The sequence below is a fragment of the Ciconia boyciana genome, chromosome 7, assembly GCF_034638445.1.
Source record: "Ciconia boyciana chromosome 7, ASM3463844v1, whole genome shotgun sequence".
Lineage (NCBI taxonomy): Eukaryota > Metazoa > Chordata > Aves > Ciconiiformes > Ciconiidae > Ciconia > Ciconia boyciana.
The window spans coordinates 18,235,371-18,357,143 of record NC_132940.1 but is presented as its reverse complement, the minus strand read 5'-3'; the positions used below and the strand labels follow the sequence as shown (position 1 = coordinate 18,357,143).

At 38.3% G+C, this 121,773-nt stretch overlaps 2 protein-coding genes across 3 annotated transcripts; one reads left to right on the top strand and one right to left on the bottom strand.

Annotated features, from left to right (window-relative positions):
• The first annotated feature begins 4,481 nt into the window (after nt 1-4,481).
• Nucleotides 4,482-28,683, top strand: GTF2B (general transcription factor IIB). The gene is made up of 7 exons (XM_072869066.1): nt 4,482-4,603; nt 7,262-7,368; nt 17,761-17,894; nt 25,500-25,646; nt 25,783-25,912; nt 26,525-26,806; nt 28,450-28,683. The coding sequence occupies exons 1-7, from the start codon at nt 4,587-4,589 to the stop codon at nt 28,581-28,583; spliced, it is 951 nt and encodes a 316-aa protein (XP_072725167.1). The 5' UTR covers nt 4,482-4,586; the 3' UTR covers nt 28,584-28,683.
• Nucleotides 28,684-28,827: 144 nt separating this feature from the next.
• PKN2 (protein kinase N2) lies at nt 28,828-88,937 on the bottom strand. 2 transcript variants are annotated; one of them, XR_012043603.1, is made up of 23 exons: nt 88,565-88,937; nt 63,804-64,104; nt 55,398-55,549; nt 50,683-50,800; nt 48,873-49,018; nt 48,569-48,782; nt 45,550-45,735; nt 45,115-45,224; nt 43,134-43,277; nt 42,919-42,994; nt 42,419-42,593; nt 42,015-42,144; nt 41,435-41,571; nt 41,266-41,341; nt 41,087-41,178; nt 39,834-40,010; nt 39,178-39,240; nt 38,999-39,075; nt 37,449-37,591; nt 35,985-36,092; nt 34,278-34,358; nt 33,634-34,197; nt 28,828-31,710 (listed from the first exon to the last, which is right to left on the bottom strand). XR_012043603.1 is itself a non-coding variant. In XM_072869065.1 (22 exons), the coding sequence occupies exons 1-22, from the start codon at nt 88,610-88,612 to the stop codon at nt 33,994-33,996; spliced, it is 2,958 nt and encodes a 985-aa protein (XP_072725166.1). In that variant the 5' UTR covers nt 88,613-88,937; the 3' UTR covers nt 31,759-33,993. The 2 variants fall into 2 exon arrangements, 1 of the variants encoding a protein (XP_072725166.1); XM_072869065.1 differs by lacking the exon at nt 28,828-31,710 and having other exon boundaries at nt 31,759-34,197.
• Between the last annotated feature and the right edge of the window lie 32,836 nt (nt 88,938-121,773).

Below are 121,773 nucleotides of genomic sequence, written 5' to 3'. Positions count from 1 at the left end.
ACTAGTTCTGTGGTCACACAGCTGGAACCTTAACTGAATTCCATCAGACTGTGACCATGGCCAGGGCCTAAAAAAAACCAACCTGGACTGTGAGAACAGCTGCTAGGCGTTTTCACTAGTACTTCTTGGTCCTGGGCTTTTGGGAGTCAAGTAGCTGGGATTTCTGTAGTCTTTGTAGCTGTCTTGCACTGCCATTCCCTGAATCTCACCAGAAGACGGTTGGCTGGTATTTTTAAGGTGGTGTGTAGTCTTTATGTAGAAAAATCAATTTAATAATTAAAATGACTTAACTGAAATTTCAGCATGAATTTCCTGTGGAAATTCCTACATTAAATTCCAGGAGGAACTATTTTTTTAAGATATTAAATTTCTGTGAAATCTACACTCTATTTTACAAGGAGTTTAAAATCTGTTTATGTAAGTTGCAGTGCTGTTGCAGGAACTAAGAAGGCAGTGCAACAGTCTGTTGAGCTGCATGATAGTTTGGGAAAGGAAAATGTAAAATAGTCTGCTGCCTTAATGAAAAGTAAATTTTTATAAAATCAAGCAAATTTTTCTAACAAATACATGGTAAAAACAGGCTTCTATGAAATGTTTGTATGATTATGTGAATCAAAATTTTCTAATTTCTTAAGCCTCTGAAATGATACAGAATAATAAAATATTTGAATTTTGGTTTCTTGTCCTTGAAACAGGTGCTTCTGAATGTAATTAAGCCTTACACAAGTAATACTAATTTCATCACTGTTACATCTAGAAAGTTTTAAAGATCATTGCATCATGCTTCTCTTGAAGATAACAGCTATAGAGCACAATTCTCTAAGTATTTTTAAAACCCTGTTTCTACAGTCTAAGATTTCCCTGAGATAGCTGGGTTGTTAGCATGTGAGCACATACATAAGTGGGTTGTGTGGCCTCACAACAGTGGTAAGGTATTAAGGATTCTTCCATGCTCCTCTCTTTACAATGTTTTCGTGCTCAGTTAAAAAAGAAAAAAGCACCTCACTGCTTCCAAAAGACTTGATGTAACATGCTTGTATTACTCTCACTGGCAAATGGGACACCCTGTGTAAAATCAGTCTAGAATGTGCATGAAAGATTATATGCAGGGCTGAAGAGGAAATTAAGAAAACTATAGCAAAATAATTTTTCCATTGTTATGTTTGACTGTTTCCAATCTCTCATTAGTATGCTAATAACTCACCTGCTAAAGCACCAAATTTGAGTTGAGACACACAGGTGGCCAATGTTTAAAGGTAACTCTGCATTGTGTATAGGTGCAGAGCCTTGCTCATGTACTGGTTTTGTCTGGGATAGAGTTATTTTCTTCACACTAGCTAGTATGGGGCTGTGTTTTGGATCTGTGCTGGAAACAGTGTTGATAACACACATGTTTTAGTTACTGCTGAGCAGTGCTTACACAGTGTCAAGGCCTTTTCGGCCCTTCAGACTGCTCTGCCAGCGAATAGGTTGGAGGTCCACAAAAAGTTGGGAGGGGACATGGTTGGGACAGCTCGGGGACCGGCCGGGCATCGGTCGGCTGGTGGTGAGCAAGTGTTTTCATTTGCATCATTTGCCTTCCTTGGGTTTTATTTTCTTCTCTCTTTGATATTTTTTTCTCTTTTCCTTACAATTTTTTAATTATTATTACTTCTTTTTAATTATTAAACTGTTTTTATCTCAGTCCATGAGTTTCTTTCTCACTTATACCCTTCCAATTCTCCCCCCATCCCACTGGGGAGGGGAGAGTGAGTGAGCGACTGTGTGGTGCTTAGTTGCCGGCTGGGGTTAAACAATGACCCTCATGTTGTACGACCCATTGTATTAGACTTGAGTAGTTTAAATTTCTTTTTTCCTATTTTGTCCAGGTGCTGTAATGTGGTAATCTTTTTGTTTCATCAAACGTCTGAACACATAAGATGCAGCAGAGAGATGAATTAAGATACCAAGCATAATTCAGCTGCTCTGGCTATTTATTGTTTCCTTCATTTGCTCCTTTGAGGCATTTGACTGACATCTGCTATTTTAACAAAATGACTGTTGGCTAAATCAACAAACCATTACAAAGGACCTTTAGACATAGAAGTAAGAGCCAGTGACTTGTTTTCATTAATGTACTGTTCATTGTGTTTGCAAAGGCATCTGAATATCCCATTGCATTATTGTTGAAATGATGCTGGTAATATTAGCAATGTAAGAATTCAAATCCAATTACACATTTTTATGACTGACAGTAGCTAGCATGAGATACTTTGATTGAAATTTTAAGAAACTCCAGAATGACCAATTAAGTAAGTTTTAAAATAGGATTATTGTTGTAACTACAGTGATGGGAAAGAATAGATACAGCTGGGGACAGCAAGGTGAACTTTCTGTAAGTTATTAAAATGATCTGTTGTTGACAGAGACTGTTAATAGTGGTATTTCCATCTGCCACATCAACCACTTTTTTTCTGCTGCTTGTGGACAAAGCGCTTGAAAAAATGCTGCAGACAGGGAATAAAGAAATGCTGAGTTATGATCTATCATATTTTTTGCAACATTTCCAAAAATTATTGTCTTTCTGTGGTGGAAGTTAAACTCTTTCAATTCTAGTTAATAAGAATAGGGTCAGGAGGGACCTGCTGTTGACAGTGATTGCCAGCAGAACATCTTTTTTGTAGAACAGCTTATATGAGAAGCCAGGACAAACCTGGAAGGCTTGATAGGACTGACAGTGCTTATGGGGCACATCTGTTGCAGACACTGCTACATACATTTCAGAGGTTATGGGGAAAGTTAATATCGCATGCTGTATTCACACTGTTACAGTGATTTTTTTTTTAATTACTATTTCATCTTTTGGGTTTATTGGGCATTTGTGAAAAAGGTCATTGCAAATGGAGAAAGACAAGCTTTAAATTTGTATCTTAGCACTTGTATCTTCTAATAGTTCAGCTTCCTTTTATTCCAAAAGGTATATATTTTTTTTAGATCTAAGGAATGTGTTGGCGAGTTCAAACTAGCTCTTTTTCAACCAGCACACAGCATTTCAGTCAGCAGAAAAGTGTTTAGAAGTTGTGTGATAATGAATTTGACTCAATAATAGGCAAGTATTAAGAGAACTTTTCAACCCTGATGAATTTCCTTCTTTGAGCTAGCAAATTGAAAAATACTCTTGGTATATAGTGGAGACATGGTCTTAAGTGGTGTGAACAGTCCTTTGTATCTGATTAATAGATAACCAATTTACAACGGTTCAGAGACTTCAATACTGATCGCTTTAAAGCATTGAACTAAGGACACTTTCCAAAATCTGTAGGCCCTCCTGTCCTATTCACCCCTCTCTTTATCAGTGAGGAGAGGCTCATACCAAAGGAATAGGTTTTTTTCCACTGTTTTACAGCTTGGGCTTGAAAACCTGTTGTTGCTACTCAATATACAGACTAATTTTGCATATGGATAATCTCTTGGGGAATTAGAGTCTGGACTGGAGTCCAGTGCTGGAGGGCTTTGGTTTTGCAACACTTCTTGTGGGTTTCTCCTTCTCCTTGGCCTGACGTTTGCTGCCAGGGTGAGTGTGAGGGGGAGAGACAGAAGGGGAGCTGATCACATCAAGCTGAATGTCTGTGCATGGCCCATTTGCCAAGGGCTTCCATGAGTCACAGCCAGGCTGCCCGACACCTGCGGGTCCTTGCAGAAGGGCCAGGTTTTTCTCATGGTCGAATTAGCCTAGTGGCAAGCCAGAACAGCTGTCACAGATGATGCCAGTAAGGGGGAACTGAACTTTTTTTGTCTTCTCTTCCCCTTTCTGGGAATTGGTCTCTGCTTGGTCTCAGTTCCAGAGCCAAGAACACGTTGTGCCCCAGACACTTCTGTGCAAGCTCTGGCAGTTTTGCTTAAACTCGTTTTCTGCGGTATTTCACCAAACTGCTGGAGTTCGCGCAGAAACAGCTGAACGGGAGGCACGTCCCACGGGCAGCCCTGCGTTGGTGCAGCAGTGGCACCATGGTGGCGAGCAGGCTGGCGGGGGGAGTTTCTGCAGGAAGGTCTGTCGGCAGCACGTGGCTGCACTCCTCGTGCTCCTGCCTGGGTGTCGGGTTGTGGCTTGCCGAAGGGGGAAGGTTCCAGCTCGGCCTCCCACAGTGCAGGCATTTTAAGTGACAAGGGCTTTCTGAGCCCACAGCCCCAAGGTAGCCAGCATCGCCTGATTTATTAGAACAACATTTTGGTCCCTAAGCCGCCCTCGGTGCCAGGCGGCCCAGGCCGCAGGCTGGCCCTGCTCGTGCCTGCCCTCGCCATTCCCCTGGGTGTCCGAGCCCTGCCCGTACGCAGGCCGGGCAGGCCCGGGCCTTCAGCGGCGCAGGGGGCACAGCCCCGGCCGCTCTGGAAATGCCCGGCTGTGGCAAACAAACAGCCCTGCCTCCACGCAGGCCGTAAAGGGAGGGCGGGGCCTGCCCGCGCCCGCCTGCGGCTTCGCGTCCGCTTGTCCCTCCGCGCGGCCCGTAGCGAGCGCTCGGCGGGCCCCGCCCACCGCTGTCGGTATATAAGGGAGAACGTTGCCTGGCCGCCTGACTTCACACAGGCGCTGCGGCAGGAGGGGCAAGATGGCGTCCACGAGCCGGTACGGGAGGCCGGCCTGGGCGCTCGGAGGGGCCCGTGCGGAGGAGGGCCGCGAGGGAGGAGGCGGGGGGGGCTCCGCCATCTCTCCCCGTCCGTGACACGGGAGAAGATGGCCGCGTTGCCCCTGCTGCCACCTGGGGAGGAACCGGTGGCCGTCGCCGCCCTTGCTCGGCCCCGGTGTCCCCGGCTCGGCGCGGCTCTCTCGGTTCGCGGCGCAGTCGGCCCCTCTCCGGTTTCCCGTGTCTCAGGGCCGCCCTGTGTGCGGCTCCCGGGGTGGCAGGAGGCCAGGGAGGGCCGCGGAGGGCCGGGCCTCCCTGGGTTTCTCCGTGTGGGCCGGACGAGCGGCCTCTGAGGGGCCGCCCGCGGCCGGAGGTCGGGGCTGCCGGGGGGGCTGAGGTCGCCGCATCTCGCCGCCTCGCTTCTTCGTGTCGTTGTTAATCGGTAGCGCTCCGAGAGGAAGTGAGCGTTTTAGGGGATTCCTGGCGGTTCGTGACTTGACTGCGGGGCCCCTCGTTCGTGTGAGCTCGGTATTGCCGGCCCTTGTGATTGAGCCCTTTTTCCTGTAGGGCCAAGCTCTTACCTCGGCAGCGCCTTATCGTCGTGCCGCTGAGCGGGGCTCTAGCAGCGGGAGGGTTGCTCTCCGCCCGGGGTGTTGCGTGCCGTGAGGCCGTCGGGCGGGTGTCGAGCGCCTTCCTCCGTGTCCCGCGGGTGGGCACCGCCTGGGCGCGGAGCCCCCGGTGCCGCCGGCCGCCGCTCACGCTCAGCACCGCCTCTGAGCCGAGGTGGCAGCTCCCTGGCTTGGCTCCAGGTTATCGGGTCCTGAAAACAGCTTTTAGGTTCCCACCCTAAATCCGTACCGGCACTAGTCAGTGGCTAAACGGGTCTCGGGCTCTGAATTAGTCTTTTTTCCCTGGAGATGTATCGAGGTTTTCTTTCGAGTCAGGAATGAAGGAAAGCCCATGGAGCGGACTGTAGGGTGACTCTATTACTCCTGCTAAACCTGTCCTAGGATCTGGGGACTGCTTCCTACTAGTCTTATTGCAGCTCAGGAGCTATTTGCTGAGATGCACCTTTACACACGTGCCATGCATTTTTCCTTCAGTATAGCTGAAGGAAATCGAACCTGTATGTTGCAAGGAGTATGGTATTTATGTCTAGGTAAATGAGTTAAAATTGGGATAGGAAGACTAATTTTTACAACGTTTTGTGAAGGTAAAGTCTGAAACAAAACACTGTTAGTATTCTTTCAAGCTTCTGGATTTTATTTTATTTTTTTGTTTTGCTTAGTATGTCGCTAGCCTTTTGTGTAATGTCAAATGTCAGATGATTGCACATGCTTTGTCAACAGTTTTGTCTTGTCATATGAAACTACTGGCTGGGAATAGTGAGAAGGAAAGTAGTTTAAAAAGCTTTTATGTAGTATTTTGAACATAATTTACATCTGAAGATCTTGTGTGTACATGTTCTTTCTGGAGGCTTTAATATTAATAGTGATGTTGATTCTCAGTTTTGCTTTCAAGTCTTAGATGTTTTTCTGAACAGTCACTGGATTAAAATATTTGGGGTTTTTTTGTACTTTTAACTCAGAAATATCTAAAAAGTAAAAATTAAGATGGAATATATAGCTTAGGCTGAAATAATGGACTAGTGGGAAAGGAAGGAACTTGGGTTAATTTAACTTTTAATAGGATATTTTCTACAATTGAAGGGATTAGAAGTTATTTTTTTGGCACAATCAGGTTGAGGTTGGTGGGTACTCATGACAAATTTTTTGAGATCAACTTCTGTACTCTGCTTTTTAGCTCAAGTAAAATGGCCTTGTTGAATATACAGACCCCCATTGTAAATCTTTATTATTCCAATTTTGAAATGGGCAGTTTTAACAGAATTACTGAAAAGTCACTAGTAGCTTGAATGAGGTATTTACTTTTAAAACATTTGGTTAGAAGCAATGGATTATTACTCTAGTCAGTAACTAAAAGCTCTTGTTTTACATAGTGCTAATGTTTTATAGGAAGTTTTTTATATCTGCTGTAATTCTTGAAGATGCATGGATGTGAAAGAGGCAGATCCCTGTTATCAGAAGCAGTTGTTGCATAATCCCCTTCATGAGCTGATTGTTTTTTGTTAAGATCTCACAATTAATTAATGTGTTGCTTAATTTAAAATGGGACTTTTTCTTCAAATACTTGAAAATACTAAAACAGAGGTAGAATCTAAAAATATATGTTGTGTGTGCACTGCTTTCCTGAATTAAGGACTTGATAAGATTAGAATGAGTGAGAACGCTCATTTGGAATGAAGCAATCACCACTGACTTCTTGGGGAACTTAATTTAGTGATAGACTACAAGTTAGACTACACTTAATCAAGTCTTTATTTAGATTTTTGATGTTTTAATTTGAAGTATTTTTGGTACAAGATACATCACAGAAAATTTGGAATCTAAGATGACCTGAAGTCTTGATTGTCAAATGTAGTGTTACAGCATTTAAATAAAAGGTGGAATTCAGGTGTTTAGGTTAGTATTCTGTCATTCAAATCACTGTAAATTCTGTATTATTAAAGTGTTCATTTCAGTAAGGAACTCTTATACTTTTTGGATATGCAGCCTGCTTGATTAAAAGTAACTAATACTTGTAATTATTTTTTTTCTTAGTTTGGATGTGCTTCCAAGAGTGACTTGCCCAAATCATCCAGATTCCATTTTAGTAGAGGATTACAGAGCTGGTGATATGATTTGTTCTGAGTGTGGGCTAGTAGTAGGTAAGTAGCTATTCATATTTTTATGAATTACCATATAACTTAAATTGTGCCTATAGATTTGTTTTCCCACAAAACCAGTATATGATAATTTGAGTATTAAAAGGCCTATTCTTGATGCCTATTCTGTTGGCTAAAAGCTTACAGTTTTGAATAGTCTGTCTTCTGGTAACTTCTTGCACTGTGAAAAGAATCAACCTCTCCTTTAAAGACTGAAAATTCAAAATATGTTGTAATATTGAATTGGAATATTGTGCTGTCTAGTCCAGTATTCTGTCTTTAATCATGTCTGTTGTTTCAGCCAGGAAAGTATAAGAAATGTAATAAAAGCTCTTTGTCAAATAACTTGCTTACAAAAAAAAAAAAAAAAAAAAAATCTTAGTTTCCCATTACTTAGAGGTTATCTTCTGCCCTGAAGGATTTCTCTTTATATCCTTGCCAGCACCTGTTTTTGTTAATTACTTCTCCTAAGGCTTTTAATACTATCCAAAGTAAATATCCAGTTTTTCCTCTGGAATTTTGCTGAGCTCTTTTACTCAGTTCATGTGGCAGCAACTTCCACAGGCTAAACTGTATTTCTAAGTAAAATGAAAGGCCTTTTAGGCATTGTCTTTGTTTGATGAGAGAGAGGGAGAGAATATCATGTTGTCATAGAACATGCTGCGTATTCATTTTTATGTATTTTTTCTAGGATTAGCATCTTACTGTGCATCTTATTGTCTTTATTCTTTTTGCACGGGAAACTTTTCATGCTCATGTGATCATTCTTTAAACCTCATTTGTTTTTATTAAATTTTTTTTAGACATGCCATGACCAAAAGAAAATCCTCTGTTTTGAGGGTGCATGTTCAAGTGATTCATTCAGTGGTGCTGAATATTTCGGATGGTTTTATATCCCTCTCTCCTAGACTATGGTGATTTTGTTTTTGCTCGTCTTGCGCTGAATTAAAAATTTTCGTACAGCTGTTAGCGTAAAGCTAAAGGTTTAATAAGTTGCAGAAAAAGTAGTACTAATTTAGCCAGGTGACTAAAATATGTGTCTCTTCTTTATGCAAAAAGCAAACTTCCACATAGCTTATTAAAGTAAATGTTAAAATATTTAAACTTGAGTACCAGTTTCCTTTAAAATTATGAAACCATTTAAAAGGCTAGGGGGAGGATTGTTACTTGCTTTGTTAAAAGAAGGGCTGGTTTAAATTGCATAAAGTCTGATAAAGATCAATAAATCATAATAAATTTGCTGGTTAAAAATTCAAATGTCCACAGCAATATTTCCTGTTGAAATGTGGTAACAGACTTGTAAGTTATTGCTTAAAAATAGTTTGGTCCATGTTCAGCTCTTTGCGTGGCTGCCATAGAAGTTGAACCAAAGTTTAGAAAAGCCCATCTTGATCAGTTGATAACTTTTAAGATAATTCTGGCTTTAGAAGAAGAGGGAAAGGTTTTACTTGATACGTTTCATTTTTAGGAACTTGGGAGTTTATCAGAAATCTCACTTCATGTACCTTCTGTTACCTAGTCACGAGGTATTATTGCTTTAGAGACTTACTCTCTGGTCTCTTCTGAATCAATAGCATTGGAAATTTCTTTAGTTCAAGTTATCAGCATTTTTGATGAGCAGAATAATTAGAATATTAATACAAACTTTTTCTGAGTTGAATTTTTAAAATGAGTTTAAAATGGTCTTAGTCCTCTTTACAGCCAACATTACTGGTAGGGTAAAAAGTCTTTTTTTCTTTAAGCATGCAGTGTTTTTTAAGTAGGCCTTTCTATGGATTTATCACTAAAAGGCTTTAACATTTACTTTGGTTGTGCTGATTGTTTTCATTCTGTCTTGCCTTGCCTTCATTCAGCAATTTAGTTTACCTGTACGTGTCCAATTCATTAGCTAGTGTATCTAGTAGCTAATTTGGAAAACCAATTAAGTCAGATGAAGATAAATAATTGACGAGCACTTGACCAAACAGAAGTGTGAACATTCAACATTTTCTCTTCTGGTGTGGTAAGAGATTTAGAGGAGGAGAAAACCAGATCCAGTTTTTGATGCCTTTTTTCTGGAGATGCCTGTGAAGTAGGGATGTTTTAAAGGAGTGAAGACAAAACTTTTTTTCCAAATGAGAAAACTTTTATGTATTTATTGCAGATTTCATGATGCATGTTCCCCTTAAGAGAGTAGTGATTTAATTTCCTGTTCTTACATAGAAAAGTTGTGGATTTGTGTTTCAAGGCTTACATAGGTAATGATGTGTAGCTGATGTGAACAGGGTCCACTAAGAATATGTTTTGAGGTGGTCTGAAAGTTAGTGAGATCTTTATCACTGAAGGGGATCAATTAGAACAGTTAAAAACCCCAAAAGACTCAATATACTCTGTAGCCAAAGTGTTACAGGTTTATTTAAAAATATTGTGATTTTGGTGTCTGCAAGGCACTGCTGGTGTACGTGGGGCAGAATGGTAAATGCTGAATTTGTGCATTTATTTCACTGTTGTAAAGTACGTAGTGATGTGACTTACCTGATACTCTTTAAGTTTATTTTTTAGTACAATTTGGCTGAAATTGGAGCAAAGAGTCTTTGACTAAACTAAGTGTATTTTTGCTTGATGTATTTCTTGCTTTCTATGGCAGAGTACTAAAGTTTCACATTTGCGGAAAAAGTGTGAGTTTATTAAATGTAAAACTGTGTCATAGGATATAATAGCTGGTACATAGATAATTTTCAGGTTTTGTAATCAATCTTCTGGGAATATGAGATGAAATCAGTATTATTAGTATTACGACTGAGCTTGCATTTATGAGGTCTGTAGCTGAAAGGGTGAAGCAATGGAAAAGTTTGGGGGAGTAGGAGGCTAGGAGAAGGATGAGCTGCTTTCTTTAACAGTTGAATACCATGTCTTAGAGCTCTATGTTGGAAGTACTGCTTTTTAAAGGGATTTGTGAGAAAGATTTTTTTTTTTTTTTAATCAAAGTTGTTTTGTACTCATAGGTGGTATTCTTAATAAGATTGAAATGTTAAGTTAAATCTAGTATGCTGCTTTTTCTTTGCACAGCATTTTTCACTTGTTCTAAATAAACTGTGCTGTTTTGCTGGGCAGTGTTACAACAATTACGTCTTGTAATGTCAGTATGACTGAAGCTGGTGGCTGTTTTATTATTGCTTCAAAATGGAGCTTCAGTCTACTGAAAACTCTCATCTGCCTTTTCACTGTTACCTTTCCTGGGTTAGCTTGTGTTCCATCTTTTAATGATAACTGTTTCCAACTTGGTAACTTTTCTTCCTGCTAATTGCCTGTTGCATGACAGGCAGTGGGAGACCTAAATTGCAATTTTCCATGGAATTTTGGTATTAATCTGGCTTGACATGCATCTGAAACTTTACAAGTCTATGTCCAAGTTTATCTGCTGTCATAAGTCTTGTGTTTTATTATACATACTTTTCTCAAATCATTCTAGGTTATATGGTATGGTAAGTGTTCACATGCTGGCTTGAGAATTTGTGAACAGAGTTCTTAGAGTTTAGAGAAGTGCTTACTTCTGTGTTCATTTAAAACATTGACCATATCTCATTCTTCAGAGAGACTTGGTGTGGGGAGAAGCATTTTGTTCAAGAGCACAAGGCTAGTAAATCCTCCTTCTTGGCAGGTAAATATTTTGCTTACTACCTTTTAGGCAGTAAAAAAGGCTGGAAGTCAGCTGATATGTCAGAAGGGGCTGAAGAAAGCAGAATCGAAGTGGAATACAAAGCACTGAATTTTCTTGATGTAGCAAGTTGGTGAGCTGAATTTCAGAGGGGGGATAAGAATGACTCTAGTGGCATGTAAAGCTGTGTAGCATCTCAGCTAGGCAGGAATACCTTTTTGATCTAAGATTTTCCTTAAACTTCTGTATAGTTTCATTAATGTTGTCTTAGTTTGCAGGAGTTGGAGCAGTGAGGAGTTTATTTTCAGCATTTAGTAAGTGGTTTTCTCTAACTGGTTAGTTCTGTCTGACACGTATCAACTTGTTAAAGCTTTGAATCAGATTATGACCTATATTCAGATATTTATTCCACATTCTGTATATGCCTGAGTGTTCAGTTAAAGAATTTTTGGGAAAAATGCTCAATAGCTTGTGGTCAGCAGTAAGGCTGTTACAAAATTCTGTCAGAATATCTGGTTGGCTAATTCTTCTGAAAAGTTTGAGATCTAAATGGTGCATCTTAAATTCAGGTATAGACCTATGAAGAATAGGTAAGGCTTAACTATGCTGCAGATATTTTTTTTTCTCTACAATATAACAAACAAGTAGGAAGGGGTTTCACAATTGCCTCTGCTGGCCAGTCCATTACTCAGGATGTCTGTAATTAGGGATAAGATTGATTGTGTCTATACATAGATGCTTGTTTTCTGAAAACCAAAGAAACTTCCCCCCCCAGCTGTTGGTAGTATCCTCTAAGTGGAGAAGGTGCTTAAGTACTTCTGAGTTGGGTCCAGTAGAGGGCAGTTATGCAGTTACATCTCTACTAGTATCTTCATACCTCCAAATGGTGAAAAATGTTTTCATATTTGGGTGTCTGTTCATGGTTACATCTTTCTGTGAGTATTATCAACATTTAAAACTAAAATGTGAAATCTCAATTTAAAGTATTACTCAAATAAATAGGCAAAAATCTTTAGATATGGATGTGTATTAGTACCTTATATCTGGTTACTGCTTCCGCACTTGGTGTCCAGAGCACTAAAAAGTGTATGACAAAAGTTAGTCCTTGCAAAGAAAACTGCATCCACAGGAAAGCTAATTATAAAGGATGCTGACACTTAAAGAAATTCTGAATAGTTGACTCTTGCATGAGCATTCATGGATGCTTGATTTACATAGGGAATTTGTAATATGAAGAAAACCATTTGCTAGCCTTTTCCAGTCAGCATTTCAAATAGTCTGTGTTTTAAGTCTAACCCATTTCAGCTTTAAAGGCAAGGGTGATGGTTCTAGCTGTTTCAGCAATAATGCTTGTAACAGTGGATACTTAGACTTTAGATGTCAAAAGTTGGCATCTTTTGTCAGGCTGTGTAATAAGCGCCACTCTTAGCATGATATTGCTTGGAGATTTTCTAGTTAGTGGGTTGTAGGCTGGGAACCAAAGGTGTTTGAGAGCCACTATGAAGAATGCTTCCATTAGTTGAAGTACTAGATTTATCTGGTGGAATAACAGTAATATTTTGAATCATCCTGTTTAGGGAAATTTTTTTTTTTTTACTTGCTTTCTTATCAGATTGGCAAAGTGATTTAGGGCAAATAAGGGCTAGAAATGATCTGAACTCCTCTGATGGAAGAAGAGTCCAAAGCCTCTTATTTTTGTGATACAGTGTAGATCAGGCACAACATTTTTTCATTGAGATTCTGTAGTTTGGAGCACCCTTCACAAGTACTTGAGCTGTTTGAATTTTAAAGGCCACAAGTCCTGGAGAGGTGTAACTTCAACTGACCATACTTGTCCACCAGGTTGTTTAATGTTTCTACTCTCATTGGCTTCCTCCAAAATTATTACAAGTTGATGGCTTAGGAAGCCTGGAAGTCCTTTTAAATTTGTCATAATTTTGATATGCAGGAGCTGCTAAACCTTTTTTCTTGTAACAGTCATTTGCCGACAGTGCTGTACTGTCCGTTTCAGTCTATAGTTGCCTATAGGTACTGGTAGGATGTTGTTGATGTCTGGAAACTAGTCAAAGTAGTCTGTGGTTCTCTTTTTGGTGTGTGTGGTTTTGGTGTTCCACAGCCCCCCTCCCAACATCTCAAAGCCTGCTCTGGTTCTGTTTGTTTTTTTCAGCTGAGTCTTGTGAGTAGGCTGGTGTTGCTGTTGGTGATGATGCATTTGTGGTGTTTACAATTTATTGAAAACAAGATAACTTTTTGCAGTGAATATTGCTATCTTACAAAAGGCTGGAAATTTTGTAGGAAAAAGCTATGACTGTAAAATTGTGGAGGTTTTTTTTCCCCAAGTTTATTCTTTGGTAACATTTAATGCATCTGGTCTTAAATAGAAGTTCTAAAGCTGAAAACTGGAAAAAAAAAAAAAGGTTTATATTTTAGAAGGTATAAAGTTGATTACTACTGTATGGGGCAGTGTGTAAACTAATAACTAGAATGTGGTGGAGTAGATATCTGGAGTGCTGTGTCTGACCCTGGGCTTCTCAGTACAAGAAAGATAGAGACTTGCTGGAGCAAGTCCAGCAGGAGGTTGCAGAAGTGATTTAGAGGCTGGAGCATCTTCCATATGAGGAGAGGCTGAGAACTGAGACTGTTAGCCTGGAAAAGAGAAGGCTCAGTTCATCCTGGTTCTGTGCAGTTACATGTCTTCATGATTCTCCTCAGCTTGTAGTCTGCTACCTAGGTTTTTCACTGTAGTTTGTCTCAGCACCTCATTACTCTGGTTAATAAGGAGTTGAGTGAAATTAATTGTAACTCTCTCCTTTTTTTTTTTTTTTAATTTTGTGTTGTAAAATGCTTTTAATTAGAAGTATAATATATGTGCTCACTAGATGGCAGCAGATTCCTTAACTGTAAGAATGAAACATTCTGTAGAAACAGTAGGTATTTTGGTACTTTAAAGTGCAAATAATCTTTAATACAATATTTATGTTAAGATTAAAATATTAGTTGTTAATATGTAGAACTTAATGCAATGTACAGCTAACGTTAGGGCTTCTCTGAAAAAGACTTAAGAACATACCTTCTCAGAACTGTTTCAAGACTGGAGATGGAAGATAACATTACTTGAGGCTTGAATTTCATCCTATTTCTTGTTTTGATTAAACATCTTCAATTTGCAGCTATATTGTCTTCATGTAACAGATAATACAAAATGCAGAAAGAGAATAGAATACATGTGTATTATGAGTTATTGCAAGTGGGGTGCAACATTAAAATAGCTGATATTATTTATCTATAAATATGTAATTGCAAATTCAGGGCTTGTTGAGTGAAAATATTTTCCTTTGAGAAATCAGTTTCTATTTTTTGGGGGGGAGTAAACACACAGAATTTGTAATGTGTAGACATTTTAAACTAATTTTTAAAAACTGTTCAAAATTATATTTTAATTTTTGATATTGACCTGAGTTTACTCTTGCATTTCTGTAGCGCATGCTCTTTGCATTTGGCAGTTGTGAAGAAAAGTAACCCTGGTCTGAGGTTTTCCGTTCTGAATAACAGTTCTGCATTTTACTAAATGAGCTTTTCAGATGGTGGGTAACCTGAGTCAGTGAAGATTGCAGTGTATATCCAGTATATCCACTAGAGCCTGTGTGTTAGTCTATTAGACTGTATTTTAAAGAGTAACTGAATACTGTAAGAATGGTTTACGAAATTAAATGGGGCAACAGAGGAAAAACTCAGAAAGATGCTTCAGGATATCAGTCTGGAGATGGGTTCCACAAAGATTTGGTCCTGTAAACTGTGGGTTTTTTGTATGTACTTCACAGGAGGAAGCTGAGGAGATGAACTCATCTGTTTGATGAAAATTAAATAAAGGAGTGTCTAATGTAACCATATCTAGTGAAGCTTATTTTTGTTCAAAAGGACTGCATCAAAAGCAAGTAGTGAAGGGAATATGCAGCCACTCCCATACTTATCACAGCTTGATACTGTTGCCAAAACCAATATAATAATGATGTGAGAAAGCAGAGACGATTTTATAAGGTACTTACTGAGACCTTTTGCTATTCTGTTTGACTGTCAGACCCATTTTCCAGGTCCTTCAGGAAAGCCAATCAGTAGTGTAAGACCAGGAAATTCAGTTTAGGATTTGAAATGTTAACTCATGACTGGTCTTCAAGGCTGATTCCTTACCCTGCTTTTTGTAAGACTGACTTCAGTATTTTAAGGTTTTGTTTTGATCACTTAGGGTGGGGCTTAATTGCATCTGTACTAACATCACAGTTCCAAAGTTGTTTTTTATGTTTTGAAGAGTTAAAAATAATAAATGCCATGCTTTTTTTTTTTTTGGTGTGTGTAGAATGGGATAATTAGCTGCTTGTAGCTGAGTGTGTTTTCCATCTATGGAAACCTTTTGGCCTGTTTGTTCTATTTTAGTTAATATTTCTAGCTTGTCACACTTTATAGAAGCCTTCTGAAAGGTGGAATGCACTTCCTAGGACCTCTGTATAGTTTAAATAAGACACTGAGAGCGTACAGAAAAACTTTTCTTCTGCAGTAGCAGATCTCTTGACAAAGTAAAGGTATTTGCATACTGCATCTTAATTACACAGATGCTTTATATTCAGTGATTTGTTCTACTTAATCTTTTCTCACTCTGAAATAGTAGTCTCAATCCTCTGTTTGTAATATGTTTGCCAAAGCAGGCAGTGATATAACACTTTTTTGTTAGAGCGGGAATGGTTCATAACTCACAAGAGGCAGATCCCTGAGTGAGTCATTTAGGTCATTCCCACTTGTGTGGAAAAAATATTACATCATTGCCCTGTACTCAGTGTTCTATTTATACCATGCCAGAATTTTAAGTACATTTTGCTTTTTTTAGATGCTGTAAACAGTATTGGGGGGTTGTGTTAAAGTAAAGTTACTGCTAGGCCATAGAAGGAGCATTACTGAATCAAATATTTACAGAGTCCAGGAGCTAGAGGAGCATGCTGTCTGCTAATTTAAGCTTGCAAGATGGGGAGACCTTTGTAGCAGAAAGAGTGGATCTGTACCTTCTTTTAGGCTGCTATATTCTTAACCTTCTAGTATTTGATTATTTTTTTTTTTTTCTCCCCTGCTTGGTTTTCATTAGAGCAGTAAATAAAGGTGGAGCATAGTTGTGAGCATGTCTGACAAATATTGGTGAGAACACTTCTAACCTAAATTGATTCTTTTTGGTTGTGGTGATTTCTTATGGTTCATTTACAGCTTCCAATTTCAGGCATATTCCTTGCATAATTTTATGTTAAGAATAAAGTTCCTCATTCAGAATAGATTTCCCCCCACACAAGTAATTGTGCAGTAGCACCACACTGTCCATTGCTCCTGTATTTTCTCCAGCTTCATACCTTATATTACCATTGTTTGGAGAGTGCTTTTGTCTGTCTGCTTATGTTTTCACCAGGTTAAATCAGCCTCTGTGGTTTCATACTAAGGCTTCCATACCGGAAATTTTTCTTGCAGTCAATGCTATTTATTTTTTGCAGACATTTCTTTCACAACACAATTAAAACACTGAAAGGCAGTGAATTTTTCTTCAGATTTAGCAAAGCAGGGTGATAATTATATTGAAGTTTCTTCTGGTATCCTACACAGAGCTGTAATCTGCTTTACTGCAAAACACTAAGAAAAGCGTTTGTTTTGTGCTTTTCTGTATGTGTATTCTTAAAAATTCTATAGTATTGCTCTGGAGGCAATACTTTTGAGATGCAGCTTTTGCCACACCTGTGAATAGAATGAACTGCATGGCCAACAGTGGGGGGTGTGGGTTTTTTCTTGGTTTTGCTTGTTTGTGGGTGTGTGTGGTGGTTTGGTGTGTTTTGTTTTTGTTTTTTTTTTAAGATTGTATCATTGTGATTACTGTAGGGCTTTTGCCTGCATCAGAATGTTGGTTAGAGTTATTTCTCAATCTGGAAAGTTGCTGTAGGAAAGGTTTAGATGAATGTGAGATGAATAGAGGAGTGCAAGGAAAGTTGTTTCGTTCAGAGAGTGTGGGTTTAGTGCTTTTTCTGCTTACTCTGAATCTGTATTTAAACTCTTCCAGGTATAACAGGGTAGATTGAGTTTAAGAAGAAATAGTTGTGTATATATATTGTGTGTTGGTACCGTCAAGCATCAGGAAATGAAGTGGAGTTGGGCGGAGTCAGACCTCCCTTCAAGAACAAGAATTGAGCTGCAGAACGTCATTATGGTGGGTTAGAAAGTGGCATATTTCAGAGTACCAAGGACCTGGAGCTCATGCACAGAAGTGATTTACTACAGCTTAATGAGATAGTGCATGATAGATAATTCATGTGTGTACTTTGAACACATGGAAAATGTGAGAGAACTTGTTAAAGTACAATAACTTATTTGTCTAAGCGCTGAGAAAATCTGTAGGCAACCATGACCTCCAGCTTGAAATCAAGGTCTTGATTCCTTTTGTGTATTGAAGATCCCATGATACTCTTTAAGGATAACTGTAACTCTTTGTGTTCTGGATGTGTTTCTCTCATTATTTATGATTTCTGTGCAGCTCTAGTTGCATTTTTTTTCCATTGCCTTCAACTGAATTTGTAAATCCCAGACGTTTTGGTACATTGTCCTGCAAGTTACTGTTCTGTTTGGGAATGCCAACGGACTGCCTTCTCACAACGGAGAGCTCAGATGTGTAACTTAATGTTTCATGAAATATTTCAACATGTTACATTAATGCAGACTATTGCTTTCTGTGAACTCAGGTGACCGGGTCATAGACGTAGGGTCAGAGTGGAGAACTTTCAGCAATGACAAAGCAACAAAAGATCCATCTCGAGTCGGGGATACCCAGAATCCTTTGTTGAGCGATGGCGACTTGAGTACAATGATTGGCAAGGTAACACTTAAAATACTAAATTTTACTAAGTTTGAGCATTTTTATGTCAAGTACATATTTGTATGTCCATAGGGAAACTATTCAGAGAATGTATTTACAAAGATATTTTGTCTAAACTGAACTCTTACATTTCAATGGTGTGTAAAATGTGGCTCTTTCCTGGGGGGTAGCAGGAAAGGGCTGACCTCTTCAACAAAAAAGTTTGCAGTGCTCTGGGGTGACTTGCCACTCTTTGGTATGCTGCTATAAATAGAAAAGGTGATGTTGCAATCTTTAAAAAAACACTTTGACTTAGTGTGTGTATTTTAGATGATTCTGAAATAACATACTTAGTTTTGAGGTGTCAATAGCTAGTACTGCCCAACTTGAACTGTCATTTTTTTGTAATAAAATCTGTATCTGATTCATATTGGAGATGCAGAGATCTACATGCATGTTGTACGTGTTCTTCCAGTTAATGTTAAAGCACTGAATGTAGAATTCTTTCATGCTGCGAGTGCTCCAGAAGAAAGTATTCAGTGTATATTTGAGTTGAAATTTAGTGGTACAGCCATATTCTGCTGTCTCCCATGAGGGAGCAAGCAAGATTAATTGCACAAATGCATTCCCTTTAATGAAGTAGTGACCCAGGTAAGTTTTCATTGTGGTACCTTGTGTTACGTTTTCTGTTGTGAGATCCAAATTGATATTTGTGGATTTCTTCGATGTTTCATGAAACATGGTCCAGTTGCTGACAAATAACTATTAAAAACCCACTGCTTTGTGTGTTGTGGTACGTGCATGCCAGGATTTCTTAGAAGTTTTTGTTCCAGTGATGTTGCTAGGATGAAGAGGTATGGATATGTATAGGGGAGTGTGCACCATACTTCTCAACCAAGAATTCTTCAAAGAGGTGAAGATGACTAATAAATACTGATATGGACAGCTGATCTTGAAGCTGTATTGGTGAAAAAGAAACCTTCTGTTCAAAGGATTGTCCAAGTAGATGCTTGTGTTTTGGACAACTCCAGGTATTGCTGCCCACTAGATTTTAGGATGCCTTATGGTGGCTTTTGCAATCCATTCAGGCAAACAAATTTCTGCAGTGCTCCGTTTAAAAAGTTGGTATTGCTAAGTAGCTCTGTGCAGCAGTGCTGTAGAAGTCACTGGAGTTTTAATGTCAACCTGTATAGGTCCAGAAAGATTGTAGTTCTTAGGGCTTGGATTTCTGTTGCTGATTTGGTCAGCTATGATAAAGACCTCTATAGACAGAGAAAGGGACAGATTTGCTCCAGGTTCACACTGTTGTCTCGTTTTGGGACTGTGTAAATACAGGGTTTGTTTCTGGGAACTCAGTTTGATTCAGTAGGTAGGATGACCTTCTGACCTCTTTTAGAACCTGCATGTTGGAAAAGACAAAAGATATTTCAGCTAAAGATAGAATTTCTATCCAGGTGAACAGTGACTTGTGCTGTTAACCCTCTTCTCTCTGGAGGTTCAGCCCCTCATTTAAAATAAGAGGGATAGCAGCCGTGGTGAGAGAATTAAAGATGTAAAGAAAAGTCTGTGAAAAGTTTGTTTTTCAATGAAAACTAAAAATTTTCAGAGATGGACAGTCATCTAACAAAACAGTTTTTCTCTTAACCAGAACATCCCAGAATAGGCATGACTGTCAGTGGGGCATCATTTAACCTATGAGAACTGTGAGTAAAAATGTCTGGAACTGCCAGGATCACGTTGGAGAATGTAGAGAGGGCAATCTGTCCTACTGTGGATATTTTATTTGCATGGGGAGGAATCACAGAAGAGACATGTTATTTTCTACAGGAAATTGGGAATCTCTTTGACAAACCAGGATGTGTTCTGGACAAGAGTTCCTGTGTTTGTCTTGCCAGTGAGCAGGGGCTCTGGGTTGTCAGCTCATTGATGTGAACTCTGTATCAGGAGGTGCATTTTTCCTCAGTCATTTGGAAGGAAGAGAATGGCTTATATCAGAAGATGCTGAAGAAATTTCCTATCAGTACAGAAAGGGCATGAATTTTGCAGCAAAAATAACTAAACCAAGGAAGTAGTAAATTTCTCAAGCAGTCTTCTGAAGTCACTGCCAGCAGTAGGCTGGGGATGAGGATTGACCTAGATATGCACAGTGGTTGAACGAGGGTGAAATTGGTGTAGTCATGAGGAAGATTAGTATCTGACAGAGTACAGAACAACCTTCATGAATTCCAGAGAATGAAGCAGGGTAAGATTGTATTTTCTCAGTGAACAACAATTCGTAGAATGGCCTGGAGTAGACCCCAGATTTGTGTGCCAGAGATTGCTTTAGCTTTTCACATGGGACAGGGAACAGAGGTATTCCTTTCTGCTTGAGGTAGAGCTGCAGATAATAGAATCTTTAAAACAAAAAACCACCCCCCCAAAACACTCCCCCCCCCCCCCCCCCCCCCCAAAAAAAAAAAAAAAAAAGGCAAGCAAGCCCAAAACACAACCTGTGTTGTGGAAAATCCAAAAGAGAAGGATATTGATAATTCTCATGGCACATCATATAAGAGCTCTATTGTAAACTCCTGGGAATGTAGGTGGAAGTGGAGTCTGAACCACTTGCTGCTGGTTACAACAGTAAAGTGCTGGTGATTGGCTGTTGCCTTGAAATAGCAAAGGAAGGGGGCCAGTTCTGCTTCAGAAAATGGTTTGTTACTCCTTCCTCTTTGAAACCAGAAGGTGCAACTTTGGGACTCCTTTCTGTTGGGGGTACGTGGTCTGTATCTGCTAGCAGCAAAAGAGAGGCTGCTTTGCCCATGCAAAGGGATTAGTTCCTAATTGGTTTTAATACTTAAGGGACCCATCTGTCTGAGGCAGAAACAGCTTGTGTTGGAAGAAAGATTAATTTGTCTGTGAAGAGGAGGATGAATAGCATAGTTGGCTGTGGTTGGTTTGCATTCTTCAGGCAGATCTTTAGGATATTGGCACAGAAATGTACCTCTCTGAAAGGAGACAGTGTGCTGCAGTTGATCTGATGACAGTGCAGATCAACTGAAGATGCGGTGAAGTCTGGCATTAGTTGTGACTTGATTGCCAGAATATTAGTTATTTCTAAAATCCTCATGTAAAATTCAAGAAAAATAACTGAACAACCAGCTTCTAGATCTGCCTTGATATAAAGAACAATTTTCTGTGAATCTAAAAGAAAACTTTAAGTTTTGCTACTGATCTTGTGGAAAAAGTTGTCTTTTGTCACCCTTTGTAGTTAATCTATTCCTTTGTAGTGACTGCAACTACAAGAGAATGTAGGTTGGTCGAACAAGAAACTAAAGCAATCTCTTGGTATAGAATTCCTATCCTTTGATCAGATGCCTCTGAAAGGAAGCTGGCTGTTGTCAGGCTGCAGGGCCTGGATCTAGAAGTGCTATATTGATAAGCAGTGGCAAGATATTAAGGGCTAATGACAGAAAAAGAAGAAAGCCTCCATCAGCCTGTATAATGAGCTGGTTTTACTGGGTAAGATGACTGCTGGATCTGGGGCATTCCTTGGTGCTGTGGATAACCTCAAGTCGATGATGTGGATGATGTCGATGACACTTCTACTTTCTGCTATTAAAGGGGATACACTGGGGTACAAAGCTGTTGGCTGCCAGCACTATAAACCTAACCTCCACTGAGCCCCTTCAGAGATTACCACTGTTTACTGGACTGTGTTTTCTCACTCTAGCTATCTTTTGAGGCTGTTTCCAGGATTGTATCCATGAGGTTTCTGCTCTGTTTGAAAGCCAGACAGGTGGAACTCCTGACTTTGACAGGTGCCTTTCTTGCTGAGATGGGAAAGATATGAGTAGATGTCTCAAAGGCCACAGCAGTAAAACACACAGTTCTTAAAGTCTATTTGATTTCAGTTAAAACGGTATGTCTTCTGTTTTTTTCCATGAAGGGAAAGGGACTCCTAACATGATTGTCAAGGGCTGAAGCCAACAAAGCATTGTCCCTCAATTGAAAGCTCCAGAAGGAAAGTAGATGGTGCATTTAAATAGCAAATACAGCGAGAATTGCTGTGGTTTATTTAAGCGGTTGAGATGGAAGAGTATTTTCCAACCCTTTTATAGTTGTGAGCTGTATATTGGGTATGGCTCTTAGCGCTCATACCGACAGGGTAAAATCCTTTGGCTAACAGTACTTGCCTATAGCTGCAATGGTAGTTTCAATATACATAAGCAAATGTTCAAAGGTACTTATGGTTATAAGTACCAGCAAGAAAGTGAAAAATGAGAGGTTAAGGAGAACCATTACATAAAACAAAAAAAAAAAATTCATTTTAGGTTCTGTATAGTGGACCAGGGAAAACCCCTGTGGTGAAGGGGAATACTTGATGGCCCTAGGACCGAGCGGTGTTTCCTAGTAAAGGACTATCTGGCATGAAGCCTGAATAGACGAGGACTGGGGACTCGCTGCTTGCGGTTAGGGTTGATAGGCCTTTGTCTGTAGTCACTTTTCTGGCATCTACAGGACTTGAGCAGATGCAGTTCCTGTGAGCATTTGTGCATAGCGCTAGTCTAGGAGGCCATGATGCACACGAATGCTGTAGTGCATTGCAGGGAAGAGGGGTATGAGTGATGACCAGGAAGGAGCCTTTTGACCTGAGACTTGTGTATATTTTGGGCCGAGGGAAGTTGTTCTGGCATAATTCCTGAAAGGAAGGTCTAGTGTTGCAGATGTTTGTAATGCTCTTTGTGGCCTGAAGTTTGTTGTGCTTGATTCTTGCTCTTTGTTTACCTTTAAACCTTCCTGGGAATTTTTGGATAGTTTGAGGTGTTCATCCAGTTAAGGAAGCAGGATTGCCTTTGGAGCAGCCCTCTGCCGTGTTGGTCCCAGGATAATTTCTGGGGGTGTGTTTCATCTGAAAGGATGTTTGAAGGAGTAGAAAAAAAACTAAGAACAATCTTTGAATGTAGCGTTTGTCATAGAGGGCGTGTTCAAGGGGCTAGGGAAACTTGCGAGGGAGGGTTCTGTGCTGGAGTCCTCTGTCTCCACAGCAGTATCAAAGTGTGTGTGCACCACAGATATGGGTCTCAACAGTAGAGATATCATAGAATGCTTTGGATTGGAAGGGACCTTTACAGGTCATCTAGTCCAACCCCCCTGCAAGAGCAGGGACATCTTTAACTGCACCAGGTTGCTCAGAGCCCCATCCAACCTGACCTTGAATATTTCCAGGGATGGGGCCTCCACTACCTCTCTGGGCAACCTGTTCCAGTGCCTCACCACCCTCATTGTAAAAAATTTCTTTCTTAAATCCAGTCTAAATCTGCCCTCCCTTAGTTTAAAACCATTGCTCCTTGTCCTGTCACAACAGGCCTTGCTAAAAAGTCTGTCCCCATCTTTCCTATAGGCCCCCTTTAAGTACTGGAAGGCTGCTATAAGGTCTCCCTGCAGCCTTCTCTTCTCCAGGCTGAACAACCCCAACTCTCTCAGCCTGTCCTTGAAGGAGAGGTGCTCCAGCCCTCTTATAATTTTTGTGGCCCTCCTCTGGACCCGCTCCAACAGCTCCATGTCCTTCTTGTGCTGAGGGCTCCAGAGCTGGACGCAGTACTCCAGGTGAGGTCTCACCAGAGCAGAGTAGAGGGCACAATCACCTCCCTTGACCTGCTGGCCACGCTTTTTTTGAGGCAGCCCAGGATATGGTTGGCCTTCTGGGCTGCGAGTGCACATTGTTGGCTCATGTCCAGCTTTTCGTCCATCAGTACCCCCAGGTCCTTTTCTGCAGGGCTGCTCTTGATCATATCATCCCCCAGCCTGTATTGAAACAGAGGATTGCCCCGACCTAGGTGTAGGACCCTTCACTTGGCCTTGTTGAACCTCATGAGGTTCACACAGGCCCACTTCTCCAGCTTGTCCAGGTCCCTCTGGATGACATCCCGTCCTTCTGGCGTGTCAACTGCACCACTCAGCTTGGTGTCATCTGCAAACTTGCTGAGAGTGCACTTGATCACGCTGTCAATGTCATTTATGAAAATATTGGACAATATTGAAAATGGAAAATATCCACTGAGGTTGTCAGAAATGGGGTATAACTGGAGTCCTTGGGTGTAGGGAAGTGGAACAGTGTAAGTGAATGGTCAAGAGTGAGCGTTACTAGTGTCAGCCATAGAACATGTAGTAAATGCAAATGTGCACCAGGGAGAGATGATAGAATTAGAGGCTGTTTTAAAATAGAAAGGCAATTCCCAAGAACATGGATTGGGAAAGAAGAAATGAGCTGACTCCATCTTTATTCCAGAGGAATAAGGGGGTGCCAGGGTGTGGTCTGCCTTTTGTTCACTGTTTCCTGGCCCCACTTTGTACCACCTGGGCATCCTGATACATTGCTGAGTCTTCAATGAGAACTCTATGTGCAAGTGCTGAATGTGAATAGCCAGGTTAGCAGTCAGTCATAGATCAAGATCTGCTTTATGCTGTACTGTTTTTGACAAAACAGAACAGTGTAGTAGTCTGTCTGCAATGGCCTGTCATATCAGCTTGTTTAAATGACCAAATCTGTCTGCAATGAAAGTTGGATGCTCCTGCCCAGCTAAATTGTTTGAAAGTGCCAGCAAGGAATAGATGCTTGCTGATTCAGGGAATCCAGGTTTCTACTGATAACATGGAATTGTGAAGAAGCGTTTTCCACTGGAGAGAACTTATGGCCCCACACACTGTGACAGCGAACACATAAGCAGACAATATAAATTATGAGCATTGCTCTTCTGAACTTACAGGCCATGTTGTCATCATCAGCTATTACTAATCTGACATGGCATTATTTGTTAAAAGACATGCTTCAGGCTGATGGCTAATTGAAGACCTTAAACATTTTAGACCCTCTTAGTTGGGCAAAATTGATTGCATATTTAATAGAAGTATGCAATTTGCACTATCAGTTGTAAGGTACAAAAAAAAAAAAAAAAAAGCATGTTGGAAGCTTGTTTTGAAGTTGCTGGGTTGAGTTGGTGGCTCTTACTTCTCCTAAGACCTCAGGCTTTTCTTTTAAGAGGTCCATGGTTTTCCTATAAAGGCAGAATATATGGATAGTTACATTTTGCCACAGTTAAGGCTTGCAACTGCTAGCAGGCACAGTATCAAATTGGTTTTGAATAGGTCGTTGGTTTGGATGTTCTCTTTGCCCATGCCTTCATTTTCATATTTGAGTTATTGTAACAACTGGTCTCCCGTTGGCCATAAAATTTTGTTTTTCTGACTTGCCAGTCTGCCACAGTGCAGATGCAGCCTAAATGGCATATGGGTTGCATAAAATCTAATCTTGGACCTCAACATTGGTGACAGGAGTATTGAGACGCACACATTGGCTACATATTATTCTTTTTTTTCTTTAAACTATTGTTATATTAGGAAAGAAAAATCCCTGCATAATCTGTGGTCCTTGGAAATCAATTCACGATTTGAGAGTTGTGCAAAGTATAGAACCTGATGTTTGGAACAATGCTTGATTGTATGATTTACTTCAGTGATGTTTATTTGCACAAGGTGTTTATCTGAACACCTTGAATTAAGATGTATGAAGCTGGAAGATGTCTGCTCGAGAACCGAGGAGGAAGTTGCTTGTGTTTTATTGACAATAAAAAAAAAATTTCTTTTCAGGGCACAGGTGCAGCAAGTTTTGATGAATTTGGGAATTCAAAGTACCAAAATCGCAGAACTATGAGCAGCTCTGATCGTGCAATGATGAATGCTTTTAAAGAAATTACGAACATGGCAGACAGAATCAACCTCCCTAGAAATATAGTTGTAAGTTCATGTCTCCCTTCCCTAAATTGTTCTGGCATTGACTTAGTTAGCATAATATAATGAGCACATGAATTTTTGATATTGCTGCTAATTAAATGGCCTAGAGTTAATTAAATTTAGTCTTCTTGCTTTGAAGGATCGAACAAATAATTTATTCAAGCAAGTGTATGAGCAAAAGAGCCTGAAGGGAAGGAGTAATGATGCTATTGCTTCTGCTTGTCTCTACATAGCCTGTAGGCAAGAGGGTGTTCCAAGAACATTTAAAGGTAAGTTTTCAGTGATACGGATTCAATTTTGCTATGAAGTAAAGGTCTAGTTACTGTCACTGTAGGAGGTTGGTTTTCTCATTCCCGGACTTTGCTGAATTGGTTGTTCTCAGCTACAGCTTGCCTTTGGGGGGGGAGGGTAGGAGGGAGTCTGGAAATTTGTTATATTCGTGAGGTGAGTAGGCTTTCAGGCATGGGATTATTGGTCGTAATGCATTAAAAAAAATTAGCATTTGAAAGTAATTCTGAGTGTTGGTGAAACTGAAAAGGTATTGCTTTGATTGGAGGATGATGGTGACTGTTGTACCTGAATTTGAACCAACAGTTCTGCAGTAAATACGTGCAACTTTGCCCTGACAGGGATACAATTTTGTTTGGCATTGAGTACCAAATTTCCCTTACTAAGCAAGCTGTATCAGTTAGCTCCTTATGAAAAATGTGCACTGACTGAAGTGATTTGGAAGCTTCACAAATGTGCAAAGCTTATTTAGTGATGGTGCCTTCATGACATTGGCCTTCTTTATGGGCCTTAATACATTGAGAATCAAATTTGATTGTTTTGGGGGAGCAAATGCTGTCAAGCCTTAAGTTTAATTTTTACTCTTTGTTTAGAAATATGTGCAGTGTCCAGGATTTCAAAGAAGGAAATAGGCCGGTGTTTTAAACTTATTTTGAAAGCTCTTGAAACCAGCGTTGATCTGATTACAACTGGAGACTTCATGTCAAGATTCTGTTCCAATCTGGGTCTTCCCAAACAAGTACAAATGGCAGCAACACATATTGCCCGTAAAGCTGTGGAATTAGATTTGGTTCCTGGGAGAAGCCCTATCTCTGTAGCAGCTGCAGCTATTTACATGGCATCACAAGCTTCTGCAGAGAAAAGGACACAAAAAGGTAAAACTCCCTTTTTTTTGTTTTCCCTTTCCCTTCCCCATGTCTTGCTGCTTGAAAGAGAATTTAATGTTATTGTAAAACTTGGATGAGGTCTGTGCAAGCAGTGATAAGCTGCCATTCTAATTACATACAGCAAGGACCAAACCAGGATCTCCCACTCCCCAAAATGAAAATTGAGTAATTGGCTATGCTCGGTGTAAGCTGAGTTCACTTTCTTCTGGCACTAGGAGTTGGATTCTTGAATGCAATAGACCAGTGCATTCAAATGAGCATAACTTAACTTTACTTATGCTAATATTTGCATGTGTCCATTCTGCTGCTCTAAAATACTCCAAATGCAAACTTGGAGGCAGTCACAAGTAGCATTATGGCTTTAGATTACATTGAGTCTTTAATCATTCTAGCAGTCAGGGAATCACCTAAATTAGTACGTGTTTCCTTGACTTCTTGTGAGCCTGTGATGAAGATTGAGAGTGGTGGGACAGCAGGCTTGGCTGTAGATCACCTTTGGCATTACTCTCTTCTGGTAAGGTAGCCCTTAAGAAGCCAGTAAAGAGTTCAGGGCTGTTCCTGAGCTTCAGAGCAGCGTGGATCAGCCTCTGGGGCTCAAGAGAATCAGGCCTATGTGGGGGGCAGCACATGGAGAAGGAAGTGAGCTAAGGCTGTGGTGGTTAAACTTGGTGTGACAAATGGATCTAAGTGCTGGTAGCTGGCTGTGGAAGCTTTGTTGATGCGTCTAGTCCAGTTCAGATCAGAAATGTTAAAAATCTAGCAATTTCTTAGCAGAGAGCTGCTTTTAGGTGAAGAATAGCCTTTGTCTGTCAGGTTGTGGTGCTTTGTTCTGCATTAATCACTGCTCATTCTGTCCCTGGAGCTTTCATCATGTTGGCAGTTTCCTGGGCATGTGAGTGATCTAGAGCCCAAGCAGTATGGCGCCTTCATCCTTGCTCGCCTTGAGCTATTGGATTATGTCTCTTAAGAGTGATCGTTAAAACAAAATAACAGCTGCCTGCCATGGATACAGACACGACTCCAGTACTCCTTCAGTGTCCTCAGACAGTGCTGAAGGCTTTAATACAGTTCAAGGTTTAAATTCCAAACTTGGTTAAATCTTGAATAAATTTAAGGTTCTATGCATCTCAAACAAGTGTTTCCTTTGCTCGTTAAACAGTGCTCTGGGCCTCTGACTTATTTCTCTGTGCATTTTAAGGTAAATGTATTTCATGTTTAGCTGAAGGTATTGCTTTTTGTCTATGCCTAAGTTTTTTGCTGGTTTTGCTTATATTTACTTAAAACACAAAAATGAAGATCCTGATGTTGATGACGATTTATTAGAATATTGCTGGGCGCATGTAGAGTTTTGCAGTAGATGTTTCTAATGACTTTTGTGCTCTTGGCCCTCTGCCAACTTGAAACTGATACTATTCCAAGATCGATAGCATAAGTTGAATTATGGCACATGAGAAGACAGGCTTATGTATGCAAAATATTAGTTACCATGGGTAAAACCATTTTTTCCAGGCTTTTGGGAGAGTTACAAATTAGGCTAAGTGTATAGCACTTTGTGATAAATTATGCTTGCTGGTTTCTTCAATACAAATGGCAAAAGTAAAAACTAATTGCTTATCTGCTTTTTGTCTTAGAAATTGGTGATATTGCTGGCGTGGCTGATGTTACGATTAGACAGTCGTACAGGCTGATCTATCCTCGAGCTCCAGATCTCTTCCCAGCAGACTTCAAGTTTGATACCCCAGTAGACAAACTACCACAGCTGTGAAATTGCAGAGGGTTACTTTTAATTTCTATTAAAAAAACCAAACCCAACAACAACAAACTTTTTGATTTTTGCCTATAATAAAGGATGTACAAAGTGTTAATATTGAGTCTTCATGTTGTGGAACTGGAGGATATGGAGATGGAGCATAACTGCTGGAACGCAGCACACATTCCAAGGGTAAACAAGCTCATTGTGTGGCATTTTGTATGTATATATTAGTGGAAGTAAATATTTAATGACTGTTGCAACAAACTTAATTTCATATTGTTGTACTTATTTAGATTTCTTTTGTAGGGATCTAGTAAGATGTATTTTGGAAAATTTAAGATATTATGTAATTCCCAAATAAACTGTTTTCCAAAAACACTTACCATCTTGTGAATATGACTGCAACTTTACGTGCACATACTGTTCCACGTGCTGAGAACTGGAATGCAGTCCATGGAATGGTAGATGTAGCTTCATACTTACGGACTGGGTCATAAGGCTGCTTAAATGCTTGCTTTCTTGGCAATTTTTAATCTCTAGTGTTGCTTTAGTATTTGTAGTTAGCTGTACAGTAGAGTGTGGATGACTTAACCCAGAATGCAAACAGTTGCTGAAAAGCAGTTCGAATATTTGCACAACTGCTGCTGAAGATTTCCAAATTTGTTGTGAAAGGATTAGTCACATCCTTGGCACGCTCTCCCTGACTTTCACTGATGTCTCTCTGCTTTGCTCCTGTGAATTTGACACAAAGACAAAGCAGCTAAAGAGAAAGATAAGGACTCTTACTTTAGTTGAATTCCTGACAACTTTGTGATGCTTGGTACCATACAAAGGAAGGTAAAAAATATTTCTAGTAAAAGTTTCTGTTAAATGCTCTGACCTGTCAGTCCACTCTGCAGTCTGGCTGGCCCGTGGTTAAGCTTTTGGCGCTGTCATGTTCTAAGTGAGCGCTTGCTTGTTTGAAATGATGCACCAGGTGCTGAGGAGTGAAGGCCCGAAGTTATTCAGCCCTCCCCAAACTAACAGCTTTGAAAACTGGTTGCCTCCTGACAGTGTCCCTCTGTGCGCAAAGCAACAAATGTACTTAATGGTGAGTCTTCTGGTTCCTGAGTTAATTTTGTATCACAGGTGCACATTCATTTTAATTACCAAAATGAACAGCTGAGGGGTCAGCTTGCTACACATCTGGTCTGAAGCCATCCAGAGGGGGAAGGCTGTGTGTCCAGTGCTAGTAGCACTAATTGTCAATAGCCCTCACTGTTTTCTTGCTGGTTTGGTTTTAATCCTCTTTTGCCAGTTGAGACTACTGAAATGTGGCAGCTCAACATTTTTTTTTCTGTAAACAAATAACAAAGGCTGTACAGTTCTGTTACACTGCTGAAGCTGTTGGTTGCAGTCATGAAAAAGGTGGTGTTCCTGGAAGTTTGGAGGGATGGTATTCTAATGTCTAATGTACTTCCTTAAACTTTGCTGCAACGTTTTCTATTACCTGGGCTTTCCCTGTCTTGCTCTGAGCTACTCTGTCTGCCTCCTCTGTGGGAGAAGGCGCGATGCTTTCAATAGGCAGGGCCTGCCTTTAATGTACTGTTAACAGTTTGGCAATGCAAAGGTGAAAGTTCTTTTACTGTGAGTGTACTTTCCAACATAGATCATACATGCAGGTTAAAAATGGCTGAAACTTACATTTAGAATAATGCTCTTATTTTAAATGCTTTCAGGGATTGTGCATGGGCACTTGACCATGTAAGTAGCGAATGTTTGCAGCTGAAGTTGTTGCATATAGCAAAAGCTGTCTGGACTGTAATCTGAATACATCTGTGCAAAGCTCTGGAGTGCAGCAGATGGAGGCAGGGACATACTATCCTGGCTTGACTGTGCCTCTTCCTGCAATTCTGCAAGCAGTTCCTGCACCTCCCTTGGTGTGGAGATGGTGGTAACCGCACAGCCCAAAGAGGCAGAACTAGGACTATGCTTGAAGGGGCTGTATATTCTGAAAAGCAGTTACTACTGGTCCCAGTAGACTACAGTTAATGTGAAGCATTCCAGGAAAAAATAGTATAACTCTGAATTCATTTTTAGGCAGTTACGACCCCTTCACTAAGCTGCTTTGATGAAGCTAAGGAATTTGGCTTCTCTTACAGAAGCTTCTCATTCAGAGATGAGCTCTCCTTGTTCCTGGCTGGAGCACTTCTCGGCAGCATGGGGGATGGCTGTGTGCAGCTGCGTCCGTGGTACACCAGCAGGTCTTGGGGTTGCAGGGATGGGTGTGGGGAGCTGGAGAGGAGGTGGTTGCAGCTCTGCAGCCTGTTTTAGCTAATTACCACTTTCTTGTGTTGGCAAAGCTAAGTGGTAGCGAAGACTGTATGACAAGTAGAGCCTAAAGTGCAAGCAAGGAGACTGGCTACTGTTCAGGTGTTTGTAGGTTCTGGGTTCTCTGCTAATGTATGTATGTCATTGCTGGGAGGTGGTTCAGCAGTGAGCCTGGGAGAAGACAGAGGAGTGCTGAAGGATTGCATTCCCCACACACAACAAAGGCACAGGCATAGTATCTTCAGGCACTTCCTATGTTAATTCAACTGCAATTTCGACTAGATATTTGAAACTGTATCTTCATTTGGAGCCTGCCCTTTCTGGAATGATTGCTTAGTTAAGTATTGAAGTTAAGTGGCTCTAGGCAGTGGTCTCCTGTGAAATTTTAGTTTGTTCTCAAGAGTAAAGATTTCTTTTCTAAATGCGCTCAGAAAACTTCATTCTCTGCTTAAAGAACAAGCTCATTGTGGGTTGGGTATAGGGTTTTGTTTGTTTACAGAGCTTTCCTAGGTAACGGGGGGGGGGGGAAGAGACTACAATGAAGAAATACCCAGGAGGGGAGTGAATACCCTCAGAGGAAGCCTATGAAGGGAGAATGCTGATTCAGGCTGGCCAGACATCAATAGACATGGTCTTCTGCTCCCTGCAGAAGGACTGCTCACCCAAGCAAGAGGAGGCTGCTTCCCTTCAGCCTCAGAAGGAAGGTATGCTCAGATGTAATTATTTATTTTGATCTTTTAAAAAATGAATGGAAGTACACTGAGCTACCATTAAGAGACTGGGTTTCTGTAAGTCCCCTCCTGAATTGCAGGGTCTTTTCTGAAGTTACCTGTGGAGAAAACATGACAAGTCACTTCAAGAAACAGCAAAATCATGTTTGGGACACAATTTACAAATTACTCTATTTAAAACTTTAATTTGTGATATTAATGACTGCAAAACACTTAGAATGACATTTGTTAAAGGCACATTTCATTTTAATGCATAGTGTACCATTCTAAAATAGCCTAATTTCCTTACAAAGTGCTTGAGCAGCCACATACAGATAAAGTATAGCAAAATATATTTACAATCTAGGGTTTAAAATCTTAATCTGCCTAAAAATATTTAAAAAACTACAGAGATAAAATTAGTGCTTTCTTTCAGCTTAACTGGGTGAACATACCCTGCCCTCTAATTTTTTTAATTTTTTTTTTAGTGATTTACTTAGATTAAAAAAAGATTTCTGTACAAGATGTAGTTACAAAAAGGTATTTTTGAGGATACTTTCATAAGTGTTAAGCACCCTGTTAGATGCTCATATATATATATATTTGGGAACCAAAAAGGGTGAGCTGACTGTACCTCAAAAGTATTGGTTCCAGCTAGATACAGGAACATAATTTGTTTCTTAATAATTAGAATCTGGAAGCAAGTAATGCTGAAAAGTCGACTCACTCTGCCAAACATGATTTGTAGAGCTGGTAAAGATGCCTTCCTTGTTCCTGCGGGGGGGTGCCTGATTTAGACCTATTAACCACTTCTTTTTTTTTTTCCCCCTCCCTAAGCCTCTCCCCTGCCTGACCCTGCAGGTCTGTCCAGCATCATGATTTTAAACAGGTTTGCATTTCTTCTTTGAATGAATAAAACTGCAAGTTTTGAATTCATTTGAGTGCTGATTCTCACTGTCTTAGCCCATGCTCAGCAAACTCCTGGCTAGGATGAACCTGTGAGAATACATACCCAATCAGCTCTGTGTGGTGCTAGAGCTAAGGACCATGTGGGAAATTTATTTTCCAAGAATTAATGTTTGCCCACAGAAGACCAGGTGCCAAAAATAGGTCTTGGTTTACAAGTATGCACAGTGTGTGGTCTAAATTATTTTTCAACTTTTGAGGTACAGCTTTTAGTGTTAAGGGGTTTGTAAAATATACACTGTTTTTATCAAAAATATTTTATACATTCTGATACAACATATTGCTTTTACCCTCAGTGACTGCCAATCTAAGTTCTGGAGTTCAGTGGCCTATATCTATACAAGTTTTTTTTTTTACTCAGAGTTCTATGTTGTACACTTGGCCACTGTGCAAAATTAATGAAGTGGTATAATTAAATTACTTGCCTGGACATAAGAATACATTACAACTTCCAAATATACATGTTCACAGCATGTATACATTGAAAATCCTTATGTTTTCTAAAAGTGATATGATATTGTACAGCAGATACAGGATGATCTAGGTGGTTAGATACAGACTGGTTAACTTATCTGTCCACTCGGTGAGTGGGAAAGGCATGAGTTTGAGTACAGAAGTGGATGGGCTTGGGAAATGCATATGCTTTGCTCGTTGTGGTTAGACTGAGCAACATCCTTGTTACATTCTTAGTATCAACCAGGGTTTTAAGCCATGCTTAAAAAGCTTGAAGGCAAAACTGTTTGGCAAGTGGCTTTGGTAAACTTTCTGGATTTTTCTGGATTTTTCTTTGTAATGGAAGCACTTACACTGTTGTTATCTCAAAGGCAAGGCGTTTAACATTTTTCCTAATAAATACCATAGAAACTTTACAAAACAAGGCATATCTGTTCTCATTATACCATTATTTTAAGAACTCAAGATGAAGGTGTACATAGAAATGTGTAGATTTATAGACTGCCCAAGATAATATTTAACTGAAATCATCTGCCTTCTCCAGCTAGAACCATGTTCTGTGTGAGTGTCATCAGTATCCCAAACTTCTCTTTCCATGTGGCTGAGTAGAGATAAGTGATTACCTAGCTCAAAGTCTGCTTTTCCCACTTAAGGCAGATTAAAAAGTGATGTTATCTGCTGTAGAAGAGTGAGAGAAACAGTACAGATCCATGTGTGCCCATGTGTGGGAAGCTTAATACAGCCTGGGTTCACCAACTCAGCTTAAGAATTCCATAGACCTGCTTTCCAGTGCTCAGATAAAAAACAATATACAAAGAGGCCACTCTTCACAAGAGTGTTAAAACAGTACTTAAAAGGATCTTCATGTGATTTAAAAAACCCAGAAGCTACAGGTGGCACAGAGAGCAATTGAAGGGGTTGGTATTCTTCTGAGAGAGGCATTCTTGTGAGCCAGTCAGCTGGGGTTTCACAGTGTCTAGAAGTTAACACCAATCAGCAATGTAATCAAAATCTCTGAACATTTCCTGCTCTTCTTCTGAAAGTATCCTTGGTTCCCGAGGTGGAGTGAGGATAGGTGCTTCAGAGGTAAATTCGTCATCAAAATTACTAACATCTTCTCGTCCTCTAATGGTAGGTACAAAAGGAGGCTTCACTTTCTTGGCCAGTAAAGCATTCCAATCTATTAGCTGTAAAATAAACCAACTGATGTTTAGTTTCCTGTCTTTACTCCTTAGTGTCCTTAAAAATACTACTAGTTTGTACTCACCCTGAAAAAGTGATGCTTTTTCACATCCTCAGCATCTTTCTCTCCAGCTCCAAGGCGCCGCTCTGGATTTCTTCGTAGCAGCTGACAAAACATGCAAGATTTCAGTGCAAAAATTCATGGGTAGGGGGAGGAACTAGGGAGGATGAGTGCTGCTGTATAAGAGCCAACACCAAGAGGGGATGGACAGTGAAATTCATACTGCCTGACCTATAGAAAGTTCTTGGTCCTCACAGAAAGGGAAAACCAAAACTTTAGATGTACATTGTGAGAGATAGCAGTGCTCTTTTAGAGATGCCTGAACCTGTTAGCACACTTCTACCAGCAGCCTAGCTATGAACATACAGCGCACAGACTCATCTGTCTCACTGCTGATCTGTGGTACCAAGTCTTGGCACCCGAGGTGATTTGTGGGGCTAGTGTTCAGCACAGAGATACTGAAAAGTGTGCTTGTTGCTGGAGAGGATACAGAATTTACGTAAGCTAGTATTTCTTGCTTGGCTCAAGAGAGACTACTCTGCTGGCTCCTATGCCCAGCTATTTCACAGCAGCTGATTTACTGAGAGGGTTGAATGCTGCTTTACACACCCAGCCAAATAAAAGGGTTTTCTAGTTAACACCAGACGTTAGATGCTCCTACTTGTGAATCATGCTGCTGTGAGCAGTCCCCTGTTCCAGGCAGAGTGCCCAGCATCAGGGTGGGTTGATATATTTATTCATGATGCAGCCATCAAAAAATACCATCTACTATATTATGTAAGAATTTCTCAGATGGGAACAGTGCACACACAGCTACAACTAGTAAACTGCATGCACAAAGTTCACAGTACATGTATTCTGGGTGCAGTGTGGCAATTTTCACAGTAAAAAAATGGGTATTATCCCCGGGTACTGCCTTAAAACTGTATTCTTCTGTCTTTCTCTAGACAAACACTCTCCCTGGGAGTAAGCACAAATATTCTATAGCTTAAAATGATTGCTATTACTTAAATACTTACGTCACAGTAGTTACTGTGACATGCTTTAACTTGCATGCTGCAGCACATTGCTGAATTGGGTGCTAGACCGATATTCAGTGTCAGCCATTTAAGTGGAGAGGCTGCTCCCAAAGGCTTTGAATCACCTCCAGTAGATGCCTTTCTGTCAACTGTGATAAGCTTCTAACTTAGACAGGTTCAAGCATCTTCTTCAGGGAAGTAGAGGCATTACACTAAGGAATAGCACTAATAAATCAGCTGTTCTTTGCCAAGAATGGGACTGCAGATGCCATGTGTACCGTGTTCCCTGCCCTAGTTGGAACGAAACCAAAAAGATTTAGAAGTCTTTGAATTAAAATATTCATGTGACAATGTTAATCTACCAAATAGGTCAATGGCAGCAGTGTTCTGCTAGGAAAAGAGAGCTGAACTTCTCTAGTTAGATATGACTAGGAAACTTGGTTCAGGGAGAAAATAGAGCCTCTAGTGTTTTACATTTTAAAAAGAAAAACTTGCTCCTGATTAAGGTGGAATGGCACCAACAATTTTCCTTTAAGGTGATAGGCAGCATGGCACAGCATAAATGAAGCAAGTCTGAAATTTAATTGTAGAAAAAAATACCACGCATAGGTTCTTAAAGTATTTTGTTCCCCACAAAAGTAACTAATCTCCTTAATGTTGGGGAGGAAACAGGGTAAGAGGGCAATACCTAATAATAATATTTTGTTCTTACCCGTCTCATTATAGAGATGGCTTCTGTAGACAGAAATCGTGGATATCTTACTTCATCATTTACAATACTGTCAAACACCTCTTCTTCATCATCTCCAGGGAAGGGAGACTATAATGAAAGTAATAAAAAAAAAAATACTACTAAACAGGCTTAAAAATAACTTACAATTTAAAACAACATATATTCAACTGACAGTTTGGAATTAAGGCACCCTGAAATGAAGTCTTCCTTTTCCCAGAAACAGATACGGTAGTTTTCCATAAGGAAGAGAGAAAAGTAAGGCAAACTGGTATTATCCCTTAATTCTTACTGAAGGACTATACTTTAAAAATGTGCTTTTAGAAGTAGAAACACCTAAAACTGGGATCTTCTTTGAACTCTGATACAAGATATACAGGGAATGTGGAAAGTATGTATCAGCTCTTCTTTGGGACAGCTGCCATTCACAAGTAACATGGTCAAGACTAACTTGTTTTTGTAATATCTTTAGCATGTTACAGCTCAAGGGTTTTCAAACTGTTTTGAAGTGACCTGACAAATGTAGGCGACACCCTACAAGCTTTTTGTCTTTTTTTGCCTGAAAGGAAGTGAAAGAAAGTTGAATGATCATCTTTTTGAAAAAGAACAGAATTATGAGCAAATCTATAGTTTTTTTCCAGTTTTTAGGATGTAAGCCATCACTGTGCTACCTGGGGAACACTGTAACAAGATGGACCAGAAGGTAAAGCAGTATATGCAATGGTAAATAACTATTCAATAGTAATTTATTTATACCAGCTCATTTACATGGAACTGGGGCATTCTATTTTAGTGCATGTGTAATTCAAATGGTAAACAGCATTGCGTTTGGCATAATCTTTCACTACTATCCAGTTTTATGCATTAAAGTAAGTTCACTTCCATTCAAGCTACAGAAATTAAGGAGTTTATTTTCTCCCCAAAAGCATTTGAAAGCAGAAGACTGCTATAGCTGTACGCATCCAAATTTGATGATAACAGATGTGTGCTGGAAACTGAGCTCCCCAAAACCAGATGTGCTATGTTCTTGCTTAGAGACACTGATATTAATATGCCATTACTGTAATGTGATTTAAAGCATAATGATATAATTAAAACCAAAATAAAACAAAAATCGAGAGGTGAAGTCTTGGACCAGCTACAACTCATTCACTTTCACAGTTGCTGATAACTCAAGCTCATGACATGACTCATCAACTTCTATAGCATTACAGCAGCTAGTATCAGGTAAGTAGCTGCTCAGTATTTAGTACTTCTTTTTCTTGATGAAACACATTAAGAAGCTTGCTGTAAAACTAGGTATGCCTATACATACTGTATATACAAGTATCGATACAACTGTGACAGGTAGGGCATATTAAACGTTGACAGGCTGGAATGTTGAGTTTTGTAACCTTTTTAATGTGTATTAGTTTTATGACTCCATTGTCTCTTACTAGAACTTACCTCACCCACTAGCATCTCATAGATAAGTACACCAAGACCCCACCAGTCTACAGCTCTTGTGTAGGAAGTTTCTGTCAGCACCTCTGGAGCAAGAAATTCCGGTGTGCCACAGAATGTGCTTGTTCTGTCTCCAAATCCCATTCCTGAAAAGTTACAGTTAATGAAAAGCAAGCAGTGTTTTCTGCCACTCTACAACGTATTCCTCCAGCAAGTAAAACCCCTCTCTAGAGCAACTTCAGCCAATACTGTAGTTCCAGGGCCTGTCCTGAAGGCTCAGGCCAATGAGGTAAAACATTCCCCCATTCTTCCCTCCCACGCCCTTGTTCCACTTGTGCTTCAGTATAAGTTCTTCTACCCTGAACTACATGCAATGAGCCAAATAAGCTTCCAGTTACACTGTTGTCACCCAGTTATCTTTGCTTGGAAAGATACAAACAAATCTTATGCTGTATTTCTACTAGCTAGTAGAAGAAAGCGTGGTACACTAGTCAAACATGCCTACTATGGATGCTTCTACAGTGGCAAAACTACATATAGTAAAATAAAAGATGGAGTGTAGTGAAACAACTTCGAGCAAAATAAGCCCTGTATATTTGCAAGAGGAGCACAGTTTGGGACATCAGCACCACAAGGACTGATGTGACACTACAAGTGGAGGTGCTGCAGAAAGCTTAAGAAAACCATTTATTGTAGTAGTCAGTAAATCAAAGAGCTCTCCTTGTCCTCGTTTCCTTTTGTCACTTATGGAACTTGTTTGTAGCTGAAGTCACACGACTTGCCCTATTAAAGACATATTAAAGACAACAGTAATGTGTGAACACCTACTGAATTTACTGAATTCCCTCTTAGGAAAAATAAAAGGATATGGAGGACAGGCTATACAAATTGGAGAAGGAAATTGACCTTTCCAGATCTTCCCCACAATGGGGTTTGAGAAAGACACTGCAATTTCAGTTGCTACCTCTTATTTTATGTCTTATTTGAAAGGTAGTTGCCAGTAGTGGGATGCTTGAAAGTAACTTTCTAGCATCTAGGCTTCCCTTTTGGGATAAATTTCTCTATTTTGGCTATAGTATACTTTGCATGTCATTTCCATATACTTAGAGTTGCAACTATTTCTGAGTTAAAAAGATAGATAATGAATTTGTAAATAAGTAGGAGTGAGGTATGGATTACAGTGGTACTTGATTTCATTGTACCGTGTCAACGTTTAGCATGAGGAAAACCACCTAATGCTTTTTCTGCTAACTTGTAAAATGCAGCAGTATGCCTTATTAATAAGCAGAGATATGATGAAGTAAGACTCAGAATAGGTGATGCTCACAACTGGAGGAAAAAAAAAAAATAGGGCTATGCTCAGATGCTCCTGATGTTTCTCTGCTGAGGAACTTCCTCCTGTCTCCACATTCGTACAGTGATGTATTTTTTTCCTTCAAATGATACAGGGTAAGTATACACTATACACATTTGGCAGTCCAAAAGTCTCAAGGAACAGTCAAGAGTAAGACAGACTATGAATTCCCCTACAAAGAAAATGTAAGGGTCATTACCTTCTTTGCAAAGACCAAAGTCAGCAATTTTCACAAAGCCTTCTGTGTCCAGCAATAAGTTATCCAACTTCAAATCTCTAAATGAACATTTGAGAACAAAATTGCATCACTGATGTTTCTTCAGTACTATTCAGAACAGCTGAAATTCATCTGTTGGAGATGGGTCAATGACTACTTACCTATATACGATTTTGTGTTCATGTAAATACTGAAGTCCAAGAACCACACATGCAGCATAGAATCTATTGGAAAAGTTAAAGTTAAAATTTCAATGGATTTTAGTCTTGCTTTTCAGAATGTGATGTCCATTATTATTGATCTTTTTTATTAACCATCTTCTGAAGATTACAAATTGTTTTTCTAGGTACAGTTTAGTTTTATACAAGGTCAGAGTTTTAAAGCCAGATGGCAAAAATGCTTAAATTTGCAGCTTTCAAGCTGTAGTATGTTCGCTTGGCCTCAGGATAAATTTTCTGTAGTGTCCACTGCCATGGCATTGAAGGATTTCTAACTTGGCTTATTCTTTCCTTTTTTAGCCTTGTCTGCTATTTTAACTTTTCATTAAGCTTTTTAATGTAATCTTAAAAAAAAAAAAAAGTACTATAAACATTAAGTATTTGTATATAATTTTTGAATTAAATGTAGATTCAGGCGCATTAAACCTGCATGTGTCTTTTTCTAACAAAATCAGTTAGAATCTCTGACCCTTTTAAAAACTTAAATGGTATTTACTGAAATGGCATAATGTAGAGGCATGTGGTAATAAAGGTCTTAGTTCTTACCCGCTGAACAAAATGCTCTTCACTTAATGCCACAAAAAGGGATGGATACTCACACTGCTCTTGGTTCAGAGAAGACATCAGTATGAATGTGCATCATCAGATCCCCACCAGCAGCATATTCCATTACAAAGCAAACGTGATCTTTGGTTTGGAAACAAGCAAAAAGGTTCACCAAGAAGGGATGTCTTACACTATTCACAGTTTCAAATATTCGCTTTTCACACATCAAGCTGCAAACAGAAAAATCAGTAAAAATTTAAAGCTGAATCCTGAACCACAATTTTTCAACTCTCAGAAACTATTAGCAATTTATACCTTGTGTTTTTTCTGCCATTCCTCAGGATAAGATAAGAACATTTTTTGTTTCAAGAGAGAGGTTTTAATACTTGCACACACATTAACTTGGTGCCAGGATTTCCATGAAGTTACATTTATTTTTCACAAATGAAAAAGGAAACCTAGCAGTCCATGAAAATTGTACCCTGCCAATTTTCCTTCCAAATACTCAGGCTTGCATTAAGTATGCATCAATATCATGTGACATTAGCTTCAATCAATTTTTATTGTAATTGTATACAATACATAAAGTGGAAAAACAGTAACAATATTATAGACATCTATCCATAGTAATTCCAGATTATTTATCTTTAAGCCAATTGGTTAATTTGTAGCTTATTCTTAATACAGTTATCTTTCTTCCTGCAAGTCAAATATAGGCACTACTAAACAGTTGTGAAAGTACCTTCTTGCACTAAAACTAGACAGTTTTGTAACTGCCACTTCACTTCCAAGCAAAGGAAAATCTGAGTTTTGGGGCAAAAAGATAAAAACAAACAAACAAAACTCCCAGATAACCAACACTGGAGTATACACAGGACTTAAGGGAAAATATGATGGACAAAGTATGTTACAGTTTGAGAAATACCATCATAGGTGTTGCTGCCAGTAAAGAAAATGTAGTCACTGTCCTCCTGAAATGTGATGGAAGTCTATAGGACAAGTAATTAGAATAAATAATTGCAAGAGAACCTAAATGAAAAACAGGATCAGCTTTAAGTCAGAGCTGTAGTACAGGCACGGTAAGAGGGGCACTAAAACAAATCAGTATTCCTGGCCTACACTGCTCCCTCCTTGCCCCAGAAGAAAGACTACACGTCTGCAGCAGCCAACTAAGCAGGGAGAGGACAACTTGTTTCGCCCTTTCACTGAATTTAACTACTGTTTGTTAGAGCTTACAGTTGTGTTGCATGCAGAAAGAAAACTCAATTCACTTATGGAATCCATGTATTATATTTTACAAACTGACCTGTCTACTTCATCACGAGCGACAATATCTCCTTTCTTTAAGGCTTTAATAGCAAACATCTCGTTTGTGTTTTTGTACTCTGCCAACAGCACCTAAAACAGAAGATAAGTGATTCATTTAAGAGCTATATCTAGTTTTTGATACAGCGTTGACATTTGATATAGCCTTTTGACATTTACCTTTCCAAAATGTCCTCTGCCCAGTACAGCACAACATCTGAAATCTTTCAGACTGAACTGAAATCTTTGCTGTGATCTATGTAAATAAAAAAACAGTCAAAAAAATCGTCTAGTTTGTTCACTTTAAGAAATATTATTCAGATCAACAGCAAAACCACTGCATTTTTACCTTCTGTCTTCAGGCTCTCGGGTACTGGTTTTTTTAATGTCTGAATGGGAAGCATCAGGCTCACAGATTATTTCAGACTGGAGTTTTGGGACAATACTATTTCTGCCATTTTCAAAATCAAAAGTTGTTACTTCATCCTGTGAAGAAAAAGAAGTCTGAAAATTTAAAACTGATTGCGAAGGCAAATGAATGCAGAAATTTTACTATAAGCATGTGACATTCTTAACACAAGAATTATCTAAGCTAAAATGGTATACTTTAAGATGATACAGATAAGCAAGCTTTTAACAGACTGATGAAACCTACTGCTCTAGTCATTCTGCTCTTTGTTAATAAAACCATTTTTTCCTGAATACTCTAATGATTTTGGGCTTTTGTTTTTTCTGTGGTGGAACCAATGACATGGAGAGTTAAACACACCAACCATGGAAACAGTTAATTGGAGCATTCTGATGAGACCATTCTGTATGGGTAAGTTAAGGGAGCATATGCTGAAATATAAGGGAAGAAATCCATCATAAAGGTGCCAATATTACAGCCTTGTTAAACTGTATACCCCAAAATCCTTAAAGTAACTTGCCTGAGATGGCGCATCAGCAGCCTTTATCTCAGAGGAAGATTCACATATTTCCCCAAGGGAAGATGCACGGGGTGGAGCAGGTGGAGGCTCAGGCTCAAGTTCAAAGTCCAATTTGGCTACAGGAGAGTCACTGGCAAGAAAATAAATAACTCCTCAGTGTATAGCAGAGACTGTTTTAATAGTTATGAAAACGAACGTAAAACTGCACGTTACATAGATTTCTCCTGAAACAAATCTTGTGTGTGTAGATCTCTCTCTAAAATGGATGTCCAAAATTAAAACATTGAAAGGTCTGCAGTCTTGCAGAATAAACAGATTTGACATACTTTACATACATTAGGGCATAAGCATCTCACTGCTACTCTTGCTTTTAAAAGTACTTAAAAATTGTAGATATCACCTACCTGGCTGGCAGTGTTAGGTCAGAAATGTGTGCATCAACCACTGGCCCGGTAGCAGGCACTGGTGCTTGAGGGCTGAAGGTGCCAGAGTGATTTACTGTAGGAATAGCTCTTCTTACCAGCCTTCCCCAAGTGGCAATATTAATATTCATTTGAGGAGCTCTGAGAAATGTTTTGCCTGTGGATATTGTGAAAAAAGCAAAGAGAGTGCAAGTAATTTCCTTACTTATTACCAAAAGCTATAATTAAAAAAAAATTCATATTAATCAGTTTATAGTTTATGAAGAACAAACTGAATTTGTCATATTCCTTAGCAATTCCTAATTATTCATTATTAAATGCTAATGCATAATAAGGAATTTAAAACAAAACATTTCTAAACGCAATGCCAAATCCTTCATTATCAACAGCTTTATTCACAGGCAAATATTAGGTCTCTGTATAAAAAAATATCACAGGTCTGTACAACTTTTAAGCTTTACATGTATATATTAAACAATCACCTTGCTGTTTTGAAAAAATTTTCTTCTGCCTCTGGAGTTTTGGTCGTCTTTCAATAACTGGATTAAAAAATGTAACCTGCAGTTCAAATAATACGTGTTATAATTCGAGTTTAAGAACAAAAGGCATTCTTGAAAGTTTAAGAAAAACTTCTTCAACTATTCTGCAATATAATACTTGCAAGTATGGCTCAAGTGCTTCAAAGAAACATTCTTACCTCTGCAAACAGAGTGCCCTGGGGTTCAAGATACAGACACATGCCATGCCGTTGGTTATCCAGGAAGTCTTCCAACCTCAGAAACTTTACCGCACACAAAGATCTCCAGTCGCGCCAATAAACTGAGATTTCTAACTCACGTGACTACGACAGGAAACACATACACAGGAAATCACTTATTAGTAATTGTTCTGCAAGAGTTACCTCTGTACAATCATAAGATCTAGCAACTCAAGGATCAAGATGCAGAGCTGTTAAAGGAGTGCCAGGGCTAACTAGCCATATTGAGCAAGCTCTTACTAGGATGACTGTAGCATTTCACTTCAGTTTAGATGTGATTGCCAGTGTCCAAATAAAAGTATAAGTATAAAATTCCCCCAAGAGCAGAAGGAGTCACAGTCACCAGTCTTTTTGAGTCAGTCTAACAACAATGCTAGTTCAAGATATTTTAGGTCAAGCTCTGACAACAAATTTTTACCTATGTTTAGAAACCTCAACTTTACTAGTTTTTCATGTTATTTACAAGTATCTATTGCATTTCACAGCTGCATAGTAACATTTTAGTACCTGCATATGCATCATGATGCAAGACTTTATACAGTATCTCTAGAAATACATACAGTTTTTGTAACGTGGTTGTGAGGAGGGGCCAAAACCTTTAAACTAACAAGAACTACTGCTATATCTTGCTGGTGGGATTTATATATTCTTAGGGTGTCTTATATGCTTGTTACAAAACGTGAAGAATCCTGCAATACAATATAACAGCAGCATTGTATGTTACTAAGTTCAGGTATCATAGTTTAATTCCATCATGATGCATCAACTTACTGTCTTTATAGGATAGCTGTAGGTTTTAAAAGAAACAAAAGTTAAGAAGCAGCAACTGATTAAAAAAACGATGGGGTCTGGAATGTGCATTTCAAATACAGAAGGATGCGTGGTCATGCCTAGCAGAAGCAAAGTCCTTTTCTGGCACCAAAAAGCATCTAATATTGAGTTTTTAAATAGTGAACATGAAACATACTAGGTTGGTAGGAGCAGCTACTAAACTTTGACTAGTTCTAGTCTTAATCTGAGAATAATGAAGGCTTGAGGACTCCACAGCTGCTAGTTTTGTTCTGCACTACTCTCAACTGGAACCTGAATTTCTCTACCTGCAGGTCTAAAACTGCATCCTTCCTAGATGGAAGGAATCTGGTTTGGGGCTCGGAGGGGCAGGGTGAGGCAGGGAGAGAGCAAAAACAGGAAGGTGGCTTTTTTTTTTCTCTTCATTTGTTGTCATCTCCATATGTCATCTTCATATACTGGAGATTACATTTTAGGCTCCTAAAATATAGTTTAATTTTCAGTCTATTTTAAACACTGATGGAAAAAAAATCCTTGTACCTTAAAATACTATGACTATCAGGTATCTAAAAAACAAATACTTGATTAAACCTGTATAACAAATTCTCTTCAAAAGGTGTGAGGAAAGAAATGATACATTTCGATACTTGCATCCTCCAAGTAACATTTAAAGTTCTAGGAAAGAATGATTAGTGAATTTATTTATTATTCCTGAAGAATTGATCAGCTTCACATGAGAACACTTTTACAGAAGCACTGTGAAAATTCCATGACATAGCTTTACCAAAATATCCAAACTGTATCTGATATTATTATTTATCAGTAAATTCTAATAAGTTTATGATCCTAATAAAAATTTAAGCACCATCTATCACAGGCTAAAAAGATGCTAAGTGTTAGATCTTGGATAAAAATATTATGTCAGTTTGTAGGCCAGAAAAGGTAGAATTTCTAGAATGCCAGTGCAGCATAACAGCTTAACCCCAGGGAGCTCATTCTGTTAAGGATGGGAACACTTGCACATATGAAATTTGAACATAATCACAACAACAGGCAAAAAAAAAGCAGCACAACATGAAATTAATCTAAAGAATCGACTATAGCTGTCAATGAAGTAAGACTACATTTTTACCCTGTCTAGTTCCAGTGTAAATTTCTGATCCCATGACTGATTGGAAATAGGTTTCCAGCTAGTTTGACCGACCACAGTGTTATCCAGCTTCAGTACAGCACAGACTTCATCTGTAAGTAAAGTACACAAACTCAGCTTAAATCTTTAAGAGGATTTTCCACAAACAAAACAATCTTCAGTAAGTTTCCCTTCAAAATGTAATCTCATATTTAATTGGTTCTTATGGTCATAATAGTGTGGTTGTGGTTTTGGGTTTTTTGTTTGTTTGTTTGGGGTTTTTTTGTTTGTTTGTTTTAAACAACTTGACAGATGAAGAAACACATAAGTTTAAAGCTTCAAATCAATTTAGTATTTTAAATTACAGAACATGGCATGCACATTAAAACGTAAATAAAAGATATGCATAAAAATAAGAGAAGTAAGAGTATACTGAACTGGACAAGTCATCAGTTTTCAAAAGGTTTCTACTGCTCCCACTTTTATTTTTACTGGTTCTGCTCATGAAGGATGATCTGGCTTCATTTGGACTCCAACCAGGTAGCGTAATTGATGTGGCTTTTGATCGACCAGGGACGTTTTCCAAAATATCTTGGCAGCCCATAAGCCTAACTTCCAGGGTACCTAGAATAAGACAGACAATGATTTATCAAAGATTTATGTTCTTAAGTAAACAAAGTGAATGACTAATGATTGATTTATGGCAGTATCTCACATTCTGACCCCTGCAGGGTAGAACAGAAATATCAGATGAAATCAAAAGACAGATCTAAGACAGACAAATATACTGAAAACAAGCATTAAAAGTCAAATATGTGGCACTCAACTTTCTAGAAGGAGCAACAGTTCACCAAAATAACACAAAATAAGTTTTTGTTCTGTGTCTCAGAAGTATCTTTGTTTTCTTCACTTGAGAACCTAACTTACTTGGGTTCAAGTTGTAAGCAATGTCATTTTTTAAGATGACAAATCTTAAGTTTCTTATTAAAACAATAGATCTTGCAGATGGGACACTAAGAATTCTTCACGAGTTTTATATAACCAATTAATATTGGATACATCGCTTTGGTAATTAAAATGAACACATTGACTATTGAGACTACCAATTTGTTCAAGATACATTCAGAAATCACATTTGCCTGCTGCATGCTAAAGTCAAATTTGAGTTAGTACATAATTTAAAAATCATTGAATTGTTCCAACTTGACTGAATTCGGATTTATAAAAGCTGAGACAAGAAGCTACTCTTCAAAATCTTCTACATCTTTAACCAAATGAGGTATAGAGGCTGCTGTTCTAATTTAAGAGAGTTTCCTCCAGCAGCACAGAAACATCTGAATACCACAGATGGTTACAAGAACAGTAGGCTTACCTCATCCTGTACAAGATAGCATCTGTAAAACTCTGACACAACTGACACTAAAAAAATTAACTATTAGAAGTGGTGAAATTAGCCAGTTCATAATCATACTGTCAGCTAGAAATGCAGCTCCTAAATGCAGTGTTCTTTTGACAGCATACGTACTTAACTGTGAAACTTAAAAGTACTCTTTTGTAACAGAAACTTAAGTCAGACTTGACCTAAAAATGGTCTGGCAACATTATAGCCCACAGAACAGACACCAAAAAACCAGTCTGAGAAGAAATCCTATCCTGTCGGGAACTAACAGCCGTAAGTGACAGCTAAGCATTAGGCTATGAAGACAAAGAGATGCTATTGGCTCCTGAAACAGGTTAAAAGGTAAAAGAATACCTCATTCCGAAACTCTGTTTAGGAAAAAAAAAAAAAATAATAAGCAGAAAGGCTATAATCTTGTATAAGGACTGGATGCGTATCAGAAAGTTCTGTTGATGCACTTTAAGAAGTATGACAGCAGCACTGATCTATTTTTCCACAAAGTGTTAGAGGCAAAACACAAAGACGCTGTTCATTTAAATCCAGTTCAATACAAAAGCTCTTTGTGTAGCCAATATGAAAGTGAAACTATTAAGAATGTCACAAGCATGTAGCTCTGTTTTGATAATTCCTACTAGAAACTGTTCATATGTATCAGTAAATCAAGTTTAAAGAGGAATTATTTGTCACTATAACGTAGCTGACGCGTGACTATGTATTACAGGAAAAGAATAATTAAAAAAAAAAAAAAAAAAGCTGTTTCAAAACCAAGGAACAATACTTCCTGCCCATGGTCGCTGATCATTTGAGATTCCATATGATGAAAAAAAGTTCCCCTCACCACTCTGCCACTTTACAAGGGCTCTCAGCTGAGGTCCTGATGCTTTTTACCTTTTGCTACGTATCTTACTGAACCAAAATGGAAGACAAGTAGACTCGCTCAATTTTATAATTATTGCAGCTCAGCAGAAGAGTTCCTCTTTTTGTTTTAAGATATAACCCCACAGTATTTCAAAACTAAATTCTGGTTTCAGTTATACATGTATAACTAGAGTAACGTTTGAATTACAGATTGTTTTTGTAATAAACTTACTCTGTTAATAGTTGGTTTAATAGTTACATATAAAATGTTTTAGGAAACAAAACAAAAAACCAAACCTATCTGTACTAGTAATTCTTACATGACCACTTATTAAATAAATTTAGTAAAGCAACATACCCCCCCAAGTAGTCAAAAGTATTTACTTTTCTTTAAGAACACTGGGAGGCAAATGTTTAAGAGCTTTGCTAAAGTATGGCTCATCTCTTGAAACAGTTTACTTCTAATGAAGGACAACAATCCCAGGTGAACCCAAGCTCTGAGAAGTTCCTAAGTCTTATATTTATATATAAGTGTACTGTTCCCTCACAGTAGGCTAAGTCTCTAAAAAAAACACCCAAAAAACCCAAAAAACCAAACACCTCCATGTTTAATTGCAAGGAAAATAATTCACACCAATAAATAGAGGCTTCAATAGTTCCATGCACGTTTGTTAGGATCTCCCTCCTTGGTTTAGAAATACAACGCATGTTTTGGTAGCATAAATCTCACCTTCTAGGACGCCAGTGTGGTCCAGTGGGTAAAATAGGGACTGGGAGAAAAGCTGGGTGCCTATCTCCAGCTCTGCCACTGACTTGTTGTATGACCAGGGCAAGTCACTTAACCCTTCTGCACCTCAGTTTCCCCATCTGTAAAATGGGGATAATGATACTTACCCACCTTTTAAAGTGCTTGATAATCTAAAGATGAAAGGCATTAGGTAAACGCTAGTAATATCGTTCCATAGTGACCTAACTTAAGGCCAGAACTTCAATTTTTCAATAGGATTATAAAAAGGTCAACAAATAAATCAAAGAAACTTATCTGCATTTTTTTGGTGCATAGACACTTGGAAATTCTAAATGCCTTTGTCTAGGAAAAGAACAACAATGAAATATGTCCAGAAAGAAAGGAAGCTGGCATTAAAGTCTTGTTTTAAACCATTCAATAAAATGAAATTTAAAAAGCTCCATAAATCATACCTGTTAAAGCTGCTGGTTTAGACAGTGTACTATACTGGTTTTGAGTAGATATTACACTTTGACGAGGACTTAATGTGGGTGAAGAGACCAATGAAAGCTCCTCTATAATAATACTGCTTTTGGGATGGTTTTTAGGAAGTTCATTCAATCTCTGTTCCAGTGAATACTTCAAGAGGTCCAACTTCTGGCTTGATTCATTAAATCTTGCTTGCGCCTTTTTAAAATAGAAAAAAAAAAATCAAATTATTTTAAATGTTCTTTCAAGAAAAAATAAAGTATCAGAAATTGTAATGACGTAAATTACTTCTGAAAGTGCCTTTCTGTCGGTAACTTTCCCAGATCCAAGTAATTTCATCACATTTTTTGCACCTTCTGCTACAGCATACTCTATCCTAAAATGATGCCGTAATTCTTCCATTCGGAGTTCAAGAGGGCTTATCACAGGTTTTGCTGCAAAGAGATATAAACAAACAATCTTCATTGAAGACCATGCCCATGTTTAATTTCATTAATATTAACCCCTCTCCCACATAAACAGAGGGGAGGGGAGAAAAAGAAGAGTGAGAGATGCAGATTTGGTAGTCCAAAGAAAAGCTTGAAGTATGTCATAAAAGCAGCAGTGAAATTTTAAGCTTCTGCATTTGAAAGAAGAAATAATTGATCAGGGCCTCAATCCAATAAACAGGTCCTACTCCTTGAAGAGCTAAAGGATGTGAGAAAAAGAACATGTTTTCAAGGGAGTTAAGGGACAAAAGCCAAATCTCCCAAACATCATTCAGCTGGCAAGAAGGAGGTTTTGAGACTTCCACATTTATGAACCATGCCTCTGAGGATTTATCTTTCAAACTACTCTGTAGCTAAGTAGATCCCTGATTCATTTCTGATAATTCTTCTGCTTCACATGAAAACCCAGGGAATCTGCCTTCTGCCAGCACAGAGAATGTAAGCGGTCCCATACACTGCCTTCCCCAAATGGTTTGGGTTAACCATTCTAATGTCCACTTCTTACAGTGTTTAGATTTCCTAAACAGAATTAGAAAGTTTCCTGGATATACTCCTTTCTGTTTAAAGCTCTAAGAGTAGTAGGAACACAAAAAGGCATTTGAAAGCCCTTTCTAGCTTGAATAACTTTCTTCTTCTTTTGAACAAACGATATACATAATCCATGTGCTAAGATGGGGTGTTAAAAGAAGCCAGAAGTGTCCTAAGTGTAAAAACAAACAAAGAAAACCAACCCCCCACCTCACAAAACAAAACACACACACACAGGTTTTTCATTATCTAGGATATATCCAGGCCCAATTACAAGCATCGTCATACAACTCCAATACTCAGAAATGCATACGAATAAAGTTCAAGACTTAGAGATGTACCAATATGCCCACAATTTTATAGTATGCTCATGCTATTATAGCTCAGGGGTAATTTTTTTTTTCTTTTTTTTTTTTTTTTAATTTTAAAGATTTCCAAAGAAATGCAAGTTTAAAACTACTTCTGAAATGCAGCATGAGTATTTCAAGTCAGGTCGTTTTAAAAACACTGATTTTTTTTGTTTTTAAAATAGTTGTTTACTATCAATCTAGCCTAAATACCCATAAAGACAGCAAAAATTTGCCTCCATCTGTGCTCTCATTAGTAATAATAAGGTCAATCTATTTAAGTATGACAAGCAGGCTTTGTACCTGCCTCAGATATTTTTTTTTTATGATAGTGAAAAGATTATATGCTTTAAAGAAAGTTACTAGTTATTGTTTTTTTATGATAGTGAAAAGATTATATGCTTTAAAGAAAGTTACTAGTTATTGTTAAGACGAAAGAAAGCATGCATGAAGGGAGAACGAAGACCACAAAGCAAAAAGGGACTGCATAAAGTATAAAAAGGATGATGAAGAGAGATTGTATTTCTCTTCATTAAGCTTAAGGTATTTTGCTTCAAGTCAGATATATTTGGCATCCTAACACATACAATGGTATGCTTAGTCTCCAATTATTTTTGGTTCATGCAAGCTTTGTCTAACATTCCTACTAGAAATCTATAACTCTGTGTGCATATCGGTACATATATATATGGCATTCTGACATTAATGATTCATATTTCCTTTCTACTCCATCACCATTATCAAAAGCCAATTCATTGGTCTGGACTGCCTGAAGAATCTGCATCCTTATAACTTCTATTTTTGTCTTGCTGTCCTGGAGCATCTGCTGAGCTGTGGCAAGAAGTTTTCGATCCTATTAAAACAAACAAACAAGGTAAAATCATAAACTCTTAATGGAACAAAACACATTGAAAGCTTCAAAACCCACATGCTTTAGGAACAAGAACTAAATCTACGTAGTTCATTTGGTATAGCAGACCAATTCAACTGACCACATTATGGTATTAGTGGAAATGAAGTTAGGACAGAGGCATATTCTGGTTTATTAAAGACTATAAGCCACTCCCATGGAAACTGTAGCTGCTTAAAATCAAATAAAGGAGGCACCATCTAGCAACATTACATGTGTAATGTTTTGTAAGCTGATACTAAAGAAAGGACAAGATATTTGCAAAATACCTCCACCCTATGTAGAATTACTCAAATTTACTGTATGATAAGAACTCTTCTAATAGCCAGATTTGCTAGACTAAATTAATATAAAAATCATTGTACTAATTCACTTGAGCTGATTTTCAATCTTGAAATTAGAAATACGAAGTTAGCTTACATAGCACGTTATACATAAGTCTGCAGTAAGTTTTTCTGAACAAATCAAAGCTGAAGATTTTTTTGCATTAATAAATACATAATATGAGGGTTACTTCATTAGCTATTTCATCAACAACTTAAAGTACAGTACTTTTCATCTAAATAAACTAAGCCAACCAATTTTTGTTTTCAAAAGCAGTAACACAAGAAGCAGGTTAGAAGAGAACATTTCTGAAGATGAACTTTCAAACTAACCGATAATACCATTTCATTGTCAGGAGCGCAGACAGCCATCCACATGTTTCTCAGGTACACCATTTTTTGTCCTCCAGCTACTGGAGATCTGACTTACAATGGATTATCAAATGGTTCTTGGATGTGGAACTGTGCATGTGCTTCTATGGCTGCTGCATGGCTCTCTATGTTCTGGGAATTACCAGATAACTTAAAGGTGATCTGACTTGCAGTTAAGAACAAAAAAAGGGATATAAGAAAATTTAAGGCAGTCTATTTGTCCTGTCTGTGCAGTACCAATCAATCCCAGTAATTAATAGTAGTCAGTGTAGATGAGTATCACACTTGTTATAGCCCAAAGGGTGTTTTGGTTAACTCATTTTGTAGCCACTCTATAACCTCATTAATAAGTTACTTTCCCATGGACATGGTTTATACTTATATTTATAATTTTATAATGAAGTTATCAATTATTTAAGAACTTAAAGAAATTCAATTCTTCCCCTTACCACAACCAAGACAAAGAACTGCAGTGTAGCACAGATACCCAGAGCTAGAAATACTGGCACAATTAAGAATACTGCAAGAAAAATCAGTATGCTGAGAAGATAAATTTACCTTCATAGAGCTCCTCTATGACCTTGCACCTAATGTATTACTCACTCAGGTATTTTAATGCTGCCCTATGTTCTGCAGGCTAGATACACCAAGATATACACATAAAAAGGCTTTGGCTGCATGGGGAGAAATTGTGCCAATTCTGCATACCATAGTCTCAGAACTCTTGGTTTTAAGTTTTAGTATTAATCAACATTTCAGAGAGATACCACTAGTTTTCATATTTTAAGATTCCACGTTAGCTATCCAGTTATTTAATGAGTACACTGAATTTCCTAAATAAATGCCTTCTCAAATACAAATGTCAACTTTTGAAATAACCACTGTCTACAGCAGAGTATAGGATCTAAGTAACAGATTACAAGCAACTCTAGAATACTGTATTAAACCTTATCCATGCATCATTCTGATGTATAAATATGCTGCAAGTGTTTATTTGTTTGTATCTTCAATTTTATCTTATTTTTGATCTTGCTGCTCTTGATTGTCCCTCATATCCTCTTACTGCAATGGATTTGCTTGCTCAGGGGCAACATCAGCCCTTCAATGTGTAGAACAGAGGTAATTCAGGATTATAGAGATATCCTTATGTTTTCAAGAGACAGAAAATCCCATCTTCAGAATCAAAATGGATGCGTTATACTCAGCAGCTCTTTTAGTGTTGGAGGCTGAATACGAAGTATTTCAAGACATCTCCTGAGCATAGAGGAACTGACAGTGCCTGGAAAACTGATCTGCAAAGCTGCTGTGGGATCTCAGAGAATCCACTCAAGTCCAAGGAAAGATGATCAATATCTCAGAAACACTTAAGTCCGAATCGGTTGAGCTGAATGTTGCTGAAGCAAGTAGGGTAAGTATAAAGGGAAAGCCTTCCCATGTGATGATGGGTTTATTACTATTAACAGACTGCTTTTTCATTTTTAAGAAACAAATGATGACCTCCCTCCATTAAGTTTAGGTCTGAAAATAATACAACAAATTTGAAATTAGATCATATAGTACACTTGAATAAAGGTCACAAAAGAGTTTCATACATTTTAAAGAGGGTCCTGCGACTAGTTTTTAAAGAACTACTGGATTACCGGGGTTGGATTCAAACAGGGAATTTTCTGCCCCTTTTGCCCACCTCATCCAGACACTTGAGTTGTTTTAAGCTCTCCTTTTTAAAACATAATCACCATGCTCAAGCCTACAGTTTAAACCTGCCAAATTAACTCACTACTGAGTATTAAGAACATGAGAGAATGAATACGCACCATTTCCATCCAGTTTGTAGAAGCAGCTGGCAATGCTTTTGTGTTTTCCAGCTTGCTCTCCCCAGCCCAGTTACTATATACACCCAATCTGGTAGGCTGATTTAAGCATTTACCAATTGAAAATACAAGATTCAATCATCAATTTTAATTACATGCCTCAATCATAAAGTGAGCCAGAATTTATCCTTTCTACCTAGTCTGATCAAAGCCTGCTAACAATGTCTAATATTATAGCTGGAGTGTGTAGTTAAGTTTTTGCAGGCTGTTATAAGGTTACTTACTGAGGGTTTAGTAGGAACATAATTCATGTATGTCTTTTGATCCATTTGGGTCAGCTGATTATTATTTTTAAGTGTACCTTATGTTAAGTACATGGCCCCAGAGGATGTACACTCCAGGGTTTCCAGGAGCTGAGGGACTGTGGTGCATAGACATCATTCCCAGGCCCTTAGTCATAAGGTGCACTCCAGATATTTCTTCCATCTGCCCCAGGCTAGTAGGTTACAGGTCACTTTCAGATAAGGCTACCAAAGTACCAGCTGGTTCAACAGAAGTGCTGCTGGGACAGAATGAGCTTGATGGCACCTACAGTCCATCTAGTCTAAACTCATTTTTCTGTGATTGAGCAGTGGTCACTGTAATTTTTTTGAGGTATAAGAAGGTCATACAGTAGGCAGATACAAAGTAATCTGCCTCTCCACTAGTCCCTAGGAGAAATTCACTCAGAAAAATGAAGTTCCTTTCCAACACTTTCTGGTTAGTATCAATTATAAGGGGTAGCAACACAATTCATGGATGTCTACTCTTCAGGTCAAACACTTCTTTTTAATAAGTTCACTGACCTAGCTAGGTGTTGGCTCCATTACTTAAAATTGAAGTGTTTTAAGAACTTATTTACTATTGTCTGAACACAGAAACATCTAGCCAAGCTACTACATTACATACTATTTGTTAGATCTATGCTTGTGTTTCCGCTTAGTTTGGAAATTCATTTCCTGAATGATTTAGTAAAAGTAAATTGAAAGAACAGGCAATGAGTAACTAATGAAGGGTGAAGGGGCAGGTAAGCAGAGGACACTCTCCCCCCCCCCCCCCCCCCGCTTTTTTCTCATTTGAGAACTATTGACTGCCTTATCCTCATAAAATATGGGTTTGGGTTTTGTTGTTGTTGTTGTGGGGTTTTTTTCTTCCCATTTAAAAGGTTTGGTTTGTCTTTCAGTTGAGTTAAGGGATTCTTAGTGTATGATGAATTTTATTACACAGCTAGGACTATGTAATAAGTCAAACCCATTTAGGGGTTAGCAAACAACCCCCTCCTCCTTGGAGAGCTTCTGGTGCTATCAAGTGAGCATGTGAGTGCAAGTGAGCATGTGTTTAAAATTCAGATCTAGAAATAACTGTGGCTTTATTTTTAATTTCAGTTTGACGCTATCAGATGCTACCTCTAGAATACCACGCTTGTGTAAAAAAAAGTATTTTATGTGTATTTTATGTGCACTAACGCAGATTATAACAACTCTATGAGAATACCATACACATCTTATTAAAACAAATATTTTGTACAAATCTTTCTACTGCCAACTAAAACTAGATGACCATTTCAGAAGCATACTTGGCAATGCCACATTTTGTGTAATTATCATGCACATTACTTTAAACTAATGGATATTTTTTTTTAGTGGAGCTAGGAAAAGCATCAGATACCAGTCAGTGTCATACCAAGCTTTGCTGCTAAGTGAATCACACATGATCAAAGATTACTAGATGTACTAAATTTAGTAAGCCGGATTTGTTATTTAGGTTGAACTGCATGTGGACAAATTGATAAAACAATCACTTGAGTGGGTATCAAACCACAAAAAAAAAAAAAGGTATAGACATTTGTAGCACATTTGACATAACTACTTAACAAAAATATACCCCAAACTAAAAACACTGAAATTGCATACTGTTTATACATTGTACATTCACACCACAGAAATACGAAAATCCACAAACATTTCATGTTCTTTAAGCATTCCAAAGCCTTACCTTTGAAGAGCCATTGGAGTACATCTGTATCATATTTTCTGCTCCCTGTTTTACTTTCAGTTCTATATCCAATTGCTTCTTTAAGGCCATCAATCTGTTGTTAGTAGAAAAACGAGGATCGCTATTTGGAGTATCAGGAGTCCTAGGACAATCTGTGAATTAAAAGTAAGTTGTAATGTGTGCAGAAAAAAAAAGAAGAAAAAACCAAACCCCACAAAACCAAAAAACTAAACCCCTCCCCCCAAAAGCACCCTAAACTTTTCTATTCTATTAAGTTACAGATTAAGCAAAGCTGGAACATCATACTTAAGTATTAGGACTGACCCTCCTGTCCAGAGCTACTTTGCAGCAGCACTGCAAATGCGCCTTAACATGAAAAGCCTCACAAAAGCCTAGTGACTCCTACACATGTCCTAATTCACATGAATCACTTCCGGGAGTGGTAAAATAGGCAGGTTTGCAGCTAGGTCTATTTTCATTTCAAAGGAGATTTATTTCTTCTGGAATGTCTTGAGTCAATTAAAAATGCAGTTTTCCATTAAGCTTTCTTACACTCCTGATTTTAAATCTAAGTGTTTTAAAAACAAACTTGGACAATAATATTCAATACTAATGAGCATGGTCTAAATACAGATATTAAGTAGATCCTCATCGATTCTAGTGTAAACACTGCAGACACAGTTTATGTCAAAATTAATAATAGATAAAATGAGCCTTTTCCTTAGTTGTAAAGCTGAACAATTTTTGCTCTGGAATTATAACAGAATCCTGGGATAATTGGATATATAGACAGACAGGTTATTGAACAACTGTGATCTGTGGGAAGGATAAAGCTTTTTCGTTTGACAATATTACTGTGTTTAGATCTCCATCTTGCTGGATTAATTTAATGGAATGCAAGTTAGTTTTATCAATCAAATTATATATTCAAACTCCTTAACTTTTCTGTCTTCCTCCAGAAAAGTCTATTAATCACTGGTTCACATCTCAGCTTCTGCAACATGAACTGTTAGCGAATGGAAAGTAAGTGGCCACTGGACTACTTCCTAGTACTTAACTATTTCCAACACAACTGTCCTTTTAGCTAACTATCTTCCCTAACAGTCTTAATGGCTTCTCTCAAACTTTTTGTAAAAAAGGATAAATTATGTCCACTGTAATAATGTTTTTTTTTGTTGTCGTTGATTTCTTCTACCCTAACAACTGAGAGAATACCTCCTCTATGGGCAAATGACATTAGTTGGTCTCCTGGAAGATAGTATTTACCTGATACCAACAGTACAGACTTTTTTTCCAATTTCAATTAATTTTCCTTGAATTAAAAGTAGGATGATGGATCAAGTTCCTGAAATCCTCAATTATTAGAAAACACAGGCATGGCACTAGTAACTTACAAATTATTAATTATGAGGTCGCATGGGGAGGAGATGTCTTATCTGCCATTTCATATTTCTTCTGTAGAAGCTTCTGACAACTAGTTTTGGAGATTTAATATATTTTACTTTCAAGTTTGCTGTGTAATTTCCTCCTAAATTGCAATTTTTGCTGAGGCTACATACAGATTTCATGTAAGGAGAAGTTCTAATTTCCTCTGCTGCTAATTCACTCTTCACTTCAAGCCACTTCAAGACTCTTACTGCATCCTCACTACTTAAAGACAGTACAGAAAATACCAGATGTTTAAAAATAAAAAAAAAAAATATCTGTGTTATTCCTCATCTGTTTTGTCATTCATCCTCTCCTCAATGTTTTGGCTTGGTTTCTCTGTGAAACTGCACTTGAACAGCTTTACCTTAAATCTGATATTAATAAAACAAAGATTAACAACATGCTTTCCTCTCACTTATGTCTTCACGTTCAACTAATCCTCACCTAATAATCTATTCAAAATTAGAACGAATGTGAAACTTGAAAGTCACAGTGTCAAGTCTCCTTGTAAAGTAGATTAAGTGTATAAATGAATATTTACCAACTTTAGATTTATGATGCAGACCTCTACCACTTTAAGATCCCAGCCCTCTGATGATCCCTGGGAAGACTGTGGGGCTCCTGAAGTCTGTTTGCACAGCTTTTAAAGATGCACACAAGCAGTCTTCCTTTGCATTAAAACAACACTCAAGTTGCAAGTCAAGGACTAATTAGAGATACCATGGTTCAGGTTGCCCAGGCAGCTGTTATTATCTCCCTTTGCGTGTCTGCACTGTGAAGATGTAACCACATCACTTACCTGGGTAATCTCAAGAGTTAGTCTGCACTTGTGGACCTGAACTACACTCTACCATCTAGTTTAAATGGTTCTACTATATGCTTTGTTAGTAACCAGCAGCAAAGGAAACTTTTCTGCAGTATGGACTAATTGCTACGAAGAAATAATTTTTTGCCTTCAGGCATAATAGCTGTTCACTAAACTCCCAAACACGGAACAATATGGTTTCTTAACAAAGATTTTTTTTTTTTTTTAAGGAAAAAAGTTTTACCAACAGCTTTTCCGAAATGGCTTCCAAGTGACTCCTTTTCCCCCCCAACCCCATTACAATTCAGTAAGCAGCCTGAGGCAGCTTCTTATAGAAGAATTCAGATTAAAGCTTTAAATCAGCCAGACAAACTGGTCCTATTATGGAAAGCGTTGACAATCTTAGCAGCAGCACTACAAGCTACATCTGTATTAGCTGCTTCCCCTCTCTCTTTGTAATGTCTGCTGGCGTTGTAATCACTTTGGTATGGCTAGTTATCTCTGATCTATTTGTGTAAAGCACTATACAGAGGGGCTCAAATCTCATCTGGAGACATTCAGTCATCTTCATAATACAAATGAGTAATAAGTTCACCCCGATAATTGCAATCAATGGGATTTATGTATATGCTTAAAGTTAAACAAGAGTTAAGTACTCATACCAAATTGTTATTTCACTCAAGTAGGTAAGTAGGGACTGGAGAAAATAAGAGATTCTCCAGTTTGCGGCATTTGTTGGTCAATAAGGACAGTACAAGACTTGCCATTTTGGATGCATTCAAGTCCAACTTTGCATAGGACAGCAAGAGCTTTGCTGCAGTATGGATTAGTGCCCCTAGGCATTTTCTTCTTGACAGGGAGTATGAAGTGAAGTAACAGATGTATTTCAAGTGAACTTGACTTAATTTCAAGTAACTAGCATTTTTGCTGAACAACTATGAATGCTGTTGCTTAACACTAATGAGTTTTGTGTGGCTTGTTAGCACACATCCAGGCTGCTGGAAGAGCTGCGGTACTGCTTCCCTAGCATCTGCAATATCCTGTTTTCATGAAAATATAAGACTTAAAATAAGTTAATAGTGATGGTTTAACTGATTTTTTTTTTAATGTCTGGATTGCATCAGGACAATGGCAGTTTTCACTCTGAAATGTTTATCTTAACCATGATTTTTGCTCTTCTGAAAACCTTTTCAGTTTGAGTCTTTGCATAGTGCTCACCAGCAAAATCTTCTTGCTTCTAAATTGCCTTTTACCAGCACTCCCATCTAAATTATATTTATTAGAGTAGTGACACAACTCTACTCTTCTGAGACTGCTCCTCATTCCTTTGGGGACTCTTCCCCAGATGCTAGGTATGCTATTTGTTCCATAAGCTCAGTGTGTTAATCTAGGATCCCATGTAACTTTCTGAATTTGGGTTCCCAGATGGTACTGCAGCATGCTGCTAAGCTACTCAATTAGCAGCAAGTGCCCTTTAGTAAATAGTTAATTTTAATCTTATTTGAGGATATTTAATTGCAGTTAGCCTCATCAGTGGCATATCCAACAGAAATACCTATGATACATGTTTAGGCATTACTGGAGGGGGGAAGAAAGAGGCATCATCAGGCTTTTCTCAGGGAGTCAGATGGTTGCATCAGCACTTGAACTAAGCTATCAGTCAGTCCAAGGCAGCAGTGGGCCTTCTGCACTCAGAGAACATCCAGCACCGACCTCCTGGAAACTTCTGAAGCTCAACTGAATTTCAATTCAGTAATGGCTAATTTTAACTACTAAACAAGTGACAGGAGATTGCTTCAAATTGCTTCAATAATGTTATTTTACATTAAGGTTCCCAAAAGTTACCATGAAATTCCTATGGATATGAGCCTTGTAGGTAGAGTCTGCTGTCTAAAAAGTCACTACCTCTACCAATTTGGTTGCTACCTCTACCAGTTTCCAGTAATTGGTCTTATATGGACACTTTGGTGTCTGATAGATTAACCTAGTCATTTGTAGGGACAAAAATTCCCAAAACAGTCTCTCTCACCCCTGCCGTCAGCTAGTCATATTCTTAAACAAAATAAATTATTTTCTTTGTGACCCCTACAACCAAATGTGATGTAAAGTGGATAGCTTAGAAGTTAGTTAGGAGAATGGAAGAAGAGGCATGAACTCGTCTTTTTGATTTCCTGTTCTCCATGTTTTATCCAGCCTCAATTCCCTCAAAGGTTTTTCTATCATCTCACCTCCCTATCCACCTTTACTTCAGCTCTATGGAACAGATTAATTTCCAAATTTATATATATCCTACATATCAACTATATGCCTAATTAAATAAGTGACTTGCTGTAGGTAAGCTATTTCAATCTTACACCTCACTGAGTCATATTAAAAATCCACAATCTCTACTGCTACTTTTTGGACACATGAAAAGAATATCAATTTAATCTGTGCTACTGTGTAGAAGTATGTTTTTAAGATACAAAATTTCTTCATCCCTAAGACTGAAGTAATCACTCCCATGTTACACATTTAAATCTCTCAGATTTTCAGCAGTAATGGTCACTAGGCTCGTCCTACTTGTTTTGTGTTCCTGCATTCTGCTTTGCTTTTAAGTGCTGACCTATAAATTTAAAAACTCCACGTCCTAGTATGACTAATACACTGCACGATAAGGGCAGACCTGGGTACAAAGTCCCACTTCGAAAACAAATCTAGATTCAGTAGCGACCCCATAATGTAAAGTACACCTATATTATGCTAAAAGTTGTTTCCGAATCATACATCCGCTGCCAAATCTACTCTCATATTCAGTAATATAGCTTTTTGGCAAACTGCACTTTTTGGTTAAGGTTTAATACCAATTCTTCAAATAGCTGTGAAAATAATTTCCTATAGCATTAGGACATGGAAAGCTTTCAGCTCTAGGCAAACTACCATCGAAACATCTTAACTTGCTTGAAATGGAATGTTATTAAAAAACATTTTTCTACAGTAGATTCATTAACGCTACATTTAATGGTTTTAACATGTATCGATTACACTGTGCTGATTACAAAGAAGTTACACTACAAATTAGTGGTTCGTTAAAAAAGTAATGTAAGTTACTGCTTGATACCATAAGCCACGTAAGAGTCACAACAGCTTGCATGGCACTTTTCAGCTCTAGATCTGGAGCACTTTAGAAATATATGTTCACACCCACTTTTCAGATACAGGAACAAGGAAAGATTAAATGACTTTTCCAAGTTATCACAATGACCTTTCAACCAGTCAACAGAAACAGTCCAAAAATCTTCAGAGTTCAGGCCTGACAGGTCAAAGGGATCATCATCTTATAGGCAATGATTCTCTCAGTGTTAATTCTCAATGGATCTCAGTCCTGACTTTGCTACTTAGAACCTGCAAAAACCTACACAATATACTCTAGAAGACGGGGAAAACATAGGGCCACCCCTGAAAAATTACTGAAGTACATAAAGATAACACATACCATGACTCCCACAGCTCTTGAAGCCTTTTTACCCTATTTTCAGCATTCATGCTCTGCACAGTCTAAAGATTTCCCATATATTTCCTTCTCTCTTTTAAATAATTTGTCACTAACTGACCAGAAAAAGGTCAAACACAAGCTAAAGTGAAAAGCTGTAACTTAGAATAAAGCTAGCCTCTGGAGACAATGCACTTATTCAGGGAGCTCTCATATTCATCAGTAAATTCACTGTCGATCCTAAGCAAAGGCAAGAATTCCCAGCTGAGATACCTGTCACCTCTCCACAGATGTATCTTCTCTCAGATGGCAGTGATCTTTAGAGCTATGTGTCCATGTATTTGCTGAATATTATGTGTGTGTATATGTATATATATACACACACACATACAAACACCCACACAGTTGGTGTGTCTTAAGTTTTATATTACTGACCTTAGTTTGCAAAAGCCAAGCTCACTAATACCTTAAATCAAACCTAAGACTTCAGTATTAAAAATCAGAGTATCACCTAGATAACTTGCACCTATCAGTCTCAAGACAGACAGAATGTTTACTGAGAGTACTCTCCCTCCATGAATTAGCAACCATGAATGAGGAAGGAGACAGGCAATTAAATTACAAGGCAAACAGTATAAAAAAACTGAAGCATTTCAGTTTTGGAGGGTGGGTGCTTGTAGATCTTTTATCTAAAAAGAGATATTAAAAGAATTAAAGACTACTTTTTTTCCCCAGAAGGTTATGCAATATATTCTATTAAAATGGGTCTTATATAGGAATACCTGATGTGAAACTATACAGAGAATATAAAGATCAACAGAATTAGTAAGTTTTTCTTGCATTTTTCAATAATTAAGTAAGACTGTAAAAGTAATCTACCAATAACACTTTGAACAGAATGAAAGTTAAAAACATAGTACTAAGAAGTTTAGCATGCATCAAAAGCAGGTAGAAGCACATAAGTTTATCAACTTTGATGTTTTATCCCTCAAGCCTTTCATGAAGTCTCTGGTGTTTGAACACAAGGCAAGATGAGCCTGGCTGCTAACAGTTATTCACAAAAGCAACGGGCACTGCTGGCCTTTTCAGAAGTGTACTAAGGATCTGAACAACATTATTTAGATCTTTGTACCCAAACCATCTCTTTATAACTAGTAAATGCTTTCTTAGGGTCTACTGCATTTCCTGAGTCATGCACAAGGACAATATTGCTCACTAATTCATTGTGATAAAGTTTTAAAATGCTACACTGGAAGGGGGCATTCCAACAAGAGCATTCTGTGCTCATCCACTTTTCAATTCTACTACTAGATGAACTTCACAAATTTATGACCGCACAGATTTTTATATTTGGTCTATACACAGTTTCTATGCAATTTTCTTTCTGTCTCACTCTTCCTTTAAAAGCCACACTACTGTCAATACTGAAGCGGATTTTCATAAATCTCAGCTGATAGGGAACAGAATGCTTCATACCTACTAAAAACCCAATGGCTATCTATGAACCATACATTATTGTATTAATTCCCATTTCATGCTGCAGCAACTACCTTGCCTCACTAGTTCCAGCTGTTGTCCTGTGTCCCGTCCCCCGCCAGCCCCTTGTATCTCAAAGATCAAAAGCAAAAAATGCAAGAATACAGAGAATACTGTGCAGGCCACCATGGACACTTCAACACTTTTGCAGCACGTCACGGCGGCAGATAGTATGAATTGCTGACATCACCTGCCAGCATTTTCCTAAATTCTCACTGTAACCAACCCTTCTTCACAAGGATGATGCAGTCTTTTATCCTACTGCCCAAGCTTCTTAAGGCTTAGCGTTCACTTCATAAACACCTTCGATGGCTTGTGCACATTTATTAACTTTTTGCCAAGAAGAGTCTGTGCAATGTGAAATCACCAGGCTGGCAATATCTTCCAAGTCATTCCACAAAGCTGAAAAGGGGCTGTTTACTTTCACAACATTCCATCTTAAAATATCAAGCCTGGTATTTTTAAAAAATACATTCAAAATTAGTATTGACTCACTGCCATGCCACAGCAAATACTAATTAAAACCGTTAATTACAACCATTCTGTGAACACAATTTCAAATTGTCTTTAAAATGGCAGCTTCATTGTGGAAAAGCCTGAGACTTAACAAATCGTTGCCACAGTAAGAAATGTTTGATAACTTAGTCAGATAAAAGGCATAACAGAAAAACAGTTTTAAAAAATTAGATTTAAGTTAAAAATAAAACAAAACCAAACCAAAACTTTTAAGTACAATTGTTATCATTTTTTCTTCCCTTAGAATAAAAAGGTGTATTAACGCTGATGCCTACAGTGTAACTCAGAGAAAGTCACTGGAAGAGCTACTGAAATTTGCTTTTATACAGTGAAAAGCTATTAGGAAATATTACAGTGATAGAGAACGTATTTTAATGTAGTAATAACTGAAAGAGAAGAACTGGTACATGTTAAGTTAGTCTTTAGAGCATCATCAAATAGTCTGTGAAATACAGCGCTGCCCAGAAAACAATTTAAAACTCAAAGGGACTGGACCCTTTTTTGTGAATCAAAACAAATAGGTATACATAAGTAAAAACTCACCAGCTACAGATTTGCTCATTCCCAGAGCAATTTTTTTTTCAAGTGAAACGGGATACAGTTTATCTAAGCTAAGAGGAAAAACTGATTTCACAATAATGTATGGTACCTGCAACATCTTCTGGATCCGTTACAACAATGTGTGCATTTAACTCCTGTAACTTATGATGCAAGTCTTCTAACTTCTTATTCGATTTTTTCAAAATGTTGTCCACATATGCCAAGTTCTTTTTATCCGTTGTGACCTTCCTGAGGTTCTCTGCTCCCTCCTTGATTTTAAGTTCCTTCCTTATCTCCCGCTTGATTTGGTCCTTTATTTCATCCAGCTTCTGCTGTACCATTGTATCTGAAAAGTCCAACTTTTGGCCAGTGCTCACATTCTCGGAGGCTAGAAGACTTTTGGCATCCCCCTAGAAAGAAAAACAGTACTATAACTACCAGGAAACACTGCTTCTTGACAACGCATGCTGCACACAAATGACTAGGCTTTAGGCCTCTGTATATTAAACACTCACTTTGTAAGACCATTTACTAACCATGGGTCTACACTCATGTTGCCCTAAAGCAACGATCTCACAAGACATTACATGTTAACTGGAGTTACATTTTACAACAGATTTATTTTAAATTTAGTGACATCTTTACTATGCCTATTTTTAACACCAAGAGATTTAAATTTGTCATGGCTGCTTGCCTGTCAGTTATATGCCTCAGAGCTAATGACTCACATTTGTAATTTTCTAGATTTAATTGTGTGTTTCGATAGACCAAATGGATATAGGAAATAAGACTAACTTCTAACAATTATTATCTATGATGAATTTTTACACATTCATTAGAATAGACTCCTTTTAAAGATTGTAAAATAAGTTAAAAAAACCTTAGTGATGTTTGCAAATGTTTAAGGAAATACTGGCATCTTTATAAAGATTTGTCAAGATCTTACTGGAAAATGAATTTGCTAGATTTTTTTTTTTTTTAAATCCCTCAAGTAAAGCCTTTCACTTTAAAAAAAAAACCAAAATAAAATCTTACTTTCTTGTGCAGGCAAGCTAGGCTGAAATGAGGGGGAAAAAAAATGTTGCAGTGATAAATAGGAGTTGGTGCCGTAAGGGAGCAAGGGATAAAAAGTCTTCAGACCACCAGTACATATGAGGTCATGCTTGTGCCTAGTATATGTTTAAGTATCATTGAGAAGTAAGAGTACAAAGGGCATATTATAGAACCTACATCAATAAAGTAGAAATACAATTAATTACATACGTAATAACACTTCCTGTGTGTTTTATACATGGACCCTGAACAATGAGTAGACACTAGGTCCTACCCCTGAAGTCTTAGCTAGAGCTAAGTGAGTGAAGATCAAAGAAGGGTTCTCCTGAACTTAGAATCTGATCCAGTCGTAATTCAGGATTTATTTAGTAAATGTGTGGCCTGATTTGTATGTAACTACCCAAAATAACAAAATTCCAGTAAATTTTCTTAAACACAATGAAGGAATTGCCTAGACTTCTGAAATATTTGTGTGGACAGTAAGGTATTTGAAGGGATGATTAAAAATTCGAAAGTTTTGGGTGTAAAATTAGTTGTCATCACTATTTGCTGTTGGAAACACCAACAATACAGCAGAGGAAACAGTAAAAGAAATCATTCAGGAAGGAGTTCAAGAAGCACAGCATCGGGCTAATAAACTGTACGAACACCCCAGAACGTGTGTTCTCTAGGTAGAGTCCACAGTGTTTGTTTTCAAAGGAATTTGGGGAAATGAGGATCATGAAGGTTGTGCCTGGGTCATACACGTCAACAGCTAATGCTGGTCAAACTATTGCAATCTGTGCACATTCCAGTGATACTGCCTTCCATAAGCAAGATCCAATCTACTAGTCCTCAACTATAATTTTACAAGTTTACTAAATCATTGTTAAACCCCTCTTATTAAAACATTTCTACCCATAGCTGCCACTTTTTGTACAAAAAGTTAGCAACTCAAAGATTGTTAAATATTGAAAGTAGTTGGAATCACCATCTTGCCACAGAATTTGTCCATCAGTGAAAAAGACAACAAACAAGCAATTTAGAAGTGACAAACTGAGTAAGAAATGAAAGGTGAAAAAAATCATGCAAGTTTATACTTGAAGTGCACTTGTGATTCCTGTAAGTACATTTCTGTTAGTGCAGATTAAAATAAATAATTTATTATGCATATGTAGAAAGGCTATTAATAGTTGTACTGGCAAATACATGACATTGTTTCCATATATAGGCATATAAAAAGAATCAAATTTTTTTTTTTTTAAAGAGTAATCAATAGTGATGAGCAACCAGTACAAAGGTTCATATCCATAATGATGGAAACCAACCACCATGCATTGAGTGTTTTGTTTTGAGAAACAACTGAAACTGAAAAGAAATTCATACAGCAACTGTATAGCAAACAATTTATGTAATAAGTATATCCAAACTAGATTCAGATCTTTGATTTCCCTGACTGTCTAACACATAAAAATTTAGGATGTAAAAGAGCTTCAAGGTTAGTATACTACTAGTTAGCCTTTAAAAACAGAGATAAAAACAGTGTTTGTAAATAAAAATGTGTGTATTTTTAAACCATATTCCTTTGCACTTGTTCTGCAAACTTCCTAGAAATAAACTCATCATCTACCTCCTTCACAGCATGATATTACACTTTTCAAAGTTCACAGGAGAAAGACAAGTGGTAAATGTAAAACCAAACCAAACCAAACCAAACAACACCCAACAACCAACCCCAAAACCAAAAAAATCCCCTTTATTCTGTATTTCAATAGCACCTGAAGTATGCTAAAATTATGCCAAGAACTTCTCAAACAGAACAATGTAATTAAAATATAAATAATTCAGAAATATTCTTGACTAGGGTTTCCCAAAGAGACTTCAGTTAATTGTTTATCTATCGAACAATAAAGTATTTTGTTACAGGGGAGATTTTTATCCCTCTACAAGCCCTACATCCCACCTGTTAAAGGGATGTTATGTTCTTCCATAAACAGGTTTTTGGAGCCCTTGTTCCAGATATAGAGTCTCTAACAAGTCTTCAACTAAATTAAATCTCCATGATCATTAGTAATTTGCATTCCAAATATCCAATAATTAAGATAAAGTTCTCCTCAGCTTCAGCAGTCTCAGCAGCATCTTTGCCCCTGGATTTAAGGGTTTCAGGATTCAGAGTCTTCTTCAATCTGCTTCTGAGACAGCTAGGAGTTCAATAGTGTGGATGCTAACACGGGAAGCTGGTCACATTGCGTATGCATTTAAGCATTCATCTTTAATCACCCCAAAAGCCACAGATGATACTCCTTCTGTCTCTCTTGTCATCCAGAGTTGTTATACTTCCAGAGTTGTTATATATCAGAGTTAATTATACTTCTGAGCTGAAAGTATCCTGTCACTCAGTTACCTAGATGTGTCACCCAGCACAAAGGTCACCGTGAAATAAACCGTCTTCCAAGGAGGCAACCGTGCACTCAGTGACCCTGGAGGTTGCTCTGAAGGCTGAGCAAGAGCGTGTTCTGCAAAAGAAGTTGCTCTGCTCCTGCGCTGACACGTTTTGCTGCTGGGATGCAATGAAGGTTTGAGATAGATCCTCATGCCAGAGAGATGAACAGGCTCAGCAAGGTTCCATTTTAAAATGGAGAAAATACCAAGATGGACACAACTGGACAGAACGTCTAATAGTTGAGTAAGAGAAGTGAGGTAGGATTTTTTCTTTAAGAAAAGCACCTCCCAAAACACCAAACTCAAACTCTACTTTTAAACTGAGAAGTGACTTAAAACACAGGATATTCCAGCTTTATTTGATGACAACCTATTGCAAGTCTCTTGTTAGAGCTGAACATTCTTTCAAAAAATTCTTTTCCCCATTTGGACAAACTCCATCCCAGGCTGAGCCTCACATCCATTAGGACGTAGGTATTCTGTCTCCTCAACCTGAAAATTAAGTACATCAAAAGAAACAACGGTTGGAGGCGGCAGCCAGGTCCTTTCCTTTGCACTGCTCAAGCAGGCAGGGTGCAAAGACAGAAGAAATCATTCATGTTCTCTATGCCAAGAAACCATCGATGGATTTTGCACAGCCACTTCCTTCACTCTCCCTCCCAGAATCATTTAACAAAGTATCTTAAGAGTGGAAATGCTTTGAAGCAGATAATGACTAAACCACTCCTGCTGGCAAAACAGAGAACAGGCCTCACTGCTTTAAAATCTAAGACAAAAGAATGGGCGGCCAGTTATTGATTCTTAGTTTCTTTTTTAATTCTGGTAGCGTTTTGACTGCTGGTTAAAAGAGAGGAGCCAGTCTTTGTTGTGTGGTACCAGGACTGGACCACTCGGCACAGCATCCTTCTCTCCCTCGTGCCACAGCAGACTGCTGGTGACCTACTTCTTTGCCCTAGCAGTGCCAAAGGGCAGCAGGCACCGGTGCTGCTCCCAACAACCTGCTTCTGGGCTGTAGGGAAAGCAATTAGAGGCAGTGGTGCATACTTCTTTGCAATGGGAAAATACATGTTTATGAGCCAGACTGGAGATTTCTGAAACATTTCAGCATGTAAGGAAACCAAAGCTATGTTTACTACCATAAACTATCAAGGACCACAAATTAGATACTACTGCCTAAAAGAAAAAAAAAAAAAAAAGAAAAAAGGAACCCACATATATAGCTTTCCTACTGCAATGGCCTAATGACTCAACCTCACTTTGATTGCTGGCTCAAAGACTATCTATTTGCACAGATGAATTCAAGATGCCAGCCTTCAATCTCTGTACTCTTGGGAAGTGTTCTACGTATAGTTGCTGAAAATAATGGTTAGTGGTCTGAGCATGTCTTTTAATAATACACAAAGTCTATTCTGGCTGATGCGGTAAAAGAGAGTAGTAATGTTGTTTATGAAAACCCATGGGGGCCCCCGCACTTTTTCCTCAGGTCAATTCTGAGCCAACTAATCAGTGAAGCAGGTGCTTTGCCAAACTGCATTTACCACCCAAACTCTCATTTAAGAATAAAACATCTAAATTGCTGAACGATGGAAATGGTACTGCTGAATAGAAGAGAGTATCATGAAGCTGAACATATCCCAGAATCTGCTTCAGTTGTGTAAACTGAATGACTTCCTATTCAAAATGAGATTCTCAAATTGCCACCTCCTAGAAGAAAAAGATAACGCTAAAATCCTGGGCATTAATAACTCCCAAAGACTTGCTCCTAAGAGCACAGTACAGCTGCACTGTGTTATACCATGTATTCACCATAGAGAATATTGAATAGGGCAAGAATGCACATTGCTGACTTCTGGTAAGAATTGTTATAGAAAGGTAAGTGGAGCTTTAAACTACAGCATGCTTAACAGCTGATAAGTACTCATGCACAATATTATTTACACTTCACATTGACTTGCTACTAGCACACACTCAACCTGCCTTCAGGAGGGGGGGGGGGGGGGGGAAGAAGAAAAGACCATATCAAAACTCACAGTAAAACTGTGTATATTTTTTCCTAAAACTATTAGCATTTTTATATGCTCTTGAATTTTAGTAACCATTTCAACAGACAATCACAGACAATTAAACAATAAGAAAACCTGTTTGACAAGTATAATAAAAAATGCTTGTCTATTTAATACAAGCATACTCATTTCAAATATAAAAATAGGATTTTCATCTTATGTATGATTTAAAAAAAACCCCATAATCCAGAAAGACTGAATGTTTATTAATTTTTCATTTCATTTTGAAGAGCTGGAAGTACAGATTTGGAACTATTAGGTCTCAGTATAATTTTCTGAATAATCAGGGGAGGGTGGAGAAGAAAGAAAGAAAGAAAAAGTTGTTTTTCTGAGCGAACTGCCAAGGTCCCTGAAGCTCTCTATAGTAATTCCTAAAACTACAGTAGTCTTTGATTTTAAGAACAATGTTAATCAATTGCAAACTTCCCTTCCCCCCTGAAGTCATTCATAAAACCAGATGTGACGGCTTGTCTGGATTACTGGAACTACATGGACTATTTCCTCCTGCCCAGAAGCAAATGTGATTGTGGTCAAGATCTCAGCACTCACCCAATGTCAAGAACAAAAAAAAACCTTGGAGGCTTAATAGATTTTGGCATTAGTTTGCTGTGCTAACATGTCGCAAATCAGGATTTAAATTTAATCTAAGTCACAGTTCTCTGCTTTATAACAAGAGGCTGTTTCAGGCACAAATATCCGTAGTGCATTGCATTATATGTGGATGAATTCAAGTAGGACACTGATTAAACGGCCTTCAATTCCTGTGTGCAAACAGCGAGTGCCTGGCTGCATCTATAAGAGATGAAATAGCTTGGGAAAAAAAAAAAGTTCCTTAAAATAGGGATGTCCAACTTACAGTCCTCAATCACCTGGTCCCCTCTGCCCCTCTCTCACAGTTTCAGATGAACGCTTCAGCAGGAGTGTTTGCTTTTAATCACGTGATAGCTGCTGGGCTGCAGCACTCAGTCCTACAGCACCTGTATGAAAAGCTGTATGAAAAGCTGTATGGCCTGCCTCAGCCAGAACACCGCACCTAAACAGGTAATAAAATTCCCTGGGGATTCCTTGCTACCATCTAGGCTTCCAGGCACAAACAATCCCTGATTAGGCCAGTGTTTACTAACACAAAGAGCACGCTCCCCAAAAGGTGCTCCAACAGCAGCACAGACTTGCTTACAGAACTGGAAGTTGTGTCCGTGCAGTGCTGTGCCAATGCCGATTACAGAAAGGGGCATGAGAGAGAGATTCCTCGCCATGGAAGGGAAGGAAAACATTTTAAGAAATACTGCCTTCAGCTGCTTCTCATTGCAGCAGCTCCTGATGGTTTTATGCTAGGAGAAGGACCTGCAAGAGGGATTGCAAAGAAATATGACATTAAAAGAAAATCCCCACAATCTCCTTTCTCATGATCGCGAGGACTCAATAGAGGCTGTGGCACAGCACAGGCAGCGAGCACCTGAAGCTGAGATCAGCAGGTGGCTACAGTATCCAAGAAGCGTGACTAGATATTCTGTCAACAGGCCTGGTACAGACACTTTGGCGGTTTCCGAACTTTTATCTATAACTTCAAGTTCCTACTCCCAGCCGAAAAAATTCCAACGGAGCCCAGCACAGTGGAAACAAACCTTACCCTCTCTAGTTTCAGATGTGCAAAAGAAACAGCACAAATCCCCGTTACAATTAATGGGGCCTGCTGTCAGAACTTTTATGTATATGTGTCCAGGAACAAGATCAGCATATGAAATTATGCCTATAACAATGCCACTCCTCCATTCTCGATGAGACCTTGCTGTCTTAGTTTTAATTTAGCTTCTAATTTCTAAGTGCATGTGAAGTACCAATGATTATCAGTGGTGCTACAGTAACTGAGTTAGTATAACAAGATAAAGAAGCAGAATACATATTCAGAAGAAAATGGCATTTTACATAATTAATATGGTTTGAAGCAGACCACACACAGTAGTAGAAGATCTATTAAATGCCAAAATATAAACGAGCTACAGATACAGGGAAAAGATTTTATGCACTGTTAATACCATACTGCATGCTAGAAGTATCTCCAATAATGATGTATCACAGAACTGTGCCAAGAAGACTGAAGTAATTCCCCCGAAAATGCAGCCTCACCTAGATGCATGCAGTAGAAGCACTGAAATGATAATTTCTCATCTAATTCCTGTAACATTATCATAGGATGTATTCCTAATGTGATAAATACACACACCCCTGTTTAAAAGATGAGGAAAACCAGGTGGATTGACAGTTCAATAAATGAAAGGGAAGCAAGTTCAAAGAAGCACAATATATTTTAAGAAAATAAGTCCCTTAGTCACAGATTCTGAACCGGAGCTGTAGATCTAACATACTGGATGGGACAGTGAAAATGGACATGCACGTGTCATATCTCCTACTGCCAACACAGGAGTTCCGTGCACAAACTTGTTTTGCATTTTCCAAATTTGATCTGGAAAAGTCTTCTTTTGAGACATACTTTGGGGAAAAATTCTTAAGATCTCATTACACAAATAAAAATGTGAAGATGGTAAATAGCAGAGAAATTACTATTTTTGTGTGTTTGACAGTTTGAGGCTGCTTTGGAAAAGAAAAAAAAATACCTTAAATTTTAAAACTGGTAGCAAAAATAAGCATTGAAAGGGACTTAGGTTTTGGTGGGTTTTGGAGTTGTTTTGTTTGTTATTTTAAACACTTTCAAATAAACATGGAGTTATTGTTTTCTTCATGGGAACATCTGTAATTTTCTGTACCATGTAAATATATAAACAACTTCATCCTAATGGCCTAGAATTATTTCTTGAATATATACAGCATGTACTTTTAAAATAAAGTGTATACTTTAATATTCTTGCCAAATACTACACATGGGTATGCATGGTATCTGTTTCTTTTAGAAATTAATGCACTCATTTTGAATTACTGCTAGAGACTAAACCAAGTTTTTTTTGAGAGAAATTCTTATAACTAGACTTGTCTCAGTTTGACTTGATTGATTCCTCTGTAGTTACATTAAGCTCAAGCTTGGTGCAAGCAGTTGTTTTACTGCTCTGAAATGCTTGAAGTCCAACATAACTTACTGAAGAAACAAAACTATTTAAGATAAAGCTAAGGTCATGCAAATGTTGTGTTGAGAATTTGCCTCTAAGTACTAGTAATACAGAAACTAGTAATCTGTCCACAAGACAGAAACACTCTCCCCCTTCCCCAAATAAAATATAACTAGTAAGATATCTGTTGAAGTGTGTGTTAAAGCAAACACCTAAAATAAAGCATTTCTGCTGCTACAGAAAGTTAGTATAATTTTGTTTGATGTCACCCTGATAGAAATACTTTTATTGTTTTTTTCATATAAAATATTTACCTAATTTTGTCTAACATTTGGAGCAGAATAATATGACACATATAGCTCAAGATGTTGAAAAAAATAATACTACTATATTATCTAAGCTACAGGATATGATATTTAATTTGGTAGAAGAGATTTTCAAAGGTAAAAAGGTCATTCAACAGACATGAGTCACAACCCTTATGACTTTGATAACTCCTCCTCCAATACAACGTACACTGTACAAAGGTGATAGCTTGTTGGGAATGCATCCAAAAAATATACTCACCTTAACGTAAAGTTAACATTGCAACTATACATTTTCAACGGCTGTAATGTTAACATTAAGATAAACTTGTGTGGTTAAATTTCTGCTTGTGAAGAAGTTTTAATCACTACACAGAAATATCAAAATAAAACTCCAAGGAACCCAAACCCCAGATATTAATACTTTATGACAAACAGGTCCACTCCCATTTGTAACGTGCTTTTCTTCTATTATGATAAAAATGAATTAGATAATAGCTACTATTACCTAATTAAAAGGTATTATTATCTATCTCAGATAATGCAACACATTGACCATTCTGCTCATCCACAAATTACAGTATCAGCTATTGCCACATCTGTAAGCGGTGGTATGTAAGTGTTACACATTCTAACTAAACTACAAGAGAAGAATGCTGAAACTCCTTACCACAAGAACAAGTCAGTACAATTTGGGACTTCTCTGTTCTTTCAGTGCAGATTAAAAATCCTAAATCATTGAAATGACGTAAAAGAAATCCTCAGCTAGTAAACAGAAATTTCTCAATAACACATAGAAGTGTCAGGACACTGTTAAAGAACAATACACTAATTCCTTTAATCTGAAAAGCACATGTGTGATCCATGTATGAGAATCTCCATTTCTGGGATGAATAATTATGATTTGAAAAAAAAAATCTTTTTGTTTCTGGCAAGTCCAGCTTTCAGCACAGACAACTGATACGTTAGTCCATTTAACTTTACTATATTTTACAGGAGCTATTTTTAGCCATTGCAAAACTAATGGAAGAGCTGAGAGTCTACATTCCACTCTAATTAAGCCATCATCTTTAGCAGCCAACTATTTTGTACATTATAAATGCAGCAATACATATCAGAGATAATACTAACATCTGTTTTATGAGGCAACAGGCCAAGTGGCTAAATACTAGATCTTGGTGAAGGAACCAGATTTTTTTGCTTTCTAGGACTGTGCAACAGTGCTTTCACCACAGCTTATGGGTTCCCCAGCTTGGTAGCTGAATTTGTTATTACAGGAAAGTGATGTACGTTTGTATTTATACCAAGGAACTATGTCTTTATACTCTAGGATTGAGAACTCTTTCACAGTAGTTTTGCCTATTATACCTGAAGTTACTTAAGTTCACAACCTACACTCCAACCAGCTGGAAATGCTGCTCCTGTTTTCATCTCCAGCAGTAAAAGAAGGATAGAAAAGCCTCCTTAAATCCTTTTCTCATCTTTACAGGTGGTCAGTAGAAAAGATCACTTTTCACTGTTGGGGATAAGTATTGCCACACCCAAAATTCCGCTTGCAGAGATGCAAGCATCTCATTCCATGCGTTTCCAGTAAAAGTTTATGGATGAACACAGAGTTATTTATAGAAGCATTACTTCACATCCCCATTTGCCTGAGACTTTTACAGAGCATCACTGATGTATGCTGTGACACATTTGAATAGCGTTTTTGCAACCCTTCTTTCTCTGACCCTTAAAATATGGTAGGAAATTTCTCACTGGCTCTTAACATCCATTTGCTGTTTAAGAATTCCCTAGGTATTAGAGACATCATGAAGAAACAGAAGCCTGTCTTGACCTACAACAAGCAAAAAGAAAGCTTCCTGACTTAACTGCTTTATATGCAATAGCAATGAAAAAGAGGCAGGTGATTTCACTTACTGATTATGTGGATTACAAAAAAATTCTTAATACATTTACATTTCAAAATGCAAATCTGCTTAAAGTTTTGGTTTTAAAAACTTTTTACATTTTCTTAGTTTTTAGGAGCCCTGATCCCCCACTGACCTGCAGTACAGTAATCCAAATCTACCTTCTTACGACCCAAAATGAAACTCTGACATTTATAAAGTTGACAGTGAGAAGTGTTGAATAAAAGTCTAGGATTTTAGCTGAAGGATTTCTTAATGCTCATTTAACAAGTTTTACTCTTTATGTTCAGTCTCAGTACCATCTCCCAAGTAAGCTGTTTCTTGTTTTGCTATATACTTGTGTAGGACTCTTCCATCTAGCTCTTGTTACCAGCACAGTTTCAATATCAGCTAAATTGAAAATGGGAAGCACCCGTTTCAAAATAACCAATGCACCCATGAGACCTGTAGCATAACAGAAATAAAGCAGCATAAAACAATAGCTTTTCAATGCATCACGTATAGATGTGCCTATAAAAGTAAATCTTAAAGGATATGCTATAAACCCAAATTTACATAATAATGGCAAAAAGTTCTCACCTTACAACTGCATTAAACTAGGGGAATGATATGTTGCTTTTTGTACTGCTGAGTATTCAGAAAGCCCACAATGAGGCATACTTGTTAGTGATTTCAATGCCCTTCCTTTTTCAGAGTGGGTAAGATTACACATGCATTCTATGTGTTTTCCAGCACCAATCATGTGAATGGAATCTTGAGCGTGGTATTTAACCTCTGTTTATCCTAAATTGATCCATTTTTTAATATTAAAAGCCTTGCCCTATTTTACAAGGCCTATATACACAGTAGTTTTCACACACACACTTACAATTTTAAAAAAACGTTCTAGGAATATTTTTTGCCAAATTCCAGTGTAACTGATTTTGATATACTCATAACTTTCAAGACATTCTTCTTCAAGGCTAAGAGTTTTCCACTTCATTCCAGTTCAGAAGCATTTTTACTTAGCAGCTTGAGGAAAACCTTTAGTTAGTAATCGAAACTGTAGCATGAAAAATTTGTTAAACAGAAGTAGAATATTCTGCTTTATTAATAACCAAGAGCTACAAAAAATACTCCAGATATGACATTCAGCAAAGCCTTCAGGAAAAAGTCCTTTAAGCTAAAGAAAGAAATTACTGCAGTCAGAAGCTATTTATGGTTGAAGTTAACCTGTTGCATCCCCAAGAGTATCTACTATGTATTCCTCTATAATGAGCTGTCTAATCTAAAGCATGTCATCTTTAGGAGACAAAAATATACAAACTAACTTTTGATTGAAAAATACCAGCATGAAGACCTCTTCTACCTGATCAGAGAGACCAGCATATTCTGGTAGAAACTTAAATGTTAGGAGGTCGTGGCTATTTCCTAGCTGTATTTGAAGGGGGGGGCAGGGAGGGCAGGGCGGTTTGTGGATGGGGGTGTGGTGTGTGTTTTTTGAGGCTCTCTCAAGCATTCTATTAAAGATGTCGAGTCACAGGAGAAAAATAAAAAGCAGTCTCTATAATAAAAAAAGAAATTAAACTACATAAAAATAAAGTACAGTCTCAATTTGTCTACACCATCTTCCAAAATAAGATACTATATTTAGCTCAGGCTAGCATCCTCTCAACTGTACGCTTCTCTGACCTCCCTGAGCATTACCGGTTTCTTTTTCACACCCGTCCCACTGTTTTACCTAGCCAGGATGCAATGAACTGGCATTATTATAAACATTCTGGGGTACAGCCAATGCTTCTGCCTAGACACAGGTTCTCCTCATTTTCTGAAGATGCCAGAACCACAGCCAGCCCTTCCCTTCTCCTTTTGCTAACCCTGAGGGAGGAAGTGGCATCTCTGATAATTCCCAGTATATGCCACCAAAATGCTCATTGCTGCTGTAATTCAGATTTGCAGGAATTCTCAGTAGATGTACTTGACTATGTACTAAGCTTCAAGTATATTCATTGTGATAAAGAAACATTTAAATGCTTCAGGACAGTAGACAGCTTATTTTATAACAGTGGAAAAATTAATAAAAGTAATTAGAAACATCTGACATTTTCAACATACATGGTTAGCAAAGTGCGAGACAAAAATTAGTGAAGAAAATCTGCAGAAAATATGACAGTGTAGATGGAAATAAAGAATAAAGTAACTCAACTGCATAGTTTCGAAAATATATGTGAATAAATTCAGCATATGGATGCCTGTAGTTAAGTTTTAAAAATCTGCTTACCTGACATACTGTATAAACCTTAAATTGACAGTAAATTATTTCAGGTAAATGCAACAGACAGGAAGGCAGACAAATGCTAAAGAAATTAAATGTTACTTTTGAGTCCATAAAACAGTATTGTCTATTATAGAAAGGAAAGAGTTACAAAAATGGGAGACTACTTGCAGAACTTGTATCTCCCTTGCCTTTCTTTCATACCCAAGGTCATCTGGTTCAAGAATCAAATTGGAGTTAAAGAAACCAATTCCCACGTGCACGGCAGCTGCTGCCCTGACTGTGTCACTGAGTTACTCCCATCAAAAAGAAACACTTCAAAAAAGAACACTTTAATATTAGTGCTGGCTGCTAACCTGAAAAATAGAAGATGATACTGAATACTACTTTACAGAAGACCAATGTTCTTTTTCCTCCTGCACTTAAGAAACTTCTAAGGATTTTTCTTTTAATTCTGTTAGAATTAATTAAAGCTTGAGAATACATTCACTCACTCTCTTGTACAGAATCCTAATACAGGTGAACACCAATTTCTAAAGCATTTAGATTAACAATCATAAATTGTTTCCACATTTTGCAGTATGTTACAACAAAAGGCAGAATTCAAGAAAGGAGTTTGCCCCCCAAAACAAAAATTAGCTGCTGATGAATGCCATGTACTTTGTCATAGATACTCATTTTATTTGAAAAGTGCACATACAAAATGAAAAAAGTCAGATTTAAATACTACTCTGTGAAGTGGTTTGTGATGAGGAATCATATTTGAACCAACTTGACAAAGATGAATAGTTAAAACTGATTACATTTTTCTCCAGCTGATTAATACTTAGTTTGACTCAGACTAACTGGTATGAATAAAGACGCAGAGAACAATTAAAAAACCCTCTGAAAATAATTATTTTGTTCTAATGTTAAAAGTACTACCTGTTTTAAACTTCAAAATGTCATGTTTCCATCTCTTCTGGAGAGGAGAGACTGAAGACACAAATCCTATCAACTTGAAGAAAAATCATGAAATAATGGGTTAAGTTTCAAAAACAAAATTTGAATAATCTTCCGGAGGATCTCTAATTATACAGATATTATAGTTTGCAAAAGGTAACTTTTAACATCCAGTCATTCTCAGCCTAAAACACCAGCTTCACATGAGCTTATAAATAAGCAATAAACAAACTCAAATATTGAAGAAAACATGCTTCCATTAAAGGAGATTGCCGAGTCCTAAATGGGCAGCAGTTCAAGAATGCTACACTAGTAGTCAGGCATGTACGATTTACAGTACTTTTACTTTTCTACTGCTGCCACTAAGTTTAGAACATGTCCTACAAAAAGGCCTTGCTGATTTTAAAATGTTCTGTAGCTCTGTAGTATGGCTATTTTGGTACTTTTCAATACAAGTCTTTGAAACCTTGCCTTCAGTCTGACTGTCTTCTATAACCTTTTGCTAGAATCTAGTTTACTGTATTCTGTCTCCCCACCCCATTACAACCATGTAGTTCCCCATGTGCTCCGGACAGTCTGTCAGCAGCATACATCCTTACAACTTTAGAGGTTAATAAGGTACTTTTGTCTTTTATTTTTAAGAAAAGCTGACACTTCTTTGTCATGGTTTGTCTTATAACTTTAGCCTACACGATTTGAGAATTAGGGAAGAAATAACCTTGTCATGTCATATGCAGATCTGTCTATAAAGGGAACATCCTCTTAAAACACATTCCACTTAATTGTTTTGCAAAGTCTTCCCACATAACAGACACATGAAGTAGAAAAGCAGTAGATGGTTTTACATATTATGCTTGTAAAAAGCAACAGGCCACACAGTCAATCTGCATTCCTCCTAAATTCTCAAGAATAGTTTTGGAGGTTTTTGGACTTATGTTACTTAAAAATCCAAGTGATAAGATAATATGCATCACAATGATGAAAGAGCAATTTCAATCTCATATTTAATAACCTAAGTGATGTAAACAGTGTAAATCCTAAAATCTATCATAAAAGGAGTTATGTTCCTCTTACTGCGGAAGAGAAATAAGAAAGGTAGGCAGAAGAACAAAACTAAGCAAGTTTTTTTCCATTTCTCTAAGGACTGGCATAAAGTTTCTTGCCCTCATTACACAAATAAGCCAGTTGTTAGTAGAGAGCTTTGGAACATCTGGAATCACCAAAACCACTCTCCTTGTTTATTCTAAGGATAATCCTTCACCCCGACAGCTCAAATTTAAAAAAAAGACCCAGATTCTAATGGCAGCTAAGTTATGAAGACAACACACCCAGAGGTTGTCAACATGTACAAGGAAAAGGAGAAAGAATTTATAATTTTGAAAATTAATTCAACACCATGAGAACTTTGAAAACATTTAATCACTTTGTTGCCTCAAATTTGTTATTTCTGCACCATATTTTTAGGCCTTTTTTCCCCCCAAATTTGGCTAGACCTCCGAAGCACAGCACCAATCTTGTACACAGTAGCTCAAAGTGTTCTAAGTGGTGATTTAATTGATGCTCATGTGACCATTAAGAGGTATTCTGTTTTTGCGAACGTTCAACTCATCGTTTGAGGTTTCTCCCCCTACTAAATATTCAAATGGCTCACAGTTATTGACCTATTCAATAACTGACAAATGTATTAATACCAAACTGTAATACCTCACACTCTTCATTATCTTGATGGACAGTAATTTTATATCATTATTTGCACAATAAGTTGTCTTCACTCCAAAATTCAATCCCATCTGTTTCAATTGTATACTTACTTCTTCTTTCACTTAAGTTGGAGAAATAGCAAAAAGACTCAAGATTTTTCAGAACTACTCCTTGCCTCAAATGTGTAAAAGGTTTAACAGAAACTTCTGAAAGCTAGCAAGTAAAGTCGTGATCATATCCCCACATTTGCCTAGAGTACTCCTACAAAACCTTAACACTATTCCCAACCTTCGACATCAAACTAAACGCAACTACATCTTCCATCCATGCATGACGTCCGAAACAATTCTATTTTCAATGCTTTTTCAGACAGTTTTTTACTGTCACATGCAGCATATTGAGACCTCCCGCTTGAAGAATGCAAAGCTAGAAAAGAATTGCCATAGAGAGTGAATGGACTGTTCGTTATCTGTATATTCATCTGCAGCAGAATTGGATTCTCTTCACAGTCCACAGTTCAAAGCCACATACGTAAGAGTAAATCTCAGCCTGTAATCTGATAAACATTTTACTGCATAAAGCAGCACTGCAGGCAAAAAAAAGCACCCTGAAGAATCAGCAGTCCTGACCTCCCTTAACAGTTTGTTCCTGCCCCAGACCATTTGCTGATATATGCCAGTACAAACCTTTATATGGCCACACAGTGAACTGGATTGTGAATGTGATCTGTCTGAAAACTAATTTAGGGAGAAAAAAACCACCAAAATAAAACTAACAACAAAAGCTGTTCACCATATAGCTGTCTGTGCAAATGTAAAGCAACACAACATGGCACATACTCGTTTTCAGCAGCAATACCAGCTGACAAAATCTAACACTTTCTTTGAACAACAGCCTCAAGTCACTTTGGACAAAGCTTCCAGTTCCAGCACACGGAATGGTCAATGAACCAACTAGAACTTTTCCATCCTAAATGTACATCACAAACCTGCCCTGCATCTTAGTGATCTGCAACAAAAAAATCAAACTGAATATACCTTTTGACAGTTTTCAAAAAATACATAATGTTAAAGTTCCTAAGTTCATAAGCAAACTATAGCACCAGTGATATACTAAACCATATCATCAATATTATTTTCTGTTTAATTAGGCAGTTTGTGTTTGGGACTTTCTTTTAAACAAAAGGACTTTTTTCCATTTCTTTTAATCACCGACTCTCCACTTCTCCACAAAAGTTACATGAAGTTTATATATATATAAAAAATGTATATACATACATACAGATATAAAAATAATTTCAGAACAGCTATGCACAACTGTTTGTAAGTACTATTTCCAAATCAGGTAAATAACAATTACACTTACTATTAGCTCTTATTCCTTTCAATAATCTATTTATTTCAATAGTTTAACAAATTGAGTACACAGAAGGATGTTACATACATACTTATAAAGTTCATGTACACGTTTTATTTTAAAATTTCATAAAGAAATTGTAAACAATGATCTTTAAGCGCTTTGAGTATTACCTTTTATGAGATAACAAAAAAGGTGTATCAGCCATTATATTCCAAGAGTTGAGCAATATTCTCCGGGTTTAAGGCCCAGCACTAATTCAGAAAAATACTACTACTGTAGTAATCCACATGAGAAGTTCTCCTTTCTGACCTGATGTGCTTGCAAGTGTTTCTATCACACTAACAGAGCCTCACGTTATCCCCGCGATTTATCTCAGAACTTTGATATAATCAATCTATTAGCACCTTGGTATTGCAGACTTAATTATGCTTTCTCCTGGCTATAGATCTGCCACCTATTATATTTTGTGACACTCTAATAATAATTGTGGAAAGTTAGTGGAAAGCTGTCCCCCTGGTTCTTCTCAATAGAAATAGCACTGGTTCTGCTAGTTGCATTTTCAGGTTAACACGTTCTTGTGTTTAATGGAAACTTAAAATCTATGAGCCCTGCTACCACGTTGCGGGATAGCAAATGTTTGAAAAACCTCAACAGAAAAACCAGTTTGCTTCAGCAGCGGACTACCATACATAACACTACAGACATGAAACAGATATTATAAGCTTTTGATCCAAGCTCTCTGATCTGTAGTTATTTAGAGAACAAGTCAGAAATTCTCTGTCATTTAAAAAACAATACATCTCCAGTGAAGAAAATAAGGCTTAAAGAAATCCACAGGAATTGGAGGCAGAAAAAGCTAACTAATTTAGTCATGTCTACATTAAGGTTTTTACCAACATAGCCCAGTTTTCCTGATTTGTACAATGGGCCAGAGCACACCCTCCCTGGGTCTTGCCATGTACCAACCTTTCTTTATGCACAAAAAAAGAACAGGAAAACTCTGCATATATTAACCTTTCATAGCCCAGCCCAGCCCTTCTCAGTCAATCATTTCTTATTTGGTACCCGATAGCTATCTATGTATCTATAATAAAATAACAAAGGCCTTTAGTATAGACGCAGCTGTCCTAGCAGAACTACACTTAGGCTAATATTCCTCTTTTTTTCCCCTGGTTGCCCAGCAGAAGCAATAAACTACACTGATGAGAGCACAGTTTTGCCATCATGGTGCGTCCACACCGGAAGTGGTCTGTACACCACTGTAGCAGCAAACAGGAACTACAGCCAAAGTGGGCATAATGTTGATACACAGTATAGGAACCTGCATCTATATCTAATATCAAGAAAAACAGAAGGTGTGGCCTACTTGTAAAAAACAACTAGATCACCACTACCTACAGTTGGTGGTCTCACAACTTGAGCCATAGTAACTCATCACGTGAACTCTCGCAACTCACCCTTTTTGTGAAGTTAAATGCATTAGCCTGAATAGCTTGATTTCAGCCTCTTCTATTACCCACAGTACAACAGCAGCAGAATTCCCAGCAGAGCTGGTCCATTTAGCTGAACATAAGCCTGCAACTGCACACTACTATCCTGTTCATAGGAGTGTCTGCTCACCGCAGAACTCAGCCATATCCTCCTTGCCAGCTGCCAGAAGCTGCACTGGTAAAGCTGATGGATGCCACAAAACTGCGTTAGTTTGACACACAGTCACAGAATTCCTGAAGGTTCAGGAAAGCACCCCACAAAGCACCATGAGAAAACCCACAGAGCAGAACTTTGCTCCATAGGATACATGCCCAGACTGCCATGCAAGTAGCTCAATTCACTGGTGAGCTGTCAAACATAGTAAGCAATCAGTAACTGTAAAATGGCAGTAAAAAAAATGGTGTGGACTTGTGTCAGTGTGACATAACTATATTGCTGCCATTCAAATAAACAAACTAATCAGATATAATGTTACTGTAAGGACAGGCCCAAAGCATTTTGTTAACTAATAGCACTACTAGTTTCTGTTTCAAAGTAGTACTTCCAGATCGTATCTCAAAATAACAGAAGTCACAGATAGGATCCTACAACATAAATCTAATTTCTTTAAAAAAACCACCACCACCACCCTCCCCCAAACACTAGCAAAGAAACTATTTTGCTTGTGCCAGGAATTTCAGACCAAGCATTAATAATTAAAGCTTCAAAGTACCATACAAATGCCTTGCCCATGCTACAGAGCAATCTCATGAGAGATGCTTCAGCTCAGTCCATTCCTGAACCCATTCACTTACTGGATCCACACAGAGAAAACAAAACAAACAAACAAAAAGTCTACCATCAGCCAATTTGTACCAGTCGTACAAGTGATTTCTATAAAAAGCAAAACCAAAAAGCAGACTGCGACACTCGTGCTACATACGACACACCATAAGGCTTTGCTACTCTGAATCTAAGTAGAGGCCATGTAATGTCTTAGTCTCTAATTCAGCAAAGCACTGAGACATTGACGAATAGATTCTTAATCCCATCATTAAGCCCTTAAACCACTATTTCCCAATGTAAAGGACATGTTTATCTACTTATTCTGCTACAGATTTTAGGTTACATTGTAATGAATGACCATCCACAATGTATAAAACTGTTCCAGCAGAGCTATTACACATACTATAAATACACTTTTCTATAGCCATCACTAATAATTTATCTTGAGTTAAAATAACAGATCTGGTCTTAGAAAGACATCTGCTCTGATAAAGAAAATTCAGTCAAATGTATACAAGTCTACATCATATACAAGTTCCTATGTTAACAGCCAGACTGACAGAATTCAGAAGATGGAAAAAAACCCAAACCAAAACAAAACCAAAACCCCCACCCATGCACCTACCTAAAGGTATTTTAAGGACTGTTTATGTTCCACTGAGAACAGGATGTATATTTTACTAATACAAGTTCTGAACAGAGTACTGTTTAAAGAGTAATATATATCCACAAATGGAAAAAAACTGAAGTGCTTCCCTAAGTCCACCAGTTCTGGAAGCATTTGTAGGGACCTGAGAAGTCCCAAGCAGCTGTACACACATTTTCATGTCTAAACTGCAGTAGACTAGTTCAGGATATTTTCACTTAAATGTGACATTTTCTTGTTCTGAAGAAACAAGAGTAATTCAAAATTATTTGAGGCTAATCTGTCCTAGCTGAACAGTATTTGAAGGCAGTCTTACTGCTGAGTGTTCAGCCTAATTACAATGTCTGTTCAAAACAGATTAATTAGGTTACTTGTACCTTTTTAAGGTGTCCTTAGGCACTTGACCACAGCTAATAATAAATACCCAGTGCTTTTTATCTCTAAAAAAGCAAGCATCATTACCTCTGTTCTAAAGATGGGGAAACTGAGACATGAGTAAGCCAAGTCATCTGTCTAATGTCACCTAGCTGAGAGCAGAGCAGCCAGGAATGAAATGCAGGTCTTCAGAGTCCAGTCTAGTAGTTTAACCCAACACGGTGAGGTACAAGTGTCTAATTTTATATGCAAAACATAGTTGTGTAATCTAAGACTCAACTATCCAATTTATACCATGCTAATCTAACAAAACACTGAGCATTTTTCAATCATATTAATTTTATGAATATTCTTGTCCCAGATATGAAACGGAAAAATAAAACAAACTAAAAACTATACCGGATGTGCCATCATGTAAGCATAATTTACATATATTTCAGTTGTGGTACTGTTCATCACTACTTAAAAAAAAAAAGTTACCAACGGCCTTTAAACACGATTGTGTCATGAATTTTATGCTTCAAGATTCCCGGGTACAGCATCTTAGGAAGTTAGATGACTAGGGCTTCCATTAAAACAAAATATCTACTAAAACAATCCCTTTATTTTGACAAATACAGAAATAAAGACATTTTTGCCAATGTTTGGTAATTTTAGAAATATGTATTATCGCCGAGTTAGAAAAACTCATTCCAAGTAGAGCCTTTAACACTTCCATTTGAAGCAAATGAGGGTCTGTTACATGCTTATTTACTTTAGGGCATAGCTCAAGTTCTCTATCTTGACCAAACAATTTCATTTAAGCAAGTAAAAGCAGGTAATATACTTTTTTTTTCTGGTGTTAAACAGGTATTGTTTTGAAAGCACAATTTTGAGTGAACCAAAAGTTTTCTTAAAATAAATCCTGTAATATTAACGAGAAAAGTCTAAAGTTTAAAACATTTAAATTACTGTCTAGAAAAGAAGTGGTAGAGAACACCCAGAAGTACAAAAGTGCAATCATTTTGCATATGCAACAGCTTCATGTAAATACTGTAAGTAATAATTTCTGTTACCCCAGCCATATCAACTTACTATGCTGACATCTATCATCACTCCCAAGAAAGCACACATCTTTGGAAACACAGGCTGCCTCAGAAAAACTTGTCTTTTTTTTTTTAAATAATGATTTAAAAACAGAAAAAAACCCTGGTTTTTTTCATATAAAGCTTAAAAGATTTTATTTCATGGATGCCTTACTTAATAGCCTACAGCACCATAAGTTAAAGTTTAATTTTATGAGGAAACAGAGTTGCCACTTCCACCAGGAAGCAAATAGTTAAAGGCTGTGCAATTAACCTGAAAGCAAGCACTGGAGAGGCTAGTTTACCTGCTGGACAAAGTTCTAAAAGGATGCAAGCCCAGAGAAGGACAGCAGAATTTTGGAAGGGAAGGCAACATCAGCAATACTGGTTCTTACCCAAGCTCCTTCCCCCTCCTACAAAAGAACCTGCACTGGAGATAAAAAGAGGTAAAAAGGTAAGCTGGCTTTATGTAATCTTTCAATCTTTGGTAATCAGGTAATTTTGCTGGTGAAGCTACTAAACAGAACAAACTAAAAAGAGGATTTGTTTACTGCCAAGTTTATTTCGTACTATGCATTTGCTAACTACTGAGAAACAAGTGTTGCATTTTTCACCTTGAACAAACTTACGTGAAAACTTGCTTAGAGGCAAGAGATACTTTCCACATCCTATTAACTGTCTGTGAAATGTTTAAAGTGAGATATAGAAGAATGAAGAAAATATTTTGTAGAAAAAGCAGGACAGAAATGTCTAATGGATGTTTGCTAGCAGAGGTTTTTAAGAAACTGCTCTATCAGATACAGAGTCACTTTTTTAAAGTATAAAACTGTCACTGTGAGAAGTGTGATCTAAGGCCTATTTCAGGCCTGTTTAATTAAACCCAGTACACTTTGAAACAAGTGCATATACCACATCTATGTTTTACCACTTTCTTCTTAGCAGTTAGTTATTTTGCCCTTTTGTTTTTCATATTTTCTCAGAACCTACTTCACATCCTGTTAGTCAGTAGCTGTGAAAGTTTGCCAATCTTTGTATCAGGAGTGTTCAATTGATTCATGACTACTGATCCACTTTTACTAACTTCATCTAAACCTAACAGTTAACTACTTACAGCATGCTGGAGTACGCGGGGCTATCATAACCAAGTGCATGCAGAACATAGAATATCAATAAGCAATGTGTTACATTGATCACTGACCAATAGTCACTTTAGATTCCATGTCAGGATCAAGTTTGGGATTAACACTGGGTTTAGCTTGTTTTCAGTGGTTTTCATGAGTATTAGCAAAACATCTAAACCACACATCGTTCATGATCTAGATCAACCCAGCTACGTGACGCTTTCAACCTTACTGTAGCCATGCATTCTACAACTTCCTCATCTTTCTGCGCAAGATTGCAATATGCAAGTAAAAGCCCATTTTACATATAAGCACTTTTTAAGTTAGAGTTCTTTAGATTGAGGAAGTTTCCTCCTGAAGAAACACGAGTGAAATGGCGTATCTCACACTTCACTGTAGTTCCCTTTACTTTGGGAACATGCCACTAAACTAGCTTTTGTGCACAGGTATATGAAGAGTAATTTGTTTTAAAGAATTCCCAAGAAAAATGATACCGATGCCTTCGCATTCCACTGCTAATATATGCCACTGCAAACAAAACACCATCTTTAAAAGTGGTTCTTCCTAATATGGAAGTTCCTCTTAAAAATACCTAAAAGCTAGCAGTTTACAAAGTTTAAACCCTACTGGGATTTCCATGTTAACTTAGTAACCTTTCTGTCTTGCCCAAAAAACTGTATTTATCAATACAGAAGTTACCATATATAATGGAAGAGACAGTGCAACCAAAAGATCTAATGCATCCTGTTTTGTTTTTTTTTTTAATTAGTATCACTGTCAGTCTCATCCACCAAGGAGAAAAAAAACACAAATAAAACCAACCCTCCCCACCTCCAACAACAAAAAGTCCCCCCAAACAAAACCCCCCACTCATTTCTGTTTAAATTAATCCAAACCCCACTCTCAGTACTTCTACAGAAATTCTGCTTCCCTCTAGCTTACCTGTAACACTACCATAGTTACTTATTCACACAGCTCACCACTTCAAACAGGTTTACCAGCTTATATATCATCATATCAACTTTGTATTAACATAGCGATTCTTCCTAGACACTTATGAGCCACTGATTAAAGTTCAGCATTTTAGATGGATTCTTAGCCTTCAGCCATCTCATGTGCTACAATATTAAGTAGACTGCTACATCTCTTTTGTGCCTTCTTTTCCTTTGTTACTCAAGTGAGCACATTGCTAACATTTAAAATTACAGCAGAATTTAACAGCATTTAGGAAATAAAGTTTCTCCTTTTTCAAGCACGCCTTTCCAATTTGCCTTTGAACATTAAATTCAATGCTTTCCATTTATGGACTTCTTACTTTGGCTAATTGTCCAACTAATAAATTCAGAGATACATTCTTTGCCCGGTTAACCATAACAACATGCACAGATTTAGCGGTGTATATTTAAAAAAAAGAAAAAGGCAAAAAAAAGCAAGCTTTCTTTTGGACAAGGAAGAGGAAGAGCTAGCAGGTTGAGCTGACATTTAAAGATAAGAGCACAAAAGTGAAGCTGCCGAATTGCATCTAACCCTGCGGCTGACAAGCAGAAAAGTAACAGTTGCACAGGCAACCGAAACTGGTCAAACTACAGGGACGGGAACAAGCAACCCTTGACTTTTCAGGACCTTTTACAGTGTTGGGGGGCTGTTCGGGGTTTTTTTTTTGGAGTGACAAGGACCCTTGCTGTGTGACAAATAACGTTGGTCGGACCATTTTCTCCCCTTCACGGGCTCCGAGTTCACGGCCTACATAAAGGAAGCTGCTCCGACTCCTGCGCGGTGCAATGTACAGAGGAAAAGCTCTTTGCTTGACCCTGACGCAGGCGGTGGGGTGGGTACCGGGAGCCCCTCCGGCCGGGGCCCCGACGGGCGCCGTGCCCGGGCGGCGGGGGAGGCGAGAGCTACCAGCCACCGCAGCGGCTCCGTCGCGCCGGCGGGAGCGGGCAGCCTCCGCGCTGGCGGAGGGCGCTCCCCAGCCAGCGGGGCCGCGGCCGGGGGCGCGGCTCGGGGCAGGCCCTGCCGGAGGGACGCGGCCGCTCGGCGCGGGGAAGGAGGGAGCCGAGAGCAGACAAAAGCGGGTCGCGGCCGGCAGCGGGGTGGGGCCGTGACCGGGCGGCGGCGCCTCCGCTCCCGGGGGAGAGCGGCGGGAAGAGGCCTGGGGTGGGCACGGGCTTCCGCCGCCTCCCCGGCCCGGCCGCGGGGTGGAGTGGGCGCCCCGCGCCGCGCCGAGCGGCGGGCAGGGGGCGGCGGGGCGCGGCGGGGCCGGCGGCGGCTCCATCCTCCCCGCGAGGGAGGGGAGCGGGGCTGGGGCGGCGCCCGGAGGGACGCCGCCGCCGCTTACCTGGAGCTCGGTGAAGAGGATCTCCCTCTCGGCCGCGTTGGACGCCATTGCGCTGGGGTTTCAAGCCCGCACCTGGACGCTGCTGCTGCCGCCGCCGCCGGCGGGGAGGGGAGCGAGGGAGGCGGGTCCGGGGCCGGGACTAAGGGCGCATCGGGGGCGGGGGGAGCGCTCCGTGCTCAGGCAGGCAGGGGGACGCGGGGGGGCGACAACGACGCCCCCCCTCCTCTCATGGGGGTCGCGCCGGGCGCTGGGGCGCGGTGCGGTGCGGTCCCCGCCGGGCCGCGGTGCGCTCCCCCGCCCAGGCGCGGCGCTCGGCCCTGGCAGCGCTCGGCCGCCGCGGCTGCTGCTCCTGCGGCCGCCGCGGATGTCGCACCATTTGGCTGTCACCCTGTCGCAAAAGCGTCGCTGCTTTGCGGCTCCCGGAGCACGTGACGGTGTGTGTGGGGAGGAAGAGCGGGCTCCCCGGAGGCGGCCGGCAGCCTGCCCCGCCCTCCTGCGGGCACAGCGGCGCGAGGCGCGGAGCGCGGGCTGGGCGGGAGGGAGGGAGGGAGCGCGCGCGTGTGGCCCTCGGCCCCTCAGCCCCCCCAGCCCCCGCGGTCTCCTCGCCGCCCTCCTCCCGCGTCGCCACCCTCCCCTGCCGGCGCTTTCCCCCTCCGTAAAGCTCCAGCGCTGGGAGCCCTGTCGTTTCCTCCTGTGGTGGCGGGGGGAGGGGGGCGTGTGGCACATCCCTGGTGTTGGGGGTTGCTGGGGCTCGGCTCCGCCAGGCCTAGGAGGCAGGTAAAACCCTCTGGCCATTTTTTAGCAAAAGCAGCTAGCTCAGGAAGGAGAGGTCATGCTTGTCTCAAGCTCACGGAGAGAGGGCAGCCACCTGCCGCCCTGGGGACCTGGAGCAGTGGCCCAGGAGGTTGTGGTGAGTGGGGGCTGTTAATGCGGCTCTTATTAGTTTAAAGGGCGAAACATATGTCCTTGGGATGCTTGGTGAGTTTTCGGTGGGTTGGCACTGTTCAGTTAGTCTGCAGAGTGATAAGCTTCTGAGAGCTTCAAAGTCAGTTTGAGTGTCTGGGAGGAAATGGTTTCTCTTCCCTCTTGGCAGCATGTGACACTAGCATTTATTCTCAGTTTCCTGCCTGTGTCCGTTGGTTTTTTTTCACCTGTCCATAAACATGTACTTTCTGTTGGCTGGTCTATACACACGTGCATTCTCATTCCACCTTAATATTGGATGTTACATTAGGCTAAATGAACTCACGCAAAACGCTGTGTGGAAGCAATTAAAACTGGTTTTTTAATCTGTGCAGTTGATGTCAAACTCGTATAAGCTGAGGCATTTTTGATAGATTCATCTTCATGCAAGCATCAGCATTTGTTCTGTTTATGCTAGTGCATCTCTGATGGCTACAGGCCAATAGTAGTCTCTTTGCTCTAGAACTGCAAGTTAGATTTTGGAGGGTTGGGTTTGGTTTTGTTTGGGTGGGTGGGGGGGAATGGGAGAAGTAAACATTAAATTACCACTACTATTCCTAGAAAATTTGAAACATTTTAAGTGTTCTTATACTTACACTGTTGAGCACCAAACAAACCAGACAATCTGAAGTACTGTCTATCATGCAGTACAAAAGAAGTTTATGAACAAATGCACATAGTTAATTTAACATAAAAAAAAATTAAGATAGTTCTACATCTTTACAGAAATTAGACTCTTTCACTGACTTATGCCTAAGTAACTGTGTTGATATAGTTCATAATCTTGCACAAACACAAATCTACATATAGACTTAATCCACTTGAAGCCAATGGCTTAATTTGTGTTCTGTGTGGCCAGACAGTTACAGGCTGGGAGGAAAAGGGGAAAGTAGAGAGGAGGAAAACTTTACCTGCCAGTTGTCTAACTCACTCTTTTACAAAGATATCAAAAGTTCATAAATCTGGGATTAACAGAGTTTTAATGCAAGATTTTAATTACTGTTCACTGCTGCATTGGTACCTGACAGCAACCAGTGAGGAAAACGTATCTTGGATATCACAAAGGAATATACAGCATCTGAGGCTACATTGTAAATAGTGTTAAATTGTATCAGGAACTGGCTTAGCACTTGGATAAAATTTTTGAAGCATACACCTTCTGTGGTGAATGTAAATTCCTCAAATGCAGTTTGGGTTCTTGAGTGATGATTTTTTTTTTTTTTTTTACCTACTGTGCAATTTTAAACTACCTGAAGAATGCTAACTTGGGAGGTCATGTAGGTTGCTTTTCTGAGTCTGGGCATCAGGTAAACATCTTTGTGTGATCAAGAGCCACCAGATACATAACTCATACCTTAGGCAGTTATAAAGGAGAATTTCAGAAATTGTTCATATGACTCCATTGTGAAAAAGTCTGTGTGTGGGAATCCTAGTTATTCTTTGCCAGGCTTCCAGGCTCAATTTATCCCATAGCCAAAGTTTCACATTATCCAGTAAAATTTGTGCTAGCGCAGCTTTGCTGTCAGTTGTATGAAGTAGTCTTAGTTTAGCAGTCACATGTCAAAAGGCATGAATTGGCTTTACTTGTGGAGCATGGCGAAGTTTTGGGCACACTGTGGAAGAAGGGGGAGGGCAAAGACAGACATTTATACAATAATTTCTCATTTTGAGCATGATAGAGTGGTGTCAAACTGTATTTAAAATTAATTTGAACTGGTTTTGAGAACAGATGTTTAAGGATATATAGAAGTAATCAGAAATGACTGGATTACTGTGACTTAGTGACTTCATATACTTGTCAGCATGTATGTGGTCCATTACTGCAGCTCATCTACTAGCTTGCTCCCATTGCAAAGGAGGAGGAGTCAATGTGCTAGGATGTACATTTTACAAGACGTGGCCAGAGGGGAACACAGGTTGTGCCCCAAAGAAAATTCATAGGTATATGAATGGGTGTCAATAAAGTTAGTGAAGCTTTGAGGTTCTGTCTAGAACAGGCAGCTGACTTTAGTTCATGCTTAACCTAGCCTGCCTATTGAGTGTAGCCTAAAACATATTGTTAGCCCTGTCAAGACAGGGCCTGTAATCTTTTTTGTTTTCCCAATGTTATTTACACAACTTGGAAAGACAAAGTCCTGGAGTCTTTGATAGAAGTGTAGTGGTACAGGAATCAAAAGAGGAACTGGTTTGAAAAAACAACATTAGCTTAGCTAAATATCTGATACTTCATCATTTTTCCTCCAGAGTCTGGTAAACACAAGGCAGTGCTGGACAACTGTAGCTCTATGTTTAAGTACTGTGACAGTGAATTACTGAGCAAGAGAGAACATTCCGAGTGAGTCCCAAAATAGAAGGCAGTTAAGTACGTAGGTCCAAGAATTTAGCATTATATGGAATCCTGTGTTCAGCCAGTGCCTTAAAATATCTGAATGCTATTTCTTCAGCCATTATTCTGTTAGCTCATTCCCTACACTCAATTAACATGCTAGAAAAGCAAACTGAATGAAAAGTATGTCAATACCATTGGCTAATGCCTTTAATTATTTGTTTTCTTCGGGTTGTGTTATTAAAGTCTTTGTCCCAAAGACCTGGAAAAGTAAATAGCTGAGAATTCCGGTGTTCCAGGTGGTGCAAAGCACACCTTGGGAACCCTTGAGCATAGTACAGAACTCTTTAGAAAAATATCCAGGATACCGTAAGCAAGATCTAGGGTATTTTTTAGAATAGGTCTAACTAGTCCTATATATCGTCTAAGGAAGAGCTTGCATGATGCATATAGAAATGAGGATTGAGGACATGTGAAGAACACCAGATAGGTGTTGATTATAGTATTATTATACTTACTACCAGCAAGACTCTACCAGGAGAAGGTAAGTGTTTATTTAAGCTTCTGGTTAATCTTGCTTATTTAAATTAGTGATGTATTCTAGAGGGACAACAACGTAGAGACTTGGGTATGGGCTAAATAAAACTCTTGGGAAGGAAGAAATTAGACACCATTCTACGTGCACTGTGTTAGTAGGTGGGTGGGGCAGAGCAATACTAGGCCAGCCCACCACCTTTTTAGGCACAGAACAAGCTCTAGGAATTAGTGACCTTTCTGATGGGGTGGGGTAAAGATTATTTAACTTTGTAAGTAATATTGATACCTGTTAAAGGAAAGCCTTCTCTTTCTCTCATAAATGGGGTATGCTAAAATTCACAGTTCAAGTCTACTTTAGGATAGCATTTTCTTTAAGCTCTTTTGCTTAGGAATAAAGACAAGTATGTAAAAGAATTGTAGTCCCAACATTAGTTTAAAAAAAAAAGAAAACAAACAAAAAACCAAACCACAACAGATTTTTAATAATGTAACCATTTGTTCTCCCTGACTTCTAGAGGTAGCAGTGTTACTCTTGTATTCCCATAGTTGTCCTTCTAGGTTGGATCCTCTGAAAACCTTATGAAATACTGGAGCTATGAGGCACAGGAAAAATGAGATGGGAGAATGTATACATCTTTGCCTTTTTTGTGTGTTTACTTCAGCCTGAAGATGTTGAAAAAATAGTATATTAATGAAGAATAGTACTTTTCATCTTCCTGTTTTGCTTCTCAAATCATTGTGGGAATATGACAAAGCTTTGCTTTAAAGAGCCTCCAATAATAAGTCTTGCAATAGATGTAGAAAGAAATGTGTCTAGATCAGGTTAAACTTTGAGATAAAAAAGAAATTAATATAATAATCTTTCTTAGACCAGCAACTTGCTGGTGTTTATTAAAGAAAATGCCAAATAGGAGGAAAAAAAATCAAAAGTGTGGATAATTTTAATGTGTTTAGCTTGAGAATATTGTTTCCTTTCTTGAAAACTCACTTCTTCCATAGTATTTCTTAGAAGTTAATTACCCGCCTTTCACTCAGATTTCTTAAAGGAAATTTCAGGTAAGAAAAGGCTCCTGAGAGAAAGCATGAGAGCTCTCTGAGGCTCTTACTGATGTACCACTGACAGTGAAGAGGACAAGATGATATGTCATAAACAGAAAACTAAAATGACTATCTAAGTTTGTTTAGCTCTTGTGGTGCTTGCAAATTTTGCATATTCTTAAACTATTAATTTATTACTCTAATTACACAGTTAATCTTACAACTTTTGAGTGGATTACTGTGATGTAATCATAACCCTGCTAGCAATTGCTGCACATTTTCTAGTTAAAATTTGTCTTCTGTGTTTACGTACTATTACCCAGGGCTAGGTGTAGGCTTCTTATCACCCAGCCAAGTAGGCAGATGCTATGCGGAGTGGAGCACAACAAACCTTATCTTACTATCTGTTTGATTAATTCTGGACCCTGGGAAGACTTGCAGTCAGTGAGAAAAGAGTGCTCCAGGGGAAGGAGGTTCATTTCTGTTATTGCCTCCTGTTCTTCTTTTCCCTCCTTCTCTTACAAGCAAAATTCTTCCTTATGCCAGTTATTGTCAGTGGAATTCTGTGGAGAGGATGTGCCCTACCTGTGCGGAACCAGCTGTAAGATCAGACCTCATTTCTTTAAAGGAGATCAACTTGGATTATTTGAAGTAATAACAAAATGCTTTATGTCTTTACATTAAGGCTATGATCCTACAAGTGGATCAACATGATGGATCTTTACACCTATGCTAAGTCCCAGTGATTCTAATTAAACTTGATTATAGGATCAAGCTTAACATACTTGGTGTTGTTTCTACAAGCAGCTCTGCACAGATGGACTCTTGTGCTTGCATTGAATCCACTGAAGTGAATAGGGCCTGGTGCAGCATTGGTAGCATCAAGGCCTTATTTTCTAAGTATGTAGATAAGAGATCAGTACAAGCAAGGTAACTATACACCTTTGGATAGTTCCTGGTCTCATTGCTTTATTTCTGTCAATTGCAAGTCCATTAATTCAAATGGTGGCTGATCTACAGTGCCTTAGTTCATGACAAAAACAAGGCAAGATGTATTCAAGAGTGATTCAGAATATGCTATCCTGTTATGAAGAAGACTGACTTTCTGAAGAATTGTAGGTGGCTGTGACCTAAAGTTGCTATGAACAAACATTTGAAAATTGAGGCTTTGGAGATAATTGAAGCATTTTCACATGCAGCTTTAGGGTATGCAACTTTCCATGATTCTAGGAAAAATCAAACTCCTACAAAAGGCTTTGCAAATATAAAACAAACAAACAAAGAGTTTGAGAGTCACAACATAGCTGAAGTCCCAGTCTTCATTTGGAGGAAAGGGAAATGTATTGCAAAGGATGAGTCAGACATGGGCATCCCCAGAGAAATCTTTGCTAAGTAGGAGATCTGTGCTTGAAAGGCTGCTGCAGGGATGTCTCTATTGTGTGCTTCTAAGGTGGGATTTGACCTGCCTTTGGAAAGTCTGTTGCTGCCAGCAATACTAGACTGCAGATTTGTTAACACCTCCCAGCAGGGTGTGCAAAAGGCAGAAAGTTGTGTCCATTCTCCTCTGCATCTGGGTACTGACAGACTGGTCTCACCCTGTGTTGTGGATGTTGATGTGTGTGACTCTCATGAGCTTTCGGTTGTCCTCAGCCAATTTTAATTTGCTGTTTTGAAATCTACAGCAAAGACTGACAGAAACAGGAACTAAGTCCTTTGCCTGAAAACATGTACAGCTGCAGTGCCATATCTGGTGATGTAGTGTCCATACATCAAAGTTTTCTTTAGCTCTAATATGTTTGTGGACATTATAAACAACTATGCCAAATGATCCTGAAACAGGCTTCATCAGACACTCAGTCTTAGACAGTAATGATTTTTGGTCATGATTAACTTGAAGGCTGTTTTTTCTCTCCATGTCTTTATCTCCTCTCAGAGACAGTAGCCTGCATATGTAACTCTGTCAGGGATTGAAGTCCTAAGTAGTTATTAACTTGTACTTAGTATGCAATGTCTCTGAATTAAAAGGGCAGATCTATCTTCATCTAATGAACACTTAAAACAAGATAGTTACCAGGCAGGTTTATAGCTAGCTCTAATTGCATTCTCCTTGCTCTGCTGGGACTGACATCCCCAGGAGAGAAGAGAGCTTAAGAACTTTCAGGGAAAATGACAATTGCATCAAACAATATCAAGAGAAAGACACTAAAAAAATGTTAGTGCTTATACCAAATATGTTACTGCTTCCCCTTATCTCTTCCTTCTCTTCAGTCCCTGTCTTCCCCCACTCCCAATTATTTTATTCTCATGCAATGGCAAACAAACTTAGTCTCGTGTAATTTAGTGCAGCTTCACATTGCTTTGATTCATGTTCCACTGCTTTTGAACCCTGTGGTTCAGAGATAGCTTGTTACAGTGTATTCAACTGAATATACTGTTGTTTAAGCATAAGTGAGGAAGTAAGAATAGTATCTCTCTCTTTTTTCCTTTCTTTTTTCCTTTCTTTTTTCCTTTCTTTTTTCCTTTCTTTTTTCCTTTCTTTTTTCCTTTCTTTTTTCCTTTCTTTTTTCCTTTCTTTTTCCTTTCTTTTTCCTTTCTTTTTCCTTTCTTTTTCCTTTCTACTCCGCCCCCCCCCCCCGGCCACCCTCCCCCCTCCTCCCTTTGAGTGGGATGGTCATAGTAGGGTTGAGCAGGGAAGTTAATCACACACATTCCGTTTGGAATACCTTTTTAGCTAGCTGTAACTGAAACTTTCACAAGTCTTCGGGATGTTCAAAGGCATTTTCTCTTGTGTGAATAAATTTGCTGGCTTTCTCATGTTGCCTGAAAATACACACAATGTAGAAAGGCTTAGATGAGATTTCTGTACTGGAGACTAGTTGCAAAGTTAATTGTGGAGTGGCTCTTCCGACTGAAAAATGCAGTGATTAGGTATCTGAAAGAGCAACAACAATTAAATTCTTGTGCTTCTCAATTTGCTTAGATACATAGATGCCAGTGATTTTTTTTTTATATATAGTGTAATTAATTTTCTTGTAAACACTTAATGTTACAGTTTAGCCTGTTTTTATGTTATAGAGCAAACACTGGATGTCTAAAGGACTAAACTGAATAAATTTGGGTTAAGTAGCTTTGAAATATCTTGAAATGCATTCACTGAAATTCTACACTGTCAATATGGCCTTGGATTTGAACCATTTACTCTAATCATATAATGAAATATTCTAATACAAATATAAACCACTTTCAAGTTGGTTTGCTGCCTAGCAGGTAGTTTGCAGTTAGTGAACTTGTTTCTTCTTTGTAAGAAAAATGAGGTTAGAAGATGCTGAAGAACGTGTGGAAAAACGATTTGGAGCCTTGTTCTGTTTTCTGTATCTATGCTGTCAAGGAGCAGTCAGCCAGAGGCAAACACTGAGGTGGAGTTAATGGAGGAGAGGGCTGAAGTGTAGTGGGTTGATATTTGAAATGTGATAACCTGGATTTTCTTTACATTCATTTACCTCTTTGCTTGCTGCAATGTTGACACGTTAGCTTTAATAAAGGCAGCTTTTACACAAGTGTTAGAAATGTCTCTAGCTAATGGAATGCCTTATTCAGTGTGCTCTCATTCTTCGCCTCTTGACTTGTTCCTTGCTTTCTTCTGTCTGTTCCCTACACACACCACACACTCTACCCCCTCCCCCACCCCCCCCTTACTGGAACTAGTGCAGTGATGGAGCAAAGCATGAAAATAAAGTGTAATAATCTAAAAATAAAATAATAAGATTTACCCTCCTCCCGTCCTATATTCTCTCTCTCTTCATCCTGAGATCCATCTAGTAGGCCAATCTTGAACTGCAGTGTCCTTAAAGAGTATTTGATTGAGATAGGAGAGCTTAGCTTAATTGGACCTGAGCTGAATGTGGTCATGATAAAGATGGACATGATGGGAACATATCAATGATATGTCCTCAGTATCTTTGGAACTATGGCCGAATTTTGTAGGACAGAAGTACATAATTACCTTAAGAGTTGCATAAGCAGCCTAATGTTTGTTCTTTTATTAATCATGATAGATAATAGTAACAATTATTAGAAGAAAGCACTACATCTAGACATCAAAAGCATGTATTTTCACCATGGACCTAAACACAACAGTAAATCCATTTGTTATTTACACCTGCTATGGAGGTAGAAGTTGATTTAATATTATAAAAGTGCAATAATAGGCAGGGTAAGAAAGTTGTATACTGTATTATGAGGCATGCAGACTTTAGACACAGCAGACAATATAACTTGTTTTCATAACATTCAGATTATCAAATCATACTTCAAAAATATGAATATTTCATAAGTATAATACAATAGAAGTAATTTAAAAGAAAAAGGTGAACCTGAGGTCAGTTGGGGGTTGCCATCCACAGGCTGTCCTGAACTCTGTTTATTGCTTCCCCTTTTCCCAGCAAATCCAGTATTTAAGAAGGATTGTAAGACCCATGTAATCATTGAGGATTTACTTCCTTTGGTGCCTCAGAGCTGTGTACAGCAACAACACTGTTCTTTTATTTGTTTTAAGCATACACCTCACCTTTACAAGGTACAGATGGATGTTACCAGGAGGTATTTTGGATAGCAACAACTGTTAATTGTTGCTTGAAATTAACATTTGAAATTTAGGTAGACATAGGTTCAACTTTTGGTCTTGCACTGACGGAAGGCACTGTAGTTTTGCAGGGATCTTAGGTACAACTCATGTAAACTGGGACTCTGGCTAATGAGGTCAAGAATCTCTTTTTCACATGTGCCAGTACAAAATCTTCTTAATTCTCAGTTTTGATATTAAAATATAGAAGAATTCTAAATATATAATAGTTAGGCTAAGGTTCAGGGTAGGCTTAGGGTTTCTAGTTTGGAATAATCCTTACTGTCAAAAAGTTCTTCTGGTGTCTGTGGTGAACAGAGAGCATAATACTCTGATAAACTGCTTAATATTTCTTAATGCGTAATGTTTCTAAAAATTATGTGGTGTAGATTGATGGATAAATGAAATTTATAGTTTAACTGAAGAGCTTTAGAATTGCAGTTTACCTCACACTGTTTCCAGTCTTTGCTGTAGTACAGGTAAAATATAGAAACATTTGTGTTTATTCATATGCAACTTTCTTCTTACTTGCATAATCTGCAAGGACACAGTATTTCTAAGGGTCCTTAGCACAAAAAGGAAAAAAATATATACATTTGGTAATGGGAAAGGTGTATTAGTGAAAGATCTGAAACTTCAAGAGGATTTTCTTTATAAATGGAAATTTTAATATTAAATTGCTCCATCTAGTGGCAAAATGCTAAACCTGATAATTTTTGTTTAGTGATTATTATCCTTTAGTAATTATTATTCCTTTTAAGACTTTAAGGCTGAATTTTTCTTTTCCATGGGCAGTCCTCTGCCAAGGGAACTCCACATGTGACAAGGTACAAACATTGATTTTCCTTCCAGTTCTGGGGGTTTTTACTGTTTACTTCAGTGGAAGCAAGTCTTTTGTGTCCAAGTGTCTGAACTGCTTTTGACAACTTGGTCTTAGTGCCTTAATACCTTTGGTTTGAGTTCTCCTTGGGACGGAGAGGGAAAATGGGGAAGCTGGATTGCATAAATAATTAATACAATAAAGATGAAGTCTCTGATTCTATGGCAAAGTGTTAAAATACACAGTGAATCACGTACAGCATACTGAGATGCATCTTATGTTCTAATATGAGATAAGTTTCTGTTGCAGATTGTTTCATTCAAACCTTAACTGGCATTTATATGGTACTTTTCATAATAATAATGAACGGAATGATTTGTTGATGTCAATATACTTTGTAAGCAATTGGAATTCTTATTCCAATCAAGGCGAAAACCCCTGTGTATCCCACTCATATGAAAATAAGGAGAAAATTCAAAAGGAAAAAGTTCAAGAAAAGGTTTAATCCAGACATCTCTGATGCCTTCTTTCTTTGCACACCTTGAAAAGACACATTCTGACAAAAAAGAAGGGAGCTCTTGAGGAGGCTTGCATAGTTCCCTCTGCCCACTGCTGTGATCCCTTGTGCAGCTGGCTTTAAAGGGAACTCATGCTTAAGAGTGCAAGATCATAGAACAATGAATCAGTTTCAGGGTGGTTGTGTGCTATTGTTTTTCTGAATGGAGCCCAAAACTGTGCAGCCAGCAGCTGAAGTCCTGCAGAAAAACAAAAATATTTAAAAATGAAAAGCAAGAAAAAGGAAAAGAACTAAAATAGTTTTAAACCAAATTTTAAGTATTAGATTAAAAAAAAAAAAAAAAGAAAAAAAGATGGCTGTTCTTGAGTATGTAACAGATGCACTGGACTTGCTGACTCCCTATCCTTTACTTTTGTCATTCATTTTTCAGTTTTGGTTCATCTGCTACATAAATAATTTATACACCTTTAATTTCCTGATAGATTAATTCTCACTTCTCAGTCCATGTCTGAATACTCCTTTTATATTAAGAAACTGCTTTGTAGAGCTAGAAGAGTTGCACTTTATTCCAAGACTGTTGTCATTATTATTATTCACCTGAATAATGGAACGTAAACCTTGTAGTGCACTTTTCCAGACTCTCCCCAGTTAGGTTAATCACTTAAAATTGCAGATCTATCTTTCTTTCCCAGGCAAATGAACCCATTAAATATCACAATTGCATAACTTCCCTACATACTAACTAAAGTTTCCTTGCAGCATGCATTTTAACCTCAGCTGCTGTACTTTTGGCTGAACATGCAGTGTTTGAAATAAAAGATAACACATCCTGATAATAGTGCATGAACAAATAATTAACATTGCTGTGAATTGGAATGGTGCTTTTCATCTTCTGTAGTTCTTACATAGCTGAGGCCTTCTTGGGCAGTAAAGCCAGTTAGGTGTACCCCATCTCTGTCTTCTTCTAATTTACATTTTTTCAAAACGTACTCATCAGAACCTTGCTGTTGTATTTCGGATGTTAAATCATTTACCATATCAGGTTGCTTATTTTATAAGCTTAATGCTGGCTTGTGTGACTTAATTGGACAAATGACTATGATTCTAACTACTTAATCAGAAAGTGCTTCTAGATCTCCCAGCATGGCTAACCTCTAAAGTTTTTCATTTTGGATTATAATAAAATCTAATCTTACTGATCATTCAACCCTTTTTCATCACATAGATGCTGTCTCCCCAAAAGAAACAAATGCAAACATTTTTGGGATTTTTTTTTTCAGTGTATTCTTACTATAGAGGCATTTTTCTAGTTCAGTCAGGTGTAACCCCCTCCCAAACCTTCTTTCATATGTTTCTTTTTGAGTATGATATCCTAACTGCTGTGGTGTTACCATAGTTGGCCTCCTCTAACCTAACTGAAAATGACTGATTTTCAGATCTGTCTCTAATCAGAAATAAACGATGTCCTTTTCACTGGCGTGCACTGTGAACAAAGAAAACCAGTATGTGACTTCTTGTATTATACATATTTCCATACGGACAGATAAAAAGCATTCTACTCAATTTTTTCACTCAGTTTTTTTTTGTTTTTTTAACCTCTGATACCATGTGATCTTCAGGAATAATTACAGTCCCAATATTGTAACTAATCTGAAATGATTTCCATTACATCTCTCCTGTGACTGCAGAACAGATCATGGACTATTCTGGTGCTCCTTTCCAGATTTACCACTACCAAAGCAGAAGTTCACTTTGAAAGGCATATTTCCAGTCCAGCAAGCTCTCCATGTCTGCATTAATGTTTCCATGAAATTATGAGTCAAAGCTTTAGAAGCAGAACATCTGAATCAGAATAAAGCATTCTTATTCTGGAACAGGTGGAATCACATGGTATTGCATTAACATACCTATGAATCCACATGTCGAAGTCCTGAATTTCTCCACTCCATTGTAAAGATAACCAATAAAAAGGATTGCTCAAGTACAGAGCGGAAAAGTGGCACTTTACTTGGCTTTTGCCAAGACTTCTCATACTTCCTGTGTTTATTGGTAATGTGAGCTTCCCACTGTTTCATTAAACAGTCTGTTTGCGGCATCCTATTTTCATTAGCAGATTTCTATCACAGCAGTTATTGTCAGACTTGACAGACTGGCAGCTGGAGATATGAACCAGGCATAGTAGGAAAAAATTTAGATGCTTAAGGACTCTTATCTTTTTCAATTGCTTCTCTTTTTTTTTTTTGGCTCTCTAAACTGAATGTTGTCCTGTTATTTTCCCAAAGTAGAAATGCGGGCTTTAAGTTTTCCCTCCTCTCCTGTAAGTAGGAGGTGGGTTACAATATGCAAGCTGTTTTGGAATAGAAAAGAACAAGAGATTGCAATGGAGGCAAACAGCCACTAGAAGTAGCATATTTCAGTCTACTTTCCAGGTTTAGCATTGGATTTGTGTGTTAGGGTGCAGAACTGGACATTGTGGATGGCTCCTTGTGGACTGTAGAGGTGTGTTTGAGTACTAGTATGCATGGGGGAATTAAGTTTCATAGGAAATGTAGCAATGCTTGGTTTTTTTTATTTTTTTCTTTTGAAACTTCTGCTGCTTGTTAGCTGCAGTCTGAATTTACTTTTTTCTGTGGAAGCTCTTTCAAAGAGGAAATTTGTGAGCTAAGCATGCACTAAGCAAGAAGATCATGGAAGTGTATCTGGTTTGGAGAAGTATTACCTGGAACCATTAACATCTGAATTAAGTCAGTGAAGTGAATATGCTGTAGGAAGTATCCAGATTTCTGGCAAAGGGTACTGGCCAACTTGCATGAAAATAATTTACTGTTTATGTTGTAACACGTGTGTGTGTGCTAGAGAGGGGGAGAATATGGTCCTTAAAAAAAAGAAAGATTTGGCATCAATCTTGTCAGGTGAAGCTCCAACGGAAATAAAGGATGTGCTTCTGAAGCACACAGGTCCTATCTAATAACACTTTTCTGGAAAAAGTCTATATATGGTGCCTAGAACATGCAAGAGAGGGGGTTTAACCCCTGATTAAAGGCAAAAAAAAAAAAAGCCTTTGTGGGAATTGAGGAAGAGAAATATATACAGATACAGCTGTATATGTACCTGTATGTCTTGTGTAAACCAAGTTGGGAATTAATGTATTTGAACAATTTAGGAGTCTGGAAGGCTGATGCACCTGGATCATATGATCTTGTATCTGTTAACAGGTAACAGACTGGTGGTGCATTACAAAAATGTACCAGGAGGTAGTATAGTAGTCCACAAGGCTAAAGGAAATGCAGCTAACTTACTGAGAAATAGAAACAATGCCTGTGGCTTTCTAGCAATGAGATTTCCTAAGGCTGATATGATGCTTTGCCGTGAAGGATGGATAGATCATGTTTAACTTAGTTTGAAATTTGTCTCCTCTAAAGATAATGTCGTCATGTTTATTTGCTGTAAGACAGTAATCACTTACTTCTGCACATATTCTCCTGCAAATATGCAAATATTTAATGTGCGCCATCACATTTATTCAATCTGCTGTTTTTAGGTCTATTAGGAATGCTTTCCAGTTACAGACCTAATTCTATGGCTTACCCACATCATTGTCACCATGTAACTTCCCGTCCTCAGAAGGTTACATATCTGATCTTATGACTATTTTCTTCTCTTCCATACAAGAGGTGACTTTGAAATGGCATCAAAACAATTGCTTTACTGTCTGTGGCAATTATGAAAGAACACTTGGGTCATGGTGCTCAGATAATAGGGTTTACCACTCATGTGAGGATATGGAAAATTGTGGACTCTGAGGTCTCTGAAAACAGATACATCATGCTTTTCTAACTTAGTAAAAACTTGAAGACTTGGCAAAAATGAATGGGAATTAGCTTGCTGAAAAGAAATTTGGGAAGGCTGAGAGCGGGAGCTAGGAAAATCACCAGCAGATCTGTTAAACTTTGATTCTAAGAAACCAAAGAATGGCTCTCCATTACTTGTGTTAAATCTCTGTAGTCACTTGGAGAAGAACAATGTGATAAATAACAGTCCAAGTGGACCAGTTCAATCAGTCATATCATGTTGCTTGGTTTCATTCTTTGATTGGATAGCTAATTAAGTATTAAAGGGGATGTAGTAGAGATTGCATACTTCTATAATTTCTGTTTCTTTTAATTCAGAAAGTGCAGTAGGGAATCTCTGCTTTTCGGAAAGCTTTGACAACAGCATGCAGGCAAAGGAGACTGAACTGCAGCACACAAATGGTGACTGTGGTCTTGCCAGTGCAGAATCCCCTGTATGAATTGAGTAAATTCAGTTTACTGGGCTGAGTATACACAGATTAGCTGAACAGCATATGTATAGTAATTCTAATGTTGGGTTTTGAGGCCTGTCCCGATGTACGTATGCTTTAAAGGTGGTACTATCATATGGCATTCTTGTGTGATTGGCCAATTATTTGCTTATTTTATCCATTAAGTCTTCTTTTAAGGAAGGGTTGCATATAACTTTTCTGTTTGTTCTGAGATTCCCAGATGTCTAAAGGGTGTAGAATATTGTATGCCAAAGTATGGAATCCTATAAAAAAAGAATTTCAGTCACAATGCATCTTTTGATGCTTAGCATTAGTGCATTACTATCCCACAGAAAGTCAATTTTGCCCTAGAAAATAGCCTCACTGCTTATCAACTTCAGAAGGCTCAGGAGCAGCTCATTAGCTTCACATAAGTTAAAGGAGAATCAGGTTTGTATTGCTAGAAAGTTCATTTGTAGAAGACAATGGAAAGAACAGGAGTGGTGGTTTTCTGTTTCACCTTGTGGACAGAGATTAAGGAGATAAGACTATTCTCCTTATAGTGAGTTCTCTGAAGGCAACTAATTTAAAATTAAAAATGCCAAACTTTTTGGGGATCAATTAGAAACTTTGCCCTGAGCATGTTAATAACTCTCCAAATGAAGGAACAATCTTCCCATCTCTTCAGGGTAGTCCACCTCGTCTAGTTTTTTTTTTGACCATTATTGTGAACACGCACACGTGCAAAATACTGTCTGCTGTGTATTTTTCATACCTTCCTGCTCTTAACAGGAGGTCTGAGCCCTCAATCCTTCTTCTTGTGTTGATTTGATGTCATTTTTGTAAGTGGAACAAACTTCCTTAATCAACTCAGTAAAGCAGAAAGATGGATGGAACCTGCTTTCCAAAACTATTTCCAGAGATAGTGGAAGGCACTCAGTGGAGGCTTTTGTTAATTTAAACTATTAAGTTGGCAGTCTTGGCCACTCTCTTCTTCCCCCATAGGATGGGGAATACATGCATTTTCACTCCTGCTTTAGCCACGCATTGTGTCACTGATGGCTGAATGGGTAGATGCAAGGATAAAGGAGGTAGCTGTATTGCTATGCTCATTTCATCTTCTTTTTAACTATTGAGATTTCAGAAATTGTGCCACTTAGAATAAATTGTAACTGCAGTTTTGGCATTCATGTGAATTAAATTTCACAAGTGAATCAAATTCTGTATAATGACTTTCTTACAATGGTTCTAATTCTGCTGGTTTTACTTGGACAGAAGTCCTATTGAAGTCCCCATAAGACTAGGGTCAGCATTTAACATTTAGTTGCCTCAGTTCAGTAATTGTTTTCTTTTATGCGACTTTTTAGAGCACTCTGACAAGCAAGGAATGAACAGCTTATCTTATCAAGATTTATAGTCAATAGCTTCTGTAGTCTTGTGAAGAAGACATCTGCTGTGCAAATAGCAAGGTTAAAGTGATTGTGCATGAAGTAAATACAAACTTCAGCTAGTATTTCATCCTGAAAACCAGTCTGAACAATACTTAAATAACTTCATGCAATGGAAGCCCTTTCATAATCTTGACCGGTATACAGTTTTGTCAAATCCAAGGTCAGATAGAATTTAAAAACTAAGCTTTATTTGAACTTCTATAACCATGATTTCACATTTGTAACCACGTTCTTTAATAAAAAATACTACTATTGTTTGGTGGGGTTTTTTTTAATTCTTATATAAGTCTCGGAGTTTGATCAGTTGTAATAGAAAAGAAAATATTATCTATTTGTTTAGGAAATGTCTTCTAAACCATTACAGCTGCAGACAAAAGGAGTTCATTTCAAATTGATTAATGTACTGTAAATATCTGGAATTGCTTGGTCCAGTCACTTTGTTGCTTTCTCATCTCTCTGAAAAATCAAATGAAGCATCTCTGAAGATTCCTGATTGATGCTGTCAGCTTTGTACTGATATTACAGTGCATTTCAGGAAATGTTCAAAGTGGGGCAATAATTTTCAATCTGTTTTGAAGTATGCCACAGTAAAGTTTTTCTATAAGATTATACAAAGTCCATTTCCCAAAGAACTATGCATTTTGTGTGTTGTGCATTTGTGGGTGGGAGCTTTTACATATGGATCTTTATAAATATGCGTGAGAGAATGATGTATTGCTGATATTGCCTACTTCTGTTGTACCATGCCAAAGTGCATTTTTTTTTCTCCATAACACATACTGCCTATTTCTCTTATATACAAGGTCTGATTAATTTATTTTCTTGGAAGCCATGTGTAACTTGGTTTCATTTCATAATGTATGTACAAATGTTCCAAATTTTGCTACAGAATGCTTCAGGACCAAATCTGGTAATTCATTGGTAAGAATGTTAAAGTACAGGAAACTGTAACAAAGAAGATTATTTTCCTCCTAAAATGAGAACATGGACAAGATAGTATCATTAATTCCTATATTTGTTTTTCTCAGCTTGCAAGAAAAGCAGGAATTACCTTAAATTATCAATTCTGCAAAGTCATGTGTGGATATGATTTGGCCAAAAGAAGTTCACGCACTTAAGCTGCATGAAACCATATAAAAATCATACTGCTGATTTGGTTGCTTTATGAAAGCATTCAGTGAACAAATAACTGTTAGTCAACAACATAAAAATACAGCAAGAGGAGCATAGCCTTTTGTATCCACAGGCTGTACGTGCAAACTCTGCGGGAGATCTTGGGCTGTAATAGAGGTGGAAATATGGAAGAACTCTCAAATTCTCTCAGGAACCCCCTCCAGTCCATAGCAGAATGGCTGGCTGCTCGCCATGCTGTCACTGGCTGCTGGCCAGCACCAGTACTCTGTGACCCCTTCTGACGCAGCTCATAAAGCATGAAGGATGAGTTAATGATGTTTCAAGCAGCATTAATGAATCAAATTTTAAAAGTGGACTCTCACCCACAGTGGTGTGCGAAGGTCTGTGGCTCTGAGAGAAGGAACCAGGGAAGAGAAACCTCCTAAATGTAGATTTCATGTAGGTGAATAGAAGGTACCTTTTTCCTCCTATCACCCCCATAAACAGCATTGTTAATGCCTTTTTTTTGCCACAGCAGGAAAAAAGAAATAACTGAATTTATTAGCATATTATATTGCCATGTTTTGTATAGAATATCTTGTATGTGCACTCTGAAAGCTGAGATATAATTACCAGTGTTCTTCTGTCTTATTCTTAATCTAAAATACAATGGAATGTCCTGATTCAGGAAAAAAACCCCACATTTAAGTCTGTACGTACCTTCCATTGGCTCTAATGAAGTTAAAATATACTTGTAAATTCTAATATGCTTAAGTATTCTCACTTAGCAAGTACTTAGGAAAGGTTATTTCAAAATATTAATTCTGAGAAATGGAATACTGACCCCTTAAAAATTCATTGAACACATTTTGTAAAAAGTATTCTGCCATCTTTTGAGGGCAAAATAATTCTGTCTTGAAAATCTGGAAGTGGACACAAACACGGTGAAACTAGTCTCAGGATCATTATGATGTAGCTTGTGAAAATTTGTTAAATAAGGTCCCCTAATGATAATGATTTACCAAAATTATTTATTTTAAGTAGCTGAACCAGTAACACAAGTGAATATTCTTTTGCAGTATAAGATTGCTAAATTGTGTTCTATTCAGTCTCTATTTGCTTGCTTATTGCTGCAGTGAAATAGGCAAAGCAGTTGCATAATCAAGTCTTTATTGTATTGGTGTAATTTGCATGTTTTCTTTATTGTTTCAGAACCATCACAAATTGTTATGAAATGAATAACACTTATTTTCATGCTGGATGGATGATTGAAACTGCTGAGTAAATTTTTCCTTGATATTTTGGGGTTTGACTGATAAGGAAGTATACAAAGACACTCTCTAGTTTTGTCTGTTACATAGCAAAGTATATTTTCCTCTTTTTTAAACTTCAGTATATGTAGCCTTATTCTTTTTTGCCAAGGTGATTTTGTGCCACAAAAGCTATCAGTAGGGCTGTATCCTGAACACCTTCCTTCCTATGAGCATTACTTGCACAAAATTATCATTACTTGTATGAGCAGTGCCATTGTTTTCAACTTGACTGCATTTACAGGGATGTATGCTCTGTGAACTTGGCCCAATGAGGCCTAGTACAGCTCCATTAATGTAAAAGGAAAATTCTTTTGATGAATTCACTGAGAGTTGAACTAGGCTTACAGTTAGCACTGATTAAGCTCCACCATGCTGTTTGAAAACTTCTTTAAAAGAAAGGCATAATCAATAAAAATAAATGGTTTTTTTGTAATTTAGAGATGGGGGGGAATGGTGGTGCTTTGCCTAATAAGGTTGCTACTGGCAAGAAGAGCTCTGGTCTTAGCCTGATCTTATTCTGAGCCTTGATTATCAAGGGCTGCTCCACTGCCTTGTGCCTAATCACAGGTCAGTTTGTGGCTCTGTGTGTATTTTGTAGTACAGTGCCCCTCGACTCCCTCATCTCAAGTACTACACTCCTGTGTGTGTGGCTAGATGTTTCAAACCAAGTTAATAGTTCATAAGATGTTAAAAAAAAATTCTGCTTCCAGTTTCAGGTGCTATTTTCTTACGGATTGTAACAAAAGACAGTGATTTTTCAGTGTTCAGGTGCTTGCAGTTCTTTCAATCTTCATTTATAGAATGCTATGGAGTTTAGCTAAGGCATTTTTTTTAATGTAATATTGTGTGGCACTTTTTTTTTTCCAGTGCCTGGGTCTGAATCCATTCCTTTTCCTAGGATAAGGAGAATTCATTCAGTCTACAATTGTCGTCTTTTTTTCTCTTTTAATTAGGCCTGGAAATGTTTTGCATGGAATTGTAGTACTTCTTCCCCATTCTATTTTTGTTGTGCAAAGTGACATGCTAGGTCTGTGCTTGTATTTTTTAGTGTTTGCCTTTGGTCGGCACTGTGTCAACGCAAAGCTTTAAAAACAATAAAATACTTACTGACTTTGGAAGAGGGGAAAGGCTGAAAGATTGGCCATATATCTCTTAATTTTAAAATTATAACAGTAGTCTTGTATACAGTTTATATTAGCACCTCTGTCAGCACTGAACCACCTTCTCCCAGGAAGTACATCTTCCTGAGTAGATGAAATACTTCCCTTAAAGTATTAACAATTGCTCCTTGTAGAGTCAGCAAGCTTTGCCACCTCCATGTCCTTCTTGAAATGTCCTGTGCTTCTGGCCCTTTAATTTGATGTGAGGAGTTCCTGCACTCAGGCAGCAAGGAGACAGATTATGGCAGGGGCTAGTCAGTATTATGAGAAACATGTAATGAGCCACACACTCTGCAGAATCCTGGAAAGGATAAAGGGGAGATGCTTAAAGACAGTTTTTTCAAAGTAGTCTCATTAGCCTGTGAACCAGGGTTAAGAGATAAGAGAATTCTTGATCATAGACTGGAACATGCTTCTTGTGTTTATTGGAAGCTTGTTTTTCTAAAGGTTATAGAGTGTATTTTCAAGGAGTCTGATAGCTATGCTGTAGTAACCTGCCCTTGTCTTGATTTTCTGTCATTACTGCTTGCAGACTGTGAACTAAATCCCAAATGGTAGTTCCATAAGACAGTAACTGGGAATATCTGAAGGTAACCAGAATTTATAGTAAGTTTTGATTCTGGAATCCTTGCATAAATAATCTTCTGAAATCAAATGGTTTTCACCCCAGGTAGTGCAACCAGAACTGGGTATGGGAGCCCATCTTCCCCAAAAGCTTTTCTCATGACTGTTTTAAGATGAAATACAAAGTTGGTAGGGACATAGCTCCTGGGTAACAATTATACTTTGCCTATTGAAAGTACGTTTTGGAACTAATTCTTTCATACTTTTTATCACTATATAAGGATATTGGGTATAATTTTGTGAAATTCCCTAAATAATTGGAAAAGGCTTTTGTTCTGGAAAAGAGGAAGTGTGTGGGTGTGCAGGGGTGGGAGGGAGAGGGAAGGGTGCACAATAGTTTCTACCATAGTACAAACTATGCAGGAACGGAGCTATCAGCAAAGTGGAAAAAAGGAATCAGCTTTGTTTCTAAGGAAAACAACTCCCTGGAGGAAGCAAAAGTCCATATGTAATACCATAACTGCTGATGTGCTGTTCAGCTTTGCTTCCCACAGCATAATGAAACTTCAGCATATTTTGTTTCTTAAAGTGGCACCCATGAAATTATAGAAATTTTCATGTGTAAAATTTAATACAGGGCATCTACTAATATAATGAGTCACCTGCTGCAATGTGTATTTTCCTGTGTTCTTCATCTGCGGAGGAGGAGGTGGCAGCAAAAGAAACCTCTTACAATATGGACTGAAGGGGTATCATAGCATTCTCTTAACCAGACCCCCTGCCCCAACACAGTCAGCTAAGCCTATAACATGCCAGACAGAGAATTATCAGTATTGAAGAGTTTACAGTTTCTGTGGGCAAATTTCAGTGTTTAACTAGCCTTACCTCAGTGCCTAGCTACCGTTATCTAACCCATGCTTATAGACTTATATTTGTGTTGTTTGTTGATTGTCCAGGTTATACATGCTTAGAAAGGGTCCAACACTTTGAACTGTGGGTCTCTTATTTCAGCCAGTTAAAAGGTGCTGATGCACTCATCTTGCCTACATTGAAGAGGCAAGAATAAATGTTCTGTTCTTGCAGAGCCTGGTGGGTGGACACGTGATGAAACTGCCTCTGACTTCCTTCCACCAAGGAAACTTAAGCAGCAAGGTGGAGGTGCTGGTGCCCTGGAGCCACATGCTACACGTGGTCAGGGAAGCCAAGCTTTAACTGATACAAAGCTTTTGCCCTCGTAAATACCCCAGATGTAATATCTCAAATTAAAATAGTTGCATTGATAAATATTTAAGGTTATAGTTACACTACTGCTCCCACTTGTCACAAGTAGGAAAGCTGGTGTAACATGAGGTATGATCTCTGTTTTATGCCAGTAGAAGTTTTGTGTACATGAAGTTATACTGGCAAAATTGCTGCTGTAATCTGTTCTGTGGAATATGGCTTCGTTGTATTGGTATAGTGCAAATCACTGTCACGTTCATAATAGGAGAGCTTTGGGGGTATCCGTGTATTAGCGTGCTCACAGTATGGCTATAGCATGACCAAATGGCAGGCATGTTTCTGTATGGGATACTAATACTTATTTAGTTGTGTTGCTGCAACTTCACAGTGAAGTTTGAGGCCCTTGAATACAGAATAATGGAGAAATTTAAAATCAGCACAGAATATTAGGGTTTTTCTCTTCAAGTTCTCATCGGGAGGCTTCTTTCACATATGCTGTTAACAGGTTAATGTCCAAGTGCAGCCATGTAAAAAATGCTGGTTGAACGCCCCCTAGCTGAAATAATTTTTAGAACATGACTCGGACAAAGGTTTCCAGGGGATTCCAATATGCAGCTGGTGGAAATCCCGCACTGAGAGTTCCTTGTTTGCTGGTTTCAACTCAGCCAAGCAGTTACTCTAAGGATGGATACATCTAGATATCTGTATATCTATGAATACATTTATGTTCATATACTGATCCTTTTAGAAAAGTATCTTGCATTAAGGAAGCAATCTTCATTTTCTGTTCCTTTTAATTAGGTTGGTACAGCATTTGGAAATATGAGGCTGTGTGTACAGTTAGCTTGCAAAACTCATCTCAAAACTAGATTACAAAGCCATAAATGCATTCATATTTCAGAGCCAAATTAAGCGATCCTACAAGAGCAAGTGTCATTGAGCTCTGTGCTTTCTCTGGTGTCATATATTGCACAGGCACTTCTCAAAGCAAGAGAACTCTGCCTTTTCTATTAGTACAACTGACTGATCTTTGAATAAGCTAACATTTGGTTTTATCTTCATCAAACTGGACATTTCAATATTGGGAAAGAAAAGAGGGAAAACCTCTATGTAGTTAAGACTTTGTTCTATTGTATACATACAATGGCATTGATTCTGCCCCTTCCTTGATCAGATTGCTCAGAGTAGATCTGTCCACAGGAATTTCTCAGTCTGCCAACTCTGTATACATTCAGCAAAAGTTCTATCATATCCAACTTGTGAATGGTTCCTATTGCCCATATTCTCACTCTCTCCGTAAGCCTCATTTTAATTTCATGTTAGAATGAAATACATGGTTAGTTTAAAAAACCCAAAGCTATACAAAGTTAAGCATATCAGGTGTTTGCTACTGAGTTTTGGACAGGCTCTGCTGTGAGAGTTTCTATGACCATTGAAAAAGTGACACTTAGCTAGAAAGCAGGTGATAGGATCATTAAAATGGTCATACAGCCCTTCCTTTGCAATGTTGACATTACTGCTTACACATTATAGAACAGGGTGTTCGAGGCTGAAGAGGTATTATCACACTTAGATTAGTCTGGTAGTTGCAAAAATCAAGCTACTGAAGATTAGAGACTATCTTTCCTGACATTATCAAATGAGTTTTTGTTGTTTTAGTGCTTTCTGTGCATGTGAGAGTGCATGAAAAGTGGACTGTCACCACCAACTGTCTATATGTTATATCCTTATATTTCTCCAGGCAGAATTCACAGATCTGAGTAGGAGTAATTGATAATACACTACATAAAATGCTGTCTTCAACTTTATAACAAGCATAACAAAAGTATATTCAGTATGCCTCAAATGCTAAGCAACAACAGTTGTGAGAAAAAAAAATGACAAAGGTTCAGCACTTCCATCCCCTCTGATTAGCGCTGGGCAAAACCTGGTCTCCCTTGTATTTCAAAAAGCAAAAAATAAGTTTTTAAGCATCTTGTAAAACAACATAATCTTGGCATTCTGTAAAATATATAAAACCAGCAAAAGAGCACAACCCCTATGTTTTCCTTTGTGGATCACTGTTATGTTCAGAGAGCTCCTTTTAGAATGGAAGCAATGCCGAAAACTCTGCCTGAGATCTCTTTTTATCATGGCTACACCTGCAGCCAGCAGGCTAGTCCAGAAGTCGATGGGCTATCTTTTAAGGCCCATGGCCTTTTTTGCACTTTTAGACAAACCAAGACTGGGAGACACACATTGTAGGGTACCTGAAAGCACAGGATGGTAGCTCATTTCCAACCACGGCTACCTAACATTTTAATGGTTTAGAGGTGTATTTGCAATAAGTACAGACCTTTTTTTTACAAATATCGACAAGACCAAGATATCCTGTAAAATTTGAAACTTACTTTTGCACAGTTCTTAATGAAATGTGATCAGAATATGGTCTATTGATAAGATGACAATGACAAGGTACGGTAATCATCCTAAAAAATTTCCTCTGGTTTCTCACAGGAATTTTTTCTGTATTAATTATTCTTTATTCTAATTTGAAAAAGGAGAAAATCACACTTCTTTCTGCTCTGTCTCCATTTCTTTCACTGATTGGGAATCACACTGAAAATTAGACTGCTAAATAGTAAGGAGTTAGTACATTTATCAGGTCTTCCACTTTTTGCTTCATACTTTAAAGCAGTCATCTAAGGCATGCTGCATATGAAAATCACCAACAACTACACTGGGTTTTGTACTTTTTGCATAAATGAAGACGTGATGGCTGCAGATATACTACTTTCAGCTAAGAAACTTATTTGCTGCTAAAACACTTGAGAGGATAATTAGTCTTGAAAAATCAAGAAAAAGATTTTAGTTAGACATTAGCTTACCTCTGTTAGTCTTGCAAGTCTTGGATATGCCAAACTACAATTATTATTATCAGACCTTAAAGACTGACCTACCTACACTAAAATTAAACAAAGATGACACAAACTATGAATTGCTGTATTAACATTTCTGAACCATTATTAACTAACACCACTACCACCTACTCATTAGTTACTGAGTCCCAAATTTGATACAGTTGCTGTTTTGTGTCAAAGTAGCAAACCATAATAAAGGAACAGAGAAAATGAATGTTTGAGCTATATTAGTTTAGCATGGGTTGTGATCTTTTTAAATCATTCTGCCATATTACTTCCATGTTTACCTAACTAGATAACTGTAATCACGAAAGCTCAGCAAAAGAAATGGATTCTATACTTAGATACCTAAAGTCATACCAGAGTTTGAGGAGTACATAGCACTGAGTCAGGATTTTGGCTTATCACTGCACTTGGCACTTTTACAACTAAGACCTGCGTTTGGATCCCAGTTCTTCCAAAAATCTAGTTCTAGACCCTTCTGTAACAAAATATCAATATGATGTCCTTCTATTACAGGAACTACAGAATGCTCCTATTGCAAACAGATGGGTTATCTAATACTCATTAGTGCCTCAGTCATGACATTTTGTTGCCATTAGAGTGTAATATATCAGGAGGAAGAACTATTTGTTGCCTGTTCAGTGCTGTAGTAATTCATTCTCTATAGATCCTCATTAGAATGGAAAATTACAGCTGTGAAATTTACAGGATCCTGTCAGGTTCCTCTCTTCTATCTGTAGGAATGTCTTACTTTCAAGAAGCAGAAGCACCCTTTTCCTTTCCCTGTTTTCAAAATAAATGTTCCATGGTTATAGGTGAAGGACATGGGCATTGGAAGAAAAGTATCACATGGCTGGTAACTGAGTCATTACATTTTTAACCATGGTGGCAGTTTTTTGCTCTATACAGCCATGCTTAATGCTGTGCTGGTTGCTAATTTTAAGATCTAAGTTCTCTAAGCTCTACACTTTACTATCTTGCTTTACTTTGCACATGTGTATATAAATATAGCTGACCTCAGGATCTAAACAGGTTAATTAATATTCACTAACAACTCAGAGCCATGTTGATAAAAGTTCACTTTGTCCATTTGTGCTTTTTGGGGGTTTTGGGTTTTTTTTGTTGTTTTTTGTTTGTTTTTTAAATACTTACGTGCCTGACACAAGAGAAAGAACCAAGGCCAAAAATCAGTTACTGTTAGAAGTGTTGGCATGTGATTTTATGAAAGATCATAGGAATTAGGGCATTTCTTTCCTTCTGCAGACTATTTGTGAAAAGGGAAAGAAAAATCAGAAAAATTAGAAAATCTTGAAAAATTGAAAGTCAAAACTCATGGGGTTTCACATTATTTTCCTGCAGAGAGCAAGAAGATTGGCCCTGATTTTTTGCCACTGACATAGTATACCATGAATCCACAGATATTAAAATTTACAAACTCTGCAGATGTGAACAGTAGTTGCATGGTGGCAGAAGCAAGGTTAAATGTTAACTGTAGTCCTCTGTGCTAGAGTATGTCTGTCCTCTAATGGAACCACTTGCTTAGTTTCAAGCATGGGCTGAAGAAGAAAGGATATGCAGGGAGAACAGGTGTCTTGCAGAACACAGAATTAAATGAGAGTTCTGTGTGTATAAGATGGCTGCTCTTTGGCTATTTTCCTGTAATCAAACTTCAACACAGTGGTAACCACAGAGTTGTATTTCCGTGGCGCAACTCTTGGCTCTCCCTCTTGCTGCAGTGGTCTATATTTCTAATGGGAAATACAGATCACATAGAGAAGTTTCCATAGATTTAAAGAAAGTTCCCTTCCTTGACCGAGGAGCGTGAATGGCTGATAATGTGCCAGTGTTAGGCCAGACCTGTGCAGGCCAAATTCAATCTGTATGTGCTACATCACTAAAGCTGCATAGTGCATGCAGAAGTTTGAGACTTCACTGCTCCTCACTATCATTCTGCTCCTTGCACTGAAGTTACCACCTCTGAGGCAAAGCTAGCAGAACAAGATACGTGAGTTTGTATCTCTGCTTATATACTTTCCAACCTGATGGATTAATGCAAACTCAGCTTCATCTTCATGTAAATTAAGATGTCAGGTTTGGAGTGACTAGAGAGAGGTGTGGATTTTTACCTTTCTGCTGTCCCTGCTTAAGGGGATAACCTTTCACAGAGACAGGTAACTGTTAAGGGCAGCAGCACTGATTTGCACTAATAAACTTACCAAGCCTTCTCTATCCAAGCTGTAAGTCTGAATTTTGCTCTTTCAATATTTGCTCTTTCAATGTGTAGAAGATCCATAAAAATTAACATCTTCTACAAATCTACACATCTTCTCAAAATTAACAAGAGCAAATAATCCTTCTGCAATATTCTTAAGGAACAGTTTTTTAGGAAACTCCTGGCTCTTAATGATTACTGGGATACCTGACCTTGGATTTATATCTAAAACTATTAGAAGTTTGACTGTCTCTAATTGCCACTTTAAGTGACAATCAGATCATCATATCTTGTATACTTAGCAAGCCTAGGTTTTTGGAAGCTACTTGAGATTTGACCTTGTGAAAATGCTTTTTAAATTACTCAGAATCATTTCACAAATCTAATTAGCATGTGATAAAATCACTTCAACTCATCTCATTTGACACTAGTCCATTAAAGTAACCCATGAAGTTTTTTTTGTCTATTGTTACATATTACTGACTGTCATTTCTACTTCAAAAAGAGAATCGCCCTAAACAGAAATTATAAACCACTGTATAATACCTGCAGTATATAGCAGTATTTTTCTTGCCCAGCAAATTGTCATGTATCTCTTCTGAGTAAAAGTAAGCCATGCTCTGGAGGGAGAAAAAGAAAAAAAAAATCTGTGCTATGCTTGTAGGAGACACCATTTAATCAGCTAGACCAGTTAATAACTCTTGCTGCCTTTTTTATTTGTCAAGGGCTCAATATTTTTTCAATATTAGGTCTGCTTCAGTGTGCTTTAAATGGCAGTTTATAATTAATGGTACTTGAGTGTGTCTCTTATTTCAAAAATTCATACAACATTCTTGGTTACAATTTATACATGATTTTAAAGTATAATTAACATTCAGCTTTACAAGATATATGCAAACAGATATGCAAATTTGGAAATAAATATGCAAACATATAAAATGTTGTTGAATTAAGTAGTCCTTAACATTTTTAATGAAATCAATATTTTATTCATATTTTGCACACAATTTTGAGTACTTAGTGATTTGGTAGTTCTCAGACTTTTGTGGACCATGTCTGCAGATTGATTCTCTTACAGCTCATCTTGTCTTCCAGTCTCCTGAACCTCATACTTTCCTTATGGAAAACAGGAGCTAATCCAAACCCCTTTAAATTATTGGGATTATTTTCAGTTATGTTGTGTGGATATTTGAGATAGATAGTAAACTTAGCATGTTACTGAAACAGTTGAAAATAATTTTTATAAAAACTTTCATATTGAATCACATTAAAGGTCTGTCTAGCCCAGTATCCTATTTCTAACAGTAACAAAAAAATCCCCGAAACCCCACCTAGAGAAAAATATGAAAATATACATCAAATATATCACCTATACGTTTTTCTAGCCTACAGTCACTTGTGAGTCAAGAAGTGCCTATGGTGGTTTCTATGCAGTTAGTTACCTTCCATGGAATTATTATATATATATATAAAAAAATATATATATATAAAGTAGACAGAAAAAAAAAAAGAAAAAGATATTTTCTGTCCCTGACCGTGTTGGTGGCTCACCAAATACAATATTATAGTTGCAGTCTAACGAGTGATGAGTCTCTATTCCCTTCCCTTAATCTGCTGATTATCCTGTTAATACAGTCCAGGATGATGTGGGCTGTCTTCACTGCCAGACACACTGCTAGCTCACTGCTGCAGGCAAGGACACTGCCTCCACCTGCCCCAGCCCCAGGGGAGGACCCCAGCAATCCCTGCAGCCCCAGACCTGGAGAACTGCATCCTCCCTCAGGAGCTCATCTGAGTTAAGACCTCTGATGTGCTAGGGGTGGTTGCTCCAGTCGCTGCTGTTGTCCATATGGGAAACAGTCCATTCTTTTCTACCATGTGACAGTGATGGCTTTTTGAATATTCTGTCTTCCCCTATCCTTGCCACTACCCCCAGACATGTGACTCAGTGGCCTGGTATCTTTCTCTGGATGCAGGAGGCTATTTTCACTGCTGCATGGTGCTGGTAGCCCTCACTTATATAATCTTATCAGTAAATTTGTTATATGATTACTGTCCCTGAATGCTTGCTATTCCTCAGCTTTGGTTGGCCACAGACTTGATCCCTACCAAGGAAATGTTATCTCAAAAGGACATGTAGTTAAGATACCCAGACAGTCAAGGTATAAAGATGTATGGAATTTTGTATTTAACTGATAAGAGAGAAAATCCTCAGGGATCCTGAGGGAAAATCAGGGTTCTGGCTGTAGCTGCTAGTAAATAACTAGGTATTAGTACTGGGAGACTGGTAGGTGGTTCACTGTTATAAAAGAAATATATGTCATGATAATGTAGCAATATATTGAACTAGGAGCTAAAAAAATACTGGTACTTCAAACTAGACCCTTTATAGTGTAATTAAGTAATGCATGCCGAGGAGAGGCACGGGGAACTGTTGAAGGGTTTGGTGTTTTAAAGGCCAAAGGCTGAAGGCAGTGTGTAGAGGCAGGTTTCCATTCTGTCTTTATTGCCATCCAAAGCATGCTTTAAGTTTGCACATTTTTGAACGACTGAGAGAATGTTACAGAATTTCTGCAATTGCAGAAATTGCTGAAACTAGCAGTTTCTTCAGGCACTTAGCTAGCAAAGCCCTCTCTATCTAGATTCTGGTGTTAGACAGGATGGCTTGGACAAGCATTGACTTAAACTGAAGGAATTTGAATACCCGAGCATACAAATGTAGAGTGGATGAGTGTGGCGAAGATTACATTCAAGTCACAATGCACCACAGAAGGCAGGAGGTGTACCCTGTTCGACTTCCAATCTCAGAACCTGAACCAATGTTAAGCTTTACAACACTTCAGGTACTACGGATCCCACAAGATGACTATCAGCTGAAGAGTAAATGTAGTTTCCTATCTTTGGTTTGCAAGATTACTAATCAAGATCTCATGTCTAGGGTTTAAGTCATTTAGGGTTACGACATAAACTTCTTATATAAAGAGCCATGCTGAAGTCTATGTTGTTGATTATTTAAGACTTGCTCATTTTAATAAAGTTGGTAGGATTGGTCTCTTACATTTTTTCAATAAAACCTAGAATATGTTTCATTTAGTTTACATCAGTGCACAAGTAATCAAAATCATAATTATATCTCTAAAGAAACATCACTTAAAAATAGATGTATGAATGCTGTTTTGATCATTGCAAACTGCTATTTGTGGTGCAGTGTTTTGGTTATGAGATGTAGAAAAATTTATCTGCCCTTGCAGGTGTGTACTCAAAATGCTATTTCAGGTCAAGTAGTGCTATAGTATTTTTCTGAGAAATATTTATTTATTTATTACTACAGGTATAGCGAGTGAAAACCCTACAGCTGTTTCCCTGTACATCTGTGGTAGTTTCAACATTTTTAGTGTATAATTGACTGAAACAAAGACATACTTAGCAAAACAGTGTTCAGAGCTATGCAACACCCTCTGCCTTCATGCCAAATAACTTTGGTCTTTAAAAGACTATATGTGTGGAGTCACTCAGTTCCATATGCCTTTTATTCTCCCAGCATATTTCAGGGCTGGTTTCTTGCAACATTTTGTTTCTGTGGGCTGGATTTCATTTCAGCTGATTGTCCAATCCTCTCTTCATTCTCTTGTAATTGGTTTTTGAATTGTCTCAAATTCTCCAATGGATTTATGACAATCTGAAAATTAACAATGGCCCCTTAATTGCACAGGGCTATGTGATTCACCAAGTCCTTACTTGACTGATATTTTTTTTCCCCTCACTTGTAGCCACACAATCCTGTGTGCTCTTTAAACCAGTGCAGAGGCAGTAAAATGTGTATACATTGAAACTTTTTCTTCCTGGCACTCCATCACTTGGAAAGCAATCTGAGGCTTTTCCATAGGCTGATGTATTGGCAGTAACTTATAAAACCCCAAAAATATGGAAACATGATTTTTGATTATGCTATAAATTGGGATTATTTCCTTCAGGCAGGCGGAAGGACATGCCAGCTGGACTTTATATTTTGGCTGTTAGAAAGCTTTAGGAGCCAAAATTATAATTAGCTCACTCATATTGAAATATGTTCTCCCTGGCTGTATTATTTTTTTGCCAGAGCCTGATACAGTTCCTGAAAGATGCAGTTCCCCTCAGCACAGGAAATATGCATCATATTGTTGGCATTAACCAACCACCTGTGCAGTGGCTGTTGCAGTGCTTGCACAAGGAGGCAATACATCTGCTACCTGGCACGTTACGGGTATGTGTCTGTGCTGCAGGGCCTGGTGTAGAGGGCATGGACTGGCTCTTTGATTGCTCAGTACACTAACTGCAGGGATCTATACTCTAGGCAGAAGGGGTATAAATTGCTCAGAATTGCAGGAAATGCTTCTAAACACCAAATTTGAAGAAAAGCAGGGCTAGTTCATCAACAAACCATCAGTGCAAGAAAGTTGCTTGTATTTCAGCAGCACCTCATTTTACATGTTGCAAAGTGGTACCTAAGAGATCCAGTTGAGGTCCAGGTGCCACCTATACAAAGTGACTATTGCACACTGTAATTAAGTGGTGGGAGTGAAGGACTGGTAGGCACAGCCGAAAAGAAACTTTATCAAGGGACTTTGACAGGAAACGTGGGCTACAGCACAGGATGCAAAAATCTGCGAGACATCCTGAGTGCTTATTGACGCGACTAAAATCTCACTAGGATAGTTGAGCAGGCCAGTGAGGGTAAAGCTAGTGTGGGTATGTTTTCACTGCCACCCCTCTGTTACTCTTCTGATTTTGGCATAGCTGTGTCCACTGTGAGAACTGGTCCATACCTTCTGTAGCTCACCAGAGTCGAGAATAAGAATGAAGGATACTGAGGCACGGAGTCAAGTAGTGACCCCTTCAGATTTCATAACAAGCCAGACACAGCACTGTAAACAGAATCCAGATTCTCCTGTTTCACAGTTCAGTGCCATCCAACAGTTCATATTAACTTGCGTTGAAACTGTGACTAACTTTTTTCCCCCTACTATTTGGACTATGTATTTGCAAGCTGGATGTTTCATTGTATTAGAGGTGGTAAAATGCTTTCACTGAATAGTTCTCAGATTCTGTGTTTGGATGATTCCTTTTACTTGTACTTGTTTATTCTATCTTTGTTGTGGCTGCTTACCAATTAATGGGGCAATTTCTCACAATGAACCCATTTCCGAATTCTATGTTGGATATTCATTTGATTACTATGATGATTACGTACTTGAATATTTTGAATCCTTTTTTTTTTTTCCGTTTCATATAAAAGACTCTTTTCTGACCCTCCATTTTACTGCTTTCTTCCCAAAGGAATACAAAACTTTCTTTAGGAACATCATTTAGTTTGGGTGAGAGACTGAGATAAGGTTCTAGCATTGGGGAAAAATGAAGAGGGAATATTCAGAGTACAAGATGTTACGTCCATCTGAGAGCTGTGCACCATTCGCAGCTGTGGATTTAATTAGCTAGCTCTTCCCGATGAAGGGGCCAGGCAAAGGCAGCCACCCCTGTCGCCTTGGCCTCGGCAAGGTATGTATTCACATTACGGCAGGGGGCTCCAGAGCAGCAGAGAGATTTCACTGAACAGCAGCTGGTCACCCCGCAGAACTCAAAGGCATTTTAAAGAGTACTAAATAGATTCATTTTATTTATTATTTCAACTTAAAGCCCTATAATATGCCTGTGAATTGATTAACTCATTATAAGGACAGCATCTTTTCAGTTTGAGTGCCCTAACTGGTTTTGAAACAGATTCTTTGCAGACATAAGAAACACATGGAGATCAACAGTCTTGCAACTACAAATCAGTTTGGGTATTTTGGTAGACAAAAAGGAGAAATTCAAAGCTAGAGTAGAAGAAAGATCTAAAAATTAATGGACCACTTACCTTGAAGTTTCAAGGCAAGCTGTTAATGTTACTCTATGAGGCTGATAGTAATCCAACAAGTTTTTTTCCTAGAGAGAAGACTTGATGCAAGTTTCTCTTCTTAAAATGCACTTTGTTTTTCATCTGTTGAAAGATTAGAAAAAAAAAATGCTTATAATGCTTGAGTTGAAAACTTTCTTACTAATATTAGTAATATTCAAAGGGGCAGTTTAATGCAGATTTGACTTCTTAAGTAACAGACATCCTGTATCTTAGTTTTGCTTAGATCCTTGAAT

Coding starts and splice junctions, on each gene's coding strand:
- GTF2B (XM_072869066.1), top strand. Junction 7,369..17,760: donor TGAGTGTGGGCTAGTAGTAG/GTAAGTAGCTAT, acceptor CTGTGAACTCAG/GTGACCGGGTCATAGACGTA. Junction 17,895..25,499: donor TGAGTACAATGATTGGCAAG/GTAACACTTAAA, acceptor ATTTCTTTTCAG/GGCACAGGTGCAGCAAGTTT.
- PKN2 (XM_072869065.1), bottom strand. CDS start 88,612: ATGGCGTCCAACGCGGCCGAGAGGGAGATCCTCTTCACCGAGCTCCAG. Junction 41,572..42,014: donor CTGCTGATGCGCCATCTCAG/GCAAGTTACTTT, acceptor TTTTCTTCACAG/GATGAAGTAACAACTTTTGA. Junction 41,342..41,434: donor CGAGAGCCTGAAGACAGAAG/GTAAAAATGCAG, acceptor TTATTTACATAG/ATCACAGCAAAGATTTCAGT.